At 53.7% G+C, this 128,789-nt stretch overlaps 1 protein-coding gene and 5 long non-coding RNA genes across 13 annotated transcripts; all 6 read left to right on the forward strand.

Annotated features, from left to right (window-relative positions):
• Nucleotides 1-2,557: 2,557 nt before the first annotated feature.
• On the forward strand, nucleotides 2,558-109,387 carry TCF4 (transcription factor 4). Its single transcript, XM_052670008.1, has 8 exons — nucleotides 2,558-2,716; nucleotides 3,436-3,527; nucleotides 4,896-4,968; nucleotides 55,444-55,505; nucleotides 57,380-57,476; nucleotides 90,254-90,318; nucleotides 108,787-108,916; nucleotides 109,152-109,387. The coding sequence occupies exons 1-8, from the start codon at nucleotides 2,629-2,631 to the stop codon at nucleotides 109,385-109,387; spliced, it is 843 nt and encodes a 280-aa protein (XP_052525968.1). The 5' UTR covers nucleotides 2,558-2,628.
• Nucleotides 22,097-30,097, forward strand: LOC128074348 (uncharacterized). Of its 4 annotated transcripts, none has more exons than XR_008203171.1 (4): nucleotides 22,097-22,133; nucleotides 22,257-22,338; nucleotides 22,545-22,626; nucleotides 22,750-30,097. It is a non-coding gene; the product is annotated as an uncharacterized LOC128074348 (long non-coding RNA). The 4 variants fall into 4 exon arrangements; XR_008203169.1 differs by having other exon boundaries at nucleotides 22,118-22,215; XR_008203168.1 differs by having other exon boundaries at nucleotides 22,124-22,338.
• Nucleotides 109,388-109,829: 442 nt separating the features above from the next.
• LOC128074405 (uncharacterized) lies at nucleotides 109,830-110,156 on the forward strand. Its single transcript, XR_008203186.1, has 3 exons — nucleotides 109,830-109,893; nucleotides 110,034-110,089; nucleotides 110,132-110,156. It is a non-coding gene; the product is annotated as an uncharacterized LOC128074405 (long non-coding RNA).
• Nucleotides 110,157-110,171: 15 nt separating this feature from the next.
• Nucleotides 110,172-110,900, forward strand: LOC128074404 (uncharacterized). 5 transcript variants are annotated; one of them, XR_008203184.1, is made up of 4 exons: nucleotides 110,172-110,313; nucleotides 110,496-110,537; nucleotides 110,608-110,677; nucleotides 110,860-110,900. It is a non-coding gene; the product is annotated as an uncharacterized LOC128074404 (long non-coding RNA). The 5 variants fall into 5 exon arrangements; XR_008203183.1 differs by lacking the exon at nucleotides 110,860-110,900 and having other exon boundaries at nucleotides 110,454-110,558; nucleotides 110,641-110,813; XR_008203181.1 differs by lacking the exon at nucleotides 110,860-110,900 and having other exon boundaries at nucleotides 110,496-110,558; nucleotides 110,641-110,813.
• A 5,614-nt stretch (nucleotides 110,901-116,514) lies between these two features.
• On the forward strand, nucleotides 116,515-117,857 carry LOC128074444 (uncharacterized). Its single transcript, XR_008203199.1, has 6 exons — nucleotides 116,515-116,557; nucleotides 116,596-116,625; nucleotides 116,761-116,790; nucleotides 117,001-117,045; nucleotides 117,475-117,534; nucleotides 117,843-117,857. It is a non-coding gene; the product is annotated as an uncharacterized LOC128074444 (long non-coding RNA).
• Nucleotides 117,858-125,078: 7,221 nt separating this feature from the next.
• On the forward strand, nucleotides 125,079-125,503 carry LOC128074306 (uncharacterized). Its single transcript, XR_008203152.1, has 3 exons — nucleotides 125,079-125,143; nucleotides 125,308-125,336; nucleotides 125,466-125,503. It is a non-coding gene; the product is annotated as an uncharacterized LOC128074306 (long non-coding RNA).
• Nucleotides 125,504-128,789: the final 3,286 nt, after the last annotated feature.

Genomic DNA, 128,789 nt, shown 5'->3' on the forward strand with positions numbered 1-128,789 from the left:
AGACCAGGACCCCGATCCCATCCCTCCCCACTACTCCACTGATCAGCTCATTTCCCTTCCTTCCACTCGATGCTCCTCCCCAGAACAGAACAGCACCCCACTTCTCACCCCTCCCCAGTGCTACCCAGAGCAGCACCCCACTCCCCACTGCCCCCAATGGCCACTCAGAGCAGCCCCTCACTTCCAACCCCCACACTACTTGCCCAGAGCAGCACTCCAGTTCCACCTCTCCCCATGGCCATGCCAATCAGCACCCAATTTCCCATCCTTCTTCTCAATGCTCCCCTTCAGATCAGCATCCCAATTCTCACCCCACTGCTACCCATAGCAACATCCCATTCTTCCCAACAGCTACTTGGAGCAGCACCCCGATCCCATCCCTCTTTATGGCCATGCTGATCAGCACCCCATTTCCCATCCTTCCCCTCAATGCTCAGCCCCAGAGCAGCACCCCATTTTTCACCCCACCACTGCTACCCATAGCAGCACCCCGCTTCTCACCCCACCACTGCTACACAGATCAGCATTTCTCACCCCACCACGGCTACCCATAGCAACATCCCGTTCTTCTCGATGGCTACTCAGAGCAGCACCCTGGTCTCATCCCTCCCCACTGCCATTCCGATCAGCACCCCATTTCCCATCCTTCCCCTCGATGCTCACCCCCCAAACAGCACCCACACTTCTCACCACACCACTTCTACCCAGATGAGCACCCTGCTTCTCACCCTACTGCTACCCATAGCAGCACCCCATTTCTCACCCCACCGCTACCCATAGCAGCACCCCGCTTCTCACCCTACTGCCACCCAGATCAGCACCCCACTTCCCACCCTACCACTGCTACCCACAGCAGGACCCCACTGCTCACCCCACTGCCACCCATAACGACGTCCCACTCTTCCCAACGGCCACCCGGAGCAGCACCCCACTCCCATCCCTCCCCAGGCCACCCCAACCACCCCCCTTCCTCCCCAACGCTCCCCCCGGATCGGCACCCCACTTCCCAGCGCCCCCGCCGCCTTCCCCGCATCCATCCCCGCTCGCGCCCCGCCCCGCCCTCCCCTCCCATCCCTCTCTCCCGCATCGCCCCCCGTTCCCCGCCGCCCCCCATCCCGCACCCCGGGGCCGGGCGGTTCCGCTCCGCGAGGGGGCGGCCGGCGCAGGTCGCGGCGCTGCCCGGGGGCGTTGGGGCCCCTCCATCTTTGCGCCGCCGCCCGCCTCCCTCCCTCCCTCGTCATTGTCTGCGAGCGGCGGCGGCGCGGCGCTTATAAGGCGGCGGGCATTGCCCGGATGTGAGCGGCTCGCGATGTGTCCTGCAGGGAAGCGTGCCATTAGCCGTGTCTCCGCGGGGGAGGCCGCGGGGATGAGGAGGAGAGCGCTGTAAACTTGGAGCAACTTTGGGACTGTGGGTGTCGTGGTGCTGCTTGCTTTCTTTCCTTTTTTTTTTTTTTTTTTCCTCTCTCTCTCTTTTTTTTATTTTTATTTTTTTACATTTTTTATTTTATTTTTTTTTTAATTTTAAGGTGGTCCCAGAGAGCCGCCGGCCGAGCGGTGTCCCTCGCCGTGTGTGTGTGTGTAAAAACAATAGGGGAAAAGTTGTCGGACCTGTTCTCCTCACTGTTATTTTTCATCATTTTTTATTTTCCACCATTTTTATTTTCATTTTTATCACCTTTTTTTACCGTTCCGTTTTTTTTACTGCTTTTTTTTTTTTTTTTTTACTACTTTACTCTTTAGTACTTTCATTTATTATTGTTGCTATTATTTTTTTTATTATTATTTTTTTTACTCCTCGCTTTATTTTCATATCTTCTCCCCTATTCGGGTGACCCCAGAGCAAAATACCGGGGTGCCCGGCGCAGCACTTTTTTTTTCGGCTGTGTGACCTAATAAAGCACTTCGTGCCGAAGATTTCATTTAGTAATTTTTTTTACTTTTTTTTTTTTAAGTTATATTTTTTCCCTTTTTTTTTTTTTTTCCTTGTGTGTGTGTGTTTCCCTTGGAATATTGTGAACATAATTGTGGCCATTTAAGGTAAAGTTACAATTCGCTCTTAGAGTAACTCGTGCGCATTTTTTTTTTATATAATTTTTTTTTTATTTTTTATTTTTTTTTAATTTTTTTTTTCGCTTTTTAGAATGGTCGATCCCAAATGTGTCGCCGGCCCGACTCGCGCGGGGCGCGCATGCAAAGCGCGCGTTGTGCGGCCGCACAATGAGCCCCGCGCCCTCCCGCAGGAGGAAGTTTCGCCGGGCCAAAACCGTGCAAAAAAACGTGCAATAAAGTGCTGGGGGCGGGGGGGGGGGGGGGGGGGGGGGGTTGGGGGGTGCTGCGAAGGGTAAAAAAATGTGCAATAAAGTGATGGGGGGGGTGACGGGGAGGGGGGGGGACGACGTGCAAAGTTTGCAGCGGAAATGCGAGCGTCGCTTAGCGAGACGGGAGTGGAGGCGGGGGGGGGGGGGGGGTCACGAATTAAAAAAAAAATATTAAAAAAAAAAAAAAAAAAGAAGAGGATAATAGAAGGGGAAAGGGGAGTGGAGGATAGAAGGGGGAAAATATTGTTCCTCTTGGCAAAGCGTCCGCGTCACGTGTGTGTGTGTGCAGCTCTGCCCTCCGCGCTGTGCCATGTGGATGTGCGCGAGATGGGGGAATTCGGACGCGGGCTCCGGGCGGGCGCGCGGCGCGGGCGGCGCTCGGCGGCTCCATGAGCGCGGTACGGAGGCGGCGCGGCCCCGCTCGGCCCCGCGGCGCGGCGCGGTGGGTACGGCGCGGTGCGGGGCGCGGCGCGGGGCTCCTTCCCTCGGCCTTCCCTTCCCGCCTCCCCTCCCCCCGGGGCTGCCGGGCCGGGCCCTCCGCGCTCTGTGGGTGCCGCGGTGCCCCCCGTCCTCGGCGCTCGTCGGGAATCGGGGCTCGCTGGCACGGCGCCGTCTCGGCGCCCCGGCACTTTTCTTTCTCTCCGTCTCTCTCTTTTATTTTTTGGTAATTTTTATTGCGTTTTGCATCTTGCTTTCTTTTTTTTTTTTTTTTTTTTTTTTTTTTTTTTTCCTCTCCGGCTTGTTTGCTCGCTCCGTTCCTTCCCCGCCTTCCGGCGCTGCTTTGCGCGGAAGAAGGGAGAAAAGGGGAAAAAGTTGGAGCCGTGCGGCCGGAGTTGCGCTGCGGGCTGCTGGGGAACCTCCTGTTGCACAGCGATGCTCGGGCGGCACGCAGCCGCCTCCTCTCCTCCTCTCCCGTGGCTCTGAGTGGATGTGCCCGGCTCTCTGGAACCGCACCACCGCTTTTTGTTGTTGCTTTGCTGCCCCTCCATCTTTTTTCCCTCCCTTCTCTCCCCCCCTCTTCCCCCCTCCCCCCATATCCGGACCTCCCGACCCCACTGTGCTGCTTCCCGCGGGCTCGGGACCGGCTTTCTGATTGCGGTTGTTTCCATGTTTCTAGGTTTGTGTGATTTTGCTAAAATGCATCACCAACAGCGAATGGCTGCCTTAGGGACGGACAAAGAACTGAGTGATTTACTGGATTTCAGTGCGGTAAGAAACAACGGTGGAAATTAACAACAGCTGTAAAAAAAAAAAAAAAAAAAAATAGCTTCTAGCTGATCTGTTAAACTAAAAAAAAAAAAAAAAAAAAAAAAAAAAAAAAGGCAACCCAAACCCAGCCGAAGTGCGATCGGAGCGCATTGGGTAATTTTTAATCGGCAGCTTCAGCCACGGTAAATACCTTTCTGCTTAAAAAAAAAAATCCAAACCCGAATTAGGCGTTTTTCTCGTCTGCGATGGGAAGCGCGACGGTGTGCGCGGCTGCTCGGAACGTCTCGGATGCCGAAAATGATTTCGACCGAGAAGAGACGCCCCAAATCGCGGAGCGTTCCTCCCCGCTGCCCGGCGCCGACCTCCGGCGCTCGGCCGAGCGCTTCCCATCGCACGTCGCGGGGACTCATTGCTGCCTAATGAGATCCCGATATTCCGCTTTCGGTTCTTCCCCGGCTTCGGTATTTTCGGCACGTGGGAAGCGCGAGGAAAATCCGCGACTGCCTCCGCTGAAAGTTTCTCCCCGGCACCTTTTCCCCGTGCTCGGGGGCTCCTGCCCGGCCCCGCGAGCCCCCCCCCCCCCCCCCCCCCCCCGGCCCTTCTTCCTTCCCCCACCGCCCGTCCCTCCCTTCCAGCTCTCGCCCCTTCCCGCAGGGGCCGCGGGTTGGCCGCGGGATGCGCGCGTGGCTCTGAGCTGAGCGCGGCTCCTCCCGGTCGGGGCTGCGGCCGCCGCTCCGCGCTGCGCTCCGGAGGAATGGCTTTGGGAAGTTGGGCCGGGAAGCGCAGCCTCAGGCAGCCCGGCAGCCCCCTCGTCGCTCGGTGCACTTTTTCCATTTGTTCCCTGGCTTTTTGCAGGCTCTGACTCAGGGAAGGTGCGTGTTACCCACCAGACACGTCGAGGAAGAGAGAAACCAATTAGGGTCGAAATAAATGCAAGCGAGAGAGAGGGTGAGAGAGAGAGGGAGAGGGAGCGGCGCGCTCAGACTGCGCTCCTCTTAGAGACGGAATGAGGATTTAGGGCAGGTGGCACTTTTCACGGTCATTATCTGGGCACACGGATGACAGGAGAACCCTAAAGCGGGCTGCGGATGGACGCTGCTACCTTTATGGCCAAGGTTTTGCCCAACAAACTTTTTTTCGCCTTCCTCAACCAGCGAGGATTTGGGGGGAGCGATCCGGGCGCGGGGCTGCGCTGCGTTTCCCGGGGTGCTGCTGGGGGTGCGGAGCCGGGGGCTCCTTGTGGGGCTGTCCCCAGGGCTGGGCAGAGTTTGCAGCAGCGGAGGAACTTTGGCTGACAGTGCTTTTCCCGTAGTAACGTCTCTGTGTTGCTTTTTTGTCGTTTTTTTTTTTTTTTTTTTTTTTTTTTAGATGTTTTCACCTCCCGTGAGCAGTGGCAAAAATGGACCAACTTCCTTGGCGAGTGGACATTTTACTGGCTCAAGTACGTACCCGCTTTGTTCAGCGCGCGGCTGCGATGCTCTGTTATTTATCCATAGGCATTACCTTTGTTGTGGTTGTGGTAATCTCTTCTGGGGCGCACATCCATTACGAACGGAGTGGAATTCTTCCTACTGTTACTCTTAGTATTATTATTGCTATTTCCACAAGGCGTTTTCGCAGCATTTGCATTGATTTATGATTTTTTTTTTTTTTTTTTTTTAAATCCCTGCTCTGTGTCGTTGTTCAAGGTGAGGGTAGTTTAAGTTTTTTGTTATTATTTTTTTAATTTAGCCTCGAGGGCTTTTAGACTTTTACACTTGACTTTATACTTGAGAAGCGAGAATCAAAGCATCTTGCACGGGAATTAATTTGGTAAATAAGGAAGGCTGCCGGGATTAAATAATGAATGGAGCACGCAGCCCCGGCGCCGAGCTCTCAAGGTGCGGCGGTGCTCCTCGCCATTGCAAAAGGGTGATTTTTTTTTTTTTCTTGCTGAATGGAAAGATGGAAAGTAAGGCGTTTTCTTTCCAAATATCCGCCCGCTTCTGGCCAGCCCCTGACGCTGCCCGGCGTTTTGTTTGTGCGTGCGGTTGTTTGGCTGCAGCCGGGCTCTGTGGGCAACTTCTGCCTTCTGTAAAGCAGGAGTCCTGCTGGATGACAAAAGAAATAGCGGAGTTGGTTGCGGCGGAACATATGTGTGCAATAATTGTCTGGCAAGTGTAGCTTTACGCAGAGGCTTTTAAACGCCTGAGGAATGAGAGGTAAAGCTAGCGAAGGCGCCGAGGCGCTGGGAATCTCCTGGCTGTGCTGTGGAGCTGGGCGAGGTGCGCGCGGCGCTCGGTGCAGGACGCAGCCCCCGGCCCTGCTGGGAGCTGCAGGACGGCCGCACGGAGCGGCTCGGAGCCGGGTGGAGCGGAGCTGCTCTCATCAGACGGTGCGTTTGGATGAGACCCGCTGCAAGGCGCCCGTGGGTACCCAGATAGGAACACGTCACTGTGTGCAGCTCCGTGCCTGGCGTTGGCAGTTGGCGCTCAGTTAAAGGAGCCTCTTCGGTGCGCTGCTCAGAACCGTTGTTAGGAGAGGCGCCGAGATGTTAATTAACTTTTTATTTACGAAGAAAGACTTTGAAATTTGACAGGAGTCTGCGGCGTGCGTTTGTAGGATGCTGCAGCGAGTGCCGCCTGCAATTATTAAGGATTCGTTCTATGCGTTTTATTCTGCTCAGACTTGCAAAATGCCATCCTTTATTTTTGCAGATTTGGTTCTGTTACGAGTGTAGTGATTTTGAGAATTACGCTGTTAGGTCTGAGTAACTTTCCAAATGCGTTTTGCCTCATGTTACACAGGCTGAACGTTTTAATCCCATTTTTTTGTCACTCTCTGAATTTAAACGTAGTTTAAATACCCGATTTAAGCAAATACATAATATTCCCTTTATTTGTTTCCCTTGGAGGGAAGCAAAAAGTATTTGTGCCAGACGAATCAATTTGCCATGCTTACGTAGGTAGCGGCCAGTGCAGCGACGACACTTGGTCTACCAGCAATTAACTGGGCAGCTCTATTGAATAAATGCACCGCAAACCTCATCTGGGAGGGCATTGCGATCAGAAATAACACAGCAGAGCGAATCTGAGCAGTGAGGGAAGCAGAGGGCTGCTGCTGCTTTGTTGTCTCTGAGCCTGAAAACATTCAGGTAACCTTGGCACATCCTTTAGCAGGTACAAATGATGTGTTAAGTGGGTAAGGTTAAGGTAGGGCCCATCCCGGGCAGCACCTGGGATCTCCCACAGCATCGTGCTGTGCCTGCGCACAAGCAGCCTGGTGGCACAGGGCGATGGCTCAGTACAGACACATTCTGTGCGTTGGCACACTGCTTGCACAAAGATGTGCAGCGCAGGGTACGCTCTCGGAAGGGAAGATCGGCTTGGATTTACTTCCCAGACCTCTGCTGCTTGGTGTGAGATGCGGAGAGGCGTAGCGAGCGAGCAGCGGTGTCCAAAAAGTTGTGAGAATGCACGTCTGCATGGGCGCTGGCTGCGGCCGCAGGGCTGTGTGCTGTGCTGGCAGCTGTCTGGGTGCACGGCTCACTGCTGGGAAGTGCTCTGACCGCCTCCTGCAGCGAGCAGCGCTTGGGAAATGCGGGGTTGCGTGCGGACACCCGGCAGCGTTCTGTGGAGCTGCGGGGAAGCTTTGAAGGGAGCTTCACAGTGCGTGCAGGTTGTTGTGCTGGATCTGCGTCCTGCTAACGCCGAGGTCCAGCAGCCGGCGTGCAGCGCGTCCTTCCTGCTGGGCTGATGCCCTCCTGCAGCCTCAGCTTCCCGTAGCGGGGAAGCTGCTGTTCCTCTGCCAACATCCACGGTTTGGTGCGAGGGGGAGCCACGGGCGTCGTTCCTCTGCGTGGAGCTGAAACTTCTCTTACTAGAAAATAAAAAAAGGCCCCAAAGAAAAGTAATCCCAGGCAGCGAAGTGAAACTATGTGTAGTTTAGGAAGCGTGGTAGTATTTCATGCTTAAAGTCATCCTGATGGCTTTTTTGCACGTCTCGTATGTGATGCTCCATTGTGATTTGTAACGTGTGAATGGAAATAAAGTAAAGCCACGTTTCCTTTTAATCTTTAATTTCACAAATATGGCTTCTTACCATGTTGAGAAATGGTGAAGGCTGCGCGGGAGAAAGGAATGTAACCTGAGCCACAGCCGTGACATTCCCATGGAGCATTTTTCACATGAAAGGCTTTTGTCAACCCAGCAAAGGACCAGGAGTTTTCGTTTGATGTTTGCAGGTGTTCAGCAGAGAGCACTAAAACAGTTCAGCCATGCTGGCTGAGGGACTCTGACCTGACCAGGGGAGCTGCTGAGGGCTGCACTGATTTTGGAGAAAGCTCCCCTGGAGTTAGCTCAGATTTATATGGCGTTTGTTAAGCGATTTAATACCTGCGACTTCAGCTGAGCAACGCTCGCCCCATAGAAGGAAGCGAGGTTTGCTGTTTGTGTTGTTGTTGTTGTTAGGGCAGTTGCTAAAATAAAATGAACTTTCCTAAAATTTTCGGCATAGTTCGGCTTCCACGGTGCAGGCATCAGCCGTGAGCTCAGTGTGTGCCACGCTTGTGATCGCTGAGCGCGGCCATCGCTGCTGCTGGATTTGCAGGGTGGGTTTCGAAGCAGATTTGCAGCAATTGCGGCGCTGGGAATTCGCTCGGTCTGTCACGTTTGGCATATTCCGGTTTTTGAACTGTTAATCAAAGCCCACATCTTCCCGATCGGGCTCAGTTCTTGCCTCTGCTATTTTTAAGTCTTGCATTTTACCTAAGTTTTGTAGCATCTGCTATAGATGCCCACTCTGTGTGTGTTTGAGCGCTGCGTGGGGGGGAGCAGCATTAGAGTGCTCGAATTGGGCTGATGGGCCTCTCCTGCAGCACAGAAAATCCTTCCAGCACAGACACCGCTGCGCTCGGCTAAGTCAGTTTAAAGGATTTAAAGACTTGCTTTTAATTTCGCCATTAGTTTGATTAAGGCTTGTCCTGCATTAGAATAACAGCGATTACAAATTAATACACCCTAAATGAGGGAATCACAAATTCTGCTCGGTTTTGAAGTTGTTGGTTTTTTTTTTGTTGTTTGTTTGCTTGTTTGTTTTTAAATAACTTTCTGTGTGCCTGCGAGCAAATGACAGGAAAATAGTGTAAGGAAGCAGCAGCATGACGTTTTTCGGGCTGTGGCTGCAGGGTAGGAGGCATCATTTTGCCATGATCAGTTGCTTATCAGAACTGATTCAGTGTAACCTCCGTCTGGAGACTCAGTGTTTGGATATCGAGTGGCCAGCCTGGGCACACCTTGGTGTGATGCACGGGTCTGTGGTGCCAGCAGGAGCAGCGCGGCGGGATTTTTGGAAGAGTGCTTTTGTCTCACGGGTGGCGTTTTGGGATCGCAGTTGAAAACGAGGAAAGGGATTTTTAGCTTGTCATCGGTACTTTTTAACAAGGAGGGAGAAGCAGCACAGGGATGTAGTGATGGTGCTCGTGTGCGTGGCTGAAGGGTGGTTTGCTCAGTGCTGCACCAAAACCCCGACTGCGGCCCCACAGACGCTGCTCCTTCGGGATGTAGCTGGGGTACACAAAGACCAGCCACGCTTCCCACCCCCATGCCCTCTGATTGTGATTAAGGAGAGGGATGCTCCCCGCCTCCCAGCTCCGGCCGCTCAGGTTGCTCCCTGCAAGCGGGCAGGATGGGACCACGCTGCAGGGGCGGCCTCACGCTGCCGTGCCAATGTGCAGGAGCTGAATCTTTGCTTACAGAGATGTTGTCCAGCTCTGCTGAGCCCGCTTGGAGGAGTTGAGCGCTGCAGGGGAGAGGTTCCTGCTGTTTGAGTCCCACCCGGGGCGCATCCCGCGGGAGCATCCCAGGGCGCTCCCCAGCAGGCGGGCGACTTCCTTCCGAAGCTGGAGGTTAAGCTCTCACCTTGGCGACTGAAAAACGCAGAGAGAACTCCCTCTCCTTTCTGAGAAGTAGCCCTGGTTGATGGCAGAGGGCCTGAGCTGATGTCCACAAAAGGGCTGTGTGGGGCGCGATCAGTGAGAGGCAGCTCAGCCGTGCCTCCCGGCTGCTGCAGCTCTTTTAGAAATGCTTTTTGTCATCATCGCTGTATATCTACCTTGTCAGGGCTCCCGAATACATTTAATAATTCAGAAACACACACATTAGCTGTCTGCGAGGCTGGATGGCTCGGGGGCCAGACCCAGCCAAATGTCACCTGGAGGAGATGCTGGTGCGTGCCGCAGCCCAGGTCTGCAGTCACTGGTGGTGCTGGGGATGGTGCCGTGGGTAGGAGTTCTCCATGGGGGAGGTGTGTGTGATGGATGGGGAGCTGGGGGCTGCCCAGGGCTCGGGGAGCTGTGCAGAGCTGGTGCGGTGTGCTCAGGAAGGGTGCAGAAAAGAGGGGCACCGGGCAGCATGAGGTGAAGGTTGGCTTCTTCCCATGAGATCCGCGCTCTCTCCGCTCCCAGATCCACATTGATTCTTGTAGGCAAAAGCAGCTTCCATTGACCGAATTCCCAGGGATCATGAAATAGGCGTAAATAATGGTCAGCCTTTGTGGCTGCTGAGCACCAGGTTACACGTTTTTGTCTTTAACCGCTTGCACTCGTTTTTTGGCTACTGCGGAAGGAATGTGTAAGTTTTTAAAAATTAATATCATTTCCCTCCCCCCGTCATTCTACAATTGCCGAATTTAGAATCTCTTTTCGTTTTGGATTTACCTCCAGAAGGGTTTAAGCTCACTTGTTCTGGGATCGCAGGGCGCTGCCAGTGAACTGCCTGATGCTTTTTGACAAGATCAGCAAATACTTCTGCCCCACTGCTGTAACGAGGAGATCACTTAAATAACAGACGAGCAACCAAGTCACATAAACATATATAATAGAACTATGTAATGAAAGTTTATGCTGCTGATTGCTTGAATCTCTCTTAAATGCACAGAATCATGGAGCACTAAAAGCTGTCATATAAACAGTTTTGTTTCGAGTTTAAAATTATTCCCTTTTTTTTCTTTCATCTGCTATGATAAACAAAGCCATTCTGTAAGCTTTACAGATCAAACATTTACTTCTAATGGTAAACTACATTTTGTAGCTGGAAAGTTGTGTCAGGAGGGCCCGGAAGAGAGCAGAGCCGGTGGCCCTGGGGCTGTGGCCACAGTGCTTGGAGCCGTGCTGTCACACAGATCCGTGCCCACGAGCCGGGGCAGCAGAGCTGTGACCATTCAGTACAGAGCAGGGCTGGCGTCTCTCGGGCTTTGAAGACTTTGCTCCGAAATTCTCCCAAACAAATAGTGCTGGAGAGCTGGATGCAGTCAGAGCGTGGCTGGAAAATGGTAACAATTACATTTCCAGAAGTGGGAATAATTTTGGATGCTGTGAGTCTGAGGCTGTCTATTTTCCTGAAGCCTGTAAAGCTGTCTGCAGGCAGCTGGCAGAGTTCCTCTTGTCCCTCACAAGGCAGGAGGGATAAGGGCAGCTACGGCCCTTGAGTCATTTAATTTGATGACTTGGCCATGCTGTTGTTGGCCAAGTAGAAGTCACCACCAGGCTTCCTGATCTGTTGTCCTGCGGCCGGCGCTGCCTGTGTGGCCGAGGGGTCTGTTCAGCTGTCCCATGGAGGACACTGAGTGGGATCCAACGGAATCTGGCCCGTTGGTGCTGCCCAGAGCTTCCCAGACTCGCGTGATGGCCCTGCCTGTGGACAAGCCTAGGTCTGATGCTTGTGCCCTGGTCCCTGCTTGGGTCTGGGTCCGTTACCCGAAGCCATGCCCACGTGAGGAGAAGCAGCCGAGCTGCAGACTAGTGTTGGCATGCTGCTCTTTGAGCCAGGTGTGGGTAGAGGTGCCTTTAGCACCCGGATCCCGAGGTGGGGAGGAAGCACCTCCTGCACGGTGCGATGCGGCTGCTGAGGCACCGCGCTGCTGCATCGGTCGGGCTGGGGTATTTCAGGACAGCTGTTGGGAGTGCTGATGATCCCGAGCTGTGACCCGTTGTCGTCTGTCTGGGCGTCGATCTGTTTTGGAAACAGCACTTCACAGGCACTGCTGTATTTCTGGAGCACGCTGGTGAAATTTGCCTAATCCCCCTGGAGCTGGTTTGTCCAATACAGACATTTTCTTTCCACCTGGTGGAAGGGTCTCCAGGTGCTTCTGCCTCTGTGCATGGAGAGGCTCTGCCTGTGGGCTCTCACTGATGTTGTGGATCCTTTCAGGGCCGCGGGCTGTTTCTAAGGGTTCCAGTAAAGTTTACTTTAAAAAAAACAAAACAAAATGCAAAACCCTTTTATAGTTTACATTCATTGCGAAGCAGTCTGGATGTTCACTGGGATAATTTTAAGGGTCCAGAAATCTGGGGGGTGGGGTGGGGGATGGAAAATAAGGAAATCACTGACTTAATTCATGTGTGTAGTCCATAGGAGGACAGGGATTTAGTTCTCAGTGAGTTCTTCTTGCTGTGTAGCATACAAAAATCCGACTCCTGTGTAAATCCCAGTGCTGGTTTTCCTGAATAAAAGCCTGTCTTGTTCCTAAGGATTTGGGCTCGTCAGATTAACGCGACGCGGTGCACTCTTCCCTCTGACTGTACATTTAAATATGATGAACCTATTTGATAAATAACCCGTACAAAGGTTTTGTTGTATTAAAAACAGCTAAATACGACTCCTGATCGAATATCAGCACCGTAATTGAATCTCAGGGGTTCTGGTGCTGTTCATAAAGCATTTGAGTTGTTCTGTGCTTCGTGACGTCAGCCAAAAGCCTGATTGAATTATGTCCTGCATTGTGGGAGCACCTGCCAGTGCCACTAGACTGAAGGGGCTGTCAGCATTTCCATTACAAACCTCTCTGATAAGTTGGGGACTTGGCTCCGGGCACGGCGCTGGGCTGAATGCGGCCGTGGGAGCCTTCAGCCTGGCAGCAAACACAACAAAACCGCAGTGCTCCTCCCTGCTCTGCTGTGCGCTCGCGGGGTGCAGCTCCCGAGGTCTGGCGGGCTGAAGTGCTGCCGTGTTGCATTGTTTCTGGCTCTTCCTAGGTCTGTGTCTGTAATTACTGGGGCTGTGCGCCGTGTTGACCCTGACAGTCGCAGCAGGTGCTTGGTGCCCTGGTGCTGCTCTGGGGATAAGCGCTCCTTATTCTTAACCCTGAGCTCCATTCGGCTTCATAACTGATTTCATGCAGCGGATGTTTGGGGAGAAGGGTGGCAGCGAGGTAGTTTGAGTGGTTGGAGCAAATGGCATCAGTTGCTGTTTGGTTTCTGACCTGTGAGAGCAGCCTGCCCTTTGCCCTCCCTGCTAATCCAGCATGACCTCCAGGGCTGCAGAACCTCTGGCAGACCACCTCACGTAGCATAGCATGGATCCCATCCACCTGAAACTCAGAGCATGCTGGTGCAGCCTTCGCAGCGCCGTGGAGCCGAGGCTGTGAGCGCTCCATGCAGCACTGCACCAAATCCACTTGTTCGACTGCATCTGACTTCAAAACGTTGTTTGGTTTTTCAGACCCGGGGTGCTTTTTCCATGCCATCTGTTTGTGGCTGAGATGTGAAGGGGCAGCGGGAGCAAGGATTTGCAGAATGCTTTTTCCTGATTTTTTCTGCGCTGCCTGATTTCGGGTGTGCCATTCCTGTCCGGCACGTTGTTTGTCATCCTGCTTGCACAGCGTGGGTGCAGGTTTGCTGCTCAGCCCTCTGCTCTTGTTTTTTTGGATCACTTTTGCTCTTTTCCCTTGTTTGGGCCCTCTTTAGCCACCTTTATGGCATAGTATCTTGCTTGATACCGTCCTTCAGTATTGTGTGTGAAGTCATGATTAGAGACATGGTTGTTATTCTTCAGGATCGGAGTTGTTAGCAAATGCTTTTCTTAACTTCTGTTTTCTGCACTGAATCGCTTTGTTGGCTTAATATTCTTTGGAAAGATTTACTTGCATAGGAAGAATTTACTTACTGTGCCTTCTTGTAAAAACAAGGAAAATTCATGTTTCTGAAATTAGATATTTTATAAACATCAGGAATCGGAGCACTTAATTTATGAGCTTGCTTATTAACTAATGGAGATTGTCTTTCCCCCTCTCCTAGTTTTCTCTTTTTATCTGCCTTTTAACCCAATCAGCTAATTGGCTCTGGTGGCAGTGCAGTGGTGAAGGTGCTTTGGATGCGTGCTTGTGGTGAGGTTCGGTTCAGTGCTTTGGGCAGTGCTGATGCTCCTTGGCATCTGCCTGCCTGTGACTGCAGCATCCGTGATGCTGCAGATACGCTGGTACCCAGCTAGGGGTTAGCAGGGCAGGGTCGTGGATCAGCAGACAGCAAACACCCGGCCTGGGGCAGAGCTCAGGTTATTGCAGCAGGACGGGGTCAGCACTGCCATCACCTCACCTCCCTGTGCAGCCCAGCACCCAGATGTGTGGCATTTTGTCGTCTGTCTTTCTTCCTTGTTGCTGGCTTGCTTCTCATCTTTCCTCGGACTCGTGAATGCGAGCTCTGTAGGACACGAAAAGCGCTGCAGTTCATTAAACCTTCATTATCTGAGCACTGTAGGGCAAGATTTAGTCTTCTTGCAGCACAAATCCAGAATAGAGAGCTCTTCCATTGCGCTTTTGAGCCTGAAATGGGTCATCAGGGGACACTTCTCCAAACGTGAAGATTCTCCAAAGTCCAGAACATGAACTCCGTTGGGCCACGTCGTGGTGTGGCTCTGTCTGGACAGCCACTGGAGCCTGTGTTCCCACGTCCTCCCCTTTTATCCCAGCGTTTCCCTGCTTACGGCTCGGACGAAGTGATCTATTTGCAGTTTGGAAGTGAAGACATGGGAGCGGAGGAAGGAATTGATATCGCTGTAATCTGAGCCTTAACTGGAAAACGAGGTGACAGCCCTGTCTGTGGCAGGGAGATTTGATCTAGATGATCATCAGGGTCCTTTCCAACTTAAGCCTTTCTGCGAGTCTGTGATTCTGTGATTAGTGTTTGCATTACAGTGCCCACATTATCTCAGCATTAGGAGAGGGCAGCATTTGTTGTACCAAGAATACGACATTTTAACCTTTGGGAAATGCGTATCTGGGTTTTAACGCATCCTTAAATGTAAAAAATCTTCCCCCTCATTTCCATTGGGCAAAATTGAGATGTGTTGGAAAACAGGGCAGCATCTAATGCCATGCGTAATGGAGAATTGTTATTTTCTTAATCCAAAATGGAAAGAGCTTAAATAGAAAGTGTGGGATTATAAAAGAAGCAGCTTTATTCTCTTTAATATAAAGTTGTTTTTTCCTATTCAGCTCAGTTCTATCCCCGTGGCTGGAAAAAATAAACTTTGTGTGGCCTCTTTAAGGCTCTGGCTTAGGGTGGATGACTGCTGCAAGCACTCTCCATCATGGCTAAGGAGAGCTTGGTGGCCGTACACCTGCTTTGTAGATGGCTGGGCTTGAATGAGATGGAACCAATCCTGAAGATCGCCTGGGTCTGTTTGAATCCTTATTTTTTTGGTTGGTTGTTTTTTTTTTTTTTTAACATAAAATCCTTTGCTCCGGAGCATCGAGAGCCCGCATCACATAGACTGGAAAGCTGCACTGTTCTACTTGATTGCTTGTGTATTTGTTGTATTTATTAAAGATGCCACCGCGTTTGTGCTGTGTGCTCTGGAGGTTCTGCCGGCCCCAGTTGCACCGGATGCATTTCCTAAGGATGGGACTGAGGTGGGAGCTCCTCAGAGTGCAGCTCTGGGGAGGTGTCCCTGCGCTGCCATTTCTTCTGTTCTATCTGCATGTCCTTCGAGTTGCCTCCCCTCCCTGTGAGGCCGTTCCCAGTGGCAGGCCATGGGTGTGCATCCCCATTAGAAGCATCTTTTGATTTTATTCCAGCTCGGTGACTAATAGCAGCAGCTTCCAAACTGTCGTTCCAAGACTTTTGATTCAGTCCAACTTTTGCCTTAAAGTGGGTTTGCTTACATACGAGAGCTGTTCTGCTCTCCCGCATTCATTGTAGCGATTTCAAATTATTTTCAGGCTGAAAAGGGTTTTGATCTTTTTCTAATTTAATCAGTTTCCCGAGAGGACTTCAAGGAGGAGCATCTCTTGTAGCGATTGGTGGAGCTGGGAAAGTTCCTTACAGCACATGGCCAGAACTGCTGGCCGCTGCTGCCTGAGCTCTGAGCTCTGCTGGAACGGCTTTTCTGGGGGTCGTGTTCACACCTCTCGAGTCGGACCCCCTCTGAAATCCTGCGTGTGTTGCACTTCTTATCAGAAGCAGCTAATCAATGAATGTGAGAGTTGAAACAACCGATGGGGGGACGTGATCTAGCCACAGCGTCTTGGTAACCTCCCCTCTCTTTTGGGTAACGGGGACGTAATAGATAGCGTGCGGAAGGAAGGGGTGGGGGATTTATGTAACCTGCCGGCTCCACAACTGGGATAACTCAGCGTGATTCTGCCAGCACCCCTGGAGCTCGGCCGTGTTACCCCAGCGTTCTGGGAATCTCATAGGCTGCAGTCTGAAATATCTCCACTTTGGCTGGGGAGCATCCTTGCTTTCTGGGAGGAAGACGTGCCAGCTCTTTCCTCGCGAAGATACCGCCCCGTCCTCATCCTGTTCATCTTTCATTGTGAAATTAAAGTACGCATTTCCTGGTTGCTTATTTGGCTGAAGCCTCCTTCAAGAGCACATTCAATAATTTGTCTTATTCATCTCCTCATCATGCTCATGGTTATGTTACATTCACCTACAGTAAGGATTCAGTGAGAGAGGAAGAATGAATATGGATGAATCAATGAGTACAAGTGCTGTAAGTGATTTTTAGAGCTGCTCGTATTCAGTTTGACAGTCTCAGATGGAAGACTGTCAAGATCAGGCCCATGTTTTGAATCGTCAAGTGCACTTTACGTGCTTCTCCCCCTGAGCTGGAACCAAGTCTTTGGGATGTTGAAAGCAGTGGGAATTTTCCTGCTGACTTCTGTGTGAGAGGGGCTCTTTGTCTGCCGTGCTCTGCGGATTTGTACATTTCATTGCCCTGCACACTCATGATCATGAAGGAGATGGGCACGGGAGCGGAAAGGCGTGATCCAAACTGGTGGGCCTGGAAAAGGAGAGCTCGGTTTATTTGTTTGCTCTTTTAGGCTTGCCCAGGAGAACTATTTTATTAGGTGCTCTGCTGTAGATGTAGCTGTTTGTTGGGACAGGAGCGACCTGTAGATAAGTTGTTTCCTGTCAGTGTTCTGAAGTGATGTAAAAGCATTATTTCTCCACCGGCTTCACATTAGTTTGTAAAGGAAGCTTCCCTTTAAGAAAAAAAAAGCCAACGCTGCCACTCTTATAGCTGGTGTATGCTTTGTGTTTCCTTGTCCTACTGTTTGGGTTACAAACATATTTAAAAAAATATATTCACATACACAACATTATTATGATTCGGCTTAAGCATCTGTGGTTATAAGTGCACTTCATTTCACCTAATTAAGTTATTTAGTCATTTACACATTAGCAATGTACTACATATTCCACTTTTACAGGAACTTATTTTAATTATACCCACAGTTCTGTTCTGCTCCATTATAGCCATAGATCAAGCTGAATAATAACCATTCTAAAAGCCATATGCTAAAAGAGATTATAGGTCATTAAGGCCAAATTAAGGTAACATTTCTGATGGTCACAAACAGAAGTCTAACCAACAATTATCTTCTTTCAGGTCCGTAGATGCAGTCCTCTTTAGCTTTTAAGATGACAGCAAGAGGACAATCTCTGATTCCTAATTGTTGGCGTTGGTTTCAGAGGTTGTAATTTCTGAAATTAATAAGGTTTGCAAAGGCATAACAATGTTTGTTTGTTTTTCTCTCATCCTGGTGGTTGCCAGAGGGCCCCCACGTAGCCTTGGTCCTACCAGCGTCCAGCTCCGGTGCGCTGCCTCTCCGCGGAGCTCCGCTCAGCCGCTTCCCCTGGCTGCACCGAGCCGCAAAGCTCATTTTCACTGGTGTTGGGTTCTACAGCTTTGGGCTTAACTGTCTTCTGCTGAATAGAGCTGAATCTAATTGTCTCAAGATTAATTTTGGCTCGGAGCTTGCACCTAAGAAGCTTACCAGTAATTCCCTTTTGACTGAGCCTCGGTGGTATTTTTCCCTGGAAAGAGCTGAGCTGGAGACAAACTTCCCGTGGGGAGAGACCCGGTGGCATGTCTGCTGTGCAGGTCAAGGTCTTCTGCTTGTCCCTAGGGCTTGAAGTTAACTCCCTATGCAGTAGAGCTTCTCTGTCTGCTCTGTACTCGTCAGCAGATGTTTCGATGTGGGCAGAATTAGTCTCCCCATTGAGTGGGGTACCTATTCCCGTTGCGCCGAGGAAGCCTGAGGACGTGGTTCAGAGCGAGCAGGGCTCCTCTGGTTGGAGATGGCCATCCTGTGGGGTGGGGAGGGCTCTGCGTGGGCTTCAGGGACCCAAGCAGGACTGGGGCTGCTGGGGGCTGTGGTCAGATGGACTCCTGCAGCCCCAGGGGTTGTGTGCAGGTGTCAGAGAGGGAAGAAGATGTGTATTTCCTGGGAAGAAGTGCAGATTCTGAACCAGAACAATTTCTTTGCTTGAGGACAACACTTTGCAATGAATTCAAAACCGTTCTTGCCTACGCGTTATCTCCTTTCTTCTCTCGGGAGCGTTTCAGCGGATTATTTTCAATATCCTTAGTGGACAAAACCAAGTGTTGCGTACATGTTTGTGTTTCTATCTCCAGAGTGTTAGCGGTGGTCACGCTGATGGTGTGTGGTTGGTGCTTGGTTCAAACCAAACTCCAGTAGGAGGGCTGGAAGGGAATTGTACTCTTTTACATGCCGTTGCATACTGTCCCCTTGTGTTCTGTGTTTTCCATGTGAGCTGTCAGGTACTGTAGCGTAAGATCCATGAACAGCTGGGATTCCTGTTGCGTCTCACAAGTGACAGCACGAAAAAAGTACGCTTCCTTAACTGATGGATTTCTTAAAAAGGAGTAAGCCCGCATTCTTGAGCCGTTCCCCTTCAGGTAGCAGGTTGGCCACTCACACTTCACCATCCCGCGGTCTTTGGTTGCCAGCCGTTGATCTTTATCTTGAGAGACTTGCGTTGCGGAGTATTTCTTTTGTGTTTGCAGACACAGGGCTGTGCATCAGTGCCATTTATTAGCGTGTCTAAAAGGAAGCCGGTCCTGGAAGGGAGGTTTAGGATTAGCAGGTCCAGGTGCCTGGTGCTGCTTGGACTGCCTTACTCTCATCTTAAAATGTGTGGGGTTTTTGATCCAAAAGTTGTCTTGGAATAGCATTCCAGCATCTCAGCCCTGATGGCCAGAAGTCTTACTGTAGTGTTTTGACAAAATCTCATCGTGGCCAGTATACATTCGCTGGTGCCTGTTCCAGCACTTTGATGGCGTGTTCCATCTCCATCTGTCCCCTCCCAGCGAGCCGTGCAGGAACGTGCCTTGTGGGTGGGCTCTGTGCGGGTGGGCATGGGTGCTGGGATCTGGGTATGGAGGCAGCCACGGGCTCCTGGAGGTAAGAAGGGGTGAACGGTGGGTTTCCATGCTTTGAAAGGAAACAGTTGGGGGCTGGTGTGCCGTGCGTTCCTGCTTTTATTCTCTTGAAGCTCTGGGTTCTACACTTTTTTTGGGTGAGGAAAACCCTCCCGTGCAGCTTGTGAATGAAATGCTTCTGCTTTCCCTTAGGTTGTAGCAGAAGGGTGGAGTACCTTTGTGCAGATTCCTAGTGCGCATACACACCACGTGCGTGTGTGCAGCAGGTTTCTGCTGCTTGTTTTCAGGAGCTTGTTGCTAAAGTAAGCTAACTTGCCTAACCTGCAGGCTCGTGGGGCTGTAAGGGAGCCCTATCTGCAGACACCAGAACCCGTTTTGTTATTACGGCTGAAACAGGTGAGTCCTGCCTCCTGGTTGGGGCTGCCGTGCCGACCCGCTGCAGCCGCGCTCCCCGCAGCACGCGGTGCTGGGCTACGAGTCAGCGCTGTGCGCTGCAGGGTGCGAGCGGTGGCGTAAGCAGCTCTGCTGCTGTTAAACCCTCTTTACTGCTCGGGGTCGAGATGTAATCTGCACGGGATTTTTCTTAAACTCTCGTCCAAATCCGAAGGATTCCTACTCGAGGAAAGGCCCCGCTGGCTTTGCTAGGAGGAGGGATCGCTCCATTTGCCGCGTGTTGTCAGCCTGGCTTCTCCTTGTGCGCAGTGGCTTGCATTGGCTGTAGCCTTACTAAAGTCAGTGGATTCCTGCCAGACTCATGCAACTGAAAAACTTTTCTGCATTTTGTCACGGAAGCCGATAAGCAGCACGACGGAATCATAAGCGTGCACAATGTGCAAAGTCAAACTATATTTAAAGTGCCTTATTCGCAGAGGAACACCTCTAACCTTTCAATATGTGAATAAGATGTCAACCTAGTTCTGGAGCTCCACCAGGTTTTGACATGATAATGCATTTGCAGTCACTTACAGGCTTGCATTGGTAAAGTGCAATAGTTTGCCTGTGTTTATTTAAATAGTGCAAACTTTGAATGTTATCACCTTTTTATTTAAGAGCAGAGAGACTCTGAGGATGACATCACCAGAGCATCATGCCTAGACGGCTGCATGGTGAGGAGGAAAGTATTTTAAGGTGTTCCCTGCTTCTTTCCTCCTTTTTGAAACCGAATCTCAGTACCTCTGAAATGAGGATGATTTTTTTCCTCTCATAGAGTCATAGAGTCACCAAGGTTGGAAAAGACCTAAAAAATCATCCAGTCCAACCGTTCACCTGTTCCCAACAGCTCCCACTAAACCATGCCCCTCAACACAACATCCCTCGAACTGAAATGTCTGTGTCTGTGCCTTATATTTGCAGTTAAAGCTTTCCTTGCTGTGCAATTAGTCATCCGAGCAAGCGATCAGAATTCCACACGATGTTATCTGTGAGTTGGGAGAAGATGAATTTCGTTGCTGAAAACCTGGCTGTTGATTCAGCCATCTGAAAGGAAGGTGGGATAAAGGTGATTAAAACCGCTTTTGATTTTGCCATCCTAAATAACGAGTGGTTTTTGGTCACTGGAACGAGCAGGGGAATTGGTGCTGGGAAGTGTACATTTTAATTTGAAATTTCAGGAGGACTCCATGGCAACTGTGATATGAAAGGAGCGGGGTCTTTCATGAGTCCTTTGGTCTTTGGGTAATCAGGCTTCGTTTGCTTGTTTGTTTTCCGGGGCCGACGTGTGTAAGTTATTTGGAAATAGGAATTTTGTGCTGAGAGAGTCTTCAGTTCATGAGCAGCACGGCGCTCATTTTCGTGGAAATAGGAACTCTGTGCAGAGATAGTTTTGTAAGCCAGAGGTTAAAAGATGGCAACGGTACAAAAAGAAAATATTAATGTAGCGGTAATTAAGAACACAGACAATTGTGGAAATGTATTTTCTCTACAGGATCAAAAGCAGCTGTGGTATGGAGTGGTATGGAAATGATGTAGCGATAGCGGATAAAAGCGGTGTTTTTTCAGGATTTTGCTTTCCATCCCAGCCATTTTAGCGCCGAGTTGCGAGCGCTCGCTGCAGGTACGAATACAGGGAACTGCTCCAGCCGTTTGCTCGTCGCACAGGTTGATATCTAACGAGAAATATCACTGATGGAAAACCAGAAAGACTAAATAGATATATTTGGTCTCACAGGCAGTCCATTAATTTGCCCAAATTAAATATTATCTTTAAATATTGAAAGGTTAAATGTACACTGATAATGGATTTAGACAGCCATTAAGTCATAATTGCTCTCTAATGTAGTTAGCAAAAGACATTATTTGATATAACTTATTGAAAAGGGACTAAAAGCACCAGGATTTTTTTTCACTTGCCCTTTTTCATATAAACGTCCAAGATTAAATCCCATTTTCATTTAAGGCTGTGGGACCCAGCAGGGTCCCGGCGCTCAGCACGGTGGGGCTGTGCCTCGCAGTGCAGCCATGTCCACCCCTTGCTGGTGATGCAGGGGTCTGTGAGCTCCTCCTGCCCCACGCATGGGGGTCTCGGCGGGCTCGGCGTCCTCCTGGGTCTGTGCCGGCTGTTCGGAGCCCCTGGAGCTGCTCCCATCACCAGCTGCAGGGAACAGCGCCTGAATTACAGGTGTGCTGGGGCCACCAAGGCTTTATTTTGGTTGAAAGAAAAATATTTTCAAACTTTCATAATATTTATCCGCAGACGTAGGTTCCTATCACTTCCTGAACAGGCTGGGCTCACCCAGCTCTTCCAGCCACGGCGGGGCTATGGATGCTCTCAGAGTTCAAGGAGGCTGAGTGCTCCATGCACCTCTGCTGCCCCTTGGCCATCCCTGGGAGGTGCTGCTGAGGGATGCCCTATGGCACGGCCGTCCATGGGAGGTGTGCTGAGGGATGCCCTATGGCACGGCCGTCCCTGGGAGGTGCTGCTGAGGGATGCCCCATGGCACGGCCGTCCATGGGAGGTGTGCTGAGGGATGCCCTATGGCACGGCCATCCCTGGGAGGTGCTGCTGAGGGATGCCCCATGGCACGGCCGTCCATGGGAGGTGTGCTGAGGGATGCCCCATGGCACGGCCGACCATGGGTGGTGTGCTGAGGGATGCCCTATGGCACGGCCATCCATGGGTGGTGTGCTGAGGGATGCCCCATGGCACGGCCATCCATGGGAGGTGTGCTGAGGGATGCCCTATGGCACGGCCATCCATGGGAGGTGTGCTGAGGGATGCCCCATGGCACGGCTGTCCATGGGTGGTGTGCTGAGGGATGCCCTATGGCACGGCCGTCCATGGGAGGTGTGCTGAGGGATGCCCCATGGCACGGCCATCCATGGGAGGTGTGCTGAGGGATGCCCCATGGCACGGCCATCCATGGGAGGTGTGCTGAGGGATGCCCTATGGCACGGCCATCCATGGGTGGTGTGCTGAGGGATGCCCCATGGCACGGCCATCCCTGGGAGGTGCTGCTGAGGGATGCCCCATGGCACGGCCGTCCATGGGAGGTGTGCTGAGGGATGCCCCATGGCACGGCCGTCCATGGGAGGTGTGCTGAGGGATGCCCCATGGCACGGCCGTCCATGGGAGGTGTGCTGAGGGATGCCCCATGGCACGGCCATCCATGGGAGGTGTGCTGAGGGATGCCCCATGGCACGGCCATCCATGGGAGGTGTGCTGAGGGATGCCCTATGGCACGGCTGTCCATGGGAGGTGTGCTGAGGGATGCCCTATGGCACGGCCGTCCATGGGTGGTGTGCTGAGGGATGCCCTATGGCACGGCCATCCCTGGGAGGTGTGCTGAGGGATGCCCTATGGCACGGCCATCCATGGGAGGTGTGCTGAGGGATGCCCCATGGCACGGCCGTCCATGGGAGGTGTGCTGAGGGATGCCCCGTGGGCCGTGGGTCCGGCGGTGCTGTGGGGCTGGCAGTGTGGGCTGTGTCAGGGGCTGAGCTCTGGGCTGGGGCCTTCTGCCTTTGTTTTATGAATGGACAAATTGCCGCAGCAGCTCCCCTTGCACGGCCTGTTGTTTTTTCTCTTTCCTTCAAAGCCGCGCTCTCGCAGGCAGCACTGAGGTGGAAATCTCTGGATTGTTTCCTAGCGTTGTAGCTGAGGACTTGGAACTCAGGTCTTGCAGGACTTCCTTTTGTGTCAGGAAGGGCAAGATAAATGTGGGTATTTCTTTGGATAGTGACTTTTGTTTCAAGCCTGGAAGGGACTTAGCCCTAAGTGGACGTTATCCTGCAAATGGGTTGTTTTTCTTCTCCAGCGACACTTAATGAGATAATGTCAGGTGGAAGACTTGCTTAAAGTGAAGGAAAACGCTGTTTGCTGTTATGCAGGGGGTAAAAGAAAGTCTCGAGAACATCGAACTGATCGTTTTTTGCTCTTTTTTTGTGCAGTGTAGAGAATGAACCGTTTTTTTTTTTTAATTTTATTTTTAGTTTTCCCTGTTCTGAATCTCAGGGGATTAAAAAATAATAATAAAAATTACGGTGGAGTGATGCACAGGGAAGAACTTGGAGAGGCCTGAATTAACTACGAATGGCAAGAGAGTGGCATTGAAAAAAAAGAGAGGTTTTGTTTTTAAAAGGTGTCTTTTGGAAGCCGGGATGCTGTGTGCGGTTGTGTGAGGACGCTGCCTGACCCCTCTGCTTTGGCTCCAAGTGTGCACAGGGACACAGCGACGCAGAGAGCAGAAAGGACCTTGCTGGTGGGATAGGGGACACCTGTGGTGGTTGCCTGAAGGTGCCAAAAGGCCTAACTGTGTCTTTCGCTTTGTGGTTCCAGTCGTGGCTTTGAGCTGCTGGGTTTGAAGCAGACAGATCCTTCTGATTCTCTGGTTTAGGTACTGTTGTTCTGCAGGAGGGAGGAGGTTTTGTAAGAGGTCGAGGTGTGGTGAGGCGGTGGGCTGGATTCCTCCTTCAGCTTCAGCAAAGCAGGGAAGGGAGGGCGCTCCCAGGACGGAAGCGCGATGTCAGATTCCTTTGCTGAAACGGAGGAGCGCTTGAAATGCATTTTGGAAGTGAGCTGCCCCAGTTCTGCCCCATACGTCGGCTCTGGAAGTATGTGTCAGGGTTTGGAATACTCATGGGATGGTACTTCTGTTACTTACAGTCTGATTGTGAACGGAAGGAAATCAGCTGTCCTGTCTGCAGGGCGTGAGGCAGGCAGCACCCTGCAAGACAGACTGAGCTGCAAGGAGGGCACCTTTCTGTATGGGGGAGATGTGGTTCCTTTGTTCTTTCCAGTGCGGGGCTCTCACTCTTTGTCCACGTAGGTCTTTGATATTTTCATGCAGTTCTCCATCCTGGTTAGGCTGTGAGCATCCCTTTGAGAACCTGCTGCTCCTCCATTGCGTTGCGTTTCTCGTGACCCATGAACATCCAAGGCCCTGCTCAGAACAGGTAATTTTTTTATTTCTTTTCTCCAAGTGGTCGCCCTGCGCAGAAACCAAAATGACTTAAATCCTTTTTCCATGTGGGTCGGCTTGTCCCCGTGCCAGCAGCACTGCTGCTCCAACCCAATCCCTGGACCTTACACCAGGCACTGTGCATCGACGTGGGGACACGTCCCCTGAGTGTGAGTGGTTGGGCACATGTGTGTGTCCCTGGCCACTGTCTCTCTGGAGAGCAGAGAGCAGGAGCAAGACAAGGAGTGCGAAGGAAATCCTCTTCCTCCTCAGCATGGAGTTTGTCAAGATTGCCGTTGTTTTCGTTACATTTTCTTCAAACATTTGGACAGAAGCAACCAGGAAGGAAAAATACCTTTGTTTTTATGTGTTTGTCTGAGAAGAGTCTCGTTTGCTGCGTTTTTGTAATTGTTTGCTTCCCCCCAACCTGTTGTGGGCAGAATTTCCCCGGAATCAAAGTTGGGTTCCCCGTTTTTAGAGTAGGCTGCGAAAAACAGCGCTGAGAGATTTCCTGTTTTGGCTAAGGGGATTTATTGTTGTTAAAATGCAAAGTAAAAGTTTTGACAAGTTGTATGCAAGAAAAGTGTAGATGCAAGGAAAATCCTAATGGTAACGTGATCTGAGCTGCTGCATCACGGCAACTGACCAAGCCCAGAAGGAAGAGAAGGAGCCCTTCCAGGAGCTTCAGAGTGCGGTGTAGAACCACGGAGACACCCAGCCAGGGTTGGGCATCACAGAAGTGCATGGAAAGGAAACAGAGAGAGGATGGGCAGGGAGGAGCCTGATGTTATGCAGTTGTGGGTGGTCTGGGGAGCAAGGAATGATGAACCTTGTTTTTGGATAGGGAAGGAACTGAATGGGGACGTGGCTGAAGGTCAGATGGATGACGTGACCAGAAGGGTGGGTATTGCTGGAGGCGGTGTGATGGTCTGGCTTCATGGGTTGATGAGGAGCGGAAAAAAAAAGCAACCAAAACAAGGAAGCCTCTCTGAATCCCCCAAAGAGAGAGTGGAAATGGAGAGAAGAGCAGAAATGAAGTAAAAAAAGGAGCAGGACGTTGTTTGAGGCTTATTTCTGTAAAGATGTGGCAGAGAAATGACAAGGAAGAGGTTAAAAAAATAAAGTGTTTATGAAATATTGTTCACATTAGAAGAGTAGGAAAGGATTGTAGGTTGGGCTTGGGAAGGGCAGAAACGGGAGAGGAAGGATGGAGCTGCTCCATCTTCTGCTGGGCTGCGGAGTGGTGCAGGGTGAGCGCCCACGGTGGCAGCGTGTTGAGCTCAGGCCTCGTTCTTTGGACGTGTGTCTTCTGCTGGGTTTCAGTGGGGTGACATTGAAAAAGAATGGGAAGTGCCTCTCTGGCTGGTATTTCCCTTCTCGTGTTGCGCTCTAGATGCATGGAGCTGGTTCTCAGGAAGAAGAACGCCTGCATCATGGGCTGCTGTTGGCTTGAGGTTCTCCTGGCCTCCCTGATGCTGCGTGCCCATGGCTGGCACGAGCCTGGAGGAGAGCAGCGGTAGTCGTGCAGTCACTGCTCCGCTTTAGGTGTGCTGTGATTGCTTCTCTTGCGACTGTGTGTCATTCATTTTCGATTTAAATATCTAATGGCTCTCATCAAACAACATTTAAACTTTCTATGAAATCCTGCAAATGTTCCTTTAGATCATATTATAAGCAACAATGGCTGAAATGAGGCTGAATGGGAGGGCTGTGTTTCAGTCTCGGGGGTTCTGCAGCTGGTGGTGATGACAGTGGAACACTTCAATTGAACTGCAGCCTGGTATTCAGCAGCTCTCTGCCCATTAAGCGACGTATAAAAACAGTATAAATGGTCCTGCACATTTCCTTTTCCACACTATTTTCATCTTAGTCACTGGAGTGTTTCTGTAGAAAATAATTTATTTACTGGGACGCTAACAAGGAATGTTTTGGTCACTGCAAGCACCAGATGTGGGGCCGGGGTTGTGGCGCGAGCAAACTTAGCTCAACAAGGGAGCCTTTATGCATTGAGGAGGATCCCACGTGACAGCAGACCTGGCCGTGGCACGGAGCCGCAGTGCAGAGCGGGGTGCCCCCGCCGAGAGTTATTAGGTTATTAGGGCTTGTTTGTTTGTTTGGGTACTGCTGCATCGGCACTGGGGCTGTGGATGCGCGAGGAGGCGTGCTCCGTCGCCCAAGGATATTGCGGGGCAGTGTGGGCAGATGTCACAGTGAGCAAAGAAATCAAGCCGTGGGGGTTGGAGAGCGGAGATGGGGTAGCACAGGGGGAGCTGGGGAAGGGCTGCTGGGAAGAAATAGGTTTATTATTGAGAGTGCTGTTATGCAGAAGCTGAGTTTTGAATATTGCTGGAGTCCCACCGTGAGGGACGTTCTGGGCGATGGCAGTCGCGTTTGTGGCCGTCAGTGATCTCACTTCCTTACCCGACTGCTGGATTTCTGTCCCCTTCCGGAAAGGAATTCACTCACCCGCTGTAGCCACTGTCATTCAGCAGAGCAAAACAAAGGAAGGGGATCCAGGGCAGTGCCATGCGCCATGCGTTGCCTCCAGAGCTGCTCAGGGGTCCAGAGCCATGGCAAGCAAAGTGGTGCCAGGCTGGGAGTACTGAGCTGAGAAGAGGGAGCACTGCTGCGTGGTGAGAGCGCGGGGCTTGGGGTCAGTGGGAGCCAGAGGAGGCAGGAATAAGGGGAAAGTGCGTGTGGAGAGTGCAGAGCTGCTGCCTGCCCCTTCCTGAAGGGTGAAAACAGAGGGCTTGTATTGTCATCCTTTACTGCTTATGAAACGTTCTTCCCAGCCTTGTGTAATCTGATGAATGCTCTGTACAAAACCCAGCTCGGGGTGCAGGGCTTAGGGAGTGATACTATAACTTGAGACACCTTTATCTCATGGCCGTGGACTGTCATGGGAATGTAATGCAAGTCAGTAAGAATAAAGCTGAGGGATGCACGGATTCCGAGTCAATGTGAAAGTGGCTCATGGCTTCGCTGCTCCTGACAAGCATTCGGTGTGGTCCTTGTAGCATCTTATGGGCAGCCTTTTCCTCTTCCTTTGGCAGACAGGGGCAGCTGTTGTGGTTTGCAGAGCGGTTGGTTGTGAATGCACAGAGCTGTGCGCTCCGTGGTTTGGGTGGAAGGGCTCAGAGCTCTGCCGGGTGCTGGGGCTGCCCGTCCTTCCTCCTCAGCTCTGACAGATGGAATCATAGAATCACAGCATGGCCTGGGTTGCAAAGGAGCATACTGCTCTTCCAGTTCCAACCCCCTGCTGTGTGCAGGTCGCCAACAGCAGCCCAGGCTGCCCAGAGCCACATCCAGCCTGGCCTTGAATGCCTGCAGGGATGGGGCATCCACAGCCTCCTTGGGCAACCTGTGCCAGTGCCTCACCACCCTCTGGCTGAAAATCTTCCTCCTGATACCCAACCGAAGCCTCCCCTCCTCAGTTTAAAACCATTCCCCCTTGTCCTGTCAAGCACTCACTGGGAGTTGACATCCTTAAAGGAAAAAAAACCAACAAACACCCTGAAAGCATGAAAAGTTATCGTAGTGCGAAATCTATTTTTGAAAGTAAGGCTGTTAATGTGAAAATGGTGCTGTTGTGGTGCAGTGAATGATAAAGGCGAGATTATTAAGTCTCTGAAAATTGCTAATTTATTATTTTTCTCACCTAATTTTGATTTATGATGCATGATTATAGTGACACACGTCTTCAAAAAAACAAGTGAATTGCTGAGAAATTATTTGCATATTTCTGAATTTTTTTTTGCTAGACTTTTTATTCAACATTTGCCAAAAAATAATAATAAAAAAAAAAAAAACAAACCCACCCCTCCGGTTCTCTGCTTTCATTTGAAACCTTCGGAGCTCAAAGAAGACGGCGAGGAGTTCAGTTTCCGTAGCTTCCCTCTACATGCAAAAGGTGCCTTTAACTTATGCATAGTAAGGATGCTTCCCTTGGTTTGGCTGCTAAGTTTACTCCCATGGGGAGCGTATTTGTGTTCGTGTAACCGCACGCTGCATATTGAGAGCTCCACCACTTTGGTTTGTGGGAAGATTTAACTCCGTATTAACAGCCACAGATGGATGGTTAAGGGAGCACTGAGCACAGGATCTCGCTGCATTTTGTCCTTGGGAAGGCGATGCGCTGCAGTGAGGCTGGGCTGCAGCTCTGCAGGCCCTCCTGTGAGCTGTGTCAGTGGGACTGGTTTGGGTTCCTTTGCGTGGGGTTGCTGCCAGGCGCTGCTGGGCAGCGCTGGGGTCGGCAGCAGCAGCGGCTCTGGGGCATGGGCTGCCCAGTGCCAGTGGGAGCACATCTTGCAGAGAGGCTTTATGGACCAGTTTTTGAAGGGTTGGGTTTGGGAAGCATCCCGCCAGTGGCTGCGTGCAGCTGGGGCAGGCAGGTGCCCGTCTGTCTGGAAATGGTCGGTGTGAAACGACAGACTCGCGCCTGCGTGCCGTGGATGGGTGCTGTCTTGGTGGACGTGCTTTGGGCAGCACGTGGGGACCCGCGGTTCTCTGCTCCTCTCCCAGTGGTGGGGAGGCTGGGGGGATGGGGGGGAATCTGCAGCCCATTGCTGGGGTGCTGCCCTGCCCCGTCCTGCCCAGACGTTGCTCCTGCTGCCGGCAGCTGCTGGAACACCTCCAGGCTTAACCAGAGCCTGCGTTAGCGTTAGTTTGGTGGCTTTCCATTCTTTTTCCTTTCCTTTTTTTTTTTTCTTTTCTTGTGTTGCTGCCCACCTAAGCGCACCTTGCTCTTTGTGTGCAGGAGATAATTTAATCGAAGCGTTTGGGGCTGCTCCCATCCTGCTCGGGCTGTGCAAAGCTCCCGTGAGCCGTGGCTGTGCAGCACCGCGCTCCAGCAGCAGGATTCATGCAGGCATCAGGTGCCTGGCCTTGCAGGCAGGTACCTAATAGGATTGTGAGAAACCATTGCTGGGAGGCAGGTATCGAGGCACTTGTGAAAATCCCGCTAAGCACCCCTCTGCACCTTTAAATGCCCTTCAGCTCTGAAAGCCGAATCTGAAAAGAAAACAAATGAAATCAGTGGCAAAACTGACCTTAGCATGCGAGCAATAAAGCAGCTGAGTGGAGGGGAAACTACGATTGCTTGGATTTTGATTCATACACAAAACAAGCTTGAGACTTGTTAATTTTTGCTTAAGTGCCATGGCAACATACATATCTGTTCTGCAGCTTATGAAATGTATTTTTGGAACTACTGACTCACACACTTGCATATTTCTGCTGTAGTAGGAGAATGTGTTTCCTTTTGCTTTCGTGCAGCTCTGCAGCTTGAAATCAGAGCAGTTCCCTCCTGCCAGTGTCTTGTGGTGGGCACAGGGCGTTTCTTGCATGGGCACAGAGCACGGGCCTTTGTCTCCAAGTCTGAACAGGGTGCACCTGGGACTGGCAGCAGGGCATTTTGCACTGCATCTTAGTGCGTCTGTGCTTCATTCAGCAGTGATGCTGTGGTCTTGGTGCAGGACTTAACTTGTGTGGCTGCATGGAATGGGAGGCGAGCTCCACTGTTGTGCACACAAGTGATGGCACTTAGTTTTTGGTAGCAGCAGTGGCTGCCCACCTCACAGGTTTTTGAAATGAGTCGTGGAGTGCTTTGCATTGTGCAAAGTGCAGCGCACTATGCAAATTACTTGTTGTTATTTCTCCTCTGAGTGGTAAATACATGCATGCCCTGTCATTTAGAGCCCAATCAGAACCCAATTACAGATATTTTATCTGCCTGGCAATTTTGATGAGTTTGTTGTACTGTGTTTAAACAAAAAAAACAAAAAAAAAAAGCAACAACAATAGCAGTAGGATTAAAAAAAAAAAAAAAAAAGAAGGCATTTTAAAATGGGAGCATGGTTGTCTGTACCTTTTTTTAAGACATAAAAAAAAAGCCTGGGGGTTGAGTACAGAGACCAGGAATGCTGAGGGCTCCCAGGCCCCACAGGTCCTGCTGGCCGCCTGTGGTGCTGTGTGTAGAGCAATGGAAAGAAGGTTGGGCAGTCCATTGCTGTATATTGAGCTATGGAAAGAAGGTTGGGCAGTCCATTGCTGTATATGGAGCTATGGAAAGAAGGTTGGGCAGTCCATTGCTGTATATGGAGCTATGGAAAGAAGGTTGGGCAGTCCATTGCTGTATATGGAGCAATGGAAAGAAGGTTGGGCAGTCCATTGCTGTATATGGAGCTATGGAAAGAAGGTTGGGCAGTCCATTGCTGTATATTGAGCTATGGAAAGAAGGTTGGGCAGTCCATTGCTGTATATGGAGCAATGGAAAGAAGGTTGGGCAGTCCGTTGCTGTATATTGAGCAATGGAAAGAAGGCTGGGGAAGCGTGGATGGTGTCAGTGGAGCACAGCAAGGTGGAAGGACCGTCAGGGTGGTGATGCAGTGGCACGGCTGCCCAGGGAGCTGGTGGAGCCCCCATCCCTGGGGGTGTTCCAGAACTGTGGAGATTGTGGCACGCGGGGACACAGTGGGCATGGTGGGGGTGACCTGGGCTTGGTTTTGGGGATTTTGAAGGCTTTTCCAACCTTAATGATGCTGCGGTTTGATGGGGAACAGCAAAACTGGGTCCTTATGTGGCTTCTTCAGGCAGGTGTAGGCAGAGTGATGCTTGGGGAAGGTCTGTGCTTCTTGTGGGGAAGTGGAATGGGCGCCCTATGGGAGCTGGGGCACCTGGGGCTCGTGCAGCACGGCTGTCCCTGCGATGGGATGATCAGGGCCCCGCCGGGGCTTCTTCCAGCTGTGTCTGGCTGTGATTGTGTTTGTCACCAGGGTAAAGCCTTATCGTAGTGGAAGGTGCTCTGGACTGTGCCGTCGAGGCCAGGTGGCAGCCGTTCTGCAGCGTGTTTTTTTCCCTTCCAGTTTTAAACATTGAAACTTACAGAATGTCTTTAACTGATAATTTAACTCCCCACCTACTAATTGGACCAAGACATAACTTTGTAGCTTCATCTCTTTCCTATTCCTCATTTTATTTCTGTTTCAATTAGTGAGTGCGCCTTCAGCAAGAGACTGAGATTGTTTTCTATCTGTAAGAAGATTTGCCTGCGAGAGAAATGCTTTTTATTGCCTGCCTTTCCAAATGCTTGGATGCCATTCTCCCCTTTACAATCAGTGGAAAGCCCCATAACAAGCTCAGTGCCTTCGGTCTGGTTCCACCATGCAGCACTGCTTCCTGCTGCCGGAGCCGGGGAGGGGACGTCCTTGTGATGGCATCCTGTTTTAACCAAAAAAAATCACCGTCATCTCCATTTTGTGCCAGGTTTTGAAACTGGGAAGACGGTGGCCTTGTGCTAATCGGTTAGCTCAGGCTGAGGTGGGAATGCCTCAGCACAAGAGCTCGTTGAGCTTGAGTTCACAACTGCAACATCCTTGGTGGGTGCTTGGCACCGTGCTCCCTGTGCTGTGATTGCCGTGTTCAGTTTTGAAGTTATTTCAGCTCTCTTCAGTTGTTGGGAGCTGCTGGCGGAGCCCTCAAGAACTCAGCTGTGTTCAGGGCGGCGCAAAAGGAGCAGTAAAAACTTGAGACTTGACCAGGCATTGTAAATTGCCCAGCCGTGCTGACTTTGGTGTGACGGTGGAGGTGACAGCGAAAATGGAGGCCCGGCGGTGATGCAGTGTGTGTGGATCTCCATCAGGGCTGTGCTTCCATGGGTCTTGTAGGCAGCCACTGTGTCCCGGCAGCTCCGCACAGCTGCCAGAAAGTCTGCATTCTGGTTGCCACTGTTAATTGATTATTCCCTGTTGTTTATTTAATTTAATGCCCTGGTTGACCATTCATGCAACTTAGTTAAAATGCTCTTAAGAAATTGTCCCATTATCCTTAGACAGGTTAACAAGCTAAGTAGAAGCATTAATTCTGCTCCTGGAGCCCTCCTGCACGCTGCCTGTTCACAGATTGAGATTGGAGGTAAAAATGGTCCTGAAAAGATACCCTCCAGCTGTAGGCACGTCCTGACCACGGAATTACGAAGGTTGGAAAAGACCTCCGAGATCCCCAACCCCAACACTGACCGCGTCCCCAAGTGCCCCAGCTCCAGAGATGGGGACTCCAGCACTCCCTGGGCAGCCTGTTGTCGCGTCCCCTCATTTTCTAGTTAGCTGTTGCCCAATGACATTAAAATCATCTTTTTTAAAGATGATCTCCATGTTGCTTTCGGCTCTCCCTCTGGCCTCTGCAGTGGCTGCACTTGCTCTGCACAAGGTCCGATTCGGTTGGATTCACGTCTTGTTCTGTCATTTGTGGGTCCTGGTGGATTCTTGCACTTGCCCCAGCAGGAGATATATTTTGGAGATGAATTACTAATTCCATCACTTGAAAGCGCAGTCTTCTTTTTTTATTCATTTTCCTAATTTATCCTGACTTCTCATCCAATTTTAAATGGATTCTTCATCTTCCATAATGTGCTGTGGCTGCCTCCACACCTCCGGTCTCCTGCTGAATCTCCTGTAATAGGGAAACTGAGACCTTCTCTGGCAGAGGTTGCTGGTGGCTTTTTGCATTCTTCAGTTCTGTTGAGTTCCTCCCAGGCCCAGCCCAACCTCCCCAGATGCCTGCCGTGTCAGGGCTTTTGGAGAGCAGTGAGCTTGAGACACTTCCCCCAGCGAGAAGTGAATGAGCCCCAGATACACCGAAGCTGCACCTGCAGTCTGCACGGAACCGAATGTGGGATTATTGTTTTTTTGTAACTTGTTGGAAAAACTTTCAGGTGGCGTTTTTTTTTCTCCCAGGATTTTGCTCTTCAGCCTAGCTCTGCGCTTCCTGGTTCTGTGTGGGACCACGAGTGGAAGCGCTGAAGGGCAACACAGGGCAAGCAGTTTGTGTGCTCCCTTTTCCAGTCTCATGAAGTCCACCAGGCTGGAGGTGGCTCTGGGCAGCCTGGTCTGGTGGTTGGTGACCCTGCACATAGCAGGGGGTTGGGAACCAGATGGGTACTGTGGTCCTTTGCAACCCAGGCCGTTCAATGATTCTGTGATTAACATCTGGTACGTTGGGATGCTGAGCCTCTGTGCCTGTGCACTGGCTTGCCCTCTTCCACCGGTGTCTCTTGGTCCTCCTGGGGACACATCTCAGCATCCCCTGCATGGCTTGTCCAAAACCTCGGAGTGCCATCCGCCTCCTCCTGCCTTTGATCCCCCAGTCTGCCCATCCTCAGTCCTGCTCCAGCTGCAGCCTGTTGGTCTTGCTCTTGTCCTTGGAGCCCAGGCTGTGCAGAGCACGAAGACATTCCGGGAGGAGGGATTTAACAGAGAGGGAGCTAAAGCAGATCTGAGCAATGAGTATGAACTCTCTTGCACTCACACTGTTTATTGTTATTCCAGAAAACAGTCATCTGCTGCGTACTGCTTGCATTTCAGCAATTATGTTGCTAATTCAGATAGGTAATCTTTGTATTTGTGCTGCATTAAGGAGGGGGAATATAACTTACTTTTTATTTGGTCATGATATTAAATTGCGATTTCCAGCGAGTTCTGTTCTTGGATGAAATTTAGAACTCAATTATAATGGGCGAAATCCAGGAGTTTAAATCAGTATTTGGTAACATGATGACGAAGCCTATGAAGTTGTTTTGCATTGCAATGAGCGGAGGCAGTGGAAATATGAGCGATATGTTCCTTGTTCTAGCTGGGGCGATGAACTGATTGGCTTTGGTTACAGCGTCCCTCCGCGTGACAGAGCTAGCAAACTGTTTTTATTGATAACAATAAAAGGTTAGATAACATGCCCTGCTCAGCTCTGCCCTGAGCTGTACTGGTAGAACAAATGCACGTGGGAGAAGAGCTGAGGAAGGGGCTGCTGGTGTTGGAAATAACGCTGGAAAACGCTTCCCCCTGCTTCAAGCAAGAGAGCAGTGACCAAATCCAGCACTGCTGGTGCAGTGCGAAGCTTTCTGTGAGCTGCCCCAGAAATCTGGCGTGTGTGCAGAAGCATCCATAGAACTACACACGTCTGACGGTGTAGGTGATACCTAACCTTACAGACGCTGCCTGTGCTCCCTGTGGATGGGGTTGGTGGGGTTGGTTGGGGTGGTGGATCGTGGAGGTGTCCTCCAGCATTAAGGGCTCTGTTTTTCTGCCCGCGGTTGTGTAGCTGGAAGGTTTGACCTCAGGACATTTTCCGGACATGTAACTGGATGCTGCACCCAGCTGTGGCATCTGTTTCACGTACAGGTGGCTGCAGAGCTTGTTGGGGAGTCAGATAGATGAAATGTGCGCTCAGCTTTCCTGAACGAGGGGCTGCTGAGCCTGCAAACGGAGTTATTGAAAAATGCAAACAGAAGAAAAAAAAAAATAAATGGGTCTGTGTTTTTTTTTTGTTTTGTTTTCTTTTTGATCTCTTAAAAATTCTGGGATCTTGGGAATGTTTTCCCAAGTTGTCCCCATAAGTGCAGATGTGGGACCAAGCAGTAAGCGCTGCTTGTGCCGTTCTCCATGTTGTTTCCTGCTTCTCTCTTCTGCAGAGCGCTCTCAGAGTGTGTGTTCTGTACAGTTGAGTGATCTCCTGTATTTATTGCCACCTCTTCCCTGGCATCCCCGCTTTGGCACCGAGGAGAGGGCAGTATTGGAAACGGGAAGACTTCACCTGAAAACCAGCCACTGCCGGTGCCCGTGGTTGGGGGTCCTACTTTGCACTGTGCTGAAATTAAATCTGAAATCAGTGCGGCCATTCACTGAGGGGTATGGATGTGACCGTAGCACAGAAGCACGCCGTGGCTGTGACATGTGCTCGTCCGTCACATGCCTCAGGTGATGATTCCGAGCGGTTTCTTTCTGGCTCCTGAGATCCTCGCCGCTCTTGCAGGCGTGGTGTGGTGCTGTCTTTGTGCTGTGCTGCTTTGGGATGCTGAACACAGCGCATAATTTGGGATTTCCGAAACCGAGCGTTGTTTCTCTCTCTTCCCTCCCTGTGGAAGTTGGTGGAGTGGTGGGATTGGAGCGTGCAGTAGGAAAGGATGGAGCGAAGGGAATGTTGCACACGAGCAGATCTTCACCTCATCTTTCCTCTCCCCATGCTGGGAAGGGACTCAGTGGTGGAATGGTTGAGTTAGATGGAAATAAAAGCACTTGTATTTATTCTCTATGAAACGCGTTTCAAGCATCAAAACCTGCACTCGGTATAAATTGTAAATGAGAAAGAACAGAATGTATTAGAACCGAGAGGAGATTATTAAAGGCTTGATTTAACTAGTCATGTTGCAGCCCATAAACTATATCTAAATCTCTGGAGCGAGCTTAAACGACTACATTGAGGTCAATCTTTATAATACCTGGATTTAAGGAAATTGAAAACAAATTTCTCACAGAGGAGTGGAGGCAGGAGCCTGCAGTGCAGGGCAGGCTGCTGGTGGTGATGCCGTGGCGCTGAGAGCATCAGCCAAGGGGCAGCGCTGATGTACAGCCGTGGAACCGTGGGATGGCTGGTTGGGAAGGACCCCAATCCCATCCCTGATGTGGGCTGGCTGCCCCCCAGCTCAGGCTGCCCAGGGCCCATCCATGGCTGTGGGCACCTCCAGGATGGGGCACTGCAGCTCTGGGCGGTGCTGGGGCCTCACCGTCCTCTGGGTGAAGAGTTTCCCCCTCATCTTTTAGATTAAAGCCATTCTCCCTCCTATCTGCCCGTGCCGTAAGTTCCTCTCTCTTGTTTCTGAGCACCCTTCAGTCCCACTGGTCTCCCCTGTGCTGACGTCACACTGCACTTTGTGAAGTCATCTCTCTTCCCGCAGAGGAGCTTGATGCACTTCCTGCAATTCACACAATAGTGCACTTAACTCTGAATTGAATGAGCTATTTTTCCAAGTGATTTTACTGCAGGATCAGGGTATGGCTGGGAAGAGTTTTCCTTTGTAGAAGAAATGGGCTCACTAATCAGCTAGCTGTAAGGAGATACGTGGAATGAGGGGGACAAGAGGAACTGTATTTGTCCTCTAATCAATTGGCACAAATTGTCTGCATTTGAAAAGTACTTTATTAGGGTATCTGCAGAAATCTATAACGATCTGCCAGTGTAAGTAGTGTGCACAGACTTGTTACCCAATTATTTTGCATGAGCAATTAGCAGCCGAGAGGAGCTCCCTGGAAGTGGAGGCTCTGTGTTGTGGACAAATCCTTGTTGTATGCTTACAGGTGTGTTCAGATGCATGGCATTGGTGTTTGCAAGCCAGGCGCATAGCCTTTAACTTCTTTATGTGAATAGGAGTGTGTAGTTTGTGCAAGCATTGCTTGGCATTGCCAATTGCGTGCCCATGTGAACGCAGCTGGAAGATGCACAGGTGTGTTAATGGGAAGAGCTCCTAGGAAGTGCATGAGGAAGGGTGTGGATGAGGTCTCCTCCCCGAGTCCTTATTCAGTGCGTTTCTGGTGTGGGTGTGCAGGGCTGAGGGCACGCTGAGCAGTCCCACCATGAACCCTGCGCTCCTGAAGCAACCTCAGCCTCTGCAAAGTGATCTGAAGTGTCTTAGGAGGCATCCCTCAACTCCTGTACTGGTTTATGCAACGTCTGCCACTGGAGCTGGCAAGAGATATTACGGGCTGGGTTGGTTTGGAGTTAAGTGTGAAGAAGGCAGCAGTGCGGCCTTTTCTTACTGTCAGACCTCTGCTGGGCGAGGTTTGCAAGTTCCCTTTGCAAGGTTGGGTTTGGCTTGCGGGTTGTGCCCAGTGGTAGCCCTTTGGTTTCAGACTGTGATGGGCAGAGAGGGGAGTGCTCTGCCCAGAGCCCCTGGGGCGTGTTGACGTTGTGGAATCACAGACGCATAGAATGGCCAGGCTTGAAAAGGACCACAGTGACCATCTAGTTTCAACGCCCTGCTATGTGCAGGATTGCTGACCACCAAACCAGGCTGCCCAGAGCCTCATCCAGCCTGGGACGTGAGCCTTGTAGCAGCTACCATGAATAAAGTAAAAACCTGAAAGAAAGGGTATTCCATAACCACCTTTCCAAGAGACTTAACCTGAAAGGAGTCGGTTCCCCAATTCTGACCCCCCTCCTCCAAGATTTCAGGGTCTCGTGAGTTTTAGGAAGCGCTGGTGGTGAACTAGGAGTAAACAGATCATTCCTCCATACGTGTCCAAATTTACTGCAGGTGAGAACTGTGCTCTACGGCTCTCCCTCCGTATGACCCCTCTTCCAGGCCCCTCAGAGTTGATGCCAACGGACTGCAATAGGAGCACATGTTTATAGGCTGAGCCAAGGGCAGAGCTGCTGGTAGCTGCTTAGGGACTATTTGGGAGAGGGGTGGGTTGATCCACTGAAATACTAACAGCAGTACTTTGCACTTGCTCTGAGTATGTCCCATCCAGGGCATGGAGCGTGAAGGAGCTTCGTCTGCGTGTTCAGGGACACTTGTCAAAATAACTGGCAAAAATCTGGAGGTGCTGTCAGCAGATGTGAACATCTGGAGTGAGGGGCCTGGTGGAGAGGTGGGAAGGGGTAAAGAGTCAGCGTTTGTGCAAGGGAACATCGGGAATCCCCCGTGATTCTGATGTGACCGTAGGGGGGGAGGTGTGGGAAGGGCTGCTGGGTGGCGTGGTGGTGCTGGCTTTGCACTCACGAATGGAAGCAGCGAACCTGTGAGAGCCTCCTTGGGTGAGACTGAGCTTGAGTGCACCTCGGTGATGGTGGAGTGAAACAGCGTGAATTCCCCCGGGGAAATGGCAAATGTGAGTCTGCGTGCTGAGGAGGTGTCAGCTAAAATGTGTGGACTGGTCGTGGACGGAAGGAAAAGAGTTCTTAGTCTTGGGAGAAGAGCTGGGATGCAAATTAAAGGCAAAGCAATTACTGAACCTTGCAGAAGAGACAGTGATTATTGGGCTTCATGACAGGAAGTCAGTGAGAATTTCCTGGAAGAAGAAGGAGAGCACTGTTTGCATTCTGCTCCGTGATTTGGGATCACTCAGATATTTATAGGAGAATTCCAAGGGGTTGTGTGTGGTTTCCGTTGTACAGATTTGCTATAAAAAATAAATAAATGTTGCCACAGCAAACTAACGGCTGTGCTTTCTGCTCTCTGCTGCAAAACGTGCTGATTGCAGATTACACTGGGCTCAAGTTTCTACCGAATCGTTAATTTACTTTGCAAGCTTACGAACTTTTGTGCAGTGCAAAATTTGGTGTGGGTGGCGAAGGGGATGGGGCTCCTCACAAGAATTGGGGAATGAGCCCCTTTCAGGTTTTGTCTTTCGGTAAGCCGTGCGTGAACTTGTTTTCGTTTGTTTTTTGATCACAACTGTTGCCTCGAGGCTCACTTCAGTGCTCTCTGATGCCCTTTGCTGGTGCCCTTTTAGCCGTGCTGTGGATCCGTGCCGTGATCTGCTCGTGTGCGTGAAGATGCGGGGACGCCGTTCCTCGCGAAGCCGCACCGGGTTAATTCTTGTGTCAGTAAAGTCACTCGAACCCGCCGTCCTGAAGAGAGTGAGACTAGTTTGTGTTCTTGGGTCGGGGTTGGGGTGAAGAGGCTGTGGTTCCTCTGCACTGAAGGGCAATCCGTCCTGTTGTTGCCTTTGGTCGGCATTGTACCTCAGCAGTAGGATGAGAGGAGGCGGCCTCACACTGCGGCTCAGGTGCAGCATGGAAGAATTTCTTCTGCCAGGAGTGTTGCTGCAGTGGCACAGCTGCACAGGGGGTGCTGGGCGCTCCGTCCGCGGAGGGGTTCCGGAGCTGTGGGGCACCTGTGGGGCTGTGGATGTGTGGGCTGGCGTTGGCTTTGGGGATTCGGGGCTCTTTTCCAGCTGTCATGGTTTCTGTGGTTCTACGGTGCGATTACCAGCCCTCCAATCTCCAGCTCTCCTTGGCGTGATCCTCGCGGCTGAGACGGGTCCGGGGGTTGTGCCGCGGAGCTCTTCTCTGGAGCAAAGTCACAGGCATTGTTCTGGTAAGGAGTGGATCTTTGCAGACATCAACAGGATATTATTAGTCCCGCCAGCTGACGGCGGTTTGACAGCCCGATGCGTAGAGGAAGGAAGTTTACAAACATCTCGGGGAGAGCCGTGGCGAGCAGTTGAAGGAAATGAGGCATGTCCTGCTGTTATTGTGCTTGCAGCGCTGCGCTCCCGAGGGACGGAGCGAGCCCATCTCAAGGCCTCCATCTGACAAAGAGCGAGTTGACTCAGATTTTATTTCTGTTGGTTTCCTTACTGGTCTGTTATTGTTCCAGTTGTGATGTTGCTTGTAAACAGACTGCTGCTAAGAGTTTCATTTACAGCCATTGAACAATAGCTGGAGCACATGCAGGAAAAGCAGGCATCTCCAACAGGCTGTCGCTGTTTCTGTGTTCTCCACGCAGCAGTGCACCAGCCGTGATGCTGCTCAGGTCAGTGAGTGCAGATCCTGGGCCAGGTGAGGTCCTTGCAGGGAAGAGCTCAGTCCCTGCCCTGGGTCTGTCCCTGTGGCTGTGTGTGACCATTAACCATTGAATGAAGAGCTGATGGCCAACGCGCTGCTATGAAGTGACACAAAAGGAGTGCATCCCCACACAGAAATGCGTTTTTTCAGGCTGCTGAAGGGCTATAATGGAAAGAGTCCTTCACAGGAGGGAAGCAGAGCAGCTTCTGAGAGTAGCACCAAGTGAAAGACTCCATGCTGGCATGTTGATGAGTATCTGTGGCTTTCTTTAAAACCAGCAGATTATCTCTATTGTTATGAGGAGCAGTCTAAGAAAAAAGTGACAAACAGCCAAAGGAGGTTAGCGTGGATCCTGCCTCTTTTTCTTGTTTGTGGAGCAGCCATTGCTGAAGGTAAGAGGGTAACTGGGCACAGCTCCGGATGCCTGGCAGTTATTTACGGTCTTCACTGTGGTCTCGTGCCCACTTCTGGCACCAGGGTGACACATCCTGCTCCAGAAGGTGTGGACTTACATGGAAGGGAGGGAGCTGCTCCTGGTGATGCTCAGTAATGATTTCTGAGCCCATCTCCTGAGCCCCCAAGAAAAGCGACAGCGTTTCTTGTTTGTGTGCTGCTGGCCTTCCCAGACCGTACCAGAATGCAGGGTAACAGAGCTGACCGCCAGCCAGGAGGCTGAGGAGCACTGTGGCCATCAGTTCCCAGAGCTGCTTCTCCCAGCCAGCGTCCAGGAATGGAAGAGATAGAAGGAACCCGGGCTCAAGGTTGGAGCTAACGAAGCAATATCAACCTTCTGCAGCCAGGAGAGCCTGAAACAGGCTGACAAAGAGACAGCAGGAGAGAGCATTTTACTGTGAACAATTGACTGGATCCCGTGCCCTTGGGGAAGTTTTTGTTCTTTTTCTTGGTAGGGGAAATAGCTTGGATGAAAGATATGAGGATATGAAATAAGTTTAACAGCGGGAAGTTGTGTAAACATGATTAATTCCATTAATGGAAACGTTGGAATGGAAGGTTGTCAGTCCTGGTGTACGTACCTCTCGTTTGCTGACGGAATGTCACGCAGAGCTGAAATGCTGTTGCTCAGGAAAGTACTAAAAAACTACGAGAGGAGCGTGGTTGGCTGTCTGGAAAGAATAAGAGAGTGCTGCTGCCTTGCCCAGGCGCGGGGCACTGGAAAAGCTCGCGTCGCGTTTTGCTGCCCTGTGCTGCTGGTTGGGGTGGGAGCAGCGCTGCGGCTGCAGGTGGGAGCACGGCTTGGAGCAGGCAGGAGATCTGAAGTGGAGCAGCAAAGGGTCAGCGTGCAGCTCGGGGTGAAAAGCTGTGGGAGAAGCAAAGCCCAGTGCCTCGGCTCTGCGGGGCGTCAGAGCAGCGTTGAGCTTTGGAAGAGAGGATGAGCCCGTATTCGAGTTCTGTGTTCTTCAGTCAGTTTTTCCGAGGGCTGTATGTGTGCAGTCGTGTGCACGGCGGTGCACATGCGTGTGTGTGTGTGCGTGTGGGCAAGGCTGTCCCTGGATGCAGCCCGTGGAGCATCGCCCGCCCGCCATGTGGCTGCAGTGGGACGCAGCTGACATCAGCCTCGTTGCCTTTTGATGATGCGGGGATGCGGTGGTATCAAAGCAGGCAGGATGAAAGCAAAAGGCTTCCTGTTTCCAGCTGTTTTCCTCAGCAAAGTCTTTTTTTTTTTTTTCCCTTCCTGAAGATGATGCTTCCTTTTAAGGGGTTTTTAATCTGCAAACTGTTTCCTCAGTTTATTTCGCTACAGTAAAATGTGTTCCCTTTAGGTCATATCTGTCTCCTTTAAAACCAACCTGCCCTTTCCAGTAGTTTTATTTGGTATTCAAAAGAGCAAACATGACTTTATAAAAAACCTTTAATGGAGCACAAAGACCAATAAACCTTTTGCCACCACAGCTGAAAATTTAAGGTGATTTTTTTTTTTATTTTTTGAGGAGAAACCTCGAATGAACGGGATGTTAAGATACACAGAGTTCATAACACGCCGGGCTTTGAGGCAGTGTTTCATACCTGTGCTGGGCGTGTGAGAAATGGGCTTAGATTTATACCAGGCGTAAGAAATGCTTTATTTGGGGACACGGGCAGCTCTCGGTAGGGAAGAAATAGCGATTTGGTCTAAGAAAAAAAAAAAAAAAAATCAAAAAATGTTCCAGCTGCTTCCATTACGTTAGTCTCTTTTCATTAAACTGATCTGTCTTTGTTTACTTTCTTCTAAAGTAAACATGTATAATTAAAATATATTGTGCCTCTGTGCAGCTCTTGTTCTGCGTGTGGCTTTGTCGCGGTCGGAAATACCCTGAAGTGCTGCCAGCACCTCGATGGAGAGGGGCTCTGGGCTTTGTGGAGGTACAACATCTGGGCTGCTTTTGCTGCCGGGGCGTTGCTCTTCCTCGGGAGGCCCCGGTGGGATGCCGGGCCTGGCCGTGCCCCCGATGCGGTCGTGGCTCAGCGGGTCCCAAAATGGCAGCGAAACCAAAAGCAGAAGGGAGAGAAAGAAGCACCTCGTTGGGTTTGTGCTGCAGAGCTTTCTCCGACATATGTTTTGAATGGAGATGGCGTCCCAAATGCCAAGACGTGTTGAAGGATAGCTGGTTGTTTTTGGATGATTGTCCCATATTTACTGCTTACAAGTTTCATTGTTGTTGAAAGTCTGCTGTGGTCTGTAAATATGTTCTGGAGCTGTATAAAAATATCACAATTAACATATTCCGAAGGACAACAATTGTCATGGTTGAATGACTTAGAAAGTAGCACAGGCTGTAAACAGGATGTGCTGAAATGAACTAGCACTGCTCTCGCAGTGGTCTCTTCAGCGAGCGTCTGCTTGATATCAGCACTTCTGAAAATAATCTTTGGATCCTCTAAAGGACATAATGCTCTCGTTTTTAAATCGGATCTTCCAAGATGAGGAGCTCAGCTGGCGTTGCTACCATTAGGGACGGCCAGGTTTGGGTTGGAAGTGAGGTCTGGATTCCTGCTGTCCAGCCCCGCAAAATCCTGCGGAGCTACAGAGAGAGAAAAGGAAGGAAAATGAATGCTTTCCCCCAAATTTTGCTGGAGAAGCCCTTGGCCAGTGCCGAATCGGGTGGGAGGTTGGATGCCCTGAGAGGAACTCACACCCAGATGCTGTGCCCAGCTCCTGAGCCTGCCGTAGTTTTCTTTATGCTTTATCAGAGCGGCGCCGCTCTCCTCCCAGGGGTTGCTGGATGGGTCCTTGATGGAGGGATGTCACGCGTGCACTTCCACGTCTCTGCAGCTTTAAATGCTGTAGCTTTGTTTCAGAGGACTCTCTATTTCTGTAAGGATGATTTATTTCTTAATGGTGGAAAACAGTAACGGAAGAATACAGAACTTGCTGAAAACGCTTCAGAAAGATTTGGGCTCTTTTGCAGGCTTGATTCTCAGAAGCATTCTCCCAGTTCTGTGTAATTTAGCAGGAAGACTTGAATGATGATCTGAAGGCAGAGCGTTGCCAGCAGCAATGCTGGAGCTTCGCCTTCTGGTGCCTTTCTGGCCCGTAATTTGGGTAGGAGAGGTCCTGCTTTGAGCCTCACGTCCAGCATGGAGTGCAGGTGCTGGAATATCCTTCCCTTACAGGTGGCTTTTTAATTATTATTTTTTAATGAGTTTCTTCAGAAAGGAATTGTGGCTGCCTTAGGAGCAGTGAGCAAAGCCCAGTTTGTTCCCTCTGAGCATATGGACAAGCCCAAACCAGCAGCTGCTGCCTGAGCCGTGTGCAGGGCTCGGATGTGGGAGATGCGGGAGGCTTCTGCAGCCCAGTCCCACAGAAGCCCCAGTTTGAAACCAAACGCTGCCGTTACAGAAGTTATCCCCAGCATGAGCTCCAGGGATGGCAGCCGTGCCTCAGCTGATGAGGAAGCAGTGGAGCTTTTCCCAAATGAAGGATAATTCCCCAGGCTTCCCTTTTAAGCAAGCACAGTTGCCTGAGAGTCCAGTGAAAAGAGCCATCTGAGAATCCTGATACTTCTGGTATCAGAAGCTATACAGGATAAATGTTGAGGCTGAGGAATTTAAGCAGATTTGTTTGATATTCATTATTATCCTGTAAAAGGAATGGAAAGCCTCGGGAATCTGTGGTGTCATCTGGTTTGAAGAGTGTAAGCTTCATTGATCTACAGTCACAAAATCGTAAAGGCTGGAAAAGAGCTCGAGGACCACGATGCCCAACTGCCAACCCATAGAATCATAGAATCACAGCATGGCCTGGGTTGCAAAGGAGCACAGCGCTCATCCAGTTCCAACCCCCTGCTGTGTGCAGGTTGCCAACAGCAGCCCAGGCTGCCCAGAGCCACATCCAGCCTGGCCTTGAATGCCTGCAGGGATGGGGCATCCACAGCCTCCTTGGGCAACCTGTGCCAGTGCCTCACCTCCCTCTGAGTGAAAAACTTCCTCCTCATATCCAACCGAAGCCCTCCCTTCTCAGTTTAAAACCATTCCCCTTGGCCTTAGTGTAACCCGTCCCCACCGCCTCACTGGGCCGCATCCCTGCTGGTTCCTGAGCTGATCCGCAGCAGCTGAGATACCCGTGCTCATAATCTGTGTGTAGAACCACCCGTGTGCTGGGGCAGGTGGGAGTGCTGTGCCCACCTGCAGGATGCCCCATGAGAAGTCCTGTGTTGGGGCTGGCATCCCGTTAGTTTTTGCCGGTGAGCGCAAGAAGTGGGTCGTGCTTTGTGTGTTCTGCAGTGATGAATTAATCTGGCGCTCGTTGTGGTAGCGCTGATCGTAATGAATTAATTTGGCATTCATGTGGATGTCATGCTGCTTGCTTTTTTTTTTTTGAGCTTTCCTATTGCAGTGCAGAACTAGTTGGTAGGCACCTAGGGCGTTGCGCATCCGACGCAGTTGCCATCACGAGCTGCCTGCGCCGTGCCCTGCTCCGGATGGGGCGTTTCTTTATCCTTATGGATAGCAGCAGGGAAATGCTGCTTGTGGTGGTGGTGGGGCAGCAGTGTGGTGCTCAAAGGGTGCCCTTCCCGTCCTCGTTGCCTGCTGTAGAGCCCTGGAGCAAACTCCAAGGATGTGTGCAGCACATGTTGGTTCCAGACAGCTTGGAATGAGAAAGAGGCGCTTACTTCTGCGGCGTGGTGCCCAAATCAGGGTTCATCATCAGGCATTACTGGCATCGTTGGAGACAGATAGACTTTCCCTATGTACACGATAAATAATGAAGATGACGCCAACGTAGTCCTGTGCTCCTTTTTTTGAGTTTTTCTCCCCAGATGTGCTCAGTTGATAAATACACACACCTGTGTTGTTTATCTTGTCTTTTGAAGGGAGCATCTGACTGCACATGCATTTCCTTTGCCATTAAGTGCTTCTCTTTAACTGGGAGACGTGGCCTGGGTGTCGTGATGTTGCAGGGAAGGCATTATAAATAGGGCTCTGCATCTCGGCGTTGAATCCTAAAGGCTTTAAGCAGATCCGCGTTCTCTTATTAGAGCATGTTCACAGGTCTGTTTCTTTACAAAGCACATCAGAATTGTAGCCAAAAGATGCAGGTCTCACCAGGGCCGTTCTGCGAGGAGCTGTGCCGTGCACATGGCACCGATACGTGGAGTTGTTTGTGGAGCAGCTGGTCAGGGGTGTGATGTGGGCCTGAAATGTGCGTGCTGTGGAAGGTGAGTAATGAGTGTCAGTGTATTTTTTAGGGCAGCAGAGCATTCAGACCCTCGTGTGCAGGGCTGCTGGTGTGACTTTGCACCACGTGGGTCCAGGGAGATGTGATGCAGTTATCTCAGTGTTCGCTTTTTGCTTCTAGACGATGTGGAGGTTTTCTGACTTCTGCTGGCAGTGGGAGGCAGAGCAAAACAAGAGCAAAAAACAAAGCCAAAACCCGGCAAATTCAAGAGTTGAGCTGAGCGTGTCGTGGAAACTTAAAGAAAAGAGAAAAATCAGATGAAGGAAGCTGCATTTTTCCATGAGTTTGGATGTTTGGGTTCAGCACTGTGTGACTGAACTCCAGCGTCAGCTTTTGGCTGAACTCGAGCGCACATTTTGGAAAGGGGTTTCATCCCGAGGTCCATCCTCTGCATTGGCACACAGCAGAGCTGGTTCTGGAATAGAAGTGAAATGACTTGGGGCAGTTATTTTGTCGTCTGGTCCTTGGAGCCAGTGTCACTTGCAGTCTTACTCTCATGGTTCTCTGTAGGAACGTGTCAACAGCTTCCCAGTAGGTACGTGGAGAAGGCTGGGACCCCATTCCCTCAGAGCTCATGGCAGCCTAACGTACTCCCATGGACATTCTGGGCAGAAAAGCAGTATGTGATGGTTTTAGCAGCATCCCAAGCAGTGCCCTCCTTGGCCATCGATCTGTTCCAATCCCCACGTGTCCTGGGGCCGTGCAGGGGAAGCCAGGTGAGGTGGCAGCGCAGGTGTGAAGCCGTAGCGAGCTCCGTGCCCTGAAAAGCCCTTTGTGTTACTGTGCAGTCCGTCGTGTACCGCCTCTGTGGATGTGATTTCTGGAGGATTTGTTCCCTTGTCAGTTCATTTTCTTTGCCCGGGTACATATGGATTGTCTTACAATAGCACGTGTCCAGTAAATAGGAGATGCTTGCTGTGGGCTGTCATAACGCACTTAAAATGCAAATACATCTAGGGCAGCTTTAATGTAATTTTCATATAGATGAAGTCATTCAGAAGTGCTCCTAAATGAAAGGACTGTTCTCCAAAGTGTAGCAGAAAGCCCTCTGCTTCCATCAGGTATTTTTCTTCTGCCCGTGTTTGATTTCCCTTCCATCAGCTCTGCGTGCTTTGCCATCACTGTTGTTTATTTGCTGCCGTCGCTGTAATTGGTGACTTTCATAGCAACCATTAGAAGGCTGAGCTGTGCTGGGGGCTGTTTTGGGGCTTTTTTCCCTAATTTTTTACCTCCACTTTTTCCAGTTACACATTCCTCACTCATCTTTCTGTCTCCAAGAAACGTAAATATTGGGAATTAACCAGTAGTGTGCTGGCTAGGGAGGTACAGAGCCCAGCTGCTGGCGTGCTCCATAAAATCTGGTGTAGATGACTGCAGCGTGCTGAAGTGCGTGGAGCAGCGGCTCCAGGAGATGCGTCTTTGGAGCTGAGCTGTCAGTGAATTATTCCCCACCCAAATTTCTAATGCTTTTTTCTTAGTTTTTGTCTTTCTGATGCCACCGGCCAGCCCTCACCCTGGTGTCCCACAAGGAGCCGCAGGAAAGGGTGAGGTGGTCCTATGTAGGTGCCAGGACTTTGGTTCTTGTAGGCATTCCTGGACTAAACTGAGGATGCCTGGATTAATTTTTTAAAGAGCCCAACCACGTTACCTAATTTTGAGGATGCTTGGCTTCCAGCTTTTCCCCCTGGTTTCTGCTGGAGGTAGTGGCTCTCTTTACACTCAGATGCAACATGGCATAGTTAAAGTGCCTCCAGCCTGTTTAATGGTGTGGTTTCTTTCAAATGAGGCCACATAGTTTTTCGTGCAGCTACCTACCGTGTGCTGAACTACCATTGTCTAAACAGTGCTATAAGCTATGGGGCTGTCTCGAAGCAGGAAATAATCTCCTTAATGCACGCGAATGGAGCACTAACCCGGCTGCTCCTTTTTGGAGCTTCGTGGGAGCCCTGGTGCCCTCTCTGAATCCATGCAGTACGGTGCAGCAGGGCCACCAGCCCTTCATCACAGCATCGTCAGGGTTGGAATAGCCCCCCAGGATCCCTAGACATGGAACCGCATCCGTAAACCCAGTCATGGAATCATTAAGGCTGGGGAGGATCCCCAGTGTCCCCAACCCCATTCTACCCCCACCCTGCCCGCTGCCTGTGTCCCCATGTGCTGCATCCCCGTGGTGGGGAACACCCCCAGTGATGGGGACCCACTGCTCCCCGTGCAGCTGTGCCGCTGTGGCGTGGCTGTCTGGGACATTGATCTGTTCCTGATGTCCAGCCTGGGCCTCTCAGAGTGGCGCACGCAGCTCTCTGCTGTATCTGAAGCACAGCTTTCCCTACTAGCTTCCCTTGCCTTATATTTATGTATTTTCATGGTACTGCTCTTCTGCTGGAAAGAAAAAAGAAAAGTTCTTCTTATCTGAAGCGTGAGGTTACGCATTTATTTTTAACACTATTTTGCAGTGTTACTACATGAGCAGAGATAACTTTTTGAGAATTTCATCTGCGTCTCAGAGTAATGACACTCGCAGAGGCTCGGTGTCTTGAAGATGCCTTTGACCAGCTAAGTACAAAACCATTCCTCGGGCTGTGGGCAGCCAGGTTGCCTTGCTGTTGCGGTTCTCTTCTTTCACATGTCAGTCTGTTCTGTTTGTGGTGGCATTGCTCATTGCAGGATGTCTCAGAGAAAATCAGAATGTTCCTGTGCGTTCAGATTTCCCACACAAAGCTTGTCTTCTCATGGAACATGCGGACATGCAAATCAAAGGAGAGTTTATTTCAAAGTGCCATGTGCAGGTCTCCGCCGTCACCTTCTGGCTTGGGCTGCTCCTTTGGATTTGTAATGTCCACTGACTTCCCTCCGAGACCTTCAGAATCTGGTAATAAGAGGAGAACTTAAGTAAATCTGCACTTGAATATTTCTAGATTACAGTGTGGAATGCACGTCGTGTCCCCGGGGCCGTGGGGTGAGCTGTCATTACTTAGGAGCGCTCTAGGTTATTGAGTGCAAGTAGAAATTAAGTACTTTAACATCAATATATACTAGAGAGGAAGATGTAATGCAATTAGACAGCCAGAGCTGGTAAATCACATTCTGTTTATAGCTGAGAAATGTGCACTGTCCTTCTCATCTGTCTCAGGTTAGAAGAAACCAAAGACACGTTATGCTTCGGACCACCGGCACCAGCCGTCCAAACCAGGACGAAATCAAGCCTCGGTCACCCGGTGAGCCGGGAAGCGCAGTGCAGTGTCATCTGCGTGGGCACCTTGCTGCTTTTTGCAGCGTTTCTCTTGTGATTTCGTCGGGTCTGATAGAAGCTGAGGCAGAGCTGGAGTGAGGAAAGCACGAGTGGGATCCGCGGCTGGGATGTGCGCGCAGGCAGCACTTGCACCCTGTGCGTTGTTGGAGCAGAGCTCGTGCCGCTGTGCTGAGCGCAGCGTGCAGCGCGTGGGCTCACCAGCGGTGGGGCAGCACAGCCCTTGGTTGGCAGCGGTGGGGCAGCACAGGCCTTGGTTGGCAGCGGTGGGGCAGCACAGCCCTTGATTGGCAGCGGTGGGGCAGCACAGGCCTTGGTTGGCAGCGGTGGGGCAGCACAGCCCTTGGTTGGTAGCGATGGGGCAGCACAGCCCTTGGTGGGCAGCGGTGGGGCAGCACAGCCCTTGGTTGGCAGCGCTGCGACTGGCCACCGTTGAGGCCCTGTGTCGGTGCTGGGCGGTGAGTGCTGCTGAGCGGAGCCTCGGACAGCATGGATGCAGACTTGGAGAATTCCGTCCTGAAACAAAACAAGCATCTGATTCAGATGAATTTTCCAATTATTTGTGGCTTGAACAGAAGCTGTTGAAGCGTACTGCGTGTTTCTGGCAGCCGGTCCTACTTCTCTGAGGGGAAAAAACCCTAAAGCTTTGGATCTAATCCTCTGAGCAAACCCATAGTGAACTGTTTATCAAATAAGGAGTAGAATTTCCCCGTTTTGAGTCTACGCTTTCTTTACACCACTGTCATGAAGGATGACTAGGTGCATTTCCTGCATGCGAGAGGTGCGTGAATCCAGCTGTGTGTCTGTGTGCCCTGCCTTGCTCAAGCTCGCAGGGCTGCATGAGCTGTGGTGATCAGAGGGGTCTTCTCCACCCCTCGTCGTCCTCTGTTGCTATTCAGGAATGTGGCTAATGGACACGGGAGGGATGGGAATGAGTTGGGCTTGGAGATCTTCCAGGGGCACGGTTAGTGGGCATGGTGAGGATGGGCTGCTGTTCGGGCTTGAGGACCTTGGAGATCCTTTCCAGCCTTCGTGATTCCGTAAGCCTGAAGTCAATCCTTGACTTCCCTGGTTGCCTTCTGTCTCCTACACCACCTCCCTGTCTATTTCCCCTTCGTCTCCTGATGACATTTAGCTCAAAGTCTTCAAAAGGGTTTTCATCAGTGCGTTTTGAACGTGCCTGTCCCTTAGCCTGCATAATGTCCAGGCGGCCAGCTTACTCTTCATCTTCGTCTTTAATCCTTCTTCTGTTTTTTGTCACTTTCTGCTCAGCTCAATTTTTTTTTTTTTTTTTTTTTTTAGCTCTTAAAAAGTCTTAATGCTCTGAGGAGAAAATATTCTTTTGGAGAACAAAACACTTAGCAGAAAAGTCTCAATCCACAAAGTGGATTTGTTTAACCTGATTTGTATTAGCGGTGCCAGCGTTCTGCGTGAGAGGTGCTTCAGAGCACAAAGAGGTCGTAGCAGTCCCGAGATGTCTGCTCATCGCTCTTGTCTCAGTGTGATCGTTGTAATTACAGTCTCGGATTTTTCCCACCCTTCTCATTTTTGACACAACCGCAGTCCATACAATGGGAAATGCTAATCAAACATCGGCATGGCGCGCGTACGGAAATATCTCTCCTGTGCTGAGGTCTTCATCCTCTCCCTTGTTTCCACTGTTAAATCCCTCAGAAAACTACTTCTGTTGGTTGGCACGCTGTTTTTTCAGGGGAGCATAGGAAGGGGTGTTCTGGAGTGGGTGAGCATGCGCTGTGTGAGTGGCTGCAGGAGGGAGGTGCGAGCGGACCCCCACAAGCCGCACGCATCAATATTCTGGCAGTGTGATCTGCTGAAAACATAAAGTATCAGAAATACAAAAATAGGATAAGCACGTGTTTGACTCCCCGTGCTAACAATACATGTTCATATTAACAAAAAAAAAACAAAAAACAAGATCATAGAATCACAGAATCGTAGAATCACCAATGTTAGAAAAGACCTAAAAAGTCATCCAGTCCATCCGATGTTGGACTGTTTTGTTGTCCAAAGCCTTCCTGGTTCTTCTTTCTCCAAGCAGCTTTCCTCAGAGGTCCCTGACGTGCACTCTTTGTTTGGTCACGGTGGGTACGAAGTCACTCCAGTTGTGTTGGTGCTTTGCTGCACTGAAATATTTTCCAGGTTTGTTTGTTAGATTGTTCTGGAATTAGAAGAATGCAGTTTTGTTTCTGAGCCAGAGCCGTGAGTAACCACACGGGTGACTGTTATTTTGCACTGATGTACATGAAATCACCTTTCTTCAGGAGCCAGCTTTGGCTTGGTGCAGTGTTTATTCAGCCCCTTTAAAAGCACGTATGGGCTGATGTGAAGGTGAGCAGAATTCTGCATTTCCTGCTCCAGCACCGTCGCATAAGGGGCAGGGTTCTCCCAGAAGAGAGAATTTAAAGAAAATTACTGAGGACAATGGTGTAGAATGGAGGACAGCAGGAAGCTCCTCCAGAAGGAGAATCTCACCCCTGTCTTCCTGCACCAAGGAGGTTTAGCCAACGGCTACGACTTTGAGCACTAAAGCACCCCAAATCAGCATCCTGTAGTGACACAGGAGGTTCTGGGCTTGCTCTGGCTTTATGTGTGCAGGTGGGGGTGTTGATCTGTGTCCCTCCAGATAACATCATGCAGAGTGCAGTGCTAGCCCAGTGCTTGCTCTCCCCTTGCTCCAGGTGCTGCTCAGACCATGGTGGGGACCAAAGTGCTCTCTGGGTGCAGCACCCCCAGCTCCTTGCTGGCACGCGGCTCAACAGCGTGCAGGGGAGGAATGGTGGGGAAGCCAGCATTGCTGATCAGTTTTGCTACCAAAGGATCAACCACCGTGCCCCTTCCTTCTTCCTGTGGTCTCACCCAGTTGCTAAGCTGCTGTCGCTTTGCTCAGAGGTCAGTGTGCCAATCCAGTCTTTTTGGTGCGTGATGGTTCAGGTGGCACCTTCCTGAGGCAGCCCTCAGTTGGTTGGTCAGGTTGGGCAGCCCTGAGCTTTGTTTCTTTTCCCCTCCACGTCTGTTCCTGGGGGTGCAGTGCCTGCAGTGCTGTGCTGCTGCTCACCAAGGGAACATTTCTCCCACACTGTGATTTTCGGGCTCCACGTGTGTGCCCAGATTTGTTATTCAAAGTGGTGGGAGTCTCAAAATCAAATGACGGTCACCTAACTTATTATCCCGTATCACTTCTGCAGTTCTGGATGGCTTCCCAACTTTCTGTTTGGATGATTCCTGCAAAGGAGGGTTTGTTTTTTATGTGCTTGGGTGTTTTTCCAGGAAAAAAAAAGAAACAAAAAACAAACCCTGATTTCCTAAATCCTAACATTTCTGCTTGGGAACTTTTTGGGAGAGGTCGATTTGCAGGAGTCCAGTTCTGGAGAAAAATGACATCTCTCTTCGAGTTTGTGTGCTCTGGGATGAATCCCAGCTCTGAGGGCGCCTCCCTGGAGAGCATTACATTGACCTGGGTGCAATTAGGGCTCTGCTGTCCGGATCACAGAAGTGGCAACTCCTCGTGGTGCAAAAGGTTGAGGGGCTTGGAAATCTGGCGGTATTTATCACGCTGAATTATTAGCAAACTGAGCTGGATTGATTTGTTACCAGTTGCTGAGCCTTGTTTCCCCTCTGCAGAGGGAGCAGCGCTGCTGGGCTGGGTGCTGCTCAGGTGGAAGTGGTCTGGGCTGCCCCATGGGAACGGAACCCTTATGGGCTCACAGCAGAGTAGTGCTGTGGGGGTCTCAGTTTCTGAGATAAACAGGCAGTTTTTAGTGTTGTTTTTTTACTCATTTATTAAAAAGAAATAATCTATCTTTTTCCTCAGCTCCAGCTGGTGCTGGTATGGGGCTGCTGGTGCGTGCTGTAGACAGAGTTCCTTCTTTTTGACTGGAGCTGAGATGAAGAATTAGTAGTTAAAAGAATAACTACATTTTCCACTGTGATCAAGGAATTAGATAATCTGGCATGTTTGCTTAAGGGGTCTGTATCTTGGGGCTTATATAGGGCAGTATTAAAACCCTGAGCCTTCTTATTATGCCAATACCCAGAAGATTGCTTAATGAGAAGTAAAGGGCCTCTCTCCAATTACGAGGGAATAACTGTATTAAGTTCCTGTGTTATGTCAACCTGCTTTGATTTGATTACTGCAAAAGAAATGGATTTATCTGTCAGTGTTACTTAATTAAGCCTTCTCACTGATGTTTTGCAGAGTAATATAGTGTAGTTTGCACATTTAAGTCTAAATACAAAGAAAATTGGTCGCAAGCTAAGAAACAACCCCTGAAGATAAGGGATAGGAGCCATTGCTTGTCGTTTTCTGACCGGAGTCCAAAACTTCGAACTCTGGTGGAAGAACTTGAGTGCTGTGTGGGCTCAAACGAGAGCAGAGCAGTGGGCAGGAGCAGCCAGCTCCACGGTGATGCATTTCCTGGATCTCTGGAGGGATGCGATCATACAGTCATTAGGGTTGGAAAAGACCTCTGAAGTCATCAAGTCCATCTGCCAGCCCACCCCACCATGCCCACCGACCATCAGCTCCTCTTCCCTGCCCATCCCGTTCCCTCGGTCTCCCGCAGCACTGTGCTCCAGACCCCTCACAGCCTCATTCCCCTCTCTGGACACGCTGCAGCACCTCAGTGTGTTGTGACAGTGCCCTGTGCCCATTGCAAAGCTGGGAGGAACACGCGTGGTGCGCCACAAAGGGCATCTGGGCAGGGCTCAGCTCTCTGGGGCATCTGGAGCATTTGGAGGGGGACTGTGGCTGTAAACACAGCTCAGAGTGTTTGCTTAGGTGCCTCGTTAAAGCGCCCCGGGACTTCAGCATCTGCATTCTTAAAATATAAATAAAAATGTCCCGCGCAGCAGCCTGAAAAGCTTTATGGTCACATAAATCCTGCTGCTAGCCCTGACCACAAGCCAGCGTGAGGGGCTGTGACAGCAAGTGTTATTTCAGATTAGGTGGCTTTTACATAAAATAAGCACGCTAATAAATGCAATTCCTGGTGGGGAGATGCGGGAATAATGCCTCCTTGTTCAGGAAAGCAGAGGTCCTTCCGTCAGCGCTGCGCTGCGCATCGTCCTGCTCCTCCTGCAGCACCCAGCCCTGTGGCTCCAGGTCTCCATTCAGTGTCCGTGCGAAGAAGTATGGAGCAGAGGTGTGCAAAACGTTGCGGGTGGTGCCTCGTGTCAGCTTGTCTCCGTCTGCGTTTCCCTCGCTAATTTTTCTGATGGGTTCTGCATGGATTTTGGAAGCGTGAGGGTGGTACGATGCCCGTCAAAGTCAGTGGGATAATATCCATTGATTTTCAACAGGCGATGGATCAGGGCTCTATAGAGTTAATTGCCTGTTACATAACACAAATGATTTTTAAAAATATGCCTAATTAACCTAATAGAATGGTTGATCTGATCTGTCAGGTAAATGATACACATTTTCTTTCTTTTTCTGGAGCTTAATTAAATATTTACCTAAGAGTGTCTTGTGCTATTATCGCGTTCATCTGTTATTGAGATAATAGGGATTGTAACTGGGAGAAAGTATTAAACTGAACAAACGTCTCGGCTTTTGATACTGGAAATCAACCAGATTTGGTCCCAGCACCCGCGTTTCCAAGTGCTGATGCTGGATCTCTTCTCAGCGAGCGCCTACCAGCCCTGTGGGTCTGGAGGAACCGGTGCCAGGTGGAAGGGCAGCTCCTCGCCTGCGTGGTGTTGAGGGCGCTCAGGACTTCAGCAAAACCAAGCACAGATGTTTTCGGCTTTTTTTGCCTGGCAGAAGGCAAGAAATGGTGCTGAGACGTTGGTGTGCTGCACGAGGATTGTAGAGTCCGTCTCTTGGCTCCACGCGGCGCCGCCAGGATTCAAACCCTGCTCCTGAGCACGCTGCCCAGGCGCTCGCGGGTGGCGCAGCGTCTCCGTGAGCTGTGCCCTGTTTTTTGGCTAGGGAGCTGCTGTCGCACAGCAGTGGAGTCGCAGAACGTCCCGTGTTGGGAGCTGCCCGTAAGGATGGTGGAGAGCAGCTCCTGGCTGCGCTCAGGACCGCCTGCAGGTCAGAGCAGAGCTGTGCTGCAGCTCCCTCCTTGCACCCAGTGCCGTCGCAGGGCATGCCCACGCTGCCCAGCCCTGCTGCATCATCAGCTGCGCGGGAGGCGTCGGTGTTCAGCCGCAGAGTTCAGAGCAGATGGCAGCAGCGCTGGTCCTTTGGTCCTTATCCCCAGCAGCAGCTTTCATCACCGCGTAGCATCGCAGAGCGGTGCTGTTCTTAAAGACGCCCTCTGAAATGGAGGCAGGAGCCACCTAGATGCCGGTGGTCTTAAATTATTTGGGGGGGGGGGGGGGGGGGGATTCTGCCAATGACTGCAGTAAATTTTGTGTTGATAAAGGGGAAAATAGCGACGTGCTTGCCTTGGGGGATGTGCTTTTCTTGGTGCAAATGCCAGGACAGGTTTTGGAAGTGGGATCCTAGCTGGGGTGGGGAGGAGCTGCTGTGACCCCGGTGCTCCTGAGGCGCCCGTCCCAGCTGGGTCTGTTTCCTGCGTGCTGCTCATCCCTGGTGCAGCGCTCGCTGAGCTGCCAGGGCTGCTTTTGCTCAGACCTCGGGGTCCTGAGGGTCCGTCTCATTGCTGCTGTGAATTTAAATGAGTTAATTTAAGCAGTGGGTCAGAAGCCACTACCGTCGTAGTAGCCCCGTGCCTGATTCTTAATTAAAGGCAACAGGAGATTAATTTGAAACATTAATTTAAAAGTGCCTATACAAAAGGAAAGAATTATTGCAATAAAGCCTAAAGAACTTTTTTGTCCCTAGATGTAGAAGACAGAACTAGCTCAGGGTCCTGGGGGAATGCAGGACATCCTAGTCCATCCAGGGTAAGTATATCTAATCTTTTTCCCCAAACCAGACTTCCTGCCTATGTAAATTCACAATCTTAACTACGAGTCTTACACCTGATTGCATAGAGGAATGGGCATGCAAAGTTGGCTGTAGTTTTGTCTTCCCTTTGAAACCTTTTTTTTTTTTTTTTTTTTTAATTTTAATATTCATGCCCGATGCTGTGACTGAATCTGGCACCTGCTGCAGATAGCTGGAGTTCCAGTTCTGTCTGGCCGGCGACACGGAGCAGCACTGCGGGTGCTGAGCGCCCTGTGAGCTCTGTTTTGGGTTTCTGCATGCTGGCACCCCCAAATTGGGCAGCCCCCCTTCCTGGGGGGAGTCCCAGCCCCACCATGCACACACTGCTATTTCCTAGCTGGGCAGAAAGTGCCCACGCTCTCACTCGTGCTCCCATTTACCCAGTTTGTTTAAATTGCATTTTAATTGTTTTCTAATTAATGAGAAGGATCCAGGCTGGTGCCTGAGCTCCTCCTTCCCCACTGGGCAAATTTCTGGGTGGTGTCCAATGTGAGGGGTCCCCAAACACCCCTGGGGGGACCCAGCCCCACACCTTTTCTCCTTCTCCCCCTGCCCAGCATCCGCTGCGTCATCGCTGCTCACATCTGTCAGTTTTATTTTTATCCCCTTTTTTCGGGCTTGACACTTGTATTGCTTCCTGGGGAAAAATGTTTTGAAAAGTAAATTCGAAATTTGCACACACCATTATTTATGCATGCAAAAACTTGAATGTGAGCTTACAATTACGTTCTGGGATGTAAAGAAAAGAGCGTGAGCCTGGGGAGAGTTGTGGAGTTTCAATCAGGCCGCACGTGGGCTCACACACAGCCTGACCTCGCCAGTTCCTCTTTGTGAAGCAGGGCTGGCGTTTCCACGGCAGGAAAATGGGTTTCTTGTGCCTGCCTCTGAGCCCGAGGAGCAGAACACGGCTTGCAGTTTGCAGCAGATAAGGCTGAGCTGCTCGGAGGGGGCAGAGGGCTGTGCTGAGTGCGCGAGTGCTGAGCCCCAAAGCACTGCTTGTGTGCACAGACACCGAGCCCAGGAGGGGCTGCTTCCTGGACTCACAGGATCCTAGAATGGCCTGGGTTGCAAAGGAGCACAGCGCTCATCAGTTCCAACACCCTGCTACGTACCAACAGCAGCCCAGGCTGCCCAGAGCCACATCCAGCCTGGCCCTGAATGCCTGCAGAGATGGGGCATCCACAGCCTCCTTGGGCAACCTGTGCCAGTGCTTCACCGCCCTGTGAGTGAAAAACTTCCTCCTGATATCCAACCTAAGCCTCCCCTTCTCAGTTTAAGACCATTCCCCTTATCCTGTCACTGCCCACCCTCGCAAACAGCCGTTCTCCCTCCTGCACATGCGCTTTGAGTGCTGGAAGGCCACAGCCAGGTCTCCCCACAGCTTTCTCTTCTCAGCGTTGTGCCACTTTGCACACCCACAGCATGCGGTCGTATGTACGTAGCAGTGAGGTGCTTAGGACAGCAAGTTCCTACGTCAGAATCAAACTGAGAAGCAGAACGTTGAATAAATGCCTAATTCCTGCTCATGCTTGTGCTGTGGGCAAGAAGGCAGTGTGCTCAGGGAGGGCCGCTGCAGGACTGCACAGCGCAGGAGCCTCTTCTCTTTTGCCCGCTCAGGATTACACGAGAGCAAACCAAAGTCAATTACTAACGAAATAAAAATTGGAAACAGCTTTAAAAATGCTCTGTGACGCATCACTTTCCGCGGAATAGATAAACAGCAAGAGGCGAAGTAATTTGTGTGGCCGACTTGAAGCGTAGGAGGGAAGCGTGGACCTGTAGGTTTTGAGAAATGCCATTAAAATGTGTAAAATTGTGTTTTTCTCCCCAGAACTATGGAGATGGGACTCACTATGATCATATGGCGAGCAGAGACCTCGGGTCACATGACAATCTCTCTCCTCCATTTGTCAATTCCAGAATACAAAGTAAGACACCGAATTTCCTGATTTGACTCCGTTGTTGAGATAAGTGAATGGTTTTGGAAGTGCTGAGCTCAGAGGAAAGCTCCGAGGGCGTAAAATCCCTCGTCCTCATTTCCGGGGCTGCTTGTGCAAAGGGTGGGAACGCAGGTTTGTTTTTTTCGGCCTCAACGCCGTTTCGGAACGTTCAGGAGTTCCGTTTACTGACCAGGGCTGTTTCTTTCCTCAGCGAGGGGGATGTGGGGTTTTGATGTGGTGACTGCAGCGTTGCTGGAGGAGGTGCACGTACGTGTCCTAAGGCAAAGCCTTTCCTTTCTGGAGATGCGACCAGCTGGCAGCGGAAATCAGGACGTGCTCTGAGCGGGACTGAGCAGAATAGAAAGGGCTTTCTGAAAGTATTCCGACTGTACGTTCACAAAAGGAAAGGGATCAATGGCACTGGGGGGACACTGGAGCCTTTGTTTGCTTTGGAGCGCGCTGGGTGCTGCCTGCTGGGACCTGTGCGCAGCCTCCCGCGGCTGGGATGCTGGGAGCAGCAGGTCTGCTCTGCCCGCGGCGCTGCCCCTCTCCCTCCTCACCCCCTGCGATAGAAATCTGTGACGCCCCTGCATCCCGTTCGGCGGGGCTGCAGTTACTTGTAAGCCAGTGATAGCCACTTTTTTTTTTTTTAATTACGGCTGATAAATGAGTTCGGTTAAAGTAAATATATGATGTAAAAATATTAGTAATGTTTGCGCCCGGCCAGGATCACACCCTTCTTCTGCGGCTGTCAGTGAACGAACCGAATGCGTTGCTATAAAGGGTTGAGTGCGAGCCAAAGAAAACATGGGGCTGTAACTGCGATACATCATTCTTCAGCTCCAATATACGTCCCTGAAATATGCCTCGTCTTTTAATACTGGGAAATATTAGTGAGTTGTTTAACATATGGGGCAGTGTTGGAGCTTGTAGTCGTTTGTACGTACTCACATCCACGACACGGTTACAACAGTTTTAGAGGCTCCGATACGTGCCAAAAAAAGCATGGAAATTTCAACACTCCCTTCTTAACTCACGCCATGGGGCTTTAGGTGGTGCACAAAGGCACTTCACAAACAGCCATGCACTTCTGTGCAACCCACTGGGCCGTGGGGTGCTTTCAAGTTTAACCTTTAATTTGGATCTGAAAAACTTAAAAGTTGCTTCTGCCTGCCCTTGGGTTACAGAAAAACCTCATTCCTGCCTGATTGTTTTTGCCGTCTCAGTGAAAATACTGGTTTCGCCTGATTGAAGAAATAGTTGTTTTCTAGAGGTGCGTTCAGAGTCAGAGGGAATTCAGACCCTGGGGATTCCAGTGACAAATTCTGGAGCCTCACTGTTGCTTGGAAGTCCCGTTGGTCTCCAGCAGAGTGGTTTGCGTGGCCTCTGCTCGCCTGGAGGTGGACTCTGTGCTGGAGGTGTCTCCTGCAGCCCTTGCGTGAGCCGGGATCGTGTTGGTGACCTGCCGGTGCGTCTTCCTGAGGCACCTTTATTTTTGCCTGTTGATGCAGTCTGGAATTTTGGGCTGGCAGTGTGGCCGGCAACGCTCTGCTCACACCAGCTGTTACATGTGCAAGCCTGTGTGACTGAAAAGGAGCCTGAGTGCTGCCGGGACTGCTGCCTGCCTCCTGCAACCCACAGCCACGGCTCAGCCCGCCTCTCCAGCAGTTGGGTGCCCTGCTCCTCATCTGTCCGGATGGGCAGCAGAGCTGGTGGGGCTGTGCCGTGGGTGCCGTGGTGCTGCTGCTGTGTTCTTGGCTGCAGGATGTCGGTACTGGAGGAGCTGGGGACACAGGGCTGTGTGGATGTTTCCCTCCCATGGAAACGCTGTGGGGAAGCTCAGCTCCATTTCTACTGTTTGAGACTAGACCATGGACCACGAGTGCCGCTGATGGGGTGGCTGATGCTCATGAAGTGCTGCCTTAACAGAGGCGTCTACGAAATCATGCTGATCACGACTGCATTGGTGACTTGGGAAGGATTCTGAACATTGCTGCCACGAAGATGCACGTTGCACCTTAATGAGGGCGTCCTGACCCCCAGCTGCCATTTTTCCAGATATGTTGTGTTACTGCTCCATTCCTGTCCCCAGCACCACGGGTGCTGCGTGGACTGTGCCTGCAGAGGTGGGCTGTGCAGTTCACTTCATGCTCTTCCTCTTGGCAGCTGATGAAGAGCCTCTGATTATCACCTGCCCCGACTCGGTCTGGTTGCTGTTATGTGCTGCTGCCTTCCATGGAGCTGCTCCTGAGAGGGAAGCAGCAGCCGAGGGAGGGCCTGGCTTTATTGCTTTTAAATAGCACGATCGATGCATTGATTAAACACATCTGGCTTGTCTTTGCAAGTAAGCATTTATTATTGCTAATGCTGAATCAGAAGCAGGCTAGATAGCTGTGGGATTAATGTTAAGTTTTACAGAAAGCACTAAAATGCAGCTCATTGGATTTCACGTGCTGCTTCTATCCATGTGCTGCTTTTAGAGAAGGCGGTTGGCCCCAGCGCTGTGCTGAGAACATTTGTCTGGGCTTCTCTCTGCGCTGATTTGTGCTCATGTCGGGGGCTGAGCACATGCTGGCCTGCAGCAGAAAGCCCTGGAGCCCCATGCACTGCTGGGCTGCAGCTGGGGCCCTGCAGAGCGGCTGCTGGTGGAGGCCATGTCCTGCGGACAGGCTGTGCCCACCTGAGGGCTTATGTTGTGTTTTAGTTATTTTTGAGATGGACTTTCCTGCAGGGCAGCAGAAGTCACCGTGCTGCTTGCATGGTGCTCAGATCCTCAGGCTCCTCCTGGAAGTGTTGTGCGTTTGAATACTGCTCACCGTGCTCCTGAAGCCCAGGTGTTCTGTGGGTGTTTTTATGTGCTTGGGAGTAACCACAGAGTGCTTCCTTGGCCTGAAAAGAGCAGTGTTGCATGGGGCAGTGGCTACGCTCGACACAGCACTGGTTCTCCTCCCTCCCCATTTCCACATACTCCCTTGCTGAGCATTTTCTGTCATCTTGCATCAGACACCTTACTGGCACGTGAGGCTACGTTCCAGTGCTCTGTAACTTGTTTCCAGCTGCCTGTAGCTTAGCGGAGCACTTTGCTGCAGGGGTCAGATGGAGGCTTCAGTTGCTGTGGGAGAGCTGCTGGCATGCAGAGTGACCCGAGTCCCCCGGGCTGGAGGCTGGAGGCTAGAGGCTGGGTTGGTGTCTGTGCTGTGGCAGCTGCTGGCTCGCTGAGCTCAGCTGTGCACACAGGGATGTGCTGTGGGGCAGTCCTGGCTGCCGCAGTCTGGGGATGGGGAGCACTCAGCCTGGGAGAGAGCTTGCCCTGACACAAGTGGAGCATCGTACAAATAGGAACAGGGGAGAGTAAAGTGTAAATGCCTTCTTATTCTGCAGCGTGGAGCCTGGAGCCGGCGTGCTTCTCCCTTCCAGCTGCAGGACTTGTGGTGCTCGTAGCGGTGTGATGCGATACCAAAGTCCTGCCCTGCCTGCTGCCTGCGGTGCTGGAGGCGGCTGTTGAGGCGCTGCTTTGAGCCTTGGGAGGATGTGGCTCAGTGGGCACCGTGGGGACGGATTGGCAGCCGGACTGGAGGATCTCCGAGGTCTCTTCCAACATTTATGATTCTCGGATTCTTTAAGAATGCGTATTGTTTGATTTCAGTAGGAGCTGGCTGGTGATGTAGTATGCAAAGACAAGCCTGTTTCTATTGCTAAGCATGAAGTGAGGAATGGATGCAGTGACTTGGGCTTTCTTCCCTCCTAATTGCTGCCTCAAATCGGCTTAGCCGTGCTGGGGCTGGAGGCTGGGAGCCGGCAGTCCGGCGGCACGGCTGCGCTGCTGGTGGACGGTGTTGGAGGGAGCCTTTCTATTTATCTGAAGAATGCGTGCCGTGTGTTTTGTGAGGATATTGTAAGGTTTGATAAATGACTGTCTGGAAAACATCCTGAGTTCCTTGGATACTCCGTGTACACGCCAAATTTTAATATTATTTTTAATGCTGTGATAGCGCTCGTCTCCGTATGAATATTGCTGCGGTATTTGCTTTTAATCTGTTCGGCCTTGATTCAGTTACTGTTATTATAAGAACTGGAATTTTTGCAGATTAGTTAAGTTTACCCAACACGGCATTATAAGGCCTTGCTTTCAATTGCTAAACTATAAACATTAGGGATGAAATTTTCCATGCTGTGTATCTGACTCAGCCCGATTATTATTTTTTTAACCTTCTGCAGAAATGATTTCAACATTTCCTAAAACGAGGTTACATTTCATCCTGGCAGATTTTTTGATTTTCTCAGTTAGCGCCTGGCACGTCGGGAGCTTTAATTCTTTTTTTGCACCGCTCCTGTTGTGTCAGGTGGCTTCAGGTCGTCGTTTGCAGCTGCAGGGGTGGGGGTACAAGGAGGACAATGTCAGAAAGTGTCCCAGCAGTTTTCAGTGCGGAAGGTTTTGATGGTCTCTCCATTGTGCTGCTTGCCTTTGGCCGTCGCAGCGTGGGCACACATGCTCAGCAGTCGCTTGTTTGTCCGTAACGCTGCTGTTCCCTCGGTGCTGTGCAGTTGGTTGGTGCTGCGGATGGGGTGTGGGTCAGAGGAGCCTGACAGCCCGCGGTGGGAAGGAACTGAGACGTGACTATTAGACGCGCCAGAAATAAATTCCATATGACATACGGGAAGAAGCACGGGACGTTTTTCTGAATAGCAGTCAAAGATGAATTTTCAGGAATCACAAAAAAACCCGTTCTCCAGAAAAATCTGCAGCCGTCCGTCTGGCGGTAGCGCCGACTGAGGTGACTTGCGGCAGCAGCAAGTCTGAATCCTGTAACTGTAAAGGTCAGGAGAAGCCTTCAGAAACCTAAGGACCGGAAATCCGAGGCTCCGGTTTCTGTTTAAAGAGCTGTGCTGGTGCAGCGAGGAACCTGCGGGTGCGATGCGACCCCACAGCTCAGCTATGTGGGTGCCCAGTCCCCAAAGGAAACCGGAGTGGCCCTACAGGAAGGTCTTTGACGTGGTCCGGTGTTTGCGGATGGAAAACACGCTGGGAATGCGAGCGGTGCCGCTATATTTATCTGTAGCAGCTCTGACCTGGAGCAGAGCGGTCCCACCGCACAGCCTGACCGCCCAGCGCCGGCGGTGCCCTTGCCGAGGAGCTGGAAACCAGGTGCACAGGGCTGGCATTGGCCGCCAGGGCCGAGCTGAGGCGTGGGTTGGTTGTGTGCAGGCAGGACTGCATGTGGCACCTCGGTTTTTTTTGGTCGTATGGTTGCATTCACCCCGAGACGCACTCAGCTCTGCTTCCAACCACCTGCTGGGTTCTGCACGAGTGTCAGTGCCTGGCAGCCTGGCTGTGTTCCTCCCAGCCCCGTGTGAGAGCAGGAGGCTGACGGAGGTGGCTGGAATGTCTGAGAGGTGGTTTTTTCAAGTAGACGTGCGTCCAACAAAAGCTGCCCGTTGGATTTTTTTGAGCCGGTTTTGAGTTGTTTCTCTCACCAATATTTCTCAGCCTCTAACCTTCAAAACCGGAGCTGAGCAGTGGAATGAGTGCCCCCCGTCGGGTGTTCTCCAAGTGGGGCATTCCTGCAAACGCATCTCAAGGGCTGTGTTGTGAAGCAGCAGCTCATTGCAGACATGATGCGTGCCGATTTTCAGCGGCCGTGTGTCTAAATTTGCTTGCAGGTGAGGGCCAGTGGTTCCCTCCCCTCTTATGTGGCTGCAGCTGCAGAGGATTTCTCCCTGCCTCTTTTTCTGGATCCCTTTTGGCGGTTTGTACACAAGAAAGCAGAAGTGCTTCTGGATAACTGCGAGCAACAGTTGTGAGTGTGGCTGTGCAGGGTGCCAGCACCGAGAGCCTCGCAGCTCAGATGCAGCAGTTCCCTTTTCTGTGATAAGCACAGTGAAAATCACCCTTTCCACAGGAGCCTGGAAAGGGACCTGACAAAGGCTTTGTGTACAGCACTACGGGTGTTTCATCCTGCTGCCTTGTGCCTGCTGCTGCTCTCATGTCTTACCTGCATGTGAATAAAGGTATCAGGAAAAGTGTGTGCTAAAAAGCATCTTGTGGACAAGGGCAGGAATGCTGCACGTTCCAGCCAAAAGTTAAGGCCTGGACCTCTGTTGCAGCCCCAGAGAGAAGAAAGGACAAGGACATTTCGATTTATTTGGGGAAGGAGCAGCAGATGTATAAATAGAAACCGTAGACTGTGGCAATTAATGTCTGCGCACCGAGCAAAGAATTGAAATATTATTTTGTACTACATAGTTTTCGGTGAAGTTTACATTCCGCTGTATTTTGTTCTCAAACAAGTCCAGGCATTTTTCAGGAGCTGTTGTGTGTGTCTGTTGCGTTCTGCATAGCGTGGCGTGGGGTAACGCAGTTATGCAGGTTTTGCACTGAGCTGTGGGTGCTTTTGACGGGCATTCAGGGTGCAGATTGCACCGAGCTGTGTGTTGGCAAAATGCAAGCCGAGCCTGCCCAGCCTCAGAGTGGAAATGGGGTGGCAGTGGGGCCACCGAGCCCCAGGCTGCGGTGTGGGGCCGTGCAGTTCCCGCTGCTGCTGCAGGGCTGCATTGGAGCCCTCTGATGGGGCAGGTGCAGAGCAGGAGCTTCTGGGCAGGTTGTGCTGCACACAGGATGAGTGGAGGCACTGCTTTTGTGAGCTCCTGCCTTTTTCTGCTTTGCAACCACATTATGACAGGGCTGGAGCGCGTGTGCTGCAAGGCACCCAAATGGTTAATGAACTTCTGCCCTTTATAGAGATGAACTTCGTTTGGCTTTCAAATAAGCATTTGCTGCTCTTCTCCAGCTGAGCTGATATTAGTGGCAGAGGGAATTTGAGCTCACACCTGTTTGAGCATTAAAAGAAACGTATAAGTGACTTCCTTAAAATATTCATAGGGAGGAAAAAATTCAATTTCTGCTGAATCTCACCTCGCCAAGACAGCCGCTGGTAGGCACATTTAAAGGCAAAAAAAGCACCGTGAACAAAAGCCTGGGCTGGGGGTGCGGGTGAGTCTCCTCGCTGTGTGCGGGGCTGCCGGTGGCCGTGGAGGTGGAGGCTCCTGCAGGACACGCTGGCCTGGATGTGGGGTGGGTTTTCATTGCAGCTGGAGAGCATACATGTGGGAAAATCTGTGAAACAAAACAAATTTGTTGAATTACTGGGTCATTTACATAGCTCCAGTCATGGTCGGTTAAGCAGGCAAAAACAATGGTTTTGTTCTGCTCTCTAGTTAAGGCACAGAATGTGTAAAGCAACGCCGAGCTAGCTGGATAATTAATAATCATTTTGAGCCTGTGCTTACCTTCAGTCTGAGCTTCCCAGCGCACGGAGATGTTCAACCAAATGAAGCTTTTGCTAAATTGGGGCGACTGCTTTTGGTAGGCCTTGTGTTCCGTACAGCGCAAAAGCAGGTGAAGCCACGGCCGCGTGCGCCCAGCGGTGGCCAAACCTTCCCTCGGTGGCACTGGGGGCTCGAAGGCAAAGCTTTGGAGCGCGTTGTTGGCCGGCTCAACCACCGTACGTATGGCTGGGGCAGACTTCAACCTCTGTCACATTCGGGAGACTGCGTTATCTCATCGGCTTCTGCAGGGAGGCAGTGCGGCTGTGTAACAAGAAGTCGTTTCTGCTCCCGTCGTTGCATTTTTAATCCCCTCTCTCAGGGCTGCTTGGCTGCGCCGCCCGCCCCGCTCTGCAGCTCAGCTCCGGAGCCACGCGTATGGTCAGATGCACAGAACATACAGAATCAAATATAAAAGAGCTCCGGTGGAAATGATGAAGAAGGCCTGACAGGAGAGCGCGGCCCTGCGCCGCGTCGTGCCCGTCGATACGTCTTGCCATATGGTCTGCGTTAAGGGCAGCACTGGCTCTCACACTGTCCGGGCTGATGGTGTAGCAGGGCCGTGCTTTGATCCTTGTACCACGTGAAATGAAAGGATACGGAGCACGCCTTTAACGGGAACCATCGGCCCTTTAATTAGATTATATTTCTTTTTAACTAAAATCAGAGCGCTCCGATGTGTTTCTTCATTTCGCAGACCTTTTGTACGTGGGGGCGGCCGTAAGCGTATCCGATAGTTCTAAGAAGAGAACAGAATTAAAAGTGATAAGGATATTCTGGGGAGCAAACGGCCGACCAGATGTGCTAAAGAAGAAATTAACTACCAAACGCTGAAAAGGGCCATTTTTTGTGTGCGCATACAGTGTGAATTATTTGGGAAGAGCGGTTTTGATTAATTCTGGGATGAGAAAACTGTGTCGTTAGGTCAGGAAGGATTTACAAGCATTTTTTAAATTGTTATTTAAGTACTTATTGATTATATCAAATGTTCACATACTTCCTACTGTTCATATCTTCATTTGTTACGTATCGCTAGAATTAAAAATGCCCAGCAGTGGTGCACAAAGCAGCCAAACTCCAAACACGCCCTCCAGCAGTGTCTTTTTTTCTTCTAGTTCTACCACTTGCATCCATCTTATAGCCAGGGAATCCATTCCAGAGCCAACTTTGACCTGGATTTGTGGTTGGCTGAGGTTGCGGGTCCCCCACGTTTGGGAGCAGCACCCGGAACAGAGATGAAGATCTGGAGGGCGAGCTCATCGAAGGAGCTGCTATTTGGGGATGGCCCGGTGGCAGCAATCTTCATCATTCCCCACTTCAATTAGTCAAACAACGCAAAAAATAATTAAAAAAAACCAGGAGAGACAAAAAATGAGAAAATGAGTAAAACTTCAGGGTAAGTGTCGGTGTCTGAGCGCTGGTGACTTACTGATAGCACAAAGCACAACCAGGCAGGCGTGCAAACCGAGCCACTGCCGTGTTCTTAGCAATAGCTCACATGCAGCTTTGCATATTAGAACCTCTTTTCACAGGGGAAGATGGTGCTGTGTAAATACACAACGTGAAGGGGAGCTGGTACCAACTGAGAAATAAGTGTAGCAAGAATATTCTGCACGGTTGTGCTGTGAATAAATACTGTGATGGGAAGGAAGGCAGCAGCCTAATGTGGGTGAACAGCCGCGGGAAAAGGTAATGTGGGAAAGGAAGGAAGAATGTAAGGTGGAAAGCATCAAGTGCTGTTGGGAGAATGCGTGGAATGAGGGTTGGGAAACAGTAATACCAGGCAAAGATGGAAAGAGGGAAGGGAGACTGTGTGTGAGGTTAAGATAAATAATCACGAAAGATTATTGCGGTGCATAAAGAAGAAGAGGTCAGAAAAGCTGATTTTAGGACCTCTTAGAAATGGAAAGGGTAATTTATTGACAGATGATGTAGACACTGCTAAAAAATAAATGGATTTTTCGCCTCAGTGTTCACAAAAGAGGATGGGGAACAGATGCCAGAATCAGATATAGATTTCCCAGGAGAGAGTCAAGAAATATTGAAGGAAATAAGGATTATTCCGGAATGGGTGATCACACGGTGGGCGAGAACATCAGTAGTTGGATTAAACTAGAGAGGAGCCGTCGTGGAATCTTTAAGTAAGAAAAGAGAAAGGAATATTTATTTGTGGAAAAAAAATCCCGCCCCAACCAGCTCTGCCTTCCATTCCTTACTGTCCTCTGCTGCCCGCTCTGGTGCCCCGAGAGGAGCTCCGTGTTTGTCCGCGCTGTCGGCGGCTTGGCACTGCATTCGGCCTCGCTTCAGAGCTGACACTCGGCTGGTCTGAGCCTGGGCCTGCAAAGCACTCATTCCTCTGTTCTGCTGCTCTTTCCCACTCTCCTGTCGGCTCAGAAGCCGTGCTGTTCTTGGGGCACGGCCTGCAGGATGCGACCCTGCCTGAGCGTCGTGTTGGTGAATGGCGGACGTCCGTTGCGGTGCGCCGTCCTGCCAGCCCTGCTGCTGAGTCTGGCGTTGGTCAGAGGCGTTTTAGGCCACCCAGCTTTGCTGTCAGACGTTCTCGTGCCTCTTCCTGACCCGGATTAATTAGTTTATTGCATTGGTTGGGCTCTGGTGTATCCGCAGGAGTGAAGCCTGTAGGGTTGGCTGGCAGTAGCCGTTGTTGAAGTTGGAGGAAAAGCAGGATGCTCGATCTCCATTCGGCAGCAAACTGCAAACCCCGTGGGAGGCGGCGGGTAGGATATTTAACACAGAGTTAAATCGTTGCACGACTGTGCTGAGGACCTGTGGTCTTGTATGGTGGGAGAGCAGCAATTAAAATTTAACAGTGTTTGGTGGATTGTGGAAGAAGAAGCAGGCTGGAGCTGAACTTGGGTTGTCCATCTGGTGGGGGCGATCTGTAACGTTTGGATACCGAGCTGATTCAGCAAAACACTTATTTTTAAAACCTTGCGGTACTTCAGAAAAAGAATCCAGATCAAACAGTTTCAGGTCCCACCAGGCAGCAGTTTCCTTCCAGGCCTTTGGAAAGCTTTTTCAGAAGTCCAGACTCTTTTCTTCTGTCCCGAGAGGGGTTCTCACCTTCTTCCCAAACGCAGCTGCCGGAACATTTTCTCTGCCCATTTTTCATCCCTGCAGCTGCAGGGCAAAGGTTTCAGCAGGGACAGTTCTGCCTTCCTCTCCCCTTCCTGCCTCGACCTGCAGCCTGTGCATCCCTGTGGCTCTGCTGCTCGTCCCGAGGAGACGCACCTGCTGCTGCCTCCGCGCCGCCTCGCTGCTGGCGAGATCTGGGAGATGCTGAGGGCTGAGGAATAGCAGTGTGGTTGGTGGGCTGATGAAGCTCCCAGAAGTTGACCTGGATTTGCACAGAGCTTTCTCTTAAGGCTGATCTCTGTGGAAGCATCCCATAGATGTGCAGCAGCGTGGATGCTGCTAGGTGTGCCTGTTTGACTCCGTGGCGTATGCTCAATTGTGCCACCAGCCGCGGCAGTGGCAGCTCTTGGGATGCAAGGGATTGCAGAGGAATCTTTGAATAGCTGATAAATTCTCATAATCCCTGCTGTGTGAGTGGGAAATCTCACGTGCTTTCAGAGATGGAGCCTATCACCTGCAGCCATCCACCCACAGGCATTTTGATATAGGGGGGGTTGGTCTCGATGATCTCTAGAGGTCCCTTCCAACCCCTACAATTCTGTGATTCTGTGATTCCTATGGCTCCAAACACCATCTGTACAGCTATGGTGTCACTAAGGTTGGAGAAGACCTCCTAGACCGCTGAGTCCCACCGAGACCCGTCCCCACCATCCGCCAGTGCCACATCCCCATGGTTCTTGGGAATCGTGCTCCTTGTTCTTCAGTTGAGGCAGAATCCTAAATCTGCTCAGTGTGGTCTCAGTTTACCCCTTCTGGAAGCTGCAGAAAACCCAAAGCTGTCAGAGCGGTAGTGGTTACGGGAAGGAGTAACGCTCACAGCTTCTTCTGTCAGTTAGGCCGGGTTGTGTTGGTGTTAGACTTGCGGACGTTCACCTGGGATTGGCTTCCATTGTAGAAGAACTCCAGCCTTCTGCTCTTAAGTCAAAAATCAGCTTTCCATGCTGTGAGTCAACATTTTCCATACCTATAGCACAGCCCAAATCCCTGCCGTTTGGAAGCCTGCTTTGTGCTGTTTTGTTGTTGGATTCACGATGGGACGAGACCAGCGGGGCTCCAGCCGCTGTGTCACAGAATCACAGAATCATCCAGGTTGGAAGGGACCTCAAGGATCATGTAGTTCCAACCCCCCTGCCTAGCAGGGCCACCAAACATTCACATTCAGATCAGGTTGCCCAGGACCCCGTCCAACCTGGCCTTGAACACGGCCAAGGACGGGGCATCCACAACCTCCCTGGGCAGCCCGTTCCAGGGCCTAACTACTCTCCTTGGGAAGAACTTCCCCCTAACATCCAACCTAAATCTTTCCTCCTTCAACTTGGATCCATTTCCCCTAGTCCTGCTGTTGTCAGCCCTTTTGAAGAGTTTACTCCCCTCCTGGGTGTATTTTTGCTTCTCTCTGTATTCTGAAGGCGGACCGTAAGTTCTCTACCCAAACTGGGGTCAGCCCAGGGGGTCCCTGCAGCCCCTCCCCCAGGGGAGCCCAGCAGGCTCGGCGGGCAGCAGGATGTGCTCAGACCAGGCTGTGTCGCCAGGCGGTCCTTCCCACTATGTTTTGTTTGACGAGATTTCACCTCTCTGTACGGCGGAGCAATTCTCTGTCTTAACTTTTGATTTTTTTCCTAACATGTGAAATGTTTTTGATCACGTTATATGGAGCTGTCATCACACCCTGAACAGTTGCAGCCTCTGTGCCTGCTCATGTGGTGCACACCTGTAACATGTTGGGAATGGACTTGGCTTTGAAGCTAGACTTGTTCTCTCATAAGAGCCCGCATATTTCTTCCATCATGTAATGAGATTTGCTGATGATACAGAATGGAGAGGAGCGAGCTGCACTTTAAAGGGAGGCGGCTTAAAACACAGCTTTGGCCACAGCTCTGCAGATGGACCTGGGCAAAGGAGCATCTGAATGCGGCCCTGTGGCATCACAGGGATCGGCGTGATGCCGTCTCTGTCGTTTGCTCTCAATGCTTTCGAGATCATAAAACGCAGAGTAAAACGATTGCTTAAATGCAGGGTGGGGAGTGAAAGGCAAAAGGGGGGGAGAGGGAGGAAAGGTGTGTTGGTGGGCACTTGGGGAAAGCTGGTGGTGGGGAGGGTGCAGAGCTCGGCAGGTGTTGGGAATGGAGATGTCCCCTGCACCTGTCCAGCCGTGCAGGATAAGGGGGGCAGGAAGGCAGTGAATCTGCTGTGCTCTGGTAGGGACACAGGAGAGAGGCTGTGCCGAGTGGGAAACCGGGCTGGGCTTTGGTGGCTGCTGGGCACGGCTGGGGAGCTGGGTTTGTCCTGGGCCCGTTTGGGTGAGGGGAGCATGGTGAGGATTTAGGATTCTGCCTAAACCGAGGAGTAAGGGGGGTTTGGGTGAGACTTGGTGGTCTTGGAGGTCTTTCCCAAACTTAATGACTCCGTAGTTACTAGGATGCTGTACTGCTCTGCATAGGTGCTGGTGTTCAGCGGAGGCAGGCAGGTCTGAGGGGTGATGGAAAGAGGTGCACGTAAACCTTCACCCCAAAATGAAACAGGAGCATGGGTTTCTGTTGTTGTTTTTTGTTTGTTCGTTTGTTTGTTTGCTTTCTGGAGCTAATGGTCTGAGATTCGTGAGCAAAGGTTGAATAAAAGTCAAAGGAAACTGTTCTGGCACTTTGTAAGGGATGAGTGAGGCCACATCCGTAATCCTGTGCACGGTTCTTGTCACCTTATTATTAGAGCTGTGTAAATCTGGCAAGGATTTGTATTTGCCAAATATACCGCTGGCCTAGATTTGGGCTTATATTTGGAATCGGGGCCAGTTTTAACGCCTGTGCAGTTGGTAATTTTTGCCAGTTTTAAGGGAAATAACAGGGAAGAGGATAATGAAGGACAGAAGAGTCAGCAGAGCAGAACACTCAGGAAGGTAAAGGAATCAGAAGAAGAGAAGGAAAAAAAAGGGCAGAGCAATATGGAGCCCATTCCCTCTTTTCCACCTACAGCCCTTGCAGTCTTTCCTGCTTCTTTGTTCTTCCCTCTGAATTTAGAGGGGTTGAACGAAGCCATGCGCTCTCTCTGCTCCGCTTGCGCTCTCACATTCCTTTTCTCTTTTGCAGACTTCCCTCTTTGCCGCTCTTTCATCAGTTCCCCCACCTCCAGCTCTCCTCCCGGTGTCCCTGGGTGCACGTGCTGACTGTGAGCACAGCTCTGGCCTGCACAGCGCATCCTGTTGCTTTGATGTGCTCGCATACCAGCGAGATTAAAATCCCGAGGATCGACAAGCATTGCGGGCGCCCTGATGAGCGGAGCCTCGCTAACACTCTGCTGGGGGGGCTTTCTCGTGTCCTCTCGCCCCATGCACAGGATGGGCGGAACGTGTGATCTCTGGGGGCTTTCCCAAGGTCTCCTTGCTGTGTTGCCCCAGGGGTTCTGGGTGAATCCGTTTCCCCTGCAGTGCTTGAGCAAGGTGGGAGTTAGCCCACCTCTTCACCTTCAGCATCATCTGATCTTTCTGTTGTGGAGATGGATGAGGGACGGGAGGAGATGAGGAGCGTGACCGTGGAGCGGACAGGAGGAGCTGGTATGGCAGTCAGGGTTGGTTTTGCAGATGGATTTTGCTCACCTACGGGCAAGAAGCTGTGACTCCTCAGGATCACCCAGAGAACCAAGGGCCAATTCCTTGAAAAGAGGTTGTAGCGAGGTGGGGGTCAGCGTCTTTTCTGAGATAAGAGATACAGGATGAGAGGTGATGGCCTCAAGCTGTGCCAGGGGAGGTTCAGTGCGCACGTTAGGAAACATTTCATCTCCTGAGGAGTGCTGAAGTCCTGGCACAGCTGCCCAGGTTGGTGGTGGCTCACTGACTCCGGAGGTGTCCCAGTACCATGGAGATGTGGCAGTGAGGGTCGTGGTCAGTGGGAGCGGTAGGGTGGGCTGGGGTTGGACCTGGTGATCTTAGAGGTCTTTTCCAGCCTTGGTGATGCTGTGAGTCAAGAATCCCTGGCTCTGGTATTGGTGCAGGAGAGTGATTCTGTGTGAGTGGGAGTTGCATCCAGCTGGGCAGGTAGATCAGAGCGAGAGGTGGATTTTATGGTGGATCCTTGTCTGTCTCACATAGTTGCATAGGTTGGGTGGATGGGGCTTATTGCACAGCTGGAGATTGTCTTTAGTGCTGATGTGCTGATCAGCCCAGCCAGATTTAGGTGCAGTGTAAAAATGACACAGGCATGTAGGGGGCCATGCGGGCATGGGCTGAGACGGCCATCAGCTGTGAGAACTGCCCCGTTTGGAAAGGGGGGGAAGCCAGGATGGCTGCTGCAGTGCAGGTTGGGTTGCAGAGAATCCTTTTGGAAGAGCGAGGGATGGCACAGGGGTGCTTGGCCTGGCGACAGAGAGGACGGCGGTGCTGAGCCGAGCAGAGGCCAGATGTGATGAGGCCTTTGTGCAGAAATCCAGAGCGAGTGTGGTAGGGGTGTCTTAATGGCCCGCAGCAGAGCCAGGTGCTGTCATCAGAGAGAAATGGGAACGTTTCTGTGTTTGCCCTAAGTCTGGCTGGTGGGCAGGTCAGAAGTCCTGAAATTCCTCCTGCTTTGCGAGCCTCGGTTTGCCATTCCGCATGCTCTGTGGACCTTACCAGAGGGTAGCCATTCATTTTTCTTGAAAACGTATTATTTTTGGATATCTCCTCTGTGCTTTTGAGTCTGTGCTCTTCTTTCTTCGGAGGCAGCCGGGCAGCTGCTGCGTTTTTGTAACTTTCTGACAACACCTGAGCTTGTGAGACCCCCGCGCCCTCCCTGGCCATTCTCCATGCTGGGGCTGCGAGGGCTCTGCTGCTCCCCGGCCGTGCCAGCAGCCTGCAGCATCACCTGCTCTCCAACGCGAGGCTGGGGAGGAGGGCTGGACCCCAGAGCGGCGCCCGCTCCTCAATTCTCAGTGCTGAAGGTTCACCTGTTGTTCTGAGCGCAACGAAAGGAGTGGGATCTCCGTGATTACGCTGGGAGGAGGGGGAGGTGGCTTTTTAGTGCCTTTGATCCTGAGCTGGAGCACGCTCAGCTTTTGGGAAATTTAATTTGAAAGAATGCGGCGTACACATCTGCTTTTTGTACTGCCGTTTCTTCTGATCCGGGAAAGACAAATTTATTAGTGCAAATGTGTGGATTCTGTCGGTTGGAAGGGAAGGAAGGCTGTGCAAAGTGCAAGTTGACTCTTTTTTTCTGTATGGCAGTAGGAAATCTAAATAGGTGTGATGGGTGTTGGCATTACGGAGTGAAGTTTTGTGAGCACAAGCAGACAGCATAAAACGGGAGGGCACTTCTGGGAGCATAAGAATTTCTGGGAGATAACGATAGGTGAGCATTTGCAAGGTCCTAATGAGAAGAATGGGGGAAAAAATTCTCTTAATAAGGAGATGAAAGACAACGAGGTGCTGGGAAATGAGTTGTGCCCTGCAGATTTGAACACGATCCAAGGCTGGAGGTAGGTGCTTTGGAAACATTGCTTAGGAGATGCGTCGTGTGTTTTTCAAGACTTTGCATAAGAGCTGAGAAAAGACGTATTGGACAGAGAAGCAGGTAGGAGATATACCTTGGCTTCGGTAGATGTTCCATCAGAATTTCCCCTTTGAACCTGTATTCCTACTGCCTGTCAAAACCTGCCAAAAAAGAGCTTGGTCACTCTGCAGTAATCCTGTACAAACGAAAGTGCGTATCCGAAAGCATATGTAAAGAGACCCTGACCATCCTGCGTGACAGCAGAGAGCTGAGATAAAGCTGAAAGGTTTGGTTTGTTTATTTCTGAGCGAGCCCTTTTTTGTGCCTCGTGACTGCAGCGTATTTTCAGGCTTTAAATGCAGTTCATTGGGTGTTTGCCTGGCCAAGACCTTCCATCAGGTGAGTGCGACAAGAACATCTTCTGTATCTCTGCAGTTAAATAGACGAGCTTCGTCTTCCTTTCAGCTGGACGTTTTTATCTCAGCCTCCCTAATTTCTTCCTTGTGCCCTTTGCACTATTGTTGTTTTAAATGTTATTAATGCAGCACAGTTCAGGCTGCTGCAGTTCAAGCGTTCTACAGAGAAATGACAGAATCTGTCCAACGGTGAAAAAGCGAGCGTTTCGTTTTGGGGGCTAAAGCTGTGGAGGCTCTGGGTGGTGGAGGCTGTGGATGGAGTGCAGGGTGAGCCTTTACGGCAGGGTGGGATGGCACAGACAGCAGATCTGTGGACAGGTAGCTGTGCCTTTGGATACTTGGTATTTTTTTCCCTGCGTGTAGAAACGGCTTTCTTCCAGCTCAGCTCGCTGGCACAAGCCATCCTTCTTCCCGTTCCTGCTAAGCCATGTGATTTGTTGGGTGCAATTACTAGGATTCCTTCTCCTTCCACGCAGCCGCCCGCTACTTTGTGAATGGTAACACAGGGTCCCTCCTGTCACCTGCATCCTGCAGCAGCGCCCGGCCTGCTGGGCACACACGGCAGTGGCGTGGCCAGGGGGACCTCAGCAGGGAACCCAGCTCCACTTTGGCATCCATCCTTTGAGGCGACGGACGGCTCCAGGAGCAACCTGGGGCACCACAGGTGGTGGCACCGGTGTGTCCTTCAGCCTCCGTATCCAGTGGAGCACCCAGGGCGCGGGTCACTGCAGCGGATGGCACCTTCACGCGCCGTGGCACCGGCACGAGCCCCGGCATCCGTGTCCAGCCGAGCGCCTCGGGGCGCCGTGGTGGTGGCACCAGCAGGTGCCTCAGCCCTGATGTCCAGCAGCATTTTCTGGCCGCGGTCGCGCTCGCCGTCCGTTCCGAGCTCAGATGCACTCCCTCCTCGCCGCCTTCCCCTTTCAGCTCCTTCCAAAAGCCGCACAGGGAGGGCACGAGCAGCCCCTGTGCCCCAGTGGCCGGCGGGGCCGGGGCTCCCATCCCCGTCCCCCTTTCCCCTCCCCGCGGCGCCAAGCCAGGGCGATTATGAAGACGTCAGTCGGAGCGGAGGCAGGCGAGAGGGAGCCGCGCTCCAGATGAGGTCCTGGGGGAGCCGCGGAGGGTCATTCATGTACGACCATGTGTATGTGTCTGACAGACTGTGAAATGGTGCGTTGTTGCGCGGCTGCGCTGCACCTGGGCCCTTCATCTGTGATTGATTGGTTTGGTCATGTGTAATGGTCCCATCTGCTCCGTGTTGTTTTTCTTTTTTTACTTATAAACACCGTTCCCAGCGGCTGGGAGAGGATGAGCTATGTTTTGTCATCTTCACTTACACTTTAGCTCAGAAAAGTGGTCAAGGAGGTGAGCTGGCAGGCGGCGCGGGCGGCGAGCCGTGGAAGCGCTTCTCTTTATTTGGGGCCGTTTCGGCCACGTTTGGCTCCGTGGCCGACGTGGGGCCGGGCCGCAGGCTGGGGGGACGCGGCGCGGGGAGCGCGGCACAGCCCCGCCGATAGTGACTCTTACTGCGGCGAGGAGTTCTTTGTAACTGAGCCAATACTTAATTAAAACCGCTGACATCATGGTGTTATAATTAAGCGTGGCATTAATTAAGCTGGAATAACGATTTTTTTTTTATTAAGAGCTGCTCCAATTGTAGAAGCGCACCATCGGCAAAAACCAAATAATGTTTTAGGAAGGAGGAGATGCCCGCTCGGCGCGGTGCTGGCGGCGGAGGCAGCGCCAACTGCGGCGCTTCGGTGTGCAGCTCGGAGTCAAATTTGGTTGCTGCTTTTTTTTTTTTTTTTTTTTTTTTTTTTTTTTTCCCCCTACTTCTTTTTTTTTTTTTTTTTTTTTCCTTTTACCCAAAAATGCTGATCGGCTCCTGGCATTCTGATGGCTAATTATGCATCGGAGAGCTTCGACAGCTGCATTCATCATCATAAAATGTAATAATTAATGACATTCCAACAAAGAAAAATATGCAAATGAGAACTCATTAGCATTTTCATATTCAGCTTTGATAATGCTTTTGCTGACAAGGTTGTAATTAATGAAAATTCATGTCGCAGTCAGGAGATTGGATCGGTTTCATTCCGCTCACAATTCCCAAATGCTTGCATTATGGAAAATCGGCAGCTCTGCCAACTTTTCAGGGAAGAAAAAAACACACACACACACTAAAAGCACCAGATGCAAATTAATGGTAGGGAGCCTTTAACTCTTTAAAGTCCTGGCCCCCGTGCCCCCCTCCCCGGAGGGGAGGGAGGAAAAGCAGCCATCCCTCCGCAGAAGTTGGGCGCGCAACTTCGTGCTTCCTAACTCCGCTGCAGAACGCGCCGACCACTGCGAAAGTTTTTTTCTCCCCTTCTCTGTTTCCCGTTTCCATTACACCTGACTGCCTCTGCGAAGCCCAGCGCTTCGCCCGGCCTCTTCTCTCCTGCCCTCGCCTCGGCGACCCCACGTCTGCCGGCGGTCGGAGCGCTCCACGCCCCGGGGACCGGGTTTGGACGCGGTGACTCCAGGGCTCCTTTCCGACCTCGGCGGTGCCGTTCGGCGCCCGCATCCCGCGGATCCTCACGCGCCCATCTCCGCTCCCTGCCCCCCATTTCAGGGCCGCGCCGCCGGGACGCTCCGGGAACGCAGAGCGCGATTTTCGCACCTTCCAGCGGGAGAAGCCCTGCCCGGGTCGGGGCCGCAGGCAGCCCCGCACATGGGCCCCGCCAGCTGTGCGCCGCCGCCTGCAGCATCGCCTGCGCAGCCCCGCCGCTCCGTGCGCTCCGCCCGCAGCGCCGCGATGCAGCTGGGCTGCGCGGGGCCTCGGCGGCTCGGCGCCGTGCCCTCTTTGCCCCCGACCTCGCGCAGCCCCTCCGATTTTTGAGAACTTTTTGTGGCGCGCTGAAACCGAATGCGCGCTGCTGCCTGGAGCCGTTTGTGTTTCTTTGCGCGGCTATTTCTTTAAAGCGCGCCAGGCTTCCCTTTCCCTATCCTTTCCCTTTGTGCAGGCAGACTGCCCGAGCAGATGGTGTAATGTCACCTGTAAGCAATCTGAATAGATAGGTTCATTCCTGCGTTTTGGAGAGCTTTTTATTTCCTTTCTGTGCGGCGCAGACATCACTGAGAGCCCGCTCAAGATGGTGCTGCTTTTTTGTTTCATGTGCAGAGCCTCCTGCTGCGATTGGTTCTCTTTATTTATTTATTATTATTATTATTATTTTTTTTTTTTTACCCCCAAACTCGGTCTGCGTTTCTGGGCTCAGCTCAAAATCTGCAACTTCGGAGACTTTCTTGGTGGCGCTGAGACAGCAGCGTAGGAAATCCTTGCCCGGTTTTAAATGAAATGTGTCAACGGGGAAGAAGGGCAGAGGAAGTTAAAGCGGCGCTGAGTTGTTGAGGCACACGGCGTTTTTAATTCTGCCAGCACAGCGTTTGCTTTAGAAGTCAGCAGCTGCACGAACGAGGGCACTGGTGGTTGCTCGGGGCCGGGATGCAGGCAGTGATCTCGGCCCTGGCCAGCAGGACGGATTGCAGCAGTTGAGCTTTACCCTTGGCTCACGGGTTTCTGTGGCGCTGCTCCCAGGCGCTGAGCACTCACTGAGGCTGCATGGTGTGTTCACAGTTATTGTTACAACAGGGAGCCGGGGCCCTTGGTCAGTGCGGACAGACAGAGGTCTTCCCCCACACGGAGCAGTAATTTTGGCACTGGTGAGGAGCTGGAGATCCCTGTGGGGAAGGCGCTGCTGGCCGCAGTGAGAGCGCTTGTATTTGGGAGTCTGCGGGCTGGTGTCTGACTTAAGTGTATTTCTGCCGTACAAAAATCAAAAAGGAAAACCAAAATGGTGGAGGATTCTGTAAGGTTTATTTGTATGTTTTTCCTCGGGGAGAGACGGATAAAAGCTTATTATTTTTTTTAATTTGGGGTGAATGGAAAGCAATGGGGTCTTGAATGGACCGAGGGAGAAGGTTTTGTTCTTTGAATGAAGGGGGAGCGGCCTTTGTATCTCAGCCCACGATGGGTTTTATACGTGTTTATTGGATCATGGGGAATCACGGGGCACCTGGGGTAAGGCATTGAGCGCGGCCGCGGGAAAGCTGAGCGCTCCGTCAACTTTCTGTTCAGTTCCAAAGGCTCCGGCTCTGCAGATCAGGCCTGGGAGCGACGTGTCTGAAATGAGCCACTGTTTCTGAGGGGTAAAGGGGGATTGAACGAATTATGAGAAAGCAGCAGCTTGGCTGCTTGTCTGGGAGAAAAGGAAAAAAGGAGGGAGAGAAAAAAAAAAAAAAAGAAAAAAAAAAAAGCAGAGTAATTTTTTCCCTGTTGCAGTGTTTCATCTGGAGGAGCGCAGTCCTGCACCGCCCTTGCAGGCTGCAGCAGAGATCCCGGCTCCGGAGTGCTTCTGCGGGGGAGGAGGAGAAATAATCCCCGGCTTTTGCAAACCGTGATAAAGAATCAGAAAGATTGCAGTTCGAATTTGGGATTTAAAAAAAAAAAAAAAAGATAAAAACTGGCTTGGGTTTGGCCGGATATCGTCTTTGTTTTTACAGGAATTTCCTAATGAGCCCGAGCGTTAATTCCAGACAGCTGTGCAGCACTTCTCTTTTCTGGGAAGCCGTGCAGTTCCCTGCCTTCCTGCAATGCAGAGAGAAGTTCTGGAAGCCCAGGTGCTCCTGCAGCAGGCGCGCTGGCTCTCCTCCGTAGCTGTGGCCATGGCAGGGCTCGCTGCAAGCCCTGCCCCGCGTCAGGACTCGGCGCCGTCAGGCAGTCGTCAGTTCAGTAATGATTCACCTGGGGCTGAAAGGCAAAGCGGCCGACGGTTTCTCGGCGTCCACCTGCCGACAGCCCCCTGGGAATTCTTTGAAAGAACATTTAATTGGTTAGTAATTGTCGGTCACTGAGCCGTCCTCGTAGCTCCCCGGTAGGAGCTCAGTTTTGGAACACGAGAGCATTTCTATGGTAGAAAGGGCCGCGGAGCAGAGCGAGGTGGAACGGCTCCCGGGAGCCACCGGCCCTGCTCTGCTGCTGCTGCTCTCTGCCCGCCCTCCAGTGCCCGTGACATTGGGTGGATTTGGGTGTGCTTGTGCTTCACCTCGCTCTTGCCTGCGTTGAGCCGTACGATGGCGCGACACACGATACGACAGGTATTTTGTGATGTGTTGATATATTTCACTTTTGATAAGGCAGCAGTGAACAGCTCGGCTGTTTTTTTTCCTTCAGACTTGCTGTTTTCACTGTTTCTCACCCCTGAAGGCCACAATGCAGGGAAATGGAGTGCTTTGCTGAAGGTTCTGTTCTGGTTTCCACGAGTGGCCCGGAGAGCGGCGCGCTTGGAAATAAATCCGGGACAGAACTGCAGATTTGCAAACAAAATGCTGGGAGTCCAAGCGGCTTGGATCAGGTGTTGCTGTACAGATTTTAATGAGTAATAAAAACGTTGGTCTGGGTTTGGCGGTGCAATCTGCAAAGCTCAGGCGTGGGCCTCGTGCAGGTCGGGCCGTGCTGCCCGCCGCGTCGCTTCACGTGTGGGCAGCCTGCAGAGCCGTGCTGGCGGCGATGGCGTGGCACAAACTCGCTCTGCACGGCGCGGAGCGGCCGGCAGCACGGTGTGGTGGAGCAGCTCCATTCCGAACCTCTTGCCTTCCAGACTGCGGCAGCCCAGCAATTCCCCAGTGCCACGAGCGTGTTGGAGGGCCTTCCTCCATTTGATGGGTCCCCCATCAAGCAGTAATTCAGAAATGCACATATGTTCTCGGTGCGGGTGCAGGGTGATATTTCTGGAGCTCGGTAACTGCATGGGGAAAATGTGTGACTTTCTGCGAGTTGATGTCCTTTTAATATGCAGGATCTTTTTGGGGGGAAAAAAAAAAAAAAAAAATTATCCTTTTTAAAATTAAAGCACGTGCCACAGAAGCATGCGTTTATAATTGTAAGCGCCTTTGTTCCGGCGCCTGCAGAACTAAACGCCGGATCAATAATAAATATAGGATCTGTGCAGCGCTGCAGCCCCAGAGCTGCGGTGGGGCTCTGCTGCCGTTGTGCCCCCGACGTGCAGAGCTGCTGTCTCCCATCGCGGTGTTTTTCTGGCCAGAGCCAGAAGTTCAGTGCGGCACCTTCTTCACTGATCCCAAAAATGCTTCAGAATTGATGGAAACCTTTACTTTCCTGCTTTCCTGTTTGTTGCCTAAACAGTTGTGGGTTCGCAGAAAAGCACATGGGGCGTTTGTGTGTGTGTGCGTGCGTATGTATAAAGTCCTCTAAAAACATCTTCTCATGTATTGTTGGAAGAATGTGTTCTCCTCTGCATTGAAACTGCTGTGTTAAAAATCCGTTCAGGACTTTTCCATAAAGCTGACCCCTGGAATTCCTACTGAGGATTTCTTAGCTTCAGTTTCTAGAGGTCTTAGGACAAAGTGAGTTCGAACTTGAGTTTAGCAAGCAGGAATTCCTGAACGGCTCAGTGTGTGACCTTTGGAGATGATGATCGCACTGTTGAGCTGACGAGGATGTCAAATTCCTACAGGGATGCTCTCAGCAGAGCTTCCAGGCTCCCCAATGACCCCCAGGCTCTGCAGGCCCGAGCCTGGCTGTTGCTCAGTGCATTTGGAGCGGTCAGAACCCGAGTGTGGCTTTGAGGTTCTACCCAAGCACAGGCTGGGTAGGGAAGGCACTGCTGGTGCAGTGGCTCCATTGGTGCTGGCCACTGAACCTGGCTGCACGCCTCAGGAGGCAACGGAATGAAGGCCATTTGGGAAATTGCTGTTTTTAAGCCTTAAAAATGGCTTACCATGAGGAAAACAGAAGCTCTGTTACAAGCCTGCTGCAGAATTGCACGGCGAGTGAGTGCAGCTCTGTGCTCAGGAGGCATGGCTTGCCATCGGCGCCTTCTCCCCCTCTGTTCCGGTGCGAGCGCTTGCCGTGTCCCTGTGCAATCCCTCTGGGCATCGCTGGGCAATGCTTGCCAGCCGCGGCGCTGGGCAGGATGGGCCCTTACTGGTAGCAAAGCTGGCTCAGTGTTTGCAAGGTCAAAATTTAAAATCCCGTGATTCCAAAAGGAAGTGCTTAAAATCAGGTTGCCAACTCCAGTGCGCGAATGTGTGCCTCGTTTTTGGTTCCTTGTGCACCAACAGCTTCCGCTGCCGTCCGCCAGTGACACCAGCCTGGATTTACAGTGCCCCCGGTCCCAGGGCTCTACTTAAATGCCTGCAGAAGGACATAACTTAGGTTACCTACTTTGTTTTTGAATCATGACCCCAGAGCATTGCTGGAAAATGGTCGTGTATATATGCAGTTATTTCTGCATGTTTTATTTCTGAATGGTGGTGGGCCTGTGTGATACTGGAGCAGAGCAGTGATAAATGAGTGGAAGTTCTGCTGTGGTTTTTTTTTGGAAGACATTCCTTGTAAGGAATTCTGTAAATATTAGTTACCGTTTCCCGTATTGTGTTTCCAGACTGCTTAGGAACTTCATCACACACTGCAAACTTGCTCCGTTTTTGTTCTGAGTCATCTGCTGGCTGTTTGTTGTAGACAAGGATGGTCTCCTTAGGTGTGGCAAAGAAGGGATTCCCAGTTCATGGGGATACGTGGTTCCCAATCCACTGTTCATGGGGATATGTGGTTCCCAATCCACTGTTCATGGGGATACGTGGTTCCCAATCCACTGTTCATGGGGATATGTGGTTCCCAATCCACTGTTCATGGGGATATGTGGTTCCCAATCCACTGTTCATGGAGATATGTGGTTCCCAATCCACTGTTCATGGGGATATGTGGTTCCCAATCCACTGTTCATGGGGATATGTGGTTCCCAATCCACTGTTCATGGAGATATGTGGTTCCCAATCCACTGTTCATGGGGATATGTGGTTCCCAATCCACTGTTCATGGGGATATGTGGTTCCCAATCCACTGTTGCTCTGGTTGGTTGCACGGGTCCTTCAGAAGAGCACCGGAGCCAGGCCCTCCAAAGGTAGTAGCAGTGGATGGTGTGTGCCTTACGGGAAGGGCTCATTCCTCATGGCGCACAGCTTTGTTTCATTTGTGAGCACGATTTGCAAATCAGAACAGGATAAAAATGGCCACAACAGCAGTGGGCTCACACCTGGCAGCTCTCAGCGTCGAGTCGAGCTGCAGGTTTGTGGAGCAAGCATGGGCATCAAGCTGGGCTGTGCAGCGCCCCGGGGCCTGCCTGCGCTTCCACGTCGTGCACCGTGCGTTGCGGAGTCACAGGTGCTGAAGATCCGAAGTCCTTTTGGGTGATGGGTGCTGTCATCTTAGCTGGGCAGGAGTGAGAAACGCGGGCCAGCCTGGTGGGAAGCAGAGACGTGGTGGTTTTCCATAGGATGGCTCCTGACTGCTGATGCTTGGCGCTGAGGGTCGGAGCTGTGTGGAGTGAGACCTCTGCTGAGCGCTCACCCCGGGCTTTGGAGCCGTAGATTTTCCTCTTTTGTCTCATTTACTTTTCTTCTGGTCTTTAACAAGCCATTAATAATATTGACGCTCGGCAAGAGTAGAAATGCCCTGTGCTGAGCAAATTTGCCAGGCACAGTAATGGCTTACTCTGGAGCGCTACTGAAAATAACTCAGAGCACAAGGTTTTGGAGAGGAGAGTTTTGGCGAGCCACCTGTTCACATGCAGCTATTCTGGTGGACGGCGTAGGGGCTCCTTGAGGGTCTGTGGAAATGGAAGGTCTACAATATCTGAAATTTAATAAAAAATAAAGTAAATCAAAGTAAAGTCTATAGTCAAACTCCTTAATTGTGATGCATTTGCTGAGTTTCCCTCTTCCATCGTCGGCCCTGCTCTGATGCCATATGGTCTACCATGGAACATTTAACTTGTCAGATATAATGGATTGTCCTGGAAGCAGATTTTTGCTTTGAGCGCTCGGCTCCTTTCTTGCATTTCACTCTCAGCTCCGGGCTGCGGGATGAAGGATTGTGGTGGAAATGCAAAGAGGAGACGCGCAGTTGATTCCCCTTAAGAGAGTGACCTATATGCCACAAAATTTTACCCACGTAAAGAGGCATTATCCCTGTCACTGACCCTAGCAGGCTGCATGTCACAACCATTTAAATTTGTCTGGACTTAACAGATTGTGCAAATGTTTCAGAATCGAGTGCTTAGGAATAATAAAGGCTTGTCATTTCAACTTAGGCGGCGCGGCGCAGCCCGCGATGGCCGAGGGATGAGTATTATTTATGGTGACCTACATGTAACCTAAGCCGCCTGGCTTGTAGACCTTATAAATTAAGTGCATCTCCCAAGGCTACTGCAACTTTAAAAAAAACGTATTATCTGATAAGGAACCCAAAGAGCCATTACACGGGCTGTGCAGCAGAGGTTGAGGCCGGGAGCGGTGGTCCTGTGCCGGGCAGCGGCAGGTAGCGGCGGCGCTGTGTGCACTCCGTGTGGACACTGAGCTGTGCCACAGCCCCGTGAGGGACTGTGCTGGCTGTGTGCTCATCAGGACCCAGCCATTTTCACCCTGCTCCGGAGCACCAGTAGGCACGGGGAACTTTGTGGTACAGAAAACATAACCGAGCAGCTTGGAAGCCGGGCACGACCAGTGGTGAAATTCTGCCTTGGGTCAGGTGTTAAAAAATTCCACCTGACTTCAGCGGAGTGAAAATGGAAAGAAGAGTTGGCTGGAAGGTAATATTGCAGTTTGGTGGAGGAATTAAGGCATTTAGGGTAGAAGTGGGGCCTGATACGCCTGGCTGCATTGGGTAGCAATGCAGGCTGTGTTCCACTGAGAAGCACTGAGTCGGTCTGAGTGTTGCCGCCCGGCGTGGCGGCCCTCCCATACATACAGTTTGCATTGGGGGCCAGGCATGAGGGCTGCTGCTTCGCCTTTGGGACTGTAAGATTTGGAGCTGGGTCACGGTGTGGCAGTGCAGCAAAGCCCATCCTTCCGGCCTTCCTGACTTTGCTTCCACGAGGCAGCCCTGTCGTTCTCCATCGGCGCTGCTGCAGAGCTGTGTGCTCTGCCATGAGTTTGTCTGTATTCTCAGCCTCAACCACTCCCATAGCGCTGAGGAAATGTCAGTCCTGGAGTGTAAACCTCTTACCAGGGTGTGCATGCCCTCTGCTGGATGTCGCCGACTGGAGCCTGGTGGGCATTCCGTGGCGTTGCAGTGCAGGGGTGCTTTGCCATCCCCAGAGATGCCCGCAGCTCGTTTTCTCTGTCCGGGCAATTCAAATCATCTCTTCTGAATCGCTTTTCATCCAACGAAATTGTAGCTGAAATAAAGGTTTTTTCTTAGATTTTCTGCGTGGAGCAGTGTTACAAAGGAATGCCATTTTGGTGGCAGCGTGCCGCTGGGTGCTTAATCTCAGCCTCGTGCACTGCTGCAGACCCAGGTTTGAAAACTGGGGGGAAATGGAGGATAGAGGGCTGCAGAGACAGCGACAGCAACACGTTCTAACTGTGCTGTGCCATCAGGCTCTGCAGAAGGGAGGTGCAGGTCCCCCCCAGCCGCTGCGGTGCGGCTGCGATCCGCTTTCCCTACTCGTAGCCATCGTGCTTTGTTTCAGTGGCCTTTTAACGGAGTGTGAGACGTGGAGGCGCTTTACACCGCGTGGACTTGGAGCCCGGGCTTCGGCTCTGGGGAGGTTTATTGTCCTCTTTCCGTTCTCCATCTTTCACGGCCTCAGATCCTTACGTGACGACTTTCGAAGTGGTTCGGTTTCCATGCTGGAGTGAAGGCCCCAGTTTCCACAGGGGCGATGAGGACCCCCGGCGCGGTCCCCGAACGAACGAGCAGGGATGGCCCGCAGTGCACGACAGGAGGAGCGCTGCGATGCTGACCCAGGGTGAAGCATCTCTCAGTGCTTCACGTGTGCTTCTGCACCGCTTTCAGCTCTGGAGAGCCGTTGCAGCGATGGTTTCTCTTGTGCCTTTACGGCAGCGCTGCCCTTGCGGCCGTTCTGATCCTCTTGTGCTGTGCAGTGCGTTTGGTTTTTTGGTTCTGCGGTGCCTGTCGCCGTCGCGGTCCTGTTTCTCTGCAGAGCAGATCTGTCTCTTATTTCCAGAGGTGTGCAAGTGTGCAGGCTTGGATGTCCATAACAGCTTCCTGTAAACTCGGCTTCCATGCACGGATGGAAGGTGGCTCGGGCATGTCGTGCTGCCGCTGCCGGCGCTGCTGGGAGCCCAGCAGAGGGGACAGTTCTGTCAGATTTCCTGAATTTGCCCGACATTTCTGTGGACAAATGCACAGTTGTTCTGTTCGAATGCCGTGTTTGATTACAAAGGGTTCGTTCTGGTCTCAGAGCATGGAGTTGGTAAGGAGGCACGGCGATGCTCCTTGCCCGCAGGGTGCAGCGCCGTCCTGCTGGGTCCCCACTTGCAGCCCTGGCCCTGAGGTGGCAGCGCCTCCGTGTCCTCCCTTTAATTTCAGGGCGCCCAAAGCCTGTTGCAGGGAGCGCAGCGTGCTTGTTCTCATTGGGTCGGGTCATGGTCAGTCCTGCAGTGCTCCTGCATCGGGAAGGCAAATAAGTGAACGTGAGTGCCAAACCCTGCTTGTGTAGGATAGTGTGATGATCTTTGTAGTCTAATTGCTTTTGGAAGGAATGAAGAGGGCCGGGGGCCATTTCAGGTGTAGTTGGTGTAGAATCTGGTCTTCAGTATTCTGTCTTCACACTCCTGTTGTTTCAAATGCCATTTCTCCACAGCTATTCTGTTCTAAAAGCACGCGGACCAAGAAGTCACGTACTGCCCCGTAATAGATGCTGGTATTCGGTGGATTACAGAAATAGACCGAGCAATTTGCCTCAGTCTTTTGGTACGGGTCCAATATTTCATGAACCGAGATTGATGGCAGAAAAGCATTTTTTTTTTGTAAAGGAATGAAGCCCGGAGGGGAGCGCGGGCTGTGGGCGGAGGGGCTGTGGGGTCAGAGCTCCGTGTGAGCCTTGCACTGATGCTGATAATCAATATCAGTGTTAGAATGGCAGCGAGCAGCTCGAAGGCGCAGCCAGCCTGTGTCGGTGCCCGGTGGCCATAGGGCTGCTGGGGAGCACAGCCTGCCTTTCAGCACAGGCAGCAGTGGGGGGAGCGGTGGTGACGGACCGCTTCTGCCCTCGGTTCGTTCAGCTCAGAGCTGTGACTTTATTTCAGTGCAGATTTTAGGGTTTAATCCTCGTTTGCGTTTTGATGTTAAATAAAAACAAAAAAATTCTGCCCTTGTGGTGGCACACGCTCTGGCATCGTGGCGCCTCTTTACGAACCGTTCCTGGGTGCTGCGCATCCACGTAAGCGGGAAAATCCTCTTCCATGTCACAAAGGTCTCTTCTTCCCGGCGCCGTGCTGCATTTTGGGGCAGGTGCCGTTGGAATCCTTGGGATCGATAGCCTTCCCTTGGCTTTGTGTCTGGTTTGCGGTTTTCTTCAGATCAGATGCTGCGCCGTTCCTGCTGTCTTGCGCACGTTCCTGCACAAACTTTGCTTTAAAATCTATTAGATTCGTTTCGTATTGTCTGTACTTCACATACGGCACAAAGCTCATTACCATGACACTTCCATCACCATCGGGCGAGATTCTTTGTGATGTAAAACACGCTGTTCAGGACCTCTCGGCAATAAATGGGATATTTTGACTGTATATCCCATGGCAGGAAGCACGGTACTGTTGGAGAAATATGTGTACATAGCCGAGGTCACAGCGGAGCTGTGCCGCCTGAGCGCCGAGCGGGGATGGCGCCTGGCTCTCCTGCCACTCGTGCTCCCCCCCAAAAAAATGCATCTACCTTTTAAACTTGCTCATTTTTTTCCTTGTAAAGAACAAACGTGTCCAAAACTCGTGAAACTGCCTTTGTAAGAGAGCAGTTGGTGCTTGGCTGCCGTGGCGCCGAGCCCCGCGCAGCTGCTCGGGGATGGTTGGTCTCCATTGGGGAGCACCTGGGACCTGTGCTGCAGGAAGGGACGAATCCTAGAGATGGAGTCGCGAGAAGGAAGGTGAGGAAAACTGCAGACCTGGGCAGAACCGATGCGCAACTTCGAACATTTGCTGCATTTTCTTAAAATTTCGTTGTTGTTGTGTTTTTTTTTTCAGGTAGGTTTCCCATCTTTGGTCTAACCAGGAGCTTAAACCCCAAGCGTAGGGGCGTCGGAAAACCTGGGTTGTAATATTCTGGTTCGAACACCGAAAGAAAAAAAAAAAATAAAATACGCCAAAATGAAATGAAAAAACCGAATGGAAGCCGTTTATAGAAGCGGCCTCACTTCCCCTTCCTCCGCAGGTGGAAGGAGCCCGTCCTGCCCCCGCTGCTGCCCATCGCTGGGAGCCGAGGGGGAGGCGATGGCTGCGCTTGTGCTTTGGAAGTTGCTTAAATTTTCTACTTAATTCGATTAATCTTTCAAAGTGCACCGTGGAAAGGCGAGTGGCTTCGCTATTGATGGATTGGCAATCCTAGGACGCTTTCATTTTTATTTTTTATTTTTTTGTTTTATTTTTTTTTTGCGGTTCGACAGAAATGCGGGCGCAGTATTTACGGAGGCATGGTTTTAGTTCCGGGCAGATAAGCGTTGTTGTTTTCTGAAGTACTCGCAGAGCACAGCCTTGAGATGCAGCGTTTGTCAGAAGGCAGGAGCTGCCTGGAGTTCTTCCTTTGTCTCTCCGTTGATTGGCACGCATTGTGCCAATTAATGCAACATATAGATACGCGGCCGCACGCGCCGAGGTGCCACCTCCGGCCATGGCGAAGGCTCTTCTCCTGCTTTACCCAAAGAATAACAGCTCCCCAAAGTTGCCGACCGCCTTTGTAGGTCAGCTCCTGCCGTGGCCGCGCTCCACGTCCTGCTGACCCGACCACGTAAGGATGGGCGCTTTGCTGCCGAGCGCCGCTGGCGGGCGGCGCGGTGTTCGGCGCTGGGTGCTGAAGGTGGAGAGAATTAACGGGAAATCTGGCCGGATTTGTTGCGCGCATTTCAGACTCCCCTTCTTATTTCTCTAATTTTTTTTTTCTATTTTTTTTTTTTTTTTCCCCCTCTCCCTCCCTCCCCCCCCTCCGCCTCCTCCCTTTCCCTGGCTCTCAGCAAACACCACAAACGGGTACTTTCGGGTTGTAAAATATGGACGGCGGTGCTCCATGCGGTAAAAGACTCGAACGATTAATGCTACCCTTATGCCTCCTTTGAGTAGTTTTAGCCATGGGGCTTGGCACTGCCACCATTGTCTTTGTGCCAAAAAATATCCGCAGCGGCTGCCGCATTCTAGTACTAGAGGGTTGTCTCGAAAATTCCGCAGTGAATGCGTCGGGTGTCTACATGGCTGTGGACGCTCTCTCCTTTTTAAAACGTCAAGAAAAAAAGGGGGAGAGAGAACCCCGAGCCCTTGCAGACCCCGGGAAACGCGCGGCGCGGCTCCGAGGGGCTGAGGATGGCGCAGAACGCGCAGGAAGCGCAGAAATTCGGGAGAGGCTTTTGTATCTGCCAGCACAAATAGTTGCGTGCGGAGCCCACTCTTGCATATTATCAGCACTCTTGCAAATTTTATTATCTGAAACAAATGTGCCAGTGAATTTTAAGCAGAAAATCGACATCAAGACTGTAGCTAATTTTAAACGGACAGTTTATACAAAAGATATTTCTCTTCTTCCCCCCCCTCTCCCCCCCCCCCCCCTGCAGCCCCCCACCCTCAAATGGAACGTAACGCCGCTACAAAAAGTATGATAATTTCGTAATTACAGTTGATAGTGAAAATCTACGGATGTGAATCTCTTTTAACAGTTTCTTGACTTTTCCGTGGATTTTGGCTGTTTGTTCCTAATGCAGAGGGCAGATTCCTGGCCGTGCACGGGAACAACGGCGGCGGAGAGGCGATAAAGTTAAAGGCTGACACGGGCAGAACGAAACACGTTCTCTCGTGGTCTCCAGAGCCCTCTGTTTGGTGGTAAAAGTGGATGCTGGAGATGAAATCTTTACAGGGAGCATAATCCTAAAAAAAAAAAAAAAAGTCAATCTCCTGCTGGCTGCTGTGCCGCTTTGGTACCTCGCAGACTTCGACAGAGTCCTGGACGAGTGCCCATTGATGTCATGGAAACACTCAAATTACTGAGAATGATTCATGTCTATGCTGTTCTCTTATCCTCCCCCACACAAATAGAAGTAGATTTTAACCCTGACAACTTGTAATTTGCAGCGGGTTTATTTTTGTATCCGGATAAATATTTTTTAACAACTGAAATTAAGACGAGGCTGCCGGTGTCTGCGCTGCGCGGGTGCTGGGCTGCCGTGGCCCTCGGGTTGCTCCCGGCACACAGCCCTGCCCCACTGCCTCCACTTATGGGGCTGTTGCGTTGGGAGCCTTGGGCCGTGCGCCTCTCCTCGCTGCTCCCATCCCGAGTTGTTTCTGCAGAGGCTTTTGGTGCTCGGAGCCCAGGGGGCCGCGTGGCGGGCGATGCGTGGTTTCCCCGCAGCCAGGCACGAGGGCTTCCAAAAGTTGCAATGTGTGCAGACGCCCCCCTGCGTCGCCGATGCATTCGGGGGGGGATCCTGTGCTGGAGGGAGGAAAACAGCAAAAGCAATGACTAGCAGGCGGCCAGAGGAAGCGGTGCGGTCTGGTGTTGTGGTGGGGGAAGATGTGCTCGGTTCCCCCGCTGCGCGGGGCCGGCAGGGCTGCTGGGGCACGGGGATGGAGCGGGCAGCCCTGCCCTGCCGCAGCTCCGCGCTCCGCCACGGCCTCGGTGCTCGCGGTGCTGCTGGCCGTTCTGCCTCCCCCCGTGGCTGCCCGCGCCGTAAGGGTGGTCTGTTGGTGTCAATATGTTTTGTATCAGCCCTCTTGACTGCTCTTTGTCTCCCTAGCACGTGGTGTAGTGCTACTCAGCCATGACTTAATGCTCTGCAGAAACCACCTCTTTCCTCCTTGGTTTTGCTCGAGTCTGCCCATTCAAACCTGAAAGAACCTTTATTTTCCTTTGTAAATACAGCGTGGCCGTAACCAGTGCTGCGAGGCAGGCTGCCGGAGCTGCGTGCTGAGGGCAGCCCGGAGCAAAACCCAGCATGAGCTCTGGTCTGTGGGGCCGGCAGCGCGCAGCAGCAGCAGCAGCAGCGGTGGGCCCTCCCGGAGCCGTCCCCGTCCCGGTGTCACTGCAGTGCCCGGGGAACGGCCGCAGCACGAGGCGCAGCGCAGCCCTGGGGATGGGCGCTGCCCGGAGAGCTGTGCTGGCCTGGCCGAGTCCTTCTGCATCCCATCCTGGGGCGGTGCAGCCAGGATGGGCAAGTTCATTGCACGTCGCCATCCTCGGCAGGAAAAGGCGTTCATGCTCTGCTGCTGCCTGCGTGCGTTGCACGGCCAGCAGCGCCTGTTTTGTGCATGTAAGCAGCGCTGGGAAACGTGGGGAGCATCCTGTAAAGCACTTGGAGAAGCTGTACGTGCACATGCGATCGCGTTGGTCATACGTCTCCTTCTTCTCTCCCAACAGGTAAAACAGAAAGGGGATCATACTCATCGTACGGAAGAGACTCGAGTTTGCAGGGTTGCCACCAGGTAAGCGGGATCCTGTTCGGCGAGGCGTGGCGATGAGCGCTGTGAGAAGAAGGGTCTGCAGCTTCGTGCTGTGCCCCTCATGGGGGGCTGCCCGGCCGGAGGTGTGGGCAGCCTCTGCTGTGCTGCAAGGCGGCCGCCGGGGCCGCTGGTTGTGGCCCTGTGCTGATGGAGCCCCGAGGGTCCCTTCCGTGCAGTCCAAGCTCAGCAGTGACACAAGTGGCAGCGCGTGGAGAGCTCGTGTCAGCCCCCGGCTCTGGGTGGCTAGCACCGTAAATCATAGTTTTCGCAGGATCTGTACGATGTTGTGTGAAAACAAGGTTGTACTGAAGGGATAAAAATGTCTGTGGAAATATGATTTGTTGTCCCTTTTTGTTTCTGAATTGTTTTTGGCTGGAAGTCAAGGCCAGCAGGCTAACAGCAAAGCCGTCTCAAGGGAGGCGTGCGTGAGCTAGAGAAATAAGAGTAGTTTAATTAAATAATAAAGTGCCAGTGCAACACAAAGGTGCAGTGCGTGTGCGCGCGCCGCTGCGCGCTCTGCATTTGCATGCTTTTAGGTCTCCAGAGAAAGTCTGAGTCTAAAAATACTATCGATAGCCAAAAGTCCGTCCTTTGTTTCGAGACAATCGGTTTCTTTATGAGGCGCTTTCTTTTTAATTTCAGTTGCAGCATTAATCGTGCGTTCACGTTCATTTTGCTCGTGGAGGATGCTGGGCTTCCTTTCTCTAAGTGCGGCAGCCTCTTACTTTGGAAAAGTATTGGAAGAATTTAATAGCCTTCTTAATATTCACAGCTTTATGCTGTTTGAATCTGCCAGGACAAAAATAACGAGCCACGAAGGCAGCCAAAATGCATATTATTTCCCCGTAGGAAAGGGAAGTGCTTGATCCCTTCATCCCGTGTGCGTCGGTAATGTGGGGCTGAGGTCTGTTGGCGTATTTCGGAAGCAGCCCTCGCGCAGCACAGAGGAATGGATGGGTTGGAGCCTGTGCGGATTTCCTCATCCTGAATGGGGCCGGATGGGCAGGCAGGCAGCAAAGCGACGGGCTTACAGGTGTGTGGAGCTGCGCGGTGGTGAAGCTGGCCGTGTTCGAGGCCAGGTTGGATGGGGCCCTGGTGTGAGACGTGGAGGTTGGTGGCCCTGCCTGCAGCAGGGGGTTGGAGACACGTGATCCTTGAGGTCCCTTCCAACCCACAGGGCCGTTCTGCGATCCTGTGAAGTCCTGCTCGGCGTGGAAGGAAGGCAGTGCGCCGCGTGTCCGCCTGTGGCAGAGCGGGGGCTGCAGGAGGGGCCTGGGGGCGCTGCCTTGTCCCGGCTCAGAGCAGCGGCGTCAGTTCTCGGCTGGGCTCCTGCACTGGGAGCTGCTCTGTGCTCTTCGGTTTCCGTGCTGTACGGGGAGCCTTAGTGTGGCTTGCATTGCGGGCTGCTCCTGTGCTCCCGTATCCGTGAGTACCTGCTGGGTTCGGTTCGATCATGGAATCATGGAATGGATCTTGGGGCTGGAAGGGACCTCAGGATCATTGAGTTCCACCCCCTGCCCCAGGCAGGGCTGCCAGCCTCCAGGAGTTGTGTATTTCCTTGAGTTTGGCGGTGAGCGGTGACCGATAGGAGCAGAGGGCAGCGTGGCTGCTGTGGGCTGAGGACGCGGTTTGGCAGTGCTGGCCGATCCCAGCATCCTTGCTTTCTGCTCATGGCTTTCCCTCTGCGTGCAGTGAGGGTGAGCTTGTTCCAACAGAGCAGGTGTGGAAGGATCTTCCAGCCCCGAGATCCATTCCACGATTCTACGATCGAACCGAATCCAGCGGATGCTCATGGATACTCAGGAGTGTAAGGCACGCAGTTCCTGGGCTCTGACCTGACCTCGTATGGCGTTGCCTGCAGTGCTGGGAGAGGCACAGAGGTGGTGGGAGCCCAGACTGCTGGGCAGAGGTTGGGCAGCGAAGGGCTTTGGGCTGTGGATGGGGCAGAACTCGGTGCTGGTAAGACTGTACCCCACCACTTGTGTGCAGGTGGCGAAGAGCTGATGGAGAAACGCCATCGCCCAGTGTACCTTCTGCTCTTCCCTTCTGTGGTTTAGCGAGTGAAAATTCGAGGCATTTTAGGTATGTATTTCAAAATACTACAAATAACAAAACCTGCAGACTGTGGAAGGCCTTTCTTTCTGCCGTGTGAATCCACCCTCTTGAAGTGTAATGGAAGAGGGGATGAAGCGTATGACCAGTGCCCAGACAAGAAGGAGAAGAGTGCTGCTAAAATAAGAACCTCTTGAACTTGTGGAAGGTACAGAAGGAACAATGTGGAGTGCTGAGGGCCGCCTATTGTCTGCTCTTCAGGCTGCGCCACGACCAGCACCGACTGCATTATTAACAAGTAGGAACCTTCCGGCGTGGAAGGAAACCCAAAGCTGCAGTTCTGCTGCGGGATTTCTGGGATGTGCTGAGAGATGGGCTTCCCCGGGCAGAAGACAGTGAGAAAAACGTGGTTGTTTCCAAGGAAAATGGTGCTGGTGGTACCACGGATTGCTGAGAGCACCCCGAGCTCAGAGCAGCCGCAGCTCCGCACGCTCCTCCCCAGACCCAGGAGGAGTGTGCAGATTTTGTTGATTCCGGAAAGGTAAATTGCTACCTCCAGATGTGATGCATTGCTCTCTGTAGATGAATTCCTGGAACGATTAAGGAAAACTAAATACTTAACGATATTGAACTTGCTACCTATTAATCTTCTGGTAGGAAAAAGCCAACAACCCCTCTTTGTGAGAGCAGCAGTGATGCTCTGAGGTTTCCTTTCTGTGCGCTGCTTCTACTGGGGAGAGGAGAGGTTGATGTGCAGCTGCCGTTCCCTCAGGATGGCTTTTATTCCCGAATCGGGGGCCCGGTGCTGCTCCTACAGAGGATGGTGGCAAGTGCAGCGCTGATGGCAGCGGGAACGGAGGAAAGCTCATCGTGGGAGCTGTTTAATTCCGTCGGAGAGAAGTCAGCTGAGGAAAGTTGTTGTTGTCGAGGCACTTCTGAAGCACTGACTTCGGTGAAGTGAATGACAGAAACCTCATTGTGTTCTGCGAAGTCAGGGTTTTACACGCTGTCTTCATTCTCTTCTGCTCTCTGTTCCCCCAAAGATGAGTTCTTTTCTGGCTGTGCCGGTTCGGGGCTGCTGGCAGTCCTTCATTTGTGCCACTTCAGCCAGGTTTCTTGCCCTCCTCTGTTGACGCTGCAGCGTAGGTCACAACTGCAGGACCGTGAAGGTTGGAAAAGACCCCTGAGATCCCCAGCCCACCCCACTGTGCCCCCTGTGTCCCCGCGTGCCGCATCCCCGCGGCTCTGGAACACCTCCAGGGATGGGGACTCCACCAGTCCCTGAGCAGCTGCGCTGCCGCAGCACCGCTCTTTGGAGAAGGAGTCGTTCCTAATAGCCATCCTGGCCCTCTCCTGACACAGCTGAAGGCAATTAATTACCTGTTGTCCTATTGTTGTTAATTTGGGGAGGAAGCCAGCCCCGATCTGGCTGCAGCCTCCTTCCAGGCAGCTGTGGAGAGCGATGTTGTCCCCCCCCTCCGAGCTCCCTCCTCCCCAGACCCTGCGTGGGGGTCTGTGCATGGCAGCTGCAGGCAGCGCCTCAGTTTCTGTGCTCAGAGAGCCTCGGGTGGCACCGTGCTGAAGCCGGGCCGGTGGGGCAGCAGGATCTGCTCATCCTCCGTGGCAGTGGAGGTGGCTGTGGGCAACCCTGAGCTGCCACGCTTTGCTGGGCGGTAGGTAACTCAAAGTGAGCAGTAAACGGAGCTGTGCAATGAGCCTGGTGGACAGAAAGCGTGCACCAGGGCTTCCAAGAGATTGTATGTGGGAGTAGACTTGGGACTATTGGGCAATTTGCATTATGTCCTTTTGGGAAATGAGGACTGAAAGGCAGCCTAGCTTTCAAGGTGCTTTAGTTTATAGCAGAGTCCCCAGATCCTGAGCTATGGTTGTTTTTACTATTAAGACTTCTCAGAAGTGAGCCTGGGTGTTGTTTTTGGACGTGACGTGCAAGAAATACAGTTGGCGGAGCTTGGAACCATCCCAGTGCTGAAGGCTGGGGCTGGGATGAAGTGCGAAGGTAAAAACGAGTGGAGTTATGCAAGCTTCAACGACTTTCCTTTTTTTCCTTTTTTTTAAAATATCTGCTACCAAAATATAATAATCTCCATCCTGAGTGAGATCATATCTGCTCGCCTTCAGCCTGACTCGAGGCGCTGCTGCAGGAAGGGCTGACGAAGGAAATGAGAGACGCAGCGTTTAACCCCTGCAGCAAAATGGCTCCGTCTGTGCCGTCCTTCCCCGCAGCCCTTCCCCACCCTCATCCCCGCTGCTGCCCCACCTTGCCCTCCTCTCCCATCTCTGGAGCAGGTGGGGGCAGAAGGACGGTGAGCGATGGGGCCCTGAGCTGCTCAGGGCCGTGGCTTCCATCTGTGTGCGTGGAGGGAGGCTCCGCTTTTCGGTTTGTGAATGTCTGCTGCTCGCTGAGGAGAAACGAAGGGCGCCTGCAGCCTACGGCGTTGGCTGAGATTTCGTATGGGCAGGGTGGAAATGTTGCTGGAGAACTCTGGAACGAGCGTAACGGACGTGGAGAGAGCGGGGCGGCTCCGGTGGCAGAGGCGTGTGGATGAATGGAGCCCAGCTGCCTGCCGCTGTGCCCAGTGAGCGAGCAGACCTGCGCACGACAGCGCAGTCGTGCTGGGAAGGGAATGGGCAGAAAGCCACTGGCCCGTTCTCTTCTGCCTCCCAGAAGTCTTGGGACTTCCTTTTTTCTGCCGCGAATTATTGAACTGTGGCAACATCTCCGATCATACGAAGAGAAGTCCAGCAAGGGGGAAAGAAAGCGAGAGGAGCCATCTGACATCTGCGCGCTCCTGACAGCTCCTGCTCCCGTGCTTGGTTCGGCTGGGCCGAGCGCCTGCTCTGAGGTCGGGTTGCGACGAGAGCCGCTGCCGAGTGCCTCGTGCAGGAGCGGCTGTGGGAGCAGCGTAGGGCGAGGAGCTGGGAGCCCTCGAGGCTGAGCCGCTTGCCGGGCATGCGGAGCCCTCTGCCTGTCCTGAGTGCGATGCCCCGCGCAATCCTCGCCGCCCTGCGGAGCGCTCTGAGCTTTCGCTGCTCGTTTCGCCGTTCCTACGGCCTGGGCGCAGTGAGTGGGGAAGGCAGAGCTGTGGCCGCAGACGTGGGGCGCGCACAGGGCTGCGTGTGCTGCCTCCGAGCCGTGCTTTGTGAATGCTGGGGGCAGAGAACTTCCCCGTTTTATTGGTATTGTGTACCATAAGTTATTAAATTTCATCTCTGTAATACACCTGCAGTAAAATAACAAAACATTACTGCGCTTAAGGAACATGTGTGTGTGTTGCGGCGTTCCACCCCTCCCTTCCAAACAGCTGCTTATGGATTTCGAGATCCATTGTACGTATTCCCCAGAGCCCACCTCTAATAATCGAGACACATCTGCCATTGCGGTATTACAGGCATATGCGGTTTTATTGAAAACTGTACCTGTATATAAAAAAAATTAAATAACTCCTACCTCGGTTAAATTGGCAAGCTACCTTTTATGAGGATCGTATTGCAGACCCCTGGAGACACGCCGAGCTCGTTTTTGTTCCTCTGCTACAAATCACGGAGCGGTTTTTGCTTAGTCAAATAACGAGGTTTCCTCGCGTGTGGATGGCAGGATCCCTTTACCTGCAGCGGTTCCTCCCCTGCTCTGCCTGCTGTGGCAAACACACGCCAGAGCTGCGCGGGATGCTGGGCGACACCTCGGCTCACAGCCACCTCCCGGCTCACCCATCTCCGCAGGTGGAGGAGCGGCCCTCTGCCCTCAGCAGGTTGTTGGTGATATGTGGAGAGCCTGACTCCTTGGCTGGGCAGCGCCTGCTGTCCGCCCCAGCTGTCTGGGGAAGCGTGTGCTCCGCAGAGACGCGGTGCAAGGCAAAGCGTGCTGTGTGTGCACTCTGTGAGGCAGATGCAGGCAGAAGCAGCTCCGTGCCGCAGGAGTGCCACAGGGTTTCTTGGGTCCTCAGCTCCTTCAGCACGGAACCCAGCGGAGCTCAGAGGTGCTGGCTGACCTCGCGGTTGGCTGGGATGGAGGAGAAGACGACTCCCAGCCTGCCTGTGTCACAGGCCAGCAGAGGATGTGCAGAGGTGACGCTTTGCCTGCCGTGAGAGCAGACGGCCCAGCATCTCGGTGGGGCTGGGGAGCTTCAGCTGCTGCCATGTGCAGTGATTCGCACGGGAGGAGATTTGCCTCTGCCGTCATTTCCGCTCGAGCGTCTTGCTGTGGGAGGTGGATCCGTGGCTCCAGGAATCACTTCACGTGCTCGTGAGCTCCTGCCATCGTGGGCGCGTCGTGGGCAAATGCTTTCGATGTTACGGCACTAAAACAATGGCACAGGAGATGAAATTTCCGTGTTAAAAAGGCCCAGACTTCAGTTCGGATGCCTGAGTGGCTCATTTAGCAGAACTCCTCACGCGTCCGGAAAGACACCCCGTCATTGTCCGTATCATAATTGAAGAAATGCTGAAACCCATCGCTGCAATTTAGTGGTAAAAGGAAGCGCTTTCCTCGTGGCCCTTCGGCTCAGATGTTAAGCTGAGGGCTATTTTGTTGGAAGTGAGCATTCCAAGGGCACCTTTCTGGAGCTTATAACCTGGCGACAGAATAGCACTGCTATTTGTAATGTGCAGTAATAGGTTTATGTTGTGGTTGAGTGCTAACAGGGGCTCGGTTTGCCTTCGCAGTGGCTGCACTCTGACTTTCCGTGCTGTCGTGGGTGTGATAAACAGGGGGACGCGGTGGGTTGCGATCCCACTGAACAGCGTGCTGCTGTGTCAGGGCTGACCAGCGCTTGATGGAGGACCTCTAGAAGGAAGGTGGGCTGCTTTCACTCGTTCTGGCAATTTTAAAGGCTCGGAATTGACTGCTGAGTGCCCAGGTGGATGCGGGGCTGAGAGGCAGGGGTGTTCTCGGCAGGTTTCGCTTCATCTAAATGCGTAAACCCTGCAAAGCAAACAAAAGAGGTCACTGCAATGCTGGCTGAAACCATTTTCACCGCACGCTCAGGGCAGGCTTTTGTCGAGCACCCACGGCTTTCTCCGCAGGCAGCGACGACTGTCGCCCTGCCTTCCCATCCCTGTGGCGACCAGCCCGCTCCTTCCCTGCTCCTTCCCTTCCCATCCGTGAGGCCGATGGCAGCGTGCTGAGGAGGAGCTCGCTGCCCAGCGTTACCAGGGGTTGCGGTGGACGTCACATCGGACGCGGGTGTGGGGAGGAAGCCTTGACGTGCAGCCGCTCCGTCGGTCCCTGACGCCCCTCTGAGCCCGGCTGGCTTCTAGAGCAGAGCTTCTTCTGGTCCTCCCTTCCGTTCTGCCCTGCGTCCTCGTTCCTGGGAGGCCCTCTGTGACTCAGGCCTTCCTGCTGGGGCTCCGGGCTCCGGCTGTTGCTGGAGGACCTTTCCTCTCTGCTGTTGTTGTGCCCAGGCCCACGAGTGGGGTCTCAGCCTCTCCCAGTGCGCACGGACAGGGACGATGGTATTTCCTGCAGGTTTATGGGGCTCCCGTGGTTGCCACGAGCCCACGTGGCCGGTGTCGTTTTGCTGCGTGGTGCCGCATTGCTCATTTCCAACAGACCATTTCCAATAGCCTTTTTACTACCCAGAAGTTGCTCTGCTCCCCCCCACCCCCTCTGACATGTGGTTACCTGCTGCTTACAGGGGAATGAATAGCATCTTTAATCACGCTTAATTACCATGCAACTGCAGGCAGGAACTTCGCATCCAGAGCAGCTCAAGATGGAGAAACGAGATCCTTTGCAGGCACAGACAGACGCAGAGACCGATCCTAAAAAGGATCACTATTTTCAAAGCGTTTGGTGTGCGAGGTTTAGTCAGGATCTCTACTTTCTAAGGCAGCTACTCATTAATTTTCTACGCGTCTTCAAATTTCTCTTCTTCTGCAAACTTCCTTGCAGCATTTCCAGTTGCAGCCTCAGCCATCTGCAGCGCGTCTGCATCTCCCCAGGTTTCAGCCTCCAGTACGTCTCCCTTGCTTGCACTTCACATGGGCTGGTGTTTACATGTGAAGTCGCTCAGGTCAGAAAGCAGGCAGCTCGGCACATGCGTGCAGGGAGCGCTCGGCGTTGTGGCAAACAGCTGCTGCAGATGCAGACGGCGGCTCGTTCAGGTTTCTTCACCTGCTCTGCTGCGTGCTCCTGTGGAAGGTCCAGATAAGCGCCAGCCCACTGCCTGTGTATTTTTAAGAGCTTTCCAGTCAGCTCCCAGCGCCTGATTTTCACAGAGAGCTCTTTAAGTTCCTCCGTGGTGATAGATGGAGAGAAAATAAACCCGCTTGCCCCACTTTGAAGGATGGCTTCCGTGCTGCTTTGCCCCTTTGCCTGGCAGCAGCTCTGCCCCCAGGGATGACCTCCTTTGCTTCACGGCTTAGAAAAGGTCTGGTGACCTCTGAGAAGTGAGGTCCTCAGGGGAGGTATGAGGATGCGAGTCCTGCCAGCTACTCGCGTACGCAGAAATGAAAAGCAGCGACTAAGTGCTGCTGTCCTCCTGCCTAAAAAAGGAAGCCTGCTGATGCTGCAGGGTCTCTGCTCTTTGGATCAGAGCTGGATCAGAGCTGGATGGCAGTCAGGGTCCTTTAAGCTCTGTGCATCCCATCCCCGTGCCCTCCTCAGCCCTCGTGTCCTCGCTCTCACTCAGCTGAGCAGCAGCATTTCCAAAGGAGGCTTGACTGCTCCCTCAGTTTTGCAGGGCGCCATGCACATGGTTGGTGCTGAGCAGATACAGAACACTGACCCTGCAGCAGCCGGCCATTTCCTGATGTCTTTTCGGCGGCCGAGCTGCGCCTGCCAGGCACTCAGGTCCTGCCAGTGTTCAGCAGTAGTGGAGAAGTCAACATTTCGGTTTGGTTTTGAAGGCAATGACAGCATACAGCCATCTGTCTGCAGGCTTACAGGCCTGGCTGCTTTATTTTCTGTACTGTTCCCTTCTTTTGAATACGGGTCCTGGTTGGCTTTCTGGAGATGTTTTTGTTGCAGTGGTGAAAGTACAGGCTGTGCTACAGGTGGAATTCCACACGTTCTTGTCTTTCTGAAGTGCCTGGAGAGAATGCATATAAAACCTAATAGAAATCAACCCTGTCACTGGTGTGTAGCTCTCTTGGGAATTTCTCTGTTGCTTTTTGCACACCGTTTTGATATATAGGATTGCCTTTAAAGTGCAGGTGGTGAGTAACAGTGTGCTGTGACAGCTACAGCTTTTAGGACGGAGATTTTTAATCTTAACGCAATGCAACAAATAGCAGTGACTGCCAGCACGGCACGGCACAGCATGGTGTGGCACGGCACAGCAGAGCCCCCAAGGGGGACGTCGGTGAGATGGGTGCAGTCGGTGCTCTTTCAGCAGCATCAGAAGAGCTCTGCAGCCCTCCTCCAGCCCCGCTGTGAGTGGCACGTGGAGGCTGCTGTCGCTCCTGCCGCTTTGTGGGCGCATCCTGATACCCTGAGCATGCATTTCATGGGACTCTGCACAAGCAGCACAAGCAGCTTTGAAATCACCAGGGTACAACAGGGTGTGTAGTTTTAAGTAATCCTGCAGGGCGCGGTGAGGCTCCTGCTGCACGTACTCTTCTCCCTGGCTAGGAGCAGGGCGATGCTGTGCTGCTGCCCGTTGGTTTTCCAGTTCCTAGGAGCTCTCTGAAGCTGCTGGGATTTGCAGCTTTCTGCTGGCTCTCTGCTTCTTTTCCTGCCTCATTCTTGGACAGAGCGGTGATGCAGTGGCACAGCTGCCCTTGGAAATGGTGGGGTCACCATCCCTGGAGGTGTCCCGGAGCCATGGATATGTGGCTCGTGGGGATGTGGGCAGTGGGCACGGTGGAGTCGGTTGGCCTTGGGAAGCTTGGAGGGCTTTTCCACCCGTAACGATTCCACGATTCCGTGCTCCATTCCGTGATGCAGAGGTTCCACTGCCGGTGCATCTCCGTAGGACAAGAACTGCAGTGCAGAAAGAAGGGCTCTAAGTGTTGCTCTGCGCAGTGCTTCTCTTCAACCTGCTGTTCCTCTGCTGTGCAGTCATTCTGCGTGGTGGCCTGCATGGATCTGTGAGCTGTCAGGTGCCCCAACTCTGCGTTCTGTGGCGTTTGTCCCCGGCACCAAACCGAGGGGGTAACAGCTGACAGCCCTGGGCAGCTGTGCTCCACGCCACAGCTGTTCAGGTTGCCGGCGAGAGCTTTGTTCTGTCGTGTGCCGGCGTGGGGACAGATGGAGTCAGACCTTGGAAGCAGAAGTAAGAGGCCTGGGCAGAGTTGGAGAAGACACGAGAGCAGAGCTGAAGGAAGACGTGCCTGCACGCAGACCCCTGCAGGACTTCTGAAATGGGTGCTGGCCCCCAGGGCGCTTGTATCGAGTGCTGCCTCCCCCCCAAAAAAGCAGCAGTGTTTTGGAGCCCGAATTAAGGGGCTGCAGATGCGCTGATGCTGCCAGGATTTGATCAGGCTGCTGGCTGCACCCGCTCTGGTTGGTTAACAGGAATGGATGTGAGGTGCTGCTGTGTGTGAGTGCTGGGGCTGCTCCCTCTGCGCAGCGCAGCCGCAGCTTTTGGAGCCCAGGCACCCTTCATCTTGCCGGGCGTTCTCTGGCAGTGCTGAGCAAGCTGCAGGGCTCCGCTCCGACTCTGACACACCAGCTTGTTAGGCTTTCACCTGGCTCAGCAGAAACAGGCGCTTTTTCTTCCTTCCCATTTCTCACAGCAGCTGAATTGGCCGATTTTGTTGTTCTTGGAGGGCAGCTCTAATATTTTGTCCTGTCTCGAGCACAAGGTGACCTAAACTTTGCAGACTTCACTTGAAATGAATGTGCCTTTACGTTTTCCTCCCGGGCTGCGCGCTGTGTAAGGATGGCTCAGTTCCATTGGCAGGCCTGTATGCAAAGAATGTGTGGAAAGATACATGGCCAGGGGTGGAGAGCAGGGCGTGCAGCTTAGAAGAGAGGCAGAAGGGAAGTTCACAGGGCATAAATGCTGCGTCTGTGCCTCGAGTTGGCATTTTGCTCGGATGTGCATAGACCAACAGTGACCTCAGAGCAGCGGCACGCAGCAGGAACGCAGCACGGGGCTGTCCTGGCTCTCCCTGCTCTGAGGCACTTATTTGCAGCCCGCCGTGCACCGCTGGGTTCCGAGGCACTTCTCCCCACGCTGGGAGTGCAGGTTCCGCTTCGCAGCACCCAGCCCTGTCCTGGTGCAGGATGCTGGAGGATGCCCTCGTAGCTGATGGTCGCAGGCGGGTCGTGGCTCTTCCAACAGAGCCCCTCTTCTGCGTTAGGAAGGGGGAGGCTGCTGTTTGTCTTAATAATGAATTTAAAAGAAAAGGCATCCTCAGAGAGACTGACAGTGTTCAGCATGGCCTCTTGCTATTCTTTTGGACAGGAAGTTTCTTCAGTCTTGTGGATTTTTTTACTGTAACCTTTCTGAGGTTAACAATATTGCTAGCACAATTTCAAGAAACACTCTTGATTCCCGTACATTTGAACTTCCGTAAGCCCTTTCATTCTTGTCGTGTTCAAAGGGAGGGCAATAATTATGTCACTGGAAGTGGGAATGTAGCCACAGATCAGCCTGGTAAAGAGTGAGGCATTCTGAGGTGTTGCTCCCCTCCGGGGCAGGGTGCTGCCTTGAGCTGTGTGTGGATGGCTGCCGACCCCGGGAGGCGGTGATCATCGGCTTGATGGGTCAACAGCTTTCTTTAGGGCTGGTAATAAAAGTCCCCAGGAGGTGGGACATCCTCACTGAGTCACGTCGAAGTGCTTACTTGAGCTGAGAGAAAGCAGAGCGTGGCTCGGGAGTTCTTGCCTGCGAGTCGCTGGGATTTGTCTCAGGGAAGAACAGTGCAGAAATGCCCCGTGTCACCTGGGCTCCCTGTGATGCAGCGGATCTTGGCTTCTGCCGCTCTGTAAAAATCACTGCAAAGCTTTGCTCGTTCGTCAGCTCCCGAAACCCAAGTGATTTCGGAGGGTTCTCCGCTGGCTGCAGCTCCGTGTGCTCCGGTCACTGCCGCTCCGCCGTTCAGTCCGCAGCTCTGCAGCATCAGCAGAGCCGCAGCTCCCAGCTGCCTCATCTGCCGCCCCGCAAGGCCTCACAGCCCGAGCTGTTGCAGCGCGAGGCTGAGCGCCCACTGCTGCGGTTGCTGGAGGTGCCAGCTGTGCCGCGTCCCCGCTGCTCCGCGGCACGAAGCGTCGCTCTGCCCGGGAGCTGTGAGGTGCCGCCGACCGTGGGTGCGCAGCCACATCTGCGTTGCCTTACCCACCCCTGTTCTCCTCATCAGATGCCGGGGCAAGGCAGGAACGGTGCTTTGCTGGGTGATGTCAGGGCTCTGTAGGCGCTCGTGGGCTGCCCCTTCTGCCCCAGGCCTTGGGGACCTGCCCTTCTTGCTGCTGGTCGGCCCGCCGGCACGCACCGCTGCAGGCGTTGTTTGGGCTGAGGAGCCTTTTGAAAAGCTCTGATCATCCGGCTGGCTTTTGCTGTGCTAATGAGAGTAGTGTTCTGAAAGGCTGCAGATGACCAAGTGAATGCCGGGACTGCTTCCTCCTGCTGCACAAAGGGATCCAACCCGGCTCGGGAGCTTGGGGCCTGGGCTGGGATGCTGGGGCCAGGTGAGGGGCGCTGGGACCAGTTACAGAGCACTGCAGCCGGGTGCAGGATGTTGGGATCAGGCACAGGATGTTGGGATCGGGCACGGGGCACTGGGTCTGGGTGCGGGGCACTGGGACCGGTTATAGGGTGTGTGTAGGGTCAGGCACGGGGACCTGGACTGGGCGCTGCTCCTCGGCCAGCAGCAGTGGGGAGCGTCTGGAGGTGGTGTGGGACACCCGGTTGTATTCATGCACCACTGCACTGGTGCTGTGCATCACTTGCAGGCCTGTGCTGCTGCTGCTCTGTGCAGCAGTGGAGCTGTGAGTGTGGTCACTTCAAGGGCTCTTTCCACCCCCGAGCCCTCGAGCAGAAAGTCGCAAAGGGAGCAGACTGCTCAGCGGAGGAGGAATCCCTCCTTCCCCTCAGATTTTCGGTTCAGGTGAGCGGCTTCTTATCGTTTCTTCCTGAACACTGGAAGGTGAAGTATTTTCATTAGGCTGAAGCTTCAGGAAAAAAAACAGGAAATGGAAGACCGTGCAATTGGTGGTAAAATCATTCACCGCAAACACAAATGACGGGGATGGCAAATGCGGAGAAGGGACTCGCCTGTGGTGAGCATCGAGCAGCACCGCCATCATCTGAGTCACGAAGAGGTGGGGGGAAGCGCGTGTGCACCCAGAGAAAAGGTGGGGACAGGAGGTGAGGAGTTGCAGCTGCCTTCCTTCCTTGCTCACCTGACGAGCACAGAGCGGATCCGGAGCCCTGCTGAGCACGGGGAGGTGTGGGCGCTCCCTGCTCGGCCGTGCTTGCGCTCGGGTTGTGCTCAGTCCTGGAAAGGCACGGCTGGGAAAAACGACTCGAGGAAGGCGTAAAGCTGAAGAGCAGTTTTAGGAGACGCGGAGGAAGAGAGAGAGAAGAAATGAACAAGAAGTAGAGAGTGAGGGCCGGCGGCGTTACTGCACGAGGGCTGGGTGAAGGTGAACGGCTCAGCAACGCCTGCGAGCGTTGCCTGATGGAGGTCAGAGGCAGAAGAGGAGCAGAGCGGGCGAGGTGCTGCCCTGCGAGTGGGGGGGAGCGGAACAAAAGGTTTTGTGCTGCCAGACAGAGGAGGAAAACGAAGGCGCCGAGGCCTCCCTCCCTTGGTACACGCAGAGCGCAGCGGAGAAAGCAGAGCCCTGCGAAAAATGGGTCTGTGCGGCGACTTCCTTTGTCCTTCGGAGTCAGACATTTTCGGCAAACGCTTTTCAGGATTACTGTTGGTTTAGAAAAAGGGAAAACAGTGCCTTTGCTTTGAAAACATTCCCGGCGAAGCCCACGGAAATGGTTTCCCCGTTTGCCATCCGTGGTTTGCAATTTACACTTGGCATTAGAGAGAAACGCTGGGCGCAAATGACACGGAGGAGATTTTGCAGAGAGCTGCCAAATCTCCAAAAGCTAAAGAAAGGAGTATTTGTAGGAATTGGACAGATTATGAACAGATGCCCTGATAGTCACATGATAAGTGGAAATTTAGTTTCATAATTTGATTAAAAACAGAGGATTGGAATCACAGAAGGAAATAACCAAGGAGTGATTCAGATGCGTACGCAGCATTACTCTGTTAACTCGACTTCAGTGAAAATTCATAAACCGAGGGCAGGGCGGCGAGGGGAGCCAGTGATGGGGAACCAGGCTGCATCCTCTGTTTCACGGGGGGGAAGGAAGCAGGACAGCGGCCTTTAGGATTTCGTTAGCTTAGGAAAGAAGAGAGGGACTGCCACGTGAAGCAGGGGGGTGTCAGCAGCGTCGAGCTGCTCTGTTGGCGCACTTGGGGCAGAGCAGGCGCCGCAGGGTGCAGCGCAGCGGCTTGACGTCCTCGTGGCGGGCACCAGTGCAGCGTGCAGGTCCTCAGTGCCAAGGACGGAGGCAGCACGCTTTGTTGGTGCTCTTTTTTTGTTTCCTGGAGAAAGCTTTGATGCCGGAGGGGCCCGCAGTGTGTGGGTCGGCTGGAGGCTGCGGAGCGGGCCCAACAAGCAGCCGGGATCCCCCGGCTGGGAAGAGCTGGGAGGCAGGAGCGCGCAGGGCCGGGCAGGACGGCGGTGTGCCTGCTGGGTGCTGCGGAGCTGTGCTGCTCGAGCTGCCTGTGCTGCAGCTGTGCAGGGCTGCTGGGCGCCAGCAGCACGCCGACCTGGCACTCAATCAGCAGAGTTTCGTCTCTGCGTCGCTTCCCGTTTTCCTCTTCCCTGCCGCATCCCTGCGTGCTGCGTTTGCTTCCGGATCGCGGCTTGGCACAAAGAGAGCAAAAAAGGAGAGTAAATACGTCGGTTGTCAGCAAAAAAATAAAGAAAAAAAAGGCCTTTCTGGAAATGTTTTCCCCTGATCGGTGTTTTCAGAGGCTTTTGGGTTATAAGCTTCCGGGACATTCACCTTTAATCTGAATTAATGCCGTAGTGACAAAAGGCAGCGCTGTCGTACCGCGCCTCACCTCTTTCTGTGGGAAAGGAAATACTGTGTTTAAAAACCAGTTTCCCAGCTCGGTGGGTACGGAGCAGATGCGTAAATGTCTGGCGTTCAGGTGATTTTTGTTGGAAAAAGCAGCATTTGTCTTTTCCAGGGGGGCGACGCCACATCCGTGCGGACGTTCCTTTGCCGCGCTGTGCGCGCATCTCCTCCCGCGCGGCTGCGGCTCTTTGTCTGGTTGTCTCCGTGTTGCGGGCAGGACTCCCGGTTGGCGACTTGTTTCACCAGTCGGGAGGGCTGAGACGGGGCCGCAGCAGCCACAAAGGCAGAGGCACCGAGGAGGAGCAGCGCAGCGCGGCTCTGTGCTCCGCGTTTGTCTGCTCCGGCGGTTGCTGCTCGCCCCGACTCGCGTTCTGCCGGCAGATCCGCCGTGCGATTCGCTGCGTGTGCGATCAGCCGAGCGGGCTGCCGGCAGCGCAGGTCTGCGAGGACCAGCACGGCGTGGCTGCCACGGCGGAGCGCTGTGGGACTCGTAGCGACGGGCTGAAGGAGCTGTAGGGTTTTCGTGCGGCGCGGCTGCAGCCAGAGGCGCCCCGTGCAGGACGTGCGGGCACGGCAAACCCTGCTCTGGAGAGTGGAAGGGAGCCGGACGAGTGTGGCACTTAGGGTTTAAGCTCATCTTTTCGTGGTGGTGAATAGGAACTGTGATGCTGCGTAGTTGTGCCAACCGAAGGTCTGGCTTGGAGACGGGCGCCCTGCGCTCCGTCGGCGCTCTGTCGGCGCTCTGTCGGCGCTCTGTCGGCGCTCCGTCGGCGCTCCGTCGGCGCTCTGTCGCGCTCTTTGTGGCAGGCCGCTGGCAGCGGCACCGGCTGCCCATTGTTCTTCCCGCGAGCACCTCGGGAGCAGCGCCCGCGTGCTGCCGTCGGGTTTCCTCCCCACAACAAACCCACCTCTTTTGTGCCCCGAAGCAGAGCCGCGCCGCGTCCCACCCCGTACCGAGGACGGTGCTTTTCTGCTCGGGCTCCGCCGCGCTTCGGGCCGTGCCGAGGAGCACGCACCGCGCTCGGCGCGCCCACGTGTGAGCGCCGTGCGAGGGTCGCTGCGGGGCGCCGGGGGCGCTGCAGGCTGGGCACGGCGGTGCGCGCCCTCATCCCGGCCCCGGGGCCGCGCTCCGGGTACGCGGCCGTGCTGCAGCCCGAGTCGCCGACGCTGCCTGCCGGCCCGGGAGGGACGCACGGGAGTTGCGAAGTGCAACTGGTGGCAACGAGGAGCGCTCGGTTGCCGGATAAACAAAGGCGTGCGGCCGCGCGGCCGTGCCTGCGGTCGCTTCCCGGAGAGCAGCTCACGTTGGGTCTCCTTCCCGTAGGAACCTCTGCATCTGTTTGCGGAGAAAGATGTTGGGAGGAGAGAGGCAAAAAACAGCGTCGGGGGTGTGCGTGTGTGTGTGTGTTCTGCTCCGAAGGCGAATCTCGTTTAATCTCCCAATAGTTTGCAAACGCTGCCTCGTGGAGTTTTCCTTTCAGTGCAGCGAGAGCCGGGCGGCCGCGTGCAGGGATTTGAGCGGCTGAGGCTCCTCGACGTATGGATCAGCCGTGCCCAGGTTTAGCAGGTCTGTCTTTATGTTAAAACGTATGCGTGATAGGAGTGTGTGACCGAAGGGGATTTGGTTTCTGCGGCTCGTCCCGCAGCGCTCCGAGGCGCTCCGTCAGCCCCGTGCGTTGCCAGAGGACGCTGGCAGCGAGTGGATGGATGGCCATTTTCTCCGGGAGCTCCGCGCCCCTTTCTGGCCGTGATGCGGTGGAGCCGCAGCCATTTTCGCTGTCGCAGGTGTTGTGCCGAGAGGAGCCGAGTCGCTGCAGGTGTATCTCCGACGTGAGCGAGAGGTGAAGCTCGGAGCGGCGATGCTCTGCGCTGGGCTGTGACGGCCGGCGGGGCGCCGGGCAGCGCGGCGGTGCCAGCGGGCGGCGCGGGATGCAGCGCCTGTCCGCCCGTCCGTCCGCCCGCCCGTCCGTCCGTCCGTCCCCCCGCACGCATTTCGGTTTTGCTGACCTGGGAAAAAAAGTAATATCGCTTTCCCGAATCAAAAGTTATCCCGAGACGTGTTTTGGAGGCGCGGCAAAAGGAGAAGGATGTTTTAATTTCTGGTTTTCCAGCTCGCGGGCCGTATTTGACCAACTGCTTTCAGCAGAAGACATGCCACTTTGTTGAGCTATTTAGGAATCAAAAAGACTGCCTTAATTTAAGACAAGGAGCCTTTGTTTTAGTTGGTGACTGCCTTGTGAAATTTTTCAGTTCTCAGCGGGTTAACCAGGGAACAGGGGCAGAGTCATAATTGGCCTATTTAGAGTATTTTGCATGTGAATAGTGTGTTAGTGAAGCATTACTAAGTCTGTTGTGAGTGACATGGTGATTAGAATTTAGATTAGGGAAAACACATTCTGTACTTTATCAAGTACAGTAATTAGTTCAGTCAGTAAAAGTTGATTACAAGTAACGATAAAGTTAGATTTTTGGTGCTTAATTTTGAAATTTCTTTATTAAGCGGTAAATTCGTCCTCGGCACAGCCGCCTACACCTGCCTGCCGCCCCTCGGGATCGTGCGGAGAGCAGGGGGCAGCCGGGCGCCGCGCTGCGTCGCGGGGCGCCGCGAGGACGGAGCGGCGCCGGGAAGGGGCTGCGATGGCGCGGGCCGCGGGGCCGAGCGGCGGCCGTTGGGCAGCGCCGCTCCGCGGGCGCCGGCGGCGGAGCCGAGCGGTGCGGGACGCGGCGGGGCCGCGATGTGCGTGCGTGCGCGCGCCGGGGTGCGCGGCGGGACGGCGTCCGACGGCTGCGCGGCGGCCCTGGGCGGCCGCTGCTGCCGCTGCGCCGTGGCCTGAGCGGCTCGGCGCTTTGCGGAGGCTCCTCGGAAGCGGCGCGGAGGCGCGGGCGACGCACGCGGGGCGCGGCTCAGCGACGCCCGCCGATCCGCGTGGCCGAACGCGGCGCTTTGACTCCGCCGCGCGCATCTCGGCCGCCTCGCGCGCTGGGAGCCGCCCGCTCCGCTCTGCCGGCGGCGTGCCGCACTCCGCTCAGCGCTGCGGCGTCTGAGGCCGTGCTCCGACCTCTTGTTCGCAGCGAGGAAACTGCGCTGCTTCCCAGTGCGTCGCTTAGCGGGGCTGCGAAGCTTCGTGCAGCGCCGGCTGCGTTCGCGTGAGCGGGCGGCGAGTGTCCTGTGGGTGCGGGCCGCCTCCTTGCGCTCCCGTTGCGCTGCGCCGCTCTGCCTGGAGCGGCGCCGGATGCGGAGCAGCGCCGCCGGCCACGCTTGCGTTTCGGCAGGCCGCGGGTGCCTCGTGGCTGCGTGTCGGTGGGGATGGCACGCACACACCTCTGTCTTTCTGTCCTCCAGCAAAGTCTCCTGGCCGGGGAGATGGACATCGGCAACCCCGGGGCGCTGTCCCCCAGCAAGCCGGGCTCCCAGTACTACCAGTACTCCAGCAATAACCCGCGCCGCCGGCCGCTGCACAGCACCTCCATGGGTGAGTGAGCGAGCGAGCGCCTCCCCCTGCGCTGCGCACGCGACAGCGGGCCCCACGGCGGGCTGCGCGTGTGGGGTTGGCGGCCGTGGCTGGGGGGCCGTGGGCTGGGGGGCGCGGAGGCCCCGCGGCGCTGGGAGCGCTGGGCACGCTGCTGCCGAGGGCAGAGCCGCTCCGTAGGAGCCGCGCCGGCGGCCTGCCGGCCTTGACCAGGACGCCGTTCTCTCTGTCTTTGCAGAAGTTCAGACAAAGAAAGTTCGGAAAGTTCCTCCGGGGTTGCCGTCCTCAGTAAGTACCGTGCGGCGCGGTGCGGTGGGGCGGGACGGGGCGGGATGCGGCCATTGGCACCCATGGGCGACGGATGGCCTCGGGGTGAGGCGCGGGGCTGCAGCGCTCATCTCCCGCCGGGGTGACGGACGCCCCGGTGGCACGCGGCACGGTGCAGGTGCCCGCAGTGGGAGCCCCACGTGCTGAGGGCTGTGGCAAAGGATGGAGGATGGATCTTGTGGGAGATCGATGAGGCTTTGGGGTGCTGGGGCCTCGCACCGGGGCTGCTGGGCAGTGCCAGGTGGCCGCCAGCGGGAGCTGCCGTGTGTTGGGGACACGTGGGGCATAACGAAGGAGCAGTAATTAAGCAGGGCTGGTGCAGGTAGTGGGAGAAACGTGGTGCCAGCCTTGAGAGGTCAGCCCTTGGAGGTCAGTCCTTGGTGAGGGCAGCCCTTGGAGGTCACCTCTTGGGGGTCAGCCCTTGGGGGTCACCTCTTGGGGGTCAGCCCTTGGGGGTCAGCTCCTGAGGGTCTGCCCTTGGTGGTCTGCCCTTGGAGGTTGGTCCTTGGTGAGGTCGGACCTTGGAGGTCAATTCTTAGAGGTCAAGCCATTAAGGCCAGCCTTTGGAAGTCAGCCCTTGGAGGTCAATCCTTGGAGGTCAGCCCTTGGGGGTCAATCCTTGGAGGTCAATCCTTGGGGGTCAGCCCTTGGGGGTCAGCCCTTGGAGGTCAGCACTTGGAGGTCAATCCTTGGAGGTCAATCCTTGGGGGTCAATCCTTGGGGGTCAATCCTTGGAGGTCAATCCTTGGAGGTCAATCCTTGGGGATCAGCCCTTAGAGGTCAATCCTTGGAGGTCAATCCTTGGAGGTCAATCCTTGGGGGTCAATCCTTGGAGGTCAATCCTTGGAGGTCAGCCTTTGGGGGTCAGCCCTTGGGGGTCAATCCTTGGAGGTCAGCCCTTGGGGGTCAGCCCTTGGGGGTCAGCCCTTGGAGGTCAATCCTTGGAGGTCAGCCCTTGGGGGTCAATCCTTGGAGGTCAATCCTTGGAGGTCAATCCTTGGGGGTCAGCCCTTGGAGGTCAATCCTTGGAGGTCAATCCTTGGGGGTCAATCCTTGGAGGTCAATCCTTGGAGGTCAACCCTTGGAGGTCAGCCCTTGGGGGTCAATCCTTGGAGGTCAGCCCTTGGAGGTCAATCCTTGGAGGTCAGCCTTTGGGGGTCAGCCCTTGGAGGTCAGCCTTTGGGGGTCAATCCTTGGAGGTCAGCCCTTGGAGGTCAATCCTTGGAGGTCAATCCTTGGAGGTCAGCCCTTGGAGGTCAATCCTTGGAGGTCAATCCTTGGAGGTCAATCCTTGGAGGTCAGCCCTTGGGGGTCAGCCGTTGGGGGTCAATCCTTGGAGGTCAGCCCTTGGAGGTCAGCCCTTGGAGGTCAATCCTTGGAGGTCAATCCTTGGAGGTCAGCCCTTGGAGGTCAATCCTTGGAGGTCAATCCTTGGAGGTCAATCCTTGGAGGTCAGCCCTTAGAGGTCAGCCCTTGGGGGTCAATCCTTGGAGGTCAGCCCTTGGAGGTCAGCCCTTGGAGGTCAGCCCTTGGGGGTCAATCCTTGGAGGTCAGCCCTTGGGGGTCAATCCTTGGAGGTCAGCCCTTGGAGGTCAGCCCTTGGAGGTCAGCCCTTGGAGGTCAATCCTTGGGGGTCAGCCCTTGGGGGTCTGGCGGTCTGGTAAAGCACGCATGAACAGTAATTCCAGGAGAAGCGGCGGGCTGTTCCAACGCACAGGACGTAACGGCGCGCTCTGCGGTTCATTCTGGGGCCGCCTTTCGTTCTGGGATCGCGTTCTGTTCTTCTTTCTGTCTCTTCCCCCACCAGAGCTGTACAAAACACTGTTTTTGCCCCTCCTGCAAACGGAGAGCAAAGCCCCGACCAGAGGAGCGCTGCGCTCCGCGCTCGATAACCGCGTTTGTTGTATCTTTCCATCCGATGGCTGGGAGGAGCGGGGTGGCAAATCCACCGCAGTGGGACGTGTGGCAGGTGGACGTTGTTGATCTCCGGTGGGTTTTACGCTTTTGCCATAAATCTGACTGAATTTGCGGAGCGCCAGCAGCGCGGAGCTGCGGTCACAGTGTATCGCAGGGCTCCAACCAGGCGGACGCAGACCCCGTTTCGGCTGCACATCTTGCTTTATTCCCCCTGGCGTCCAACAGTGCCACACGCCGTTGTGAGAGCCGCCGAGATACGGGGAAGCTCAGAGTTTCCGGCGAAATGGTGGCGCTGTTGTGGCTTTACTGTTTCTGATCACAAGTTCCCACGTTTGTGTTTTCAGCCCGCTTTGCTCTGCGCTCTTCGGTTCTGGCTCTCCTTTGTGGCAGCAGCTGATATCCGCCGAGGTCGTCGGGGAGCTGCTGGGTTTGCAGCCGCAGGCGGATTCGATTGGGTGAGGTGGAGGAGCCCCCAGCGCCGCCGCCGGCAGGCAGGAGGCTCGAGGCCGGCGCTGCGCTGTGCCCTGCCTGCAGCTCGGCGTGCTGGTGGGACCTTGGAGGTGTCGGTGTGCAGCTGCTGCAAGAGCTTCTGCTGCGCTGCTTCTTGCTGCAAAAGAAGGTGTCAGATGAGTGCCAGTGTGTGCTTGGTGCGAGTGCAGGATGGACGCGCTGCCCGCCCGTCCCGACAGCGTTCTCCCTTTGCGGCCGGGTTTCTTGGGCAGAACACCCGCTTCACAGCCTGGAGGTTATTGTAAAGCACACACGGTGCGCAGGGAAGTGAATGAAACGCAGCAAGTATTTCTGAAAACAGCGAGCGGGTTGGGGTTAGCATGGTCCTGAAAGGCACGGAGCCTTCTGCCTGCCAGCGGCTGGATGTCAGCCTGCGCTGCGGCCGCGCGTCCCATGCAGCAGGGAAGGAGCCCAGGCTGGGGGTCGGGCTGCAGGGCTGGGCTGGGAGCCGGAGGAGTGGTTTGTAAGCAGGCCGGCTCGATGGCAACGCGCTGAGCTGATAGGGTGGAATTACGGCGGCGTCTTCTCTTGCAGCGTGTGTGCATTAAGTTGTTCTCCGTGTGATTCGCGCAGCGGATTTGGAGATCAACGCAGCGGCGTTTGTGAAGGCGCTCGTTGCTGGTTAATTCGTAAGCGGCCTTGTAAGAATCCGGGTGATAAGCGGTCATAAATGGGCTCCCCGTTACGGCGCGGAGTGGCTGCGGGTTTGAAAACAACGCGGAGGGCTCATCACAGCTCTGTGCGGCCCGCCGCCTCCCGCTGCTCCTCCTGGGCACGCGGAGCAGAAAGGAGGGGAGGTTTGGGGCAGAAATGGCTGCCGGCTGCCACAGCTCGCTTCCCCAGCACCAGGGGTGCCGGGCTGCAGCACGGCGATGCTTCCTGTCCCCCCGCTGCAGTGGGAGCAGCTGGTGGGTGCAGCTTTGAGGCGAGGTTTGGCCTATGGGTTTGAACTGCAGCGAAGCTGGAGGCGTCTGAGCTTCTGCCCTGCAGGCAGGAGCCGGCATCGGCGCGCAGCTGCGGCAGCCGTGGTGGCGAGGAGCCGTGCCGTGCTGCACCGTGAGCCGCCGTCCCCCCGCACGACTCCTCTCACCTCTGACTCCCATCCGAAGGCTTTGCCGTTGTTCCGGTCAGTAACCTGATGCCTTTGTTTTGGCTGCTGGTGTTTTAATCGCAGCTGACCTTTGGCAGCGTTGTGCAGCTCGGCTGGCTTAATCTCACCTGTGGAGCAGAAATAATTCATCTCCGGAGCACGTCCGTTGGAAGCGGTCCGTGTGAAGTGAGTGCCTTCCAGGGCAGCAGCTTCACAGAGTCACAGAATGACAGAATGGTTTGCGTTGGAAGGGACCTTTTAGATCACGTAGTTCCAGGCCCCTGCTATAGGCAGAGACACCTCCCACCGCACCAGTTTGCTCACAGCCCCATCCAGCCTGGCTTGATTGCTTCAAGGGAGGGGACATCCACAACCCCTCTGGGCAACTTGTTCCAGTGTCTCACCACCCTCACCGTAAAGAATTTCTTCCTGATATCTAGGCTAATCTTCCCTCTGATAGCCGAAAGCCATTTCCCCTTGTCTTGTTGCTACCTGCCCTTAAAAAAGTCCCTCTCCAGCCTTCCTGTAGTCCCCTTCAGGTCCTGGCAGGCCACTATACCGCCCTCCTGGAGCCTTCTCCTCCCAGCTCCCTCAGCCTGTCCTTATGGGGAGGTGCTCCAGCCCTCCCAGCATCTCTGTGCTCCTTTTTGGGACCAGGCTTTCAGAGGTGTGACTGAGCACAGCTCAGCTCCTGCGTTTTTCCCCCATCTTCAGCCCTGCCTTTGCTGCCGTTACCACCCGATGCAGTCGCTGTTGTGCCGTGCCTTCATTTCCAGTCCTCCTTGGACTCCTCTACGACTGTGCCTGCAGCTGCCCGCGTCCCACCCGGCCCGCAGAGAGGTGCATTTCGTTCCCATAGCTGAGCCCTGGGCTGGGGGCTCCGTTTGTCAGCCCCAGGCTTGGCTGTCTCGTGACTCCACCGCTCCTGGTGGCAGCAGAGCTGATGCGGCGCTGATCTTGCAGCTTGCAGGCTGTTACGGTGACTTTCCCTCTTGGTGTCCAGCACATGGTGCTGTGAGAGGTACCCCGGCTTGTTCTCTGACAGCCTCACGGCTGTATGTTTGCTCCTGTTCTGGGAAGCACAGCCCTCGCTCTGTTGTATTCCTGCAGGCCGCCCGCAGGCGTGCTGTGAGCTCGATGGCTCTGCAGCAAGGGCTCTCCTCTTGCCCTCCTCGCCTTAATTCTGCCTGAAGAATCGTATCATAGGATCACAGAATCACAGAATGGCCTGGGTTGAAAAGCACTGCAGTGCCCATCAGTTCCAACCCCCTGCTGTGTGCAGGTCGCCAACCTGCAGCCCAGGCTGCCCAGAGCCACATCCAGCCTGGCCCTGAATGCCTGCAGGGATGGGGCATCCACAGCCTCCTTGGGCAGCCTGTGCCTCCCCGCCCTCACTGTGAAAGACTTCTTCCTTATATCCCACCTAAATCCCCCCTCCTTCAGTTTGAAGCCATTTCCCCTCGTCCTTCTACCACAGACCCTGCTCAGGAGCCTGTGCCCCCCTTCCCGTAGCTCCCCTCATCTCCGTTGAGGTAAGGAGGAGGAACTGAAGAACTGCTTTTCTTGAAGGATCGGAAGGTGAAGCCCCCGAGCCTCAGCTGCGATGGCAGAAGCCTCTGTCTTTCATCTCCACTCAAGGTGCCTAGGCGGGAGGCATCTATTTGCACTTGCTGCTGCATGTGTTTACAGTCGTGCCAGCTTTGACCTTGCTAGCCAGACGGATGAGGCAGGGCACGACTCAGCTGTGGAGCCTAAGGAAGCACCTGCTTGGTTCCAGAAGCCCAGAGAGGAGAAATACCGCTGGGATGCCTCCGGGGGCTGTTTGACGGAGACGCCTTGGGGCTGGGAGCTGGGGAAGCGCCTTCGTGCTTTCTGTGCAGCCTTTGCAGCCTTCCTGCCCCGGGTTCAAGGAGCGCAGCCCTAAGGAGTCCCTTTCAAACGTCCGACTCCATCGGGAGGTTTCCAAAGCAAATCTGGCGCCCTTGACTTCCCCTGCGTCCCTGCACGCCGCCCGGCTCTCGGGGTGGAGGTCTTTCGATGCACGGCTTAAAATGGGGCCGGGTCGCTTGGGTCCAGGCCGGCAGTTCGGGGAGAGGAGGCTGATGGAGGAGGCAGCAGGAACCAATCCGAGCAGAGCCGTGTGATTCCAAGGCTTCCGACAGCTGGGAGGAAGGGCAGCGACGGCAGGGCTCAGCGGCCCCCTCTCCCGCGGCCCCGTGCCGTGCGGCTGCCCGGAGCGCAGCCGTGCAAATCCGCCCTGGTTGCGGTCTGGTCTCGCTCTCCTTAAAGTCGAGCCGAGCTCAGCTCCGTGGGCTGCTGCCGAGCTCCGGCTCTTATTTTAAAAGCAAATACAACTCGGGCAGTGCATCTTCAGCACGTGGTAAAGTAAGTTGAGCCAAGGGAACGAGATCCGCTGCCAGGCAGCGGGGATGGGTTAAGGGAGCTGTGGCGAGCAGCCCAGGATCGCTCGGTGGTGCAGGGCAGGAGCGGGCAGCGGTTGCGCGGGCAGAGCTCTGCGCTGCTGCTGTCGAAGGGCTGAGGACGCAGCGGGAGCGCAGACGGGAGGCGCTCGGTGCGTGACAGCGGCTCCTGTCCGGGAGCGACCTGCGCTGTGTTCCGCCGCCTCCGCTGCGCTCCGCTCGGAGCGGGGCCGCGCTGCACGCCGCACCTCGCGGCTGTGGCTGCGCTCGGAACCCGCCGGTGCCGGTCCTGCGCGGCTCCGTCCCGCTCGGCGGTGCCGGCGGAGCTGCGGGACGTTGGCTTTGTTTAGCTTGAGCGTAGACTCCCTCTTCAGAGCACGGCAGGTAGTGCAGAAGGCATTTCTTCTTCGCGGCCGTAGCGCCCTGGCCGACGCATGCAGGCGGTTTCTGAGCGCTGCGGAAAGGACAAAATGAAAGGCGGCCCGGAGCGCCGTTGCAGGGCCGGATCCGATCGGCTGGAGCTGCCGGTGCCGCAGCCGGGGTCGATGGCTGGCGGTGCAGATGGGATCCTGCAGGCGCCCCGCGCCCCTTCCTGGGCAGGAAACCGGCCCGGCGTCCTCCCCCCGCTCCCAACTGACACGCGCTTTTAATTTAAGCTTCTTATCGGTCTCTGTGTTGCACGCGCTGGGCTTCAGGCAGGCCAGGTTCCTGCAGGAGAAAAGCCCGGAGGTGGCTGCGCGCCGCGGGGCTGCTGGGGCCGGCAGCGCCTGGGGTTGGCAGGAGAGCCAAGAGTCGACGCAGCGTCACTGCAGCCTTCGGCCATTTCCTTCCAGGGGCTGCGTCATTTTCGTGGGTTTGGAAATGGGGCTGAATTCAGAAAGGTAGAACTCTGATTTTTCCAGATGGTTGCCAGCAAAACCCACTTCAGGATCAAAGGTGCGCGTGGCCCAGGGGGCAGCTGGACTCCTGGTTTACCCAGCCCTACCTGGAGCGTGCTGTGCGAGCAAGGAGCTCTGCAGGGCTGAGTTCTGCAGGTCTGAGCTCTGCAGGTCTGAGCTCTGCAGGTCTGAGCTCTGCAGGGCTGAGCTCTGCAGGGCTGAGCTCTGCAGGGCTGAGCTCTGCAGGTCTGAGCTCTGCAGGGCTGAGCTCTGCAGGGCTGAGCTCTGCAGGGCTGAGCTCTGCAGGTCTGAGCTCTGCAGGTCTGAGTTCTGCAGGTCTGCAGGGCTGAGCTCTGCAGGTCTGAGCTCTGCAGGTCTGAGCTCTGCAGGGCTGAGCTCTGCAGGGCTGAGCTCTGCAGGTCTGAGTTCTGCAGGGCTGAGTTCTGCAGGTCTGCAGGTCTGAGTTCTGCAGGTCTGAGTTCTGCAGGTCTGAGCTCTGCAGGTCTGAGCTCTGCAGGGCTGAGCTCTGCAGGTCTGCAGGTCTGAGTTCTGCAGGTCTGAGTTCTGCAGGTCTGAGCTCTGCAGGTCTGAGCTCTGCAGGGCTGAGTTCTGCAGGGCTGAGTTCTGCAGGTCTGAGTTCTGCAGGGCTGAGCTCTGCAGGTCTGAGTTCTGCAGGGCTGAGCTCTGCAGGTCTGAGCTCTGCAGGGCTGAGTTCTGCAGGTCTGAGTTCTGCAGGTCTGAGTTCTGCAGGGCTGAGCTCTGCAGGTCTGAGCTCTGCAGGTCTGAGTTCTGCAGGGCTGAGCTCTGCAGGTCTGAGCTCTGCAGGGCTGAGTTCTGCAGGGCTGAGTTCTGCAGGTCTGAGCTCTGCAGGGCTGAGCTCTGCAGGTCTGAGCTCTGCAGGGCTGAGCTCTGCAGGTCTGAGTTCTGCAGGGCTGAGCTCTGCAGGTCTGAGTTCTGCAGGTCTGAGTTCTGCAGGTCTGAGCTCTGCAGGTCTGAGCTCTGCAGGGCTGAGTTCTGCAGGGCTGAGTTCTGCAGGTCTGAGCTCTGCAGGGCTGAGCTCTGCAGGTCTGAGCTCTGCAGGGCTGAGCTCTGCAGGTCTGAGTTCTGCAGGGCTGAGCTCTGCAGGTCTGAGTTCTGCAGGGCTGAGCTCTGCAGGGCTGAGCTCTGCAGGTCTGAGCTCTGCAGGGCTGAGCTCTGCAGGTCTGAGCTCTGCAGGGCTGAGCTCTGCAGGTCTGAGTTCTGCAGGGCTGAGTTCTGCAGGTCTGAGCTCTGCAGGGCTGAGCTCTGCAGGTCTGAGCTCTGCAGGGCTGAGCTCTGCAGGTCTGAGCTCTGCAGGGCTGAGCTCTGCAGGTCTGCAGGTCTGAGCTCTGCAGGGCTGAGCTCTGCAGGTCTGCAGGGCTGAGCTCTGCAGGTCTGCAGGTCTGAGTTCTGCAGGTCTGAGTTCTGCAGGGCTGAGTTCTGCAGGGCTGAGCTCTGCAGGTCTGAGCTCTGCAGGTCTGAGTTCTGCAGGTCTGAGCTCTGCAGGGCTGAGTTCTGCAGGGCTGAGTTCTGCAGGGCTGAGCTCTGCAGGTCTGAGCTCTGCAGGTCTGAGCTCTGCAGGGCTGAGTTCTGCAGGGCTGAGTTCTGCAGGGCTGAGTTCTGCAGGGCTGAGTTCTGCAGGGCTGAGCTCTGCAGGTCTGCAGGTCTGAGCTCTGCAGGTCTGAGCTCTGCAGGTCTGAGCTCTGCAGGGCTGAGCTCTGCAGGTCTGAGCTCTGCAGGGCTGAGCTCTGCAGGGCTGAGCTCTGCAGGTCTGAGTTCTGCAGGTCTGAGTTCTGCAGGGCTGAGTTCTGCAGGGCTGAGCTCTGCAGGTCTGAGCTCTGCAGGGCTGAGCTCTGCAGGGCTGAGCTCTGCAGGTCTGAGCTCTGCAGGGCTGAGCTCTGCAGGTCTGAGTTCTGCAGGTCTGAGCTCTGCAGGGCTGAGTTCTGCAGGTCTGAGCTCTGCAGGGCTGAGTTCTGCAGGGCTGAGCTCTGCAGGGCTGAGCTCTGCAGGTCTGAGCTCTGCAGGTCTGAGCTCTGCAGGTCTGAGCTCTGCAGGTCTGAGCTCTGCAGTTCTGCAGGGCTGAGCTCTGCAGGTCCCCATGTGAGGTGGAGCCCTGAGCCCCTCATGCTGCTGCTGCTCTGCGCTCTGCAGCGGGGCTCTGGGGCTGTGGCAGCCTTTGCTGCTGTGCTGTGCTTTACGTTTTCCTCCTGTTGTGGAGCTGCTTGGTCTCAGGCCCTTGAAGGAGCTGGCGGTGCCGTGTTGGTTGTTGCATTGGTGCTGTGACTGCTGTGCGTTTGTTGACTCGGCCTCTGCGTTTCATCGAAGGAACGCTTCAGTTTTTGCTCTGAAGTTTTCCTGTGTTGTTTTTTTGTTGTTTTTTTTTTGTTTTTTTGCCTTTACGCTGAAGCGTCAAACGTGCGGAAAGAACCGGCGTGGCAAAAAGAAAAACACACGGGGAAAAAAGTGGCATAAAGAGCTGCAGTAACTATTAACATTGTTAAACGCATAGCAGGGCTCCCCTGACAGCTTCTTGGCACCAGAACCAGGCGGCCGACAATGGCTGGTTGTATTTTTGTTATTGTTGTTTTGTTTTCAATGGCCCGCCGTGCGTTTTGACAGGCCCAGCATAGGGCTGGGGTCGGCACCCGAGATGGGGGGCAGCTGGGGGGCGCCGGAGGGGACAGTGGAGGGGCAACAGGGTCTGCATGGGGGGCAGGGCTGCCGTGGGGTCTGGGCATGGTGGGCTGTGTGTCCATGGGCTGTGTGTCCATGAGCTGTGTGTCCATCTGTGTCCATGGGCTGTGTGTCCATCAGCTGTGTGTCCATCTGTGTCCATGAGCTGTGTGTCCATGGGCTGTGTGTCCATGGGCTGTGTGTCCATGTGTGTCCATGGGCTGTGTGTTTATGGGCTGTGTGTCCATGGGCTGTGTGTCCATGAGCTGTGTTTCCATGGGCTGTGTGTTTATGGGCTGTGTGTCCATGAGCTGTGTGTCCATGGGCTGTGTGTCCATCAGCTGTGTGTCCATCTGTGTCCATGAGCTGTGTGTCCATGAGCTGTGTGTCCATCTGTGTCCATGAGCTGTGTGTCCATGGGCTGTGTGTCCATGGGCTGTGTGTCCATGTGTGTCCATGGGCTGTGTGTTTATGGGCTGTGTGTCCATGGGCTGTGTGTCCATGGGCTGTGTGTCCATGTGTGTCCATGGGCTGTGTGTTTATGGGCTGTGTGTCCATGGGCTGTGTGTCCATGGGCTGTGTGTCCATGAGCTGTGTGTCCATCTGTGTCCATGAGCTGTGTGTCCATGAGCTGTGTGTCCATGGGCTGTGTGTCCATGAGCTGTGTGTCCATGAGCTGTGTGTCCATGGGCTGTGTGTCCATCTGTGTCCATGGGCTGTGTGTCCATGGGCTGTGTGTCCATCTGTGTCCATGGGCTGTGTGTCCATGAGCTGTGTGTCCATGGGCTGTGTGTCCATGAGCTGTGTGTCCATGGGCTGTGTGTCCATCTGTGTCCATGGGCTGTGTGTTTATGGGCTGTGTGTTTATGGGCTGTGTGTTTATGGGCTGTGTGTTTATGGGCTCTGTGTTCCCTGCTCCTGCCGCTGCCCTGCGCCCTGTGCCCGTGAGCAGTGCGGCGCCCCTCTCTGTGCAGCCGCGCACCGCAGCCCTGTGCGCTCCTGCCGGCGGCTGCGCAGCCCCTCGTTCCTCCGCTCGCAGTTCATTTATGATTCTGATGAGGGTGTTTTTTCAGGAAACACGCATTTCGCTTTTTGACCTAGGAGCATCTGTTAGAATTTTTTTTTTAATACTACTTTGGCATTCTGGAAGTGTTAATGTCTTTCATATCTGTTTAATGCTATTTAGGGATATTTATGATCACCTCTCGGTTACTCGGGGTAAAGTGTGTTGCCGTTTTTTTCGAGCAGGCAGGAAGGCGTTCGTACGAGGAAACAGATTGCTTTCAACATGTGCTTCCTGTGACAGTAAAAAGAACAAATTAGACTCAGCGCTGCGCAGCGAACGCACAACCGCGTGCTTTTGGGCGTTCCGAAGCCGGGCGCGGCGGGGTGACGATGTCTGTTGTCCGAGCGGGGAGGACGAGGGAAGCGGCGAGAGCTCGGCGGCCCGGGACCCCGCCTGGAAGCGCCGGCGCCGCCTTCCTTCGCGCTCGCCGCATCTCGGTGCCGGGCCGCGTGCTGCCCTCGCCTCGCCTCCGTGCGCGGCCAGGCCGAGCTCCGCCTGGAGCAGATCGCGGCGTGGCTCCGTGCCGGAGCGGCGACCCGAAAGAAACGTCGGCACAACGCAGCCGCTTGCTGCTCCGTGCCGGGCGGGCGGGAGCTTTGCCGCCCCGAGCCGCGCCGGGCGATGCAGCACACGTCCCCGCTGCGCCGGGCGCGCATCCCCGCTTCTCTTCGGGGACGCGTCGGGACAGAGCTGAAGGCAGCTCCCGTCCGGCAGGGCCTCCCCGCCTCCTCTTTGCGCGTTGTGCCGCTCCCGGACGCGAGGCCGCTCCGGTGCCAGGAGCGCGGGTCGTGGTGGCGGCGACGGCCCGGTGCGGTGCGGGCAGCTGGCGGCGCTGCGGGAGGCGAGCAGGAGGCCGGCGGAGGGCTGAGCGGTGCGGCGGTGGCCCGGCTGTGCCCACACTGTGCTGCCGTGCTGCTGTGCTGCCGTGCTGCCGTGCTGCCGTGCTGCTGTGCTGCCGTGCTGCCGTGCTGCCGTGCTGCCGTGCTGCCGTGCTGCCGTGCTGCCGTGCTGCCGTGCTGCCGTGCTGCCCTGCTGCCGTGCTGCCGTGCTGCCGTGCTGCTGTGCTGCCGTGCTGCCGTGCTGCCGTGCTGCCGTGCTGCCGTGCTGCCGTGCTGCCGTGCTGCCGTGCTGCTGTGCTGCCGTGCTGCCGTGCTGCCGTGCTGCCGTGCTGCCGTGCTGCCGTGCTGCCGTGCTGCCGTGCTGCTGTGCTGCCGTGCTGCCGTGCTGCCGTGCTGCCGTGCTGCCGTGCTGCCGTGCTGCCGTGCTGCCGTGCTGCTGTGCTGCCGTGCTGCCGTGCTGCCGTGCTGCCGTGCTGCCGTGCTGCCGTGCTGCCGTGCTGCCGTGCTGCTGTGCTGCCGTGCTGCCGTGCTGCCGTGCTGCCGTGCTGCCGTGCTGCTGTGCTGCCGTGCTGCCGTGCTGCCGTGCTGCCGTGCTGCTGTACCCATCTCACTTCTTCCTGTCCCCATCTCTGTTCCTTTCCCCATCCCTCTTCCTTTCCCCATCCCTGTTCCTTTCCCCATCCCTCTTCCTTTCCCCATCCCTGTTCCTTTCCCCATCCCTGTTCCTTTCCCCATCCCTGTTCCTGTCCCCATCTCTGTTCCTGTCCCCATCCCTGTTCCTGTCCCCATCCCTGTTCCTTTCCCCATCTCTGTTCCTTTCCCCATCCCTGTTCCTTTCCCCATCTCTGTTCCTTTCCCCATCTCTGTTCCTGTCCCCATCCCTGTTCCTTTCCCCATCTCTGTTCCTTTCCCCATCCCTGTTCCTTTCCCCATCCCTGTTCCTGTCCCCATCTCTGTTCCTTTCCCCATCCCTGTTCCTGTCCCCATCCCTGTTCCTGTCCCCATCTCTGTTCCTGTCCCCATCTCTGTTCCTGTCCCCATCCCTGTTCCTGTCCCCATCTCTGTTCCTTTCCCCATCCCTGTTCCTGTCCCCATCTCTGTTCCTTTCCCCATCCCTGTTCCTGTCCCCATCCCTGTTCCTGTCCCCATCCCTGTTCCTTTCCCCATCCCTGTTCCTGTCCCCATCCCTGTTCCTGTCCCCATCCCTGTTCCTGTCCCCATCTCTGTTCCTTTCCCCATCCCTGTTCCTTTCCCCATCTCTGTTCCTTTCCCCATCCCTGTTCCTGTCCCCATCTCTGTTCCTGTCCCCATCTCTGTTCCTTTCCCCATCTCTGTTCCTGTCCCCATCCCTGTTCCTGTCCCCATCCCTGTTCCTGTCCCCATCCCTGTTCCTTTCCCCATCCCTCTTCCTTTCCCCATCCCTGTTCCTTTCCCCATCCCTGTTCCTGTCCCCATCCCTGTTCCTGTCCCCATCTCTGTTCCTTTCCCCATCCCTGTTCCTGTCCCCATCCCTGTTCCTGTCCCCATCCCTGTTCCTGTCCCCATCCCTGTTCCTGTCCCCATCTCTGTTCCTTTCCCCATCTCTGTTCCTGTCCCCATCTCTGTTCCTTTCCCCATCTCTGTTCCTGTCCCCATCCCTGTTCCTTTCCCCATCCCTGTTCCTTTCCCCATCCCTCTTCCTTTCCCCATCCCTGTTCCTGTCCCCATCTCTGTTCCTTTCCCCATCCCTGTTCCTGTCCCCATCCCTGTTCCTTTCCCCATCCCTGTTCCTGTCCCCATCCCTGTTCCTTTCCCCATCCCTGTTCCTTTCCCCATCCCTCTTCCTTTCCCCATCCCTCTTCCTTTCCCCATCCCTCTTCCTTTCCCCATCCCTGTTCCTTTCCCCATCCCTGTTCCTTTCCCCATCCCTGTTCCTGTCCCCATCCCTGTTCCTTTCCCCATCCCTGTTCCTTTCCCCATCCCTGTTCCTTTCCCCATCCCTGTTCCTGTCCCCATCCCTGTTCCTTTCCCCATCCCTGTTCCTGTCCCCATCCCTGTTCCTGTCCCCATCCCTGTTCCTGTCCCCATCCCTGTTCCTTTCCCCATCCCTGTTCCTGTCCCCATCCCTGTTCCTTTCCCCATCCCTCTTCCTTTCCCCATCCCTGTTCCTTTCCCCATCCCTGTTCCTGTCCCCATCCCTGTTCCTGTCCCCATCCCTGTTCCTGTCCCCATCCCTGTTCCTTTCCCCATCCCTGTTCCTGTCCCCATCCCTGTTCCTGTCCCCATCTCTGTTCCTGTCCCCATCCCTGTTCCTGTCCCCATCCCTGTTCCTGTCCCCATCCCTGTTCCTGTCCCCATCCCTGTTCCTGTCCCCATCCCTGTTCCTGTCCCCATCTCTGTTCCTGTCCCCATCCCTGTTCCTTTCCCCATCTCTGTTCCTGTCCCCATCCCTGTTCCTGTCCCCATCTCTGTTCCTTTCCCCATCCCTGTTCCTGTCCCCATCCCTGTTCCTTTCCCCATCTCTGTTCCTGTCCCCATCCCTGTTCCTGTCCCCATCTCTGTTCCTTTCCCCATCTCTGTTCCTGTCCCCATCCCTGTTCCTGTCCCCATCTCTGTTCCTGTCCCCATCCCTGTTCCTGTCCCCATCTCTGTTCCTTTCCCCATCCCTGTTCCTGTCCCCATCCCTGTTCCTGTCCCCATCCCTGTTCCTGTCCCCATCTCTGTTCCTTTCCCCATCTCTGTTCCTGTCCCCATCCCTGTTCCTTTCCCCATCCCTGTTCCTTTCCCCATCCCTGTTCCTTTCCCCATCCCTGTTCCTGTCCCCATCCCTGTTCCTGTCCCCATCCCTGTTCCTGTCCCCATCCCTGTTCCTGTCCCCATCTCTGTTCCTGTCCCCATCCCTGTTCCTGTCCCCATCCCTGTTCCTGTCCCCATCTCTGTTCCTGTCCCCATCCCTGTTCCTGTCCCCATCCCTGTTCCTTTCCCCATCTCTGTTCCTTTCCCCATCTCTGTTCCTGTCCCCATCCCTGTTCCTTTCCCCATCCCTGTTCCTGTCCCCATCCCTGTTCCTGTCCCCATCTCTGTTCCTGTCCCCATCCCTGTTCCTTTCCCCATCTCTGTTCCTGTCCCCATCTCTGTTCCTGTCCCCATCCCTGTTCCTGTCCCCATCCCTGTTCCTGTCCCCATCTCTGTTCCTGTCCCCATCCCTGTTCCTGTCCCCATCCCTGTTCCTGTCCCCATCCCTGTTCCTTTCCCCATCTCTGTTCCTGTCCCCATCCCTGTTCCTGTCCCCATCCCTGTTCCTTTCCCCATCTCTGTTCCTGTCCCCATCCCTGTTCCTTTCCCCATCTCTGTTCCTTTCCCCATCTCTGTTCCTGTCCCCATCCCTGTTCCTGTCCCCATCCCTGTTCCTGTCCCCATCCCTGTTCCTGTCCCCATCTCTGTTCCTTTCCCCATCTCTGTTCCTTTCCCCATCTCTGTTCCTGTCCCCATCCCTGTTCCTGTCCCCATCCCTGTTCCTGTCCCCATCTCTGTTCCTGTCCCCATCCCTGTTCCTTTCCCCATCTCTGTTCCTGTCCCCATCCCTGTTCCTTTCCCCATCTCTGTTCCTGTCCCCATCTCTGTTCCTGTCCCCATCCCTGTTCCTGTCCCCATCTCTGTTCCTTTCCCCATCTCTGTTCCTGTCCCCATCCCTGTTCCTGTCCCCATCCCTGTTCCTGTCCCCATCCCTGTTCCTGTCCCCATCTCTGTTCCTGTCCCCATCCCTCTTGCTGTGTCTCCATCCTGTGCAGCAGTGCTGCTCTGCTCCTGATGCTCCTCTCCTCATCCTGGTGGCTCTGCTTGGTGCAGTGCTGCCCCGTCTGCAGCCCTGGCTCCCTGTTGCTTTGTGGCTCTTTCTGGTGCAGCTCTGCTCAACAGGTCCCGCAGATTCAAAACGTGTCTCAGGTTTACAAAAAAACTTTCCCCCCTTTTTTCTTTTTTTTTGCAATTTTTCCCCGTTTTTTAAACGTTCCGTTGGTGCAAAAAAAAAAAAAAAAAAAATTTGAGGATCACCATAAGGGCTTCTTTTGCATTTTTAATTTAGTAACTAACATATGAATAAATTTGCATATTAATTAGTTGCAGATTAAATCATGCATACATAATTGCCTCCTCACTGTGTTTAATGTTTGTCACAATCTCCAGCCCGCTTTGATGGATGCCGCGCAGCATCGCGGCTCCCTGCACCCCTTGCAGGCGCTGACAGCGGCCCCAAATCCGGCCGAGAGGCGGCGCCCCCTCTGACGAGGCCTCTCCCGAGCCGTTTACTATTCATAACCCTTAATGCAGCTCCTAATTATGCAGCCCGTGTCTGTTAACCGCTGCGGTGCCGAGCCGGGACGCGGCGCCTGGATGCACAGCCCTGGGTGCTGCTGGAGGGGCCTGAAGGGGATGGGGTTGGGTGGGCAGGGTTTGGGTCTGAAGGTTTGGGTGTGAAGGTTTGGGTCTGAAGGTTTGGGAATGGAGGGTTTGGGTCTGAAGGTTTGGGTCTGAAGGTTTGGGTCTGAAGGTTTGGGTTTGAAGGTTTGGGTCTGAAGGTTTGGATCTGAAAGGTTTGGGTCTGAAGGTTTGGATCTGAAGGTTTGGGAATGGAGGGTTTGGGTTTGAAGGTTTGGGTCTGAAGGTTTGGGTCTGAAGGGTTTGGGTCTGAAGGTTTGGGTTTGAAGGTTTGGGTCTGAAGGTTTGGGTCTGAAAGGTTTGGGTCTGAAGGTTTGGGTCTGAAGGGTTTGCGTCTGAAGGTTTGGGTCTGAAGGGTTTGGGTCTGAAGGTTTGGGTCTGAAGGTTTGGGTCTGAAGGTTTGGGAATGGAGGGTTTGGGTCTGAAAGGTTTGGGTCTGAAGGTTTGGGTCTGAAGGTTTGGGAATGGAGGGTTTGGGTCTGAAAGGTTTGGGTCTGAAGGTTTGGGTCTGAAGGTTTGGGTGTGAAGGTTTGGGTCTGAAGGTTTGGGAATGGAGGGTTTGGGTCTGAAGGTTTGGGTCTGAAGGTTTGGGTCTGAAGGTTTGGGAATGGAGGGTTTGGGTCTGAAGGTTTGGGTCTGAAGGTTTGGGTCTGAAGGTTTGGGAATGGAGGGTTTGGGTCTGAAGGTTTGGGTCTGAAGGGTTTGGGTCTGAAGGTTTGGGTCTGAAGGTTTGGGAATGGAGGGTTTGGATTTGGGTCTGAAGGTTTGGGTCTGAAGGTTTGGGTCTGAAGGTTTGGGTCTGAAAGGTTTGGGAATGGAGGGTTTGGGTCTGAAAGGTTTGGGTCTGAAGGTTTGGGTCTGAAGGTTTGGATCTGAAGGTTTGGATCTGAAGGTTTGGGTCTGAAGGTTTGGGAATGGAGGGTTTGGATCTGTGGGGTTTGCTGCAGATCTGTGGGGTTTGTTGCAGATCTGTGGGGTTTGCTGCAGATCTGTGGGGTTTGGGTGCAGATCTGTGGGGTTTGCTGCAGATCTGTGGGGTTTGTTGCAGATCTGTGGGGTTTGGGTGCAGATCTGTGGGGTTTGGTGCCGATCTGTGGGGTTTGGGTGCAGATCTGTGGGGTTTGGTGCAGATCTGTGGGGTTTGGGTGCAGATCTGTGGGGTTTGGTGCAGATCTGTGGGGTTTGGTGCAGATCTGTGGGGTTTGGGTGCAGATCTGTGGGGTTTGGTGCAGATCTGTGGGGTTTGGGTGCAGATCTGTGGGGTTTGGTGCAGATCTGTGGGGTTTGGGTGCAGATCTGTGGGGTTTGTTGCAGATCTGTGGGGTTTGGGTGCAGATCTGTGGGGTTTGGTGCAGATCTGTGGGGTTTGGTGCAGATCTGTGGGGTTTGGGAGCGGCGTTGGCCTCTCTCCTTCCTTTCCCTCGTGCTGCCTTTGCTGCTGTGCTCAGCTCAGCACCTCCAGGTTTTGCCCACAGTGCAGAGGAACCCAAACAAAGGGGTTTTTTTAAGCTTTAAAACCTTCAGATCCTGATTTTTATCCAACTGCAGAAATGTGGGGAACCAGGGGAGAAAAAAGCAAAGGCAGGGAAGGCAGGAAAGAACGCGAGGGGCTCCAGGGGGGCATCAGCAAGGACCAGGCTTGGCCCTTTTCCTGTTCTGTGCCCCATCTCTGTGCTGTGCCCCATCTCTGTGCTGTGCCCCATCTCTGTTCTGTGCCCCATCTCCTTGCTGTGCCCCATCTCTGTGCTGTGCCCCATCTCTGTTCTGTGCCCCATCTCTGTTCTGTGCCCCATCTCCGTTCTGTGCCCCATCTCTGTTCTGTGCCCCATCTCTGTGCTGTGCCCCATCTCTGTGCTGTGCCCCATCTCAGTGCTGTGCCCCATCTCTGTTCTGTGCCCCATCTCTGTGCTGTGCCCCATCTCAGTGCTGTGCCCCATCTCTGTGCTGTGCCCCATCTCTGTTCTGTGCCCCATCTCTGTGCTGTGCCCCATCTCTGTTCTGTGCCCCATCTCTGTGCTGTGCCCCATCTCCTTGCTGTGCCCCATCTCTGTTCTGTGCCCCATCTCTGTTCTGTGCCCCATCTCTGTGCTGTGCCCCATCTCTGTTCTGTGCCCCATCTCTGTGCTGTGCCCCATCTCCTTGCTGTGCCCCATCTCAGTGCTGTGCCCCATCTCTGTTCTGTGCCCCATCTCTGTTCTGTGCCCCATTTCTGTTCTGTGCCCCATCTCTGTGCTGTGCCCCATCTCCTTGCTGTGCCCCATCTCTGTGCTGTGCCCCATCTCTGTTCTGTGCCCCATCTCCTTGCTGTGCCCCATCTCTGTGCTGTGCCCCATCTCCTTGCTGTGCCCCATCTCTGTGCTGTGCCCCATCTCTGTTCCGTGCCCCATCTCTGTTCTGTGCCCCATCTCTGTTCTGTGCCCCATCTCTGTTCTGTGCCCCATCTCTGTGCTGTGCCCCATCTCTGTTCTGTGCCCCATCTCCTTGCTGTGCCCCATCTCTGTGCTGTGCCCCATCTCTGTTCTGTGCCCCATTTCTGTTCTGTGCCCCATCTCTGTTCTGTGCCCCATCTCTGTGCTGTGCCCCATCTCTGTTCTGTGCCCCATCTCTGTGCTGTGCCCCATCTCTGTGCTGTGCCCCATCTCTGTTCTGTGCCCCATCTCAGTGCTGTGCCCCATCTCTGTTCCGTGCCCAGCACAGCTGTGTGGCAGCAGCTGCGGGATGCCGCCCCACACTTTGCTCTCGTTGCCTTCTTGTTGTGATGCCGTATGGGTCGTTAATTGGGGTTGCAGGCCGGGATGTTTTGCAGGCAGCTCTGGGCTGTCGTTGGTCAGCGTCCTGCGCCTGCAGCCGCGCCGTGGAGCTGCTGCGCTCCTGGTTTGCAGGACGGCCGCGTGGCGCCGTGGCCGCAGCTGCTCGCAATGCGGCCGATGGCAGCTCGCTGCTCACTGCGGAATCCCGGCGGGTCGGGGCCGCAGGCGCCCTTTTGTGCGGAAGGGATTTAACGGGACAAACGCCATCGCGAGGGGCCGCTGCCCGAACGCCTCGCCGGCTCCTTGCCTGCTGGCACCGGACCGTGCGCTGCGTCCCGCTTGCTGTCGTTGCCGTCCTGCGCCGTGCGGTGCCGTTCCCAGCCTTGGCGCAGCGTTCAGAGCCCGTCGAAGCGCCTTCAATTCCGTGCCCCCTTCTGCCCAGCCCCGCCGCAGCCCTTGGGGCAGCCTGGAGCCGCGGCTCTGTGCAGCCGTGTCCGTCCGTCCGTCCGTCCGTCCCGCTGTGCCGTCCGCAGCGCTCCGGTTCCTCGGAGAGCTGAAATCTCCGTGTTCCAAGGGAAAAAGCCGGCGCCCAGCGCGGCTCTGGGATCCTCCTGCGTGGTGAATCTGCGAGCGAGGAGGGACGGAGCCCCCGGGGGAACGGAAAGGAAGCGGCGCTGTGCGGAGAGCGGGGCAGGAGGAGGAGCGAAAGGAGGCGGCCGCCGCTGCGCCTCCGCGTGTGCGAGAGCGGCGCGGCGCTGCCGTTGCCCCGCGTCCCAACCGACCTCCTGGACGCCCCCGGGCCCAGATGCTGCTCCTGGCGCACGGCTGCAGGGAGGCGGGGCTGCGAAAAGACGGAGGAATTCGGCTCCTGTTGCCCATTTTGCCCTGGAAGCTCCGTTCTGTCACTGATGCACTCAGGCCTCCGGCATCGGCGCCTCGAGGCAGCGCAGCTCTGTTCTCTGCTGCACATCT

The sequence above is a fragment of the Tympanuchus pallidicinctus genome, unplaced genomic scaffold (assembly GCF_026119805.1).
Source record: "Tympanuchus pallidicinctus isolate F22 unplaced genomic scaffold, pur_lepc_1.0 scaffold9, whole genome shotgun sequence".
Lineage (NCBI taxonomy): Eukaryota > Metazoa > Chordata > Aves > Galliformes > Phasianidae > Tympanuchus > Tympanuchus pallidicinctus.

What these genes read in the sequence shown, in the direction of transcription:
- TCF4 (XM_052670008.1), top strand. Translation starts at nt 2,629, where the DNA reads ATGTGGATGTGCGCGAGATGGGGGAATTCGGACGCGGGCTCCGGGCGG. An exon ending in ATTTACTGGATTTCAGTGCG is followed by an intron (nt 3,528 to 4,895) that starts GTAAGAAACAAC and finishes TTTTTTTTTTAG; the next exon opens with ATGTTTTCACCTCCCGTGAG. An exon ending in TGTCAATTCCAGAATACAAA is followed by an intron (nt 57,477 to 90,253) that starts GTAAGACACCGA and finishes CTCTCCCAACAG; the next exon opens with GTAAAACAGAAAGGGGATCA.